Below are 115,794 nucleotides of genomic sequence, written 5' to 3' on the forward strand. Positions count from 1 at the left end.
ATTTTGGAAAGCGTGCATTTGATAGATTTGGCTTTAAATGCGAACTGAATTGAATTTCTCCCCCATCCATATCTGGCTGCTCTTTTACCAGACTTGCCTGCTCTTTCATTGCCTGGCAGCAAGGGATGGGCAGATCTGCCAATCTTGGTTTCTCTGTTTCTCATTTTTCCTGTCTTAAGTTCAGTTCTCCACATTTCCATATCAGTCTGTGATTTTTCTTAAAGCCCTCATGAACATTCAGCAGCATTTCTCCTATTATGCACATTTTTGCATGCAATTTTGCCCAATATACACATTTTTGCAAAGCAGTCTCCCCTAACATAAATGCATTTTATATGCTTGTTTCACGAATATATGCATTTTTAATGCATGCTTTATCCTAGTCTATGCATTTTTGTACACATTACGTCGCTGGAGAACTGCACCTCAAAATTCAGAGAAGTGCAAATTTGAAAAGATGGCTTTGTTTAGGTTTGCCTGTTGTTTCAGAACATGCAAATTAGGTAAATGCAAAGTGAATCAAATTTATCCCCCGTCCCTACTGGCAACATAAACCTATGTGTGTTTACTCAGAAGTTGTTCTCACTGTGCTTAAGGAGACTTACTCCCTAGTAGGTATGGTCTAGGGCTGCACCGGTTTTTAGGGCCAGGGGCACCAACCTTTTTTGGGCCCCTGGACACATCTGCAAACTGGAGAAACTATCACGGACACCACACACATTGCAACAAAGTGCACACACCACAACCTCTTTCTATGGGCTGCAATAAACTGCTTTCTTTGAGCAGAATTTCAGAAGCGGAAGAGGTCCCTGTGGCCCCAGGGAAAGTCTCTGTTGGGTGCATGTGTGCCCACAGGCACCACATGGCAACCCCTGTTTTAGAGCCTCCACCTGGAAACTTTGATTCAATCCGCTACACCTTTCACCCTACTTCACTGGCCAGTCATGTGATAAAAGCTGGTTATTGACCAGTGGAGAGGGAGCGACAGTTCAAGGATATCTTGAGGATATCACACTGCCCTAAATGGACCCTCAGTCCTCCCGGTCACCTTTTCCCTATTCACTTGGTGTCTTCCTCCAGGCCAAATGGATGCTGCTGTCCAGAGGTGGTGGTGCTCCTGGAACCATAGGTGCTCACTCAGAGGTGTTCAGGGATTGGCATTAGGCCCTCTGCAGGAGCATAGGCCTCAGCAGGTGTCCAAAGATGTTAACATCTAGTGCCAGCCCAGAGGAACTCCTGAGCTTAATGCTGGAGCACATAGCACAGCCAGGGTGGGGTACCTGTTTCACCGTGAGGGCTACATTCTTTTCTTGACAACCTTTGGGGAGGGTCACACGCCAGTGGTGGGTGGGGTCAGAGGCAAAAGTGGGTGGAGCAATGAATGTCAATTTGGCCTTAGTACTAGTGGTGTTTCCATGTCAGTGGGGCAGTAGAATCCGTGCCGGGTTTCAGCCCAAACTTTCAAGGAGCTGTCCAATGTGCTAAAACATATCCCCAAAATAGGCTCGGCACCTTGGACAGCTCTTTGAAAGTTCAGGCTAAAATCTGGAGCAGCTGCCACTGTCCCACTGACAAGGAGCCACCAGCCACCACCGCTTTGTACAGTCGGGTAGTTTCTGTGCACGCTCACACACACCCTCTTTATTCTCCAGACAAGCAAAAGTCATTCTCAAAGGACACATTCAAGTCAGGTAACTGCACTCAAGGAGGCTATGAAGTGAGAGGTGTGACTTGGGGAGAGAGGGTATGGCTGGGAAGGGGATGTGGCCTGGGAGAGTCTGAGGGGCCAGGTAGAGGGTCGTACTTGGGTCCCCCCTCCGTATTACAGTCATTGATGGAATGGCATCACAAAATGGCCCCTCTACAGTGTGTGGTCCACTCTCAGACCATAATGTGTACAAAAGTGCACCCAGGTATAGATATAGCATCAGAGACAGCACAAAACAGCCTGGATTGGAGAGCATAAGTGAATGAAAAGGCCTTATAACCTGGTGCTGAGAAGACCATAGAGAATCCATCGCCAACTCTCCTTGGTTGCTACCCATCTCATTTCACTTGCCAGGGACACCTGGAGCAGCACCTCTGAAGCAGACCTTAAGGTTCAGCCAGGCAATCTTCCAGATAGTGGAAGCTGATCCCTTAAGGCAAATGGAGTACTGCCCCACCAACCTCAGTCTGCCCTGCTGCCATCCCCCTTATTTAACAACCAGTCCAGGGAGTGGCACCCAAGAAGCCTACAGAGTGCAGACTACCAGAGATGATATTTGTAGAATGAAAGAAAGGGCATCCACAAATAGGAACGGGGGAGAAATTCTGTTCAGTGAAGACTTTCTGCTTCCTCCTCCTCTGTCCCACTGTTGTCTTTGGAGAACTCGTCAGGGAGGAGGATAGGGACTAGAACAGCCTTTCCCAACTAGTGGGCCACCAGGTGTTGTTGGACCACAACTCCCATCAGCCTCAGCCAGCATTGCCAATGGTCAGGAAAGATGGGGATTGTGGTCCAACAACATCTGGTGGCCCACTAGTTGTGAAAGGCTGGACTAGAATGAGTAGGCTCTAGCTGTCATTGGCTCTGGCTCCACCTACTGTTTGGGCTCCCTGCCCTTCCACCCCACCAGTCCCATTAGGCACCAGTCACCACTGCTCCCAGATAAGCTACTTTCATTCAATTAGGGCCCAAACAACCCTGCCTCGAATTGAGCTTGCACATGCAAAGAGAAAACTGAAGCAAAGAAGGGGCGGTGGAATTCAGTTGCTCTCTTGGGTCTCTCTCTTTCTGCCCTCCCTTTCAGCAGTTTTCTCTCATCCTGTCAGCCCCCCAACCGCCAGCATACGCACCAGGAGTTCAAACCTCCAGCCGGAAAAACAGAGTTGTCAGGCATTAGCTAGCAGCTCTGAACTCATCACGGGTGGGCGGTAAATAGATTTGATTAATATTTATCATTTGTGTGTTATAAATAAATGATGCCGGTAATGTGAAACACAGTTCACTCCCTTAAGCCTTGGCTTCTCAGAGTATGTTTTGAGGAATGGGGAAAGGCAGAGCATTTTATTTTTACCCTCTCATGCCTTGTTTGACCTCTAGTTTGTCAATTATACTGTGGGGTATTTTTCCCCCACCCTATCTGACCCCCTGCTCTCATGGAGATAATAGGCAACCATTTCAGTCCTCTGTTGACCCAGAACAAGAAACAAAAGCACTGGGATATAAAAGATTTCAGCAGTGTTCTAGTCCACACTTGCTTTCCCTGAAAGAAAGGAAAAAAGCATGCAGTAAAGTCCAGCCAAGAACATTCTGGGTTATATCAAAGGTTCCCTGCTTGCTAGTGCTCTTGCACTAGCGGACAGGTGAGTGCTAATGTTGTGCAACAGAGGGATCCAGTGCAACAGTTGCACTGGCAGAAACTCGTTGCACAACAGCTTGCGCCATCTGTCGCACTGCAAAGTTTCCAGAAACTTGCTTAGGCATGCTCTTGTGCAACAATGTTCCAGTAAGGCAAAACATGGGGCCAGCAGAACAGGTATGCCTTTAAGTTACTTTAATTTAGCGCTACATTGGACACACCCCTATGAGCTTTTGGGGCAAGCACAGGCACCCTAGAAGGCTACAGAATGCAGACTACCGGAGAAATTATTTGTAGAATGAACAGGCACCCACAAATAGGAATGGGGGAGAAATTCAGTTTAATTAAGACTTTAAAGTGAAACTATCTAATTGGCCCTTTTCAAAAACAATATGCCAACAGAAACACAATGCTCCTTTGAAATTCACATTTCTCTGAATGTTGTGATGCAGTTCTCCAACCAAATAATGTGCACGCAAATGTGTGTATTAGGGTACAGCATGCATAAAAACCTATGTATTTGTAGAGATAACATTTAAAATGCATTATACTAGGGGGACATTGCTTGCAAAATGTGTATAGCAAGCAAAATTGCATATAGAAATGTGTGTGATAGGAGAAATTTGCACTAAAATGCTCATGAGGCCTTTTTAAAAATAAAATTTACAAACGGATGCAGAAACGTCAAGAACAAAACTTAAGACTGAGAAACCAAAACTGACAGATTCGTCCATCCCAACTCACAAACACCCCTTTGCCACTTTGAAAGTCAGGTAAGCAAAACATTAATCTTGCATCCCACCCATAAGAATTTCACTGAAATTACACCTCCCATTTGGTAATTTTTAAATACAATTACTTTTCTCATTTATTGATGGAGAATTTTAAAAAAACTACAGGAGAAATGTTCAGCACATCACTACAAAAATCTAAGCCACATCTGCACCTTACATTTGAAGCACTTTCATACCACTTTAACAGTCATGGCTTCCCCCAAAGAATCCTGGGAACTGCAGTTTGTCAAGGGTTGAGAGTTTTGTTAGGAGACCCTGATTCCTCTCATTGAGCTGCTTAACCAAATTGTTTTAACAGTCAATCCCTCTTATCCAGGAACTCTGGGAATTGTAGCTCTGTGAGGGGAATCGGGGTCTCCTAACAACTCTCAGCACCCTTAACAAACTACAGTTCCCATAACTGAAGTATAATAATGCTTCAATTGTAAGGTGCACATGTGACCACAGTGTCTTGGGATAAGAAAGACTTTGCACTTTTGTTGAGCGGGGTGGGGAAAATGTTGGTATTTGGGGTCATAGTGAGACATAAGCTAAACTTTAAACAGTTGCTTGGTTCAGTTTCTGAATTTTCTCTATTGATTTGAAACCAGCAGCCAAATTGGTGTCTTTAGCTAGCTAAATTTGCTTATCTTTTCTTTGCTGAAGTGCATGAGAGCATAATATATTTGCCTTTCCCCACTGCTGCCCTCTTCATTTTATGAAGTCAAGATAATAGCATATTCCCACTGATTAAACTGACATGGATGTCAGGTATGAAAGAGCCGGTTCATCAGATAGCAGCTAGACAGGTGTTTCAAGGATTTCCTATATAAATAATTCAATAGAAGGATTACTATAAATCCATAATAAGAACATCGCTTGGTGAGCCGTAGTTATGGGGATGAGTGTGTGAAAGAAAGAAAGAAAGAAAGAAAGAAAGAAAGAAAGAAAGAAAGAAAGAAAGAAAGAAAGAAAGAAAGAAAGAAAGAAAGAAAGAAAGAAAGAAAGAAAGAAAGAAAGAAAGAAAGAAAGAAAGAACTCCTTTCCAAAGACATAACTTTGGTTTCCAGTGGTATTGAAAAGCAGCACACTAAGGACTGACCGCATGCATCTTTTTTACTCCATAAATGGCATGCCTCTTTTATATGCTCTCTGACACCATGGCTTAGGGTCAGCACTGTCTGCGCAATTACTTTTTCTCTCAGCCTAATCTACCTCACAGGGTTGTTGTGAGGACAAAATGAGAAGGGGCAAACCATTGCACCACCTTGCACTCCATAAAGGAAAGGTGGCACATAAAGATAGTAAAAAAAATTGGTGCAATACTTTCACCTGTACACGCTCTGCCTCTCTCTCCCCCTCCATGCACATGAACTAAGCCCATGCGCATGAACATTAAGGCTACACATTTGAACACACACTTACTTCATTTGAATTCAAGGGGATTTGCTTCTCTTACTTCCGAGGAGATGTGTAGCAGGGGTAGGGGACCTGATGCCCCCCAGGTGCTGCTGGAGTCCAACTCCCACCATCATCCCTGACTTCTGGCCATGCGGGCTGAAGCCAGTGGAGACTGGTGGCTCTGATGCCAGTGGGGTAGTGAATCCGCTCTGGCGTTTAGTCCAAACTTTCAAGGAGCTGCCCAAGGTTCTTAACAGGTCCTTGAAAATTCAGACTAAAACCCCGAGTGGATTCACTGCCCCACTGACTTCGGAGCCACCAGCCTCAACTAACTGGGGCTGATAGGAGTTGGAGTCCAACAGTACTTGGGGGCTCATGGGGTCCTCACCCTGCTGTATATCCCCTTCCCATAATAATACTTTGCTTTAATCCTGGTTGTATTCTGGTACACCATAAAAGGAGTTCGGGGGGGGAGAAAAGGAGGCAGGACTGGCAACTAGTAAATATTTTCCTTCCAACATAACTATTGCTGCAGATTGCCATATAAACCTCAGCATAATTTATTTTTATTTGACCCATGAAATGCTTTGGAGAATGCTTTCCTCATAAATGGCTCGTAAAGTCTGACAGGAACTAAGCCTCCCACGGCTTTTGTGACCAATATATAAACATGAAACCAAACCGCCTCCCACACTTTAATGTGCGCTTTATGAGAGGAGGAAATGTTTGCGCCTCTCTGCAAAAGGAAGACAGTCCCCGGATTGGTTGAACCTAGCCCTCTGTGAAATTTCCATATGTGTGTGTTTGTCTTGCTTTATGAGGCAAACTTTCTCCATAAAGTTCCGCTTTCATTACAAATCCCTTTCACGAATCCTGGCTGTGTCACCTACTAGGCACTTTCTTTACAATTCCATCATGCACAGAGCAGCAAAAAGGTTGTTTCACATCAAATGAAGCTGTTGCCTTGGAATCCATGAGCAGAGGTTGAGAACTTCACTTCCACCAGCCATAGCAGGCCTTCTTTTCATTTCCCTTCAGCCTATGCAACTTATTATTTATTTACAGCCTATGGAGGCTGGTGGCTCCATGTCAGTGGGGCAGTGGAATCCACTCTGGGTTTTAGTCCAAACATTAAAGGAGCTGTCCAAAGTACTTCAGTTACAGACCCAATGTCAGTGGCGATTCTGGCTGTCTTGCCCTTGATAAAGAGCAGTCTTTCTCCTGAAGCACTCTTCTCCTCATTATCAGATCCAGGACCACAGCTGGCGACGATGGCCAGGCCAGAAGGACAGGGCAGCTCCTGCCACACAGTTTTTCCCTCAGACAGCTGACTTGATGGCCATAATCAAGCAGCTACAGATTTTATTTTTTATTTTTTAGCTGTCCAAACTATACACATGAAGAACTTTGAATAAATCACTGGGCTTCAACCTGGCAAGGCATCCAGCAACCCAGGGTAACTGCACCCAGAAGAACAGTGCCTCCAAAAGTGCAAGAGTCCTTTTACATGTACAAGAATTAAGGGCCTCTGTACAAAGTAGAAGACCGTCTGCATTCTCACATGCAAATATACAAGCATTCAGGACTGCTCACCATCACACTAGCGTAGCGTTGGTAGCTGCAGGAGCTGTCAACAGCTGCCCCATGTGGTGAGCCACTGAACTGCATGTGACTGCTTCCCACAGCTCAACTCTGACACAAGTGCAGCACAGTATGGCCAGCGAGTCTCAAACAACAATGTAAGTCAGAGGACATGCTGAAGATTGGTGGTTCTGCTCTGCAGTGTTCCAAGCACAAAGGAGTCTTCGGACTTTAGTTCTAACAGTGCCTGGCGACCATTCTAAGGGCTTGGTCACCATGGGGAAATTACACCTCGATTACCAGGGAGGGAGATGCCACCAATCAATTTCAGCCTGAGCCAAAGCTCCAAAAGGGTTGTTTGCTTCATTCTGATCAGAAAAGGGTTGTATTCTAGGATAAGTTGTCTGAGAACTTCAGGGCCATCACTCCATGGGCCTTCAAGGGCTTAAGGGTCTCACGGCTGCAGGGATGTGCTTCAGATATTGCAACACAAATCGAGAAAGAAGAAGCCAATGTAGGCAGAGTTAGTGGCAAAAGTGGGTGGAGAAATGCGTGTAAGTTTGACCTTTGTCCAGTAGGCTAGTTTTGACATGCCCTCACCCACCTCTCTCTGCCCTCCATCCAGGCAAGCAAGAGGCATAAACAGAATGAAGGACATATTCCAGCCAGGCAAAAATATTTGGGATGCGAAGTAGGGCAGGTGAAGAGTGTTACTGAGGAGGGGAGGTGGCCTGGGGAGAGTCCTGATTGCCAGAAAAAGAGACCAGGAGAGCCACATTTGGCCCCCAGGCCTCAGGCTCCCCACCCCTGAAAAAAGCATGGACAAAGTGTGAGCATTGTCAGTGGGACAGTGGAATCCACTCCGGGTTTTAGTTCAGGTTTACTCTGGATTTTGATGGGGAATGCCTCTTGGTAGCAATGAATAGTGCTACTTTTCCTCAAATAACTATCATCATCATCATCATCATCATGCTAGCAGGAGTGCTGGTAGTTTTTACATTTTCCAATGTCATTGGTTTTAGACAATGTGAGAATATGAGAAAGGAGCCAATTCCTCCATCTGTCCTTTTAACAATTAATAACACTAATAAAAACCCAATAGAAAAATCCCATCTGAAATTGTTTTGCATTGCAGCGACATCTCTCCCTGCAATCCACCTGGAAAATATCCAAAGGATAGTTGACGGATATATTTTTAGCTTTCTTTTAATCTTTCTCAAGCGCAGTGGCAGATTGCAACCCATTTTGGTTGTCCCCCAACCTGGCTGCGAGTTACGCTACCAAGAAAAACATACATATATAAGTGGATGGTTTTGGATTGCTCAATACCCTGGGATGATACAGAGATGCTCTGAACAGCTAACCCAATTCCAGCTATAGGAAACGTTATCATGTGCATTTCATTCTGGGTGTCGCATGTAAGTTGGAGATAGATTTGTCACCGGGTAATACATTCAGAATTAACAATAAGTACTTGTCAAGTTTTGGCTGCAACCGTGAATGCAAAAAGCTTACAGCGAAATAAACTGTCAGATCAGAGTGTTTGTTAAAAAGGATTATACCTATTCAAAAAGGCGGAGCAGTGGCAAAGCTTTTAAGCTTCCTCCTTATACCTGAAAGATTTTAAAGGAAATCCAGACAAAGGCTGACACTGCAAAACTTTTCTCTTTAAGCCAACTGTTCCAACCTCGCTCATGGGATGAGTGAGTAACAGATCTGAGAAAGGCACAGCCCAGCCACTCAAACGCTCCAAGCTGAAAAACCTGTTTGTAATCACAGGTTAAGAGTTTTGGCATCCAGTCAAATCAACATAGACTAGGGATGGGGGGGATGTGATTCAGTTTGTATTGAAAGGCAAACCTACTTAATCTGCGCTTTCCAAAACAATACACAAACTGAACCATGCCCATCCTTTCAAATTCACACTTTTCTGAATTTTGCTAGGGAGTTCTGTCCAGCCAAGTAATCTCTACAAAAATGCACATGGGTAAACTGTGCATATAAATACATATTCACTAATAGGCAAAAAACCGTACGGTTTAAGAATGTACCTATAGCGAACAGATATTTCTATCCAACTTTAAAAAACAGGGAAATTGGGCAACTATAGTGAATGCACCAGGGGAGCAGGAGACCTGACCTCCTCTCTGAGACATTGTACTGCCCTACAAAGTTGTCAAAATGCAAACACAATTTGGGTTGGTCTTTCACAGACCAATCCACTTGCTGTGTAGCTTGGAAGAATTTGGTAACGTGCCTCTGAGCATATGGTGAGTGGTGACAATACCTGCCATCTGCAAAGATGGAGAATGACATTTTTGTATGTTTGTTAGTGTTGTTCTTACTTTGCTTCATTCCTATGTTACTATTTCTATAGAGAATCTAATATAGAAAATGTTATTTCTCACATTATTTATTCTAGAAACCTGTGTCAAACTTATTTTTATTAATTTCAAAGCCTTTTTATTGGTCAGTGTCATATGATGGTGAAGATAGCCTTTTGTATTTCAAATGGGAGGTTATGTTCTATTTCTATTTTGCGTGCATTAACAGTTGAATGAAGATCCTCTGTGGCGCAGAGTGGTAAGCGGCGGTAACGCAGCTGAAGCTCTGCTCACGGCCGGAGTTCAATTCCAATGAAAGGAGGAAGTCGAACCTTCAGTAAAAGGGGTTGAGGTCCACTCAGCCTTCCATCCATCCGTGGTCGGTAAAATGAGTACCCGGCATATGCTGGAGGGTAAAGAAAGGCTGGGGACGGAACTGGCAATCTCACCCCATATATATGGTCTGCCTAGTAAACGTCACAAGTCATCACCCTACGAGTTGGAAACGACTCGCACTACAAGAAGGAAGGAGAAGGGAGGGTGGGTTTGATCAGTTGCATACTTTTTGAGTTCAGTGGGATTTATTTCTGTGCAATCATGTTTGAAAATGGAAATGGACTGCCTTCAAATTGACCCCAGCTTATGGCGACCCTATGAATAGGGTTTAAGTGGTAAACAGTATTCAGAGGTGGTTTTTCCATTGCCTTCCTCTGAGGCTGAGAGGCAGTGACTGGCCCAAGGTCACCCAGTGAGCTCCATGGCTGTGTGGGGATTTGAACCCTGGTCTTCCAGGTCATAGTCCAACACTGACCTGGGGGAGGGGCAGGCAGGGTAGGAGGGGGAGCGGAGATTGGGTGGGTGCATGGGCACCGGGCAGAGGAAAAGCCCCTTTCCTTCCCAAAAGGAAAACATTGTGAACAGTATCATTGCTTTTCAGTATTTCCCCCCACCTTTTTAATCTACAACAGGCACATGTAGCCTCCCACCGAAATTTAAACCAAAGCTGTCCCTGGCCACATCCGCACCAGGCCTTTATTTCACTTTGGACAGACATAGCTTCTCTCAAAGAATCCTGGGAAGTGTAATTAGTGAAGGGTGCTGAGAGTTGCTAGGAGACGCCCTGTTCCCCTCACAGACCTTCAATCAGAGAGGCTGACTGTTAAACCACTCTGGCCACTGGAGCTCTGTCAGGAGAATAAGAGTCTTCTCTCAGCACCCTTCACAGACTACACTTTCCAGGATTCTTTGAGGTAAGCCATGACTGTCTAAAGTAAAATAAAGGTCAGGTGTGGGTGTGGTCCCCTGATTAGCCAAGACAAGCAGCTGGGCGTCTGGCTTTTAGAACACTGACAGTTGGTTCTTACTGAGTATACTGGATGCTATCATACAGTTCCAGCCAAAATTTCTTAAATTAATTAAAAATCAGCAAGGCATATTTTAAACTTTTAAGCTGCAGAAGATGAAAGTCAGCGTATGGGGCAACATCAGTAACAGGATTAGAGGTACTCTGTGAACATGGCTGATTTTTAATGAATTTCAACAGATTATGAGAACTCTGAGAGAAAAAAGTCCAAAAGGGGTCTGGGTTTTTCTCTCTTTCTCTTTATTTATTTATTTATTTATTTATTTTATTTTATTTATATACCGCCCTAAGCCAAAAAGGCTCTCTGGGCAGTGTACATAGAGGATAAACAAGAAAATATATGAATAGAACAAATATAAGAAAAGCAAAAAGCAAAACAAACAAAGAACAAAAACTGAACAACATCAGAATATACCAGTAATGAAATACTGTTTTAAAATACACTATAAAACAATTTTTTTAAAATAGAATATTTAAAAAATTTTAAAATGCCTGGGAGTATAAAAAGGTTTTCACCTGGCGCCAAAAAGATAGCAGCGTCAGCGCCAGGCGTACCTCATCGGGGAGACTATTCCACAATTCTTTAGACTTTCAACTCTCAATTCTTTCTGACTGTTTTATGTAGCGCCATGAAAATTGAGAGGGTTGTTAAGCAAGCGTTTCTGAATTCAGGACTATACGTTTCGTAAGCTTGTGTTTTGTAATGAGGTTATGGGAAGCATCAGAATGGCATGGGGGGTGTTTTCAATTTAACAGTGCGGAATGTGAAAACTCGCTGGCTATAGTATGCAGGCACTCTTTTGGCTGTATAATATTGCTGGAAATCATACAAAAATGCATTGTATGAGGCAAAATTGCTTTGCAAAAATGGGTATGTTGAGCAAAATTACATACAAAAATGTGCACATTAGGGGAAATTCACACACAAATGGTTATGAATTTTCATGAAGTCTTATTTTTTAAAATGGCACAAACTGATGTGGAGACACTAAATTGACAGATTCACCCATCCCTAACATAGACACTGGCAGAGCTACATATTCACAACCACATTGACAAGTGGTTAATTCGCTTGTTTTCTGAAACTCTCAAAGCCAAATATACAGTTCTCATTGAACAAACTCCTCATTTTTTTTTTAAAAAAAGGGTCAACATCGCTCCCAAGAAAAAATTATGCAAGCAAGCCAAAAGCATGCTTATATAAGTCTAAATGATTTCAACATGCATATCTTCGCCCTATTGAAATCAATAGAAGAATGGAAGGGAAATTTGGATAAGTTCAGATTTTAATATGAATCTACCTAATATGCAATTTCCTAAGAAATATGCAAATGGAAACCACTGTCCTTCAAAATTCGCACTTCTCTGGATTTCGTGATAAAGCCCTCCAACCAAATAGCATGTAAAAAAAATTGCATGTTAGGGGAAAGTATGTATGAAATGCATATATAAGAGAAAATAACATCAAAGCTTTATATAAAGGAAAATGGCTTGCAAAAATATGTATATCGGGCACAGTGACATACGAAGATGAGCATATTGGGAGAACCATGGTCTAAAATGCCGACAGTTTTTATGCAGCCTTTTTGAAATAAAATCACAACTAATGCAGAAATGCGGAGAACTGAACTTTAAGACTACAAAGTAAAATACAAAACTGAAACCAAAATTGAGAGATTTGTCCATTGCTAAATCGATGGAACTTAAACATTACAGTAAAACTTTGCATTCCTGTGTTAAGATAACCAGATAATTTAGAGACTCTTTTGAGTATCTTCCTTTAGGGGTATAATAAATCCATTACCGAACAAGTGGCAATATATCTGAAGGCTGCAATATCTCTTAGACCTGCTATGATTGTAAGCTCTTAACTCATCACCTTCATTCTTCTGAGGCTGTGATTTTGTCTTTTTCAAAGTTTGCACTTTCTTTAATGGCTGGTTGGCTGTAATCAATATTTGATTGATTGACTGAATGAATGTGTGTAATTGTTTCCAGATTGTGCACAGAATCCTTCTGCTGTTATCCTTAAGGATCTGTCTCTGGTGGGCAACCCTCCCAAGAGAAGTAGAGGGTAAGGAAATGAATCATTGTATTTGAAAAAGGAAATGAAAACCCAGCACCATCCTTGGTTTTCACAATGAGCCCATGTTACATCAACAATGGCAGAAGAACAAAGGGAGCCCTTTTCCCAGAGTTGCTGCTCCAATTAGAGATTTGAAAAAATGGAGATTGCAGCTCTTTATCTCACTCTTGCAACATAATCATTGTATTTTACATCTCATGGGGTGGGGAGAGGGGCCTGCCAAGGGCCATTATCTGGCTCTGGGTCCTACCTCTGAGGCAATAACATTGTTATTCATGTCAAGAGGGATGATCAAGGTCTTCCCGTTCTATCAGCAATTAGATGGGGAAGGAAAGCTGCAGCCCGGCTGCCTTTGGCAGGTGGCCAAGCCTTCTGTGAGAATTACCATCACAGTCGAAAGGGAGAAAGCAGCAAGGACGACTCACCGGGGGCTGGTGGGAGGAGAGACGGCATGAGCTTCACAGGTGCGCCCAAGGGGCTCTTGGCTTAGTTTTTTCTGAAGATCTTAAAGCAGGAGTGGGGAAACTTTTTCAGCCCAAGGGCTGCATTCCCTTCTGGGCAGCCCTTCGGAGGCCACATGCCAGTGGTGGGCAGAGCCAGAGACAAAAGTGGCCAGCGCAACCTTTGTACACCAGGCTAGTTCCCACACACACAGATAACTCTCTATCCTCCACCCAGATAAGCAAGAAGACTTATCAGTGTTCCAGGACACATTCCAGGCAGGCAAAAACACTCAAGGAGGGTACAAACCAAGGCCTATGACGGGTACAGCTTGGGGAGAGGGGATATGGCCTGGGGAGAGTCCCAAGCTGTGGTGGCTAATACCCACTGGGATTGGTGAGGCGGAAGGCAGAGAACCCAACAGTAGCTGGAGCCGGAACCAATGACAGTGGAGGCAGCTCATTCCACTTTTGTCCACAGTCTCCTCTCTGCTGACTTCTAAGGGATACACTGAGACTAAGAAGAAGGAAGAGGACAGGCAATGCCACCCCGGAATGGTTGTAAGTAAGGAGGTAGGCAAGTGGGGCCTGGCTCAGAGCAGACTAAGGTCGGTGGGGCAGCTGCCCCATTTGCCCTAGTGAACCAGCCTCCACTGGTCCCAAGGGCCAAATAAAGAGTCTGGGAGTGCTGCATTTGGTCCCCAGACCGGAAGTTCCCCCATCCCTCTACACAGCCACACTGAGGAGTGTGGCAGTGGGGGCTGGTGCCCATTGAGACTGGTGGGGTGGGAAGCAGACAGCCCAACTGTAGGTGGAGCCAGAGCCAATGACAGGTAGAGCAAACTAATGCTAGTTTGGCCCCGCTCCTCCTCCTCTCCGCTGAGCTCTACAAAGGCAGCACTGAGACTAAGGTGAGGAAGGTGACAGCCGGCGCCACCGGCTACACTGGTTGTAAGAATGAAGGCAAGCAGGTGGAGGCTGGTTGAAGGCAGACTGAAGTTGGTAGGACAATGCCCTACTTGACCTAATGAACACTGGGGTGTGACCTGTGGAAGGACGTGACATTGGGGAGAATCCTGAGCTGCATTTGGCCGCTGGGCCTGACGTTCCCCACCTAAGGCTTCTGCGTCACAGGCTGAATTTTTAATGTTCTTCCTCCAGCACACTATGTATATTTTTGTAAGGAACACAAGAGGAATGGTATTGTGATGGGCTGTCTAGTGGTCCCATGTCTTATTCAGAAATAAAGACAGCTGCACTCTTAAGTGACATGGGACTGCTGATTCCTGAGCATGTAGTGACTAATATACCTTAATTAATTGTGTACCATTTTAATACCAAAGTTGTTTTTGTAAACATTTATTGTCACATTTATAGGACTGCAGCGTTGTAACTGTATGCAGTTTTTTGTCCTTATCTGCATTAAGCTTTAGCTCTTTTTATATTCTAGTGCTTTAATATTGTAAATATTTAACACTGTAGATATTCAAGCCTATGTTTATAACATTAAAAAAATAAAGAATAATAATCTTTAAAAGTTGGCAAGCGAATGTACACCTATTGTAAAAAGCAACATTTAAAAAAAAAAAAAACTGGTGCAGTCTACCAAAAACAGACTGATTCATGAAATGCGTAGATTTTGTCTTGGCCTCTCCAGCTGATGCTGCTTCACTTGTATTGCAAGTCTCTGTTTGGCCCAAAATAGGTGAGATAGCACCACAGGGTCAGACTTGGGGATGAGGGGAAGACATTCAATTTAGTCTGAATTTAAAGACAAACATAATTGACAGTTTCTGAAACAAGATGTGAACCGAAACATAGCCATCCTTCAAAATTTGCACTTTTCTGAACTTTGCAATGCAGTTCTCCAGCCTAGTAATATACACAAAAATGCAAGGGTAAAATGTGCATTAAAATGCATTTAATAATGAAACTGCATGCATTACTGACAGTAATATACAACAATGCAATGTGGTGATGGTGGTGGTGATATTCTGCCCTTCCTCCCAGAAGGACCTAGGGTGGCAAACAAAAACACTAAAAGCTCTTTAAAGCTTCCTATAAACAAAAGAATTTCAAACATATTAACACAAAACATCTTGAAAATAATATTAAAACAACACATCTGAAAAGCATTATTAAAAAACTATTTTAAAATCATCTTAAAAAATAATGCCAGCACATAAGCAGACTGGGGTCAGGTCTCTACTTAAAAGGCTTGTTGAAAGAGGAAGGTCTTCATTAGGCACCAAAGATAACAGAGATGGTGCCTGTCTAACATTTAAGGGGAGGGAATTCCAAAGGGTCAGTGCCACAACACTAAAGGTCTGGTTCCTATGTTGTGTGGAACAGACCTCCTGATGAGATGGTACCTGCGGGAGACCCTCACCTGCAAAGTGCAGTGATCAACTGGGTATATAAGGGGTAAGATGATATTTCAGGTATCCTGGTCCCAAGCTGTATAGAGCTTTGTACACCAAAGCCAGAACCTTGAACTTGACTCGGTATATATTAAGCAAAATTGCATAGAAAAATGTGTGTATAAGGAAAAATTCGCACTAAAATCCTGATGCACTTTTTTTTTAAAAAAGCAAACTGATATGGAAATGTGAAAAACTGAAGACTGGAGAAACTGAATTTGCCCATCCCTAGTCAGGCTGCAAAAAAAAGTGTTTCCTGCCATGAGAAAAACTGTATTACATAACTCAGCGCATAGAGTCAGGGAATTAAACTCCAGCCACTCTACTAGTAATTGAAACTACAGTGGTGATCTGTGTGAAGGATCTGAAGTGCACAGCATCATTGCCATTTTGGAGCCAGGAGCTTGTGAATCATCTGAAGGCAGAGATGTGGGAGAAGGAAGCTGCAGGCAGATCATCATTGTCGTCTACCAAATATACTTCTTTCTTTTTTTCAAATGGCTCCTTCAGGAGAGAGGGTTGCTGTTCTAGATACTTCACCCAGAGCAACAATGACTCACCAAGTTATGAAAACAGCTTCATACAAGAGCTGAGCCAAATGATGACTTGTATCTATTTTTGGTGAACATCTAATAATTTCAATGGGGTAGATCAGAGTTTGCCAACCATTTGAACCCAGTGTTTACATATGAAATTTTGAGAAAGTGCCATGGGTTCCAGTCAAGAAGTGGAGATGCGGCAAGACACAAAATGGCTGCTGTGGGACTGAAGAGGAGATGTTGAGCCTTTACAAACAGGAACTGAGCAGGAAGAGCAAGCAGTTGTGAGTTTAGGGGGAACTGACCCAAAGAACTACCTGGAGCACTTGCCTCAAGAGTGCCTGTCACAAGCTATCTACTCAGGGAGGATAAGGCTATTAGCTATGATGTTCTACCTCCTCTATAGGAGGCCATATGCCTCTGAATGCCAGCTGCTGGAAATCGCAAGTGGGGAAAGTGATGTTGCACTCAGGTCCTGCTTGTGGGCATCTAATGGGCCACTGTGAGAACAAGATGTTGGACTAGATGGGCCTTTGGCTTGATTCAGCAGCGTTCTTCTTATGTTCTTACTCAATAGTCCACTCAACAGCGTACACACAAAAATTATACAAACACTTTGGCTTCACTTGAAAAGCTAGCAACAGCAATAGGCATCACCCAAGTTGCTTTAACATCCAATTTATTTATTTTTGTTCATGAAAATTTTTACATCAGAGCCCATTTAAAAAAATGGTGTGCATGTGAGAAATTGTGATCAGCTTCCAAGCATGCATGCATGCAACTCATATGAACAGGATAGACCATGCATGCAAACTGTGCATCAAAGTCATGAAGTGGGCTTTAAAGGCAATATTTGAAAATTGAACAAAGTTGGGGGGGGCACCAAAGCGGCTCATTCCCTGGGATACCATTTGGCCAAGGTTTGGCCTTGCCCTGGCCATTTCATCTCCTTCACTTTAACCCTTCAGCTGTCATCAACACCGTTGCCCCAGCTCTGCCAGATCAAAATATAAGTGTGGCCAAACTCTCCTTCAGCCTTTGGCAACACACAAGTCATTTCTGCAGAAAAAGGGAGCTGCCTCAGGAGAAACACTGTGAGGGGAGAGAGAGTCTGTTGCCATCAGGTGAGGCTGTTTCCACCTGCCTTGTCCCACCCTCCAGCCTTCAAACACAGCTTCTTTAGGAGGACTTTCTGATCTTTGGGTTGGGCTGTGTGGGTTGGGGGATAGCTTCTACTTTGTTGTTTAGTTTCATTGCTTGTTTTTTGATGTTTATATATTTTTATGTTTGATGTTTATATGCCTTTATTTTGTACGTCGCTCAGAGTGGCTGGGTTTCCAGCCAGATGGACGACTAATAAATCGAATAAAATAAATAAATAAATCTTAAAAAACCATTGGAAGCGTTTCTGGGGTTGACAAGGATGATGATGTGACTGAAACACAGTACATAAGTCATGGATTCCATCTGCAGAAAGGTTTCATCCAAAGGTTCTCTTCAGTATTAGCTTCTTGTTATGGAAACTGCATCACAACTTTCCACAGCTGCACATCTTTAATCACGCACCTGCTTCAGCTGACAAGCAGGAGGAACATGTGGATTTTCTCTCACCACACTTCCTTTAAGACTCCTAAAGTTAAGCAGTGTCTAGTCATGAGCAACTGTGTTGGCAGAGCCTCTCTCGGCCTGACTTAAGAGTGTATTTAGGCCACATTCAGATTGAGCCCTCATTAACTCATTTGTGGAAGGGCTTTTGAATTAGGCCATGTTGCCCCTGCCTTGCCTCTCCAGTACTAGCCCACATCATCAACCGCATCTTCCCAAACTTACCTTGCAAGATAGGACTCTAGCAAAGAAAGTGGGCAAACAGCAACCCTAAGTCCAAGGCAAAATTTTTCAGCCTGAGGGCCACATTCCCGTCTGTGCAACCTTCCAGTGGAGGGCGAGGCCAAAGGCCAAAGCGGATGGAGCAATGAATGTCAATTTTAGGCTAGTCTTTCCATATACATCACTCTCTGTTCTCCATCCAGACAAGCAAAGGGCATCATCGGAGCTCAAGGACATATTCCAGCCAGGCAAAAGCACGGAGGATGAAAAGTAGGGTCAGTGAAGGATGTGACTTGGGCAGGAGGTATGTGGTCTGTGGCAGTCAGCATAGCATTGGTCCATCTAATTCCATACTGTCTACACTGGCTGGCAGCAGCTCTTATGAGATTCAGACAGCTCTTATGAGATTTAGCCCTACCTGGAGATGCTGGGGATTGAACCTGAGACCTTCTGCATGCAAGGCAGATGCTCCGTCACTGAGCTACAACTCCTCCCTGCAGCAAGGCAACAGGACTCCATGCTGGCAGTTGATGCGGCACCAGCAAGCATAACACCCATGAGTCCAAAGATCAACCCCCAGGCAGCTATTATGTTACAATGACCCAGGTTTAATAACTCTATGGCCCTTTATTTAAAAAGCATACCTAGCTGCCTAGATTAATAAAGACATCCTCCCATCTCCTCAGTTAATATTATTGATCACATCTATGTAATGAGAACGGATAGGATTTCAATTTTGGCATGTTAACCTGATTGCTGGAATAATTCAATGCGGACAAGAAAACATCACCCAGAGTCAATTATGTTATGGCTTGTTAAGAAATGTTGACTTTGAAAATGCTTCAAGGGAATACAGAGCTTTGCATCAAGATGATTTCAAAGACATCTCTGCCTTGCCATCAAATGAGGGTTTTTGTGTTTCTTTGTGTGTCTGCTTTTTCTTTTTCTTTTTTAATTTAAGTTGGCTGGCTGACGCTGTGAAAATAAAATTAACCTCCAGCTTTGCTAATATAAAGACAAGCATTTTTCTCTTCTGCTCTGTGCTTAAAAAGGCTCTTGTGTATTCCAATCTGTGCTAGGGACATATCAGAATAATGATGAGATTCTTTCTTTTCAAAATATGGGGAATGTATATTGTTATTTCTTTGTTACAACAGCCTTCAGTATATCCCTAAACCATTATTTTTGCTTCTAGCAAAGAGTAATCCGTTTAAGGCTGGAGTTCTAAACTTACCTGGGTGTAGGGACAGGTGAGAAATTTGATTCAAGATGAATCTAAAAATGCACACGTTCCAAAGCAATATGAACACAGAAACACAGCTGTCCTTCAAAATTTGCACTTATTAAAATTTTGCGATGCAGTTCACCAATCAATGTTTCCAAAAATACATATATTAGGGGAAGATGTGCATTAAAACAAATATATGAGTGAAAATAACATACAAAAATGTGTTATATGATGAGAAATTGCTTGCCAAGATGTGCATATTTGTCAAAACTGTCTACAAAACTGTGTTTATTAGGAGAAGTTTGCACTTGAATGCTGGAGAATTTTCATGAGGATTTTTTTTTTAATTGCAGATTGCTGCAGAAATGTGGAGAACTGAATTTAAGATGAAAAATTGGGACACTGAGAGAACAGAAACAGACATATCATTCCATCCCTGCCGAGAAGTAAGCCTCACTGAAATTAATGGGACTTTCTTCTGTGTGGTGTAGTGGAGGCTGGGCCTGGCAACCAAGAGGACTTCTGTATCTTTAAAAGTTGAGCTTGTGTCAAGGGCTGACTTTCAATAGATCGCAGCTAGGGAGCTACTCGCTACGCACGAAACCCTGACCCAGAATCAGGTCGTCTACGAATGATTTAGCACTGGGTTCCCCACGAACATGCAGTGCGCTACGGGCGAGAGTCGACCCCCTTCTGGCCACACTCCATTCCCGAGACGGATGGCTCTCCACACCGGGCCGGATGGCCCAACTATCCAAGGCCAACCAAGGCTTCTCGGCAGTGCGGTATCATTACGTTTAGGGGGGATTCTGACTTAGAGGCGTTCAGTCATAATCCCGCAGATGGTAGCTTCGCCCCATTGGCTCCTCAGCCAAGCACATACACCAAATGTCTGAACCTGTGGCTCCTCTCGTACTGACCAGGATTACTATCACAACAACACATCATCGGTAGGGTAAAACTAACCTGTCTCACAACGGTCTAAACCCAGCTCACATTCCCTATTAGTGGGTAAACAATCCAACTCTTGGTGAATTCTGCTTCACAATGATAGGAAGAGCCGACATCGAAGGATCAAAAAGCGACATCGCTATGAACGCTTGGCCACCACAAGGCAGTTATCCTTGTGGTAACTTTTCTGACACCTCCTGCTTAAAACCCAAAAAGTCAGAAGGATCGTGAGGCCCCGCTTTCACGGTCTGTATTCATACTGAAAATCAAGATCAAGCGAGCTTTTGCCCTTCTGCTCCACAGGAGGTTTCTGTCCTCCCTGAGCTCGCCTTAGGATACCTGCGTTACAGTTTGACAGGTGTACTGCCCCAGTCATACTCCCCACCTGACGCTGTCCCCGGAGCGGGTCGCACCCAGCCTACACTGGACGCTTGGAGCCAGAAGGGAAAGCCACTTGGGGGGCACCCCCCTCTGCCTCATCGGGTAAGTGAGGTGCAATAATATTGAAGTTATAATCCATTACCTCTTGTTCTGTCCTTTGTATGTGGATCCCAGGGAAAAATTCCTGTCACATATTATTTGGATGTTTTCTGATTGCATGTCCCATGAATTGGTAGTGGAACTTTTAGCAGATAAATGTCTATTTATTGCATATTCAGTGGCCCAGTTCACATTGGCAGCTAAGAAGCTGAGGGCTTACCATATTAAGAATGTTGTGGTATTATGAATTCCCATTTTTAAGGACTGAGTGTTTAGCCTTAATGGATGTTTTATCTCAATGGGAGCTCTGAGTAGGAGGGGTTTTTTAATCAATACTTTGTACATATTGTTAAGGCCTTTGGCTATATACAATAAAGTTTTACTTACTTACTTACTATCTTTAAAAGTTGTGCAGGGGGAAGGGAGAATTTCACCTTGTGGTTTTTCCCATTACAGTGTTGCAAGAAAACCTGCACTTGGCCGAATTTTCTCTTCTCTTAAAGATACAGAATCATCCTCAGGCCCTGAGCCTGGCAACCCTATTATGCAGCCTAGTGTTATGCAGACTTGGCTGGAAAAATTAAGAGAAGTGCAAATTTCTCCAAGGATGGCTGTGTTTCAGTTAGCGGATTGTGTCAGAAGGTGCAAATTAGGTAGGCTCACCTTTAAATGTGAACTGAATCAAATTTCTCCCCCATCCTTAATGCTGCATAGCAGGGCTGGCTTACCACATTGTGATGACATTTTATCATCTCAAGAGCAGGGGTAGTCTGTAAGACCATAAAGTCCAGAGTTTTAACATTGCACCCTAACTGCACCGCTGGTTCTATTCAACATCTAGCCAAAAAAAAAAAAAAAGCAGCCACAGAAAATTCAGAAGATCGCTCACTGTTGTGTCACACTTTTCCTGGGGTGAAGGACTTCCAGGGACTACCCCATTGCCTCCCTAGGCTTCCCTCCCATGTGGATGCAGGATCGGGTCCCCAGTCAGCAGGGCTTGCTGGTGAAGAATGGCTGGGAGATCAGCCAGATAAGGAACAGCTGGGGAGAGACGCAGCTGTTGGCAGGGAGCTTTCAGAGTCCCATGTAACTGAGGAGGAAGGGAGGGCCTGACTGGGGCTCCAGCAGAGAGAAGGCGCTAGGAGGGAACTCAAAGGGCTAGCAGGCTAAAGGGAGAGGTGTAAGGCTTCAGCCTATGCCCAACCAGCTGAGGCTGGGCCATTAGGGCAAATGAGGCAGTGACCTACCAACTTCAGTCTGCCCTCGATCATCCCACTTCTAGCTGCCTTCCTACTTACAGCCAATCTGAGGAGGGGTCATAGCTGTCAGCTTCCTCCTCCTTAGTTTCAGTATTTCCCCGAGCTCAGCAGGGAGGAGGAGGAGGATGGGGAGAGAACTAGAATGAGCTGGCTCTGCCTGTCGTTAGCTTTGGCTCCACCTACTGTTGGCCTCCCTGGATTCCGCCCTACCAGTCCCAATGGGCGCTAGCCTCCATTGGCCCCGATAAGGACCTGCTGGAAGGTACTGATTGGGGGAGAAGTGTGATGTAACACTCTGTCCCTAATAAACAAGGATAGACGGAGCAGTCCTGTGGCTGTTTACTTGCAGGAAGAAAGAGACTGGGAACACGGACACTGAGCCTTTTGGTGTACCTCTCCCAATGGAAGCCCAACAGCTGGTCTTAATATGGAGAGGCCCCATGCACTGGGTGGGAGGCAAGGATCCCCCTCAAACATTCCAGTTCATTTCCATTTGCTGTTGGGAAATAAAGAGAGTCTCTCCTTTCCAAGAGAATTTGCCAAAAGATGGAGTTGTAATTTCTTTTTAATAACTGTAGCAAACTTTAGCCAAAAACAGAGGGGGGGAGATAGTGTGAATAGTCCTATTATGTCAGCAGTGAAGAATGAGTCCTCTTTCCAGCCTGTTATTAAATAATTATTGTAGCTGAATCTTTTTTCAAACGCCATAAAACCATTTATTCCGAGACCAAAATCGCTGTCCTATTGAGAGTAGGCAATGTAACCAATTCAATTATAAATCTCAATGAGGGAGTGAATAGACTTGCCTTTTGAAACTATGTAGATTAGGAAGTCTTTCATCCCAATCCATGGAAGAAGAATGTAAAGAGGCAAAAACTATATGGAGAGCCAATATTTGCTAGGCATCGCTATAGCCCTGAGAAATCAAATTAGCCATATTTAAAAATTATGAATTTCTCAATATAATTGTCATTGCTTTCCATTTCCCCCTTCTCTTTGTTCACTCTCCTTCTCATTTAATTGATTTATTACCTTTTTTTTAATCCTGACCCTTCTTCAGGAGTCCTCTGGAAAGTAGGACACATGGCTGCCCTCACCAATTCTTTTACATAAAGTTAAGCAAGTTTCCTGAAACAAAAGAGTGTTTTTGCCTGCCTGGAATGTGTCCTTGAAGCCTAGAGAGGAATGTTTCCTCTCTAGGACTACCACACTGAACTCTCTGCCAGGATTCATTGTCTTGCTTTTTGCTTGGCAGGATAGGGGATAGAGACGGGTGTTGAAGCTAGTTTACTGTATAAAGGTACAATTTGCATCTGTTGCTCTGCCTACTTTTGCCTCTGGCCCCACCCACCACTAGCAACTGGCCCCTGGAAGGTTTCCCAGAAGGAAATGTGGCCCTTGGGCTTAAAGAGGTCCCCATCCCTTTTTAAAACATACAAGTTGCTTACAACACTAGCCATGATGGCTATGCTCTGCCTCCATACCAGCTGGAAATCACTTGGGGAGAGTGCTCTTGCACTCGGGTCCTGCTTGTGGGCTTCCCATGGGTATCTGGTTGGTCACTGCGTGAATAGGATGCTGGGCTAGATGGGCCACTGTCCTGATCCAGCAGGCTCTTCTTATGTGCTTATTTTCTTATGACATGTTTGAAAATGCTGAAGAGGCAACATAGGGAAACTCAGCCTTAGACCAGTTGGAAAAGGGGACAAGAGGAATTGGTCCAGAAGAACCCCATAGCCTATTGCTGTGTAATAGCCAATAAAGGAAATAATAAATAGTAATCTCTAGGGATCACAACGGTGAGCTGTGTCCCCATTTATTAAGTTTATATCCGGACTTTACTCCAGGGAACTCAAGGTGCCATACGTGGCTCTCTTCCTCCCTATTTTGTCCTCACAACAAGCCTGTGAGGTAGGTTAGGCTGAGAGGCAGTGACTGGCCCTAAATTACCTAGTGAGCTTCATGGCTAAGTGTGGATTAGAACCCTAATCTTTCATGTCCTAGTCCAACACTCTAACAGCTTCACCTCGAGGGTCTTACCTGGACATGTCCAATCAGAGAGGAATGTTTACTCCTTAATCAGAGCAGAATGTTTCCTCTCTAGGACTACCACACTGATCTCTCTACCAGGATCAAGCTAGTGTTTAGGCTCCAACTTGGATGAGAAGGGCATCTTCCAATCTATTGGACCAGCAGCACCAGAGACAGAGGTAAAGGAAACCAATCACAGTCCAGCCTCTTCATTTGCCCTGAGCCAGAGTCTGAATACATTAGTTGGGGAAGGGCTGTAGCTAATTGGCAGAACATCTGCTTTGCATGCAGAAGTCTCAGGTTCAACCCCCTACATCTTCAGGTAGGGCTGAGAGACACTCCTGTCTGAAATCTTGGAGAGCAGCTGCCAGTCAGTGTAAAGAGTCTTGTGTTGGATGAACCAATGGTCTGAGTTGTCTGTATTCCTAGATTAGAGACTTTCAGGGACCCCTGAAGTGGGACTTCTGAAGTCCATGCACTCAGAATCAACCCTTTCAATGCCAGGAATCAGCACTGGCAATGATCCTAGAGGAAACCCACAGAGAAGAGAGATGCTGGGCTTCAGGCCAGAGGTCCGTCTGTTCAAGGTCTTCTACTTCTCAAGGAAAGGCCATAGGCTGAGAGGGGAAACTGGACTGTGAGGCATAAAAGCCTTCAGCCAAGTCTTAGTCCCACTTGGAGCTCTCCTTGGTGCTGAAACTCATGCCCTACCTAACCACTGTTTTGCTTCCCTAGGGCTCCATATCAAGACCAGGACAGGACACAGAGGCTAGGGAGCTATTGTTTATTCATCCACAGCTAGTATCAGATAGTCTCAATACTTGCAAAGTAAATAAGTACAGCAGGCAGCAGACAGAGTAGAGAGCAGACATGGTGTAGTGCTTACAGCACTGGGCTAGGAGAGTGACCTGTATTCAAAGCCCCACACAGCTATGAACCTCAGTGGGTAGCCTCAGGTCAAGCATTCTCTTTTATCTTAAACCAGAGGTGGGGAACATTTTTCAGTCTGAGGGCCGCATTCACTTCTGGACAACCGTCCAGGGGCCACATGCCTGTGGTGGGTGGGGCCAGAGGCAAAATTGAGCAGGGGAACAAATTGTACATTTTACCCTTGTACAGTAGGCTACTTTCTACACATGCTCACACATCCCTCTGTATCCTCCTCCTATACTAGCAAGAGGCATCATCGGAGTTCAAGGATACCTTCCAGCGATGCAAAAACACTCAAGGGGGATACAAACCAGGGCTGCTGAGAGGGCAGGCCTGGGGAGAGTTCTGAGAGTCAGCTAGAGAGACCTGGAGGACCGTGGCTCCCAGGCCTGAGGTTCCCTTCCCCTGTCCTAAGCTACCTCGCAGGGTTGTTGTGAGGATAAAATAGAGGAGGTAGAAAACCATGCATGCTGCTTATTGGAGGAAAGATGGGATGTAAATGTAATAAATAAATAAATAAAGTGTCATCGGGGGGACTCAGGGAGTGATCCTTGGCATGAGAACAGAGATGTTTCAAATGCATCTCTGTTTTCATCTGTGAAAGGATGGACGGCACGGAGGTGTTTCGAGGAATATGAACATGACTGAGTAGATGTGTCCCATCCCGTTTGCTAAACTCCCCGAGACAACACAAACTGGCTTGATGTGATTGAAGTGCCTTTTTAATATCCTCCCCACCCCAAACAAAAGGAAAAGATGTTCCTTCTGAGTGGTAAAATTCCTCCAAAAGTCATTGCTGTTGTTGCCGTTGCTTGAGATTTAAATATATGACCTGTAAGGAGAAGGAAATTTATTTGGGAAAACGTGTGACAGATCAGACAAGGTGTTTGTGATAGAGGGGACTATGATAAATGAGGTGCATTTTGCAGGATGAAAAATACCTTTAGCAATTTATTGTGAAAGTAGATCTTTAAAAGCCTACGTGGCTTAGAAACTTCACATTCTCATTATTCAAGAGTCCTTCAGTGCCGTGCACAGAGCTGGCTTAAGAAGGGTTGAGGTCTTAGGGCCCATAGGAATGAAGATGCCTGATGCCATCAGACCACTGGTCCTTCTAACTCAGTATGGTCCTACACCTCCTTAAGCTGCCCTGCTGCCCTCAGGTGGGGTGGTCGGTCGATTTCAGTTTCTCATTTTTCCAATCTTAAAATCCGCTCTCCACATTTTCACATCTGTTTGTGATTTATTGTTACATTCTCATGAAAATGCATCAATTTTTAGTGTGCATGTCCCCTAATACATACCTTTTTTGTATGCTATTTTGCCTAATATACATATTTTTGCAAGTAATTTCCCCACATAGAATGCAGTTTTTTATGTTATTTTTACTAATATATCTGCAATCGCACATTTTCCCTTATAAGCATATTCGCACAGATTATGTGTGTGATGGAGAAGGGTCACAGCTCAGTGGTAGGGCATCTGCTCTGCATGCAGAAGGTCCCTGGTTCACTCCCCGGCATCTCTGGACAGGGATAGGAGAGATCCCATCTGAAGAGCCACTGCCAGTCAGTGTAGGCAATGCTGAGCTAGATGGACCAATGGTCTGAACCAGTGTAAGGCATCGTCCTATGTCCCTATTATTTAGCTGGAGAACTTCACAGCAAAGTTTGGAGGCGTGTGAATTTTGTAGGAACGCTGTGGCTTGCTTCACACAGGGTTTTGGGAAGTGTGAACTATATAGAATTTCTTCCCCATCCTTATTGCCAGTGTGGAAATAAGATTCAACTGTCAGTATGATAAGCTTCTGTACATGAAGGGAGCTTAGCTTGCCTCAGGCAGAAAATGTCCTGAGTTCAACCTGCAGCATCACCACTTTAAAAGATCAACTGATGGGAAAAGCCTCTTTCTGCCTGAAACTCTGGAGAGTTGCTGCCAATCAAAGTAGACTATACTGGGCTAGATGGGCAAATCTAAGTAGCAGCTTCCTATATCCCTTACGACTCAAATTGAAAGGCTGCCGTTGTTTTTAAAAATATGTTTAAGTGGGTGCAAATCATTGGTCCAGACAGGGCCCTGCACTGGCTGTTCCCCACTCCGGCATTGCTGTGTCCATTCTTTCACTCTAGACATGATATAAGTGCAATATAAATCATTCCCTCTATTTCTTGTGTTCAAGTTCTGCATATTGATGCTAATGTAGCCAAAATGGCAGCACCTGTGCACAAGAGTGAGGTATCAACAGATTTTTTTGGGGGGTGTCATTATTTATTATTATTTATTTAAAGCATTTATATACCGCTTTTCAGGAGGACCTCAGGAAGCTGTTTACATGTATTTATTTATAAAAATATTTATATACCACTATTCTTTTCTTTTAAATCAAAATGGTTTACAACATATACAAACATAGAACAAAAGCAAATAAAAAATTAAACTGATTAAAATTAAACTCAAATCAACTAACTACTGCAGTGAGATAAGAAGGAGATTAAGAGAGAGAGAGAAACCAAGCATGCTCAGTGGCTACAGAATACTGGGTATTGCAGGGTGGGGTAGAAAACCAGGATGATGGGATGGAATGGAAGCACTCCACACTGCAACATTTTGATGCAGATCCCACTTATAAATAGCAATTCTGTTTCTCCCTAGTTTGCCTTTGTTCTGCTGGAAACAGAAGTCTGTCCCTCACACGGTAACATCCAAGAGAAGAGGGGCAGAACAACATTTGTACTTCTAAGTGAAGGTACCCAGCAACAGCAGCACCGTCAGATCATAAGTGTTTTAGATTTGTCACGCTTTCCTAAATGCCAGAGCTCATCTGATTCGTTCCCGTTATCCTGCAGCGACACGCAACCAAAAATCAGTGTAATCTCCAACACAGCATGTTGTCTCCTAAATACCCTTCCTTTGCCATGCAAAAGGATTGCAGTGAAGGGGATGTTTAAGCTGTAGAAGTACCAAAATGAAGAGGCTGAATGAGCACCTATAGCTCTTTGCGCACTGAATACAAAGTTGAGCTCATGCGTACAGCTGTCTGCAAGAGATGTTGGGGCAAATGTTGCCAGATGTCGTTCTTCACAATATAGGAAACGGACCTTTAGTGTGGCAGCACCTACCCTGTGGAATTCCCTCCCCTTGAATATTAGGCAGGCGCCATCTCTGCTATCTTTTCGGGGCCTTTTGAAGACTTTCCTCTTTCAACAGGCCTTTTAAATTGAGACCTGTCGCGGTCTGCGTCTGTGTTAGAATTGCTTTTAATATGTTTTCTTTAATAATATGTTTTTAACCCTTCTTTTTTTTAAAAAAAAAAGATGTTTTTAAAGCTTTTTTAAAAAGTGTTTTTAGCGTTGTTTTGTTTTAAAGTGTTTTTAGCGTTTCTGTTTGCCGCCCTGGGCTCCTGCTGGGAGGAAGGGCGGGATATAAATCAGATAATAAATAAATAAATAAATAAAGATTCTTAAGAATGGTTTAAATGCATCCCACAGAAGCCTAGAATTTACGGCTTAAGGCTGCATACCGGCGGGGGAGGGGAGTGGTGCTGGAGCTACAACAGCAGAGATCGAGTTTGTAACAGAAGAGTTAGTTCTGTTGAAGTCTAGCCAAGAGGGAAGATGGGTGGAGATGTGGCTTAGCAACCTGGCAGAGTGGCATGATCTTCACTGAGGTAGCACGTGCTCTGATTGGCTGTGTAGATCTGAGGGTGTCATGAGCCCCACGGGAAGGGCGTGGGGTGGCAGCAATGAGGAGTAATGGGAAGAAGACACCAGTGATGTGTCTTCAGGCATGTCGGAGTCTGCGAGCTCCCACGCTGTGGACAGTGACAATTCTGCCCCCGCAGATCCAGTTACCAGCAAGGAAGCCCATCCCTGCCAAGAGGACTCTCTGCACATCTCTCACCCCTACCTCTGCCCACTCCACCATCACCATCAGGTAGCCCTCCCCCTCCTGTGGAGGAGGACTCTTCTGAGTCAGCCCGGCCACCCTCACCGCAGACCTGTATGCACTTGTGCCAGCAATCTCAGCGAGCTCTCACTATCCCTCTGAGGAGTAGAACCCATTTGCACATGCACTGTCTGTAGTGACTCGCAGGCCACGCAAGCAGAGTGCCGACCCATCCTTACTTATGGTCAGTGAGGGGGCATGTCTAGTTGCTGTGGCAACATTTTAGTGCAGTATAGTCATGCCTTGCATCTTCTCGTTATGAAACTGAAGCCTATGTAATCTTTAAGCTGATTCATGAAGCTCTCCAAACTTACTTTATCCATTAAAGCTACAAAAGAAAACTCACCTCCGCGTCCAAATCTATCTTCATTTGTTTCAGGCAGAACAGAGGGATATTTTCCTCTATATGTTTGGTTGTATGTCTCCCTGCTATATACAAGGCCTGAGTGGAAAGACAAAACCTCTCTGTTCCTATCTCTTCGAATTACACACTGTTTTTGTTCAGTTTGCTCAGCAAAATGTTTTCAGGACTTTTATCTGTAGACTCCATCTGTGTTATTTAAGTGGCTTTGCTAACAGAAGGGGAATCCATGGCTGAATCTGGCATCTCAACATTAGGAGTACTAGAGGAGAGGAAGTGGAGGGAGGCTCCCACCACAAGACAAATAATTCACATGACCCCCATTGGTGGACTCCTGTGGTTACTTGAAGGAAAGACACTTTTCATCCTCAAGTTAGAACTAAATCATAAACTGGAAGTTAAAATAAGGAGAGTATTCCGGGGGCCATAGGATAGATCTGACATTTATCTCCAAATTTGCAGACAGAGGTCTCTTCCAGGCAACCGGTTTATCAAGCATTCATCCTGATTTGTTTGTACGAAGTTTGCAGGGAAGTTAGACCGCATCCACTGTTTATTAGAGAACCAGTGTGGTGTTGTGGTTAAGCTATTGGACTATGATCTGGGAGACCAGGGTTAGAATCCCCACTCTGCCATGAGGCTCACTGGGTGACCTTGGGCCAGACACTGCCTCTTAGCCTAACCTACCTCACAGGGTTGTTATGAGGATAAAAGGAGGAGGGGAATACCATGTATGTCACCTTGAGCTCCTTGGAGGAAAGGTGGGATATACGTGTAACAAATATAATAATATATTAAGCAGTCATTCTGATTTGTTTGTGGGAAGGTTATAAGACATATCAAGCAATTGTTAGCCTATAATTTCCAGTGCATTTTCCCCATTTTCCTTACTGCAAAAAGACTGATTTTTTTAATTTATTTATTTATATCCTACCCTTTCTCCCAGTAAGAGCACAGGGCACGAAACAAAAGCACTAAAAACACTTTACAACATCATAAAAACAGACTTCAAAATATATTATATTTGGGGGGGGGGAGCTGGTTTATTGCCCAAGAGTACTGAATCAATTTTAATTGTGCAACCTGAATTAGCCAGTGTGTGATTGAATCCCCCCTGAAAATAATGACAGTCTGAAAGCGCCCAGACATCTAACAGCGGAGAGGGAGAGCCAGCATCAGAGCCAACCCTTCCTGCCACCAAAGCCTCTGATCCCTGAATATCAGAGCTCCAACATCAGTAGGGCCCAAAGGGGGCATGAAGCAGGTTGGATCCAAAGGATCCTAAAGCCATCCAGGTCTCTCCCCAAAATGAAGGAGAAATACAGACAACATCAGGAGGCCTGCTCTACGGTTTCCTACTTGAAAGTGTTCTCCTTTTCAGTAGCCTTCAACTTTTCCAAACCCAGAACCCACCTTTAACCCAAATACTCATTTGGATACCGTTTTTCCCATATATTTCTATGATTGGTAATGCTGCTGTTGTGACCGCCTTAAATCAGGCCACAACCCACCATAACAGCATAAGAAGAGCCCTGCTGGATCAGGCCAGTGGCCCATCTAGTCCTGCATCCTGTTCCCATAGTGGCCAACCAGGTGCTTCTGTGGGACGCCTGCAAACAGGACCTGAGTGCAAGAGCACTCTTCCTTCTGTGGTTTCCAGCGACTGGTATTCAGAAGCACGCTGCCTCTGGCTATAGTGGCAGAGCACAGCCATCATGGCTAGTAGCCGCTGATAGCCTTTTCTTCCGTGAAGTTGTCTAATCTTCCTTTAAAGCCATCCAAGTTGGTGGCCATCACTACCTCTTGTGGGAGCGAATTCCACAGTTTGACTATGTGTTGTGTGAAGAAGTCTTTTATTTTGTCTGTCCTGAATCTTCCAGCATTCAGCTTTATTGAATGGCCACAAGCACTTGCCTCAAAAACGTTTCTCTATCCCCTTTCTCCATGCCATGCATAATTTTATACGCTTCTATCATGTCACCTCTTACTTGCCTTTTCCCTAAACGAAAAAGCCCCAAATGTCTCAACCTTTCCTCACTTGATCATTCTGGTTGCCCCTTTTCTGAACCACCAGTTGAAGACCAATGCCCAGTTTGAAGGGCTGTTCAGTACAAGTCTGATTTGAAGATAAAGAACCCTAAGACGGAAGAGCCCATAACCTGCACTCCAGACTGAACAGGCAGACAGGTCACCTCATCACCATCTTCCGTACTATGGTGAGATGTCTTCTGATTTAGATTATAGTAATTATTTCTAAATTTGCATCTGTACGTCAAAATTAGCAGGTGCCAGTTATTATGTAAATCTGTGCCCAGGAAAGAAGTAGACAAGGCACAGTTGAAGTGGGTAGAACAGGACGGGCCACTTTTACTGAATTGTTTCACAAAGATCTTCAGGGTGACGCTGCGTGGGAAGCTAAATCTAATACTATGATTGCAGGTGAGCCTGTCCCAGCCCCAGAAGAGGGGTAAACTTTGTTCTATAAGTCTCATCCTGTAACGCTGGTAGGGAGGCCTTCCTGATTCACTCAGTGGTGGCTGGTGCCCACTGGGACTGGTGGGGCGGACAACCAGGAGAACAACTGTAGATAAAGGCAGAGCCAATTACTTCTAGTTTTGTTCCCATCTTCCTCCCTGGTGAGTTCTGCAAAGGGCAACACTGAGGCTAAGGAGAAAGAGGGGTCTGACAGGCAGTGCCACCCCCTGGACTGTTTGCAAATAAGAAGGTAGGCAGGTGGGGCTAGCGGAGGTTGATGGGGCAGCAGCCCATTTGCCCTAATGGACCAGCCTCCACTGGTGAGATGGAGAGAGGCCATTTTGCCCAAACCTGGAACCACCAGCACTGCCTAGCACAATTGAAACCCTGGCCTGGTTACAATACTGTGCTTTTTGTTGACTTGAAAAGATCGTGGAAAGAAAAAAAGTAATAAACTTAAAGGCGCTGAGCCTCCCTGCTGGCCCTCCAGAATGAAATGCAGATTTGCAAAAAAGCAAGATAGACAAATTCTCTCCAGCAGAATATGGAAGTGACAGGCTCTGTGTAACACACAGACACACATAAACGCTCATCTCCTGCAGAGGACTGCCAGCCACTCCCGCTGGTGAGCTCCAAGATCATTTTTGGCATTGTTCAGCGCATCGGCTGTCACAACAAATTTTTCACAGTGATTTCGCTCTTTGGGCAGTCCATTACTTTTCTCTCTCTCTCTCTAACTCAGACAAACACGACAACCCATCATTTCCCCAAACGCCCGAGCACACATTTCTCTGTCCCCGTCTGAAATGTATCTCACATGTGCCTCCCTCAAGGGCCAGCCTATCGAACGGCTAAATCTTGTAGAACAGCTTCTTCTCTTTCCCTCTCTCTCTCTCTCTCTCTTCCCCCCTCCCCCCTTCCCACCTCTCTCTCCTTGCTGCAATATTGTTATTGCAGATCTATGCTCTGAGAGCTGCCACCGCACCCTCCCTAGTGGGCAGCAATGAATAATGTATTCATTACTATTCAATACAAACTCAAAGCAACAGAGGAAGTAAGAGGGAGACCCCCATGGGTCACGAAGAAATCATTTGCTTCAGTGCCGCGAACCCTCTGGCCTTTTATTACATTTGCAGGCACAGTATTTTCCCCTTCTGAGCGTTAATTCCCTTTGCTCCAGCACAGCTTGGTTGGTTGGCTTGTGGGTTATTTTTTTCTAACATTAAGATTGCCTAGGCAATAGGCTGGGGAACCAGTGTGAACGGAACAACTCTCGTAATAGTAAATAGGGGGCTTGTGACTGGCAGAGGGTGAATGGCAGAGGGTGAATGGGCACTGCTAAAATGTCTTTCATTCCAGCTGAGGCTGCTCCACTGCAGCAAATGGGGCACTGCCCCACCAGCCTCAGTCTTGATTCCTCCAGTCCACCCACCTGCCTTCTGACTTACATCCAGTCCAGGACTGCCAATTTCCTCCTCCTCCTCTGACTCAGTTTTGCCCTTGTAGAACTCTGCAGGGAGGAGGACGGGGACGAAACTAGAATTACTCGGCTCTGCCTGTCATTGGCTCTGGTTTCACCTACTGTTGGGCTCCCTGCCTTCTGCCCTACCAAACTCAATGGGCACCAGCCAGCACTGAGCGGAGGATTCCAAGAAGGAAGGCAGCTACATATTCGAATTAGGGTTCCCACTTACGCATCGCCAAAAGAAGATGACGACACAGGTCTGCATAACATTTGCATGTGCTCATTTGTGTGTATAGTATAGCAATATATTATTTATTTTAAAATTTTATATACGATTTTATATATGATTGTAAAAACCAAACAAACCTCTAAGAGGTTTACAATGCAAAACCTCTGGTTGGTGAGCCAAAGGTGGCCCACAAAGCCTCTCCATCCATCCCCTAGGCCTCTGCCCGGGTCCTTTCCCTATGCTTTTGCCTGGCTGGAACGTGTCCTTGAACTGTGACAATGCCTCTTGCTTGCATGGGAACATGGGGAGCTACCTTATACTGGAGCCAGACCTTTGATCCATTTAGAGCAGGGCTTCTTAACCTGTGGTCCATGGACCCCTGGGGCTTCAAGGGGTCCATGAATGAGGTCCAAAAAAATCATTTTCCAATGCAATAAAATAATGTGTATGCAAGCATGTGTGTGTATGTGGCTATGCACGTGTTTCTCTGAGGAAGGGATCCATAGCTTTCATCAGATTCTCAAAGAGGCCCATGAGCCAAAACTCTACACTGACTGGCAGCAGCTGTCCAGGATTTCAGACATGGGTCTCTGCCATCTCTACCTGGAGATGCCAGGAATTGAACCTGGGGCCTTCTGCGTGCCAAGAAGACTGAGCTATGGCCCTTTCCATAGCTCCTGGATATTTCTCCTAATATAATGCATGTTTATTTTATTTTCACTGATATAGTCATATTTATGCACACTTTCCCCTAATATATGCATCTTTTTAAACATTGCTTCGTCAGATAACTGCATCACAAAATTCAGATAAGTGCAAATTTCAAAGGATGCCTGTATTTTGATTCTCCTGTTGTTTCAGAAAGTGCAGATTTGATCAATTTGGCTTTAAATATGAACTGACTGAATTTCTCCCCCCCAACCCTATTTCCAAGTAATGCTGGGAAAGACCCTAAAGAGTCACTGACTCAATATAAGCCTGCTTCCTATCTTCCTATATAAATTCATCAGATGATCCTAGTTCTGGTATTATGAGAGAGGGGGGAGCAATTTCCCTATCCTCTTTCTCCACACCAGTTCAAGAGAAGAGACCACTGTTTGTGGTAGCTCTGATGCAAGCAAATGTCTGCAGTTTACAATGGTAGGTGTGGAACTTGCACTCACCCAAGATTGCCATGTGAACATCAATATTGCTTAGTCAGAACTAGAGTGCCAAATGTCACACAACAAGGAAGTCAGAAATCAACGGTAAGCAGGGAGCAGAAGGGAAAATAATAATTATTATTTTTAAATCCTGGAATGGTTGCAGCCAAGTAACTCTTCCTGTAGATTTAAATCGCCCCAGCAGGGACCGCTTATGCTTTCTCCTTAATGAAATAGCTGCCATCTATTATGCCAAGGAGGAAATTTGTCAATGCAACTTACCAAATTACAACCCTATAATTCTAGAAACATTAAGCACCTAACAGGAGATGCAATAATTTAGCAGGGAAACTCTGGCTCCTAAGAAGTCAATCGGAGCTTTGCCAGGAATTTCAATGGAGCGGTTTCTCTCTCTCTAACTGTCTTGATTGCTGAAGCTGCCATTGCCAACGGCAGACGTGCCAACTCTTTAAATTTAGCACAATTCTCATCTTTGTCAAAGCTTTTCTTAAAGCCCCAGTCTGAAAGTTCCTCTCGCTTAAAACTCTCTATCCTATTCATGGCTGAATATACTCAGCGTTGGCTTGTGTTGTCTTAAAAAAATAATTTTAGAGATAGCAAGTGGAAACTGCAGCAAAATGTTGCACTGTGAAGGGCTCCTGTTCAGGAAATTCCATTCCACCACCACCCCAGTATTACACATACACACACACACACAAAATAACCCTCAGCCAACATTCCATGAACACTAAGCATGCTCAGTCCTCATCAGTGGATCCGTAGCCAATGGCAGCTGTCAGAAGGGAGAGAGACCAACCGTAGGTGCAACCAGAGCCATTGACAGGCAGATCCAGAGCCAATGACAGACAGAGCCAACCAATCCTAGTTTTGTCCCCATCCTGCTGAGTTTTACAAGGGCAACACAGATTAAAGAGCAGGGAGCAGACAGCCAGGGCCACTCCCTAGATGGCTGTAAATAAGAAAGTAGGCAAGTGAGGGCTGGCTGAGGACAGACTGAGGTTGGTGTGGCAGCACACCATTTGCCCTAATGGATCAGCCTCCACTGCTACATTTGAACAAATCAGCCATTACTCAGATGGAGGAGGTGAATCTTGGGGGAAAAGCCATGTGCCTAATTCCTTCATGTCAAGCACAGTGTTAAAGGCACAAGAGCAGAGCCGGGGTGGGAGACAGGCAACCTTATTTTTTTATGGTTAAAATGCTTGATTGTGTAACTCAGTGGGTACAATCCAATTATATGAGACAGACAGAGGAAGAGAGAGAGAAAGATGGAAATGCCAAGAAGGCACCGCCTTATTATATAAATCTCCTTGTCCCTAAATCAGAGTGCAAACTACAGTCCTTCCAACAAACACATCACCACTTTCAAAGATAGCAGGAAGCTATTAAAGTTTAAAATGCAATCAAGTGCACAATAAAGAGGTCATTTTCCCCCTCCCCAAGTCGGTGGAGCCCACAAAGAAAAACTGTTCCAGATATTAGGGTAAAATAAGAAGGGGAGAAAATATCCAGTTAACCAAAGGAAAGGCAAACCAGCAAGAGGCAGTTGAGTTCAGTGGTTAGAGGTGGATTCATTCCAAATGCCCCCATTTACCTCGGACAGTTCCTTTTTCCAGGTCTGTCTCCCAGCTAGGGATAGGCGAACATGTCAAATCCTGGTTTCTCTCATTTTTTCAATCTTAAATTCAGTACTTCACATCACTTTGCAATTAAAAATGAAGTCCTCATGAAAATTCATCAGCATCTTAGTGTGAATTTCCCCTAATGCACACATTTTTCTAGGCAATTGTGCCTAGTATACATATTTTTGAACACCAGTTTCCCCTGATATAATGCATTTTCATCTGTTGTTTTCACAAATACATGCATTTTATGCACACTTTCTCCTTGTATATGCATTTTTGTACACATTCCTTGATGGGAAGTGCATTGCAAAATTCAAAGAAGTGCAAATTTCAAAAGGTGGCTGTGTTTTGATTTGCATGTTGCTTCAGAAAGTGTATATTAGGTAAGTTTGCCTTTATCTTACCTAACTTGCCTAATGCAAACTGAATTAAAATTCTCTCCCATCCCTGGACCCAGTTAAATGACTTATTAAATCCCTATTTTTGCCTTGTTAAAATGTTGTGAATATGAGTTGGTAGCACTCTCATTCTTCAGGATTTGTTGGGGCTGAGGTAGTTCAACAACATCTGATACAGAGCTTGGAAAAGTTACTGTTTTAAACTATGACTCCCATCAGCCCCAGCCAGCATGACCACATTGGGCTGATGGGACTTGTAGTTCAAAAAAGTAACTTTTCCAAACTCTGATCTGATATAAATGAATGAACATGAACACACTATGGCCCTATGGAAGGCACACTGCCTGCCATTTCACACAACACAGCTGCCAAGGTATGATTTCAGCTGAACATCAGGAAAAACATCCTCACTGTTAAAGGTTAAAGCAGTACAACAATGGAACCAATGACCTTGGGCGCTCCAACACTGGAGGCATTCAAGAGGCAGCTGGACAGCCACCTCTCGGGTCTGCTTTTAACTTGGATACCTGCATCAAGCAGGGGGTTGGACTCAATGGCCTTATAGGCCCCGTCCAACTCTATGATTCTATAATTTTGAATTGTCGGCAACTTCGTCAAGCAATGGCGTTTATTTATTCCAAATTTACCACTATGCAAAAGAATCAGCACACCTCTTATTTTATGTATTTATTTAGAGAATTTCTTAATCGCTTTATACTCAAAGAATCTCAAAGCGATATACAAAAAAAATCGAGTTCAATAAAACACAATTTCAAAACACTGGACAAAGTCAAGGTTCAGTACTATACAAAAGAATAACGAAACCATAATCAAGCCTACAGATCAAAACCAAAAAAGAAAATCAATATACTATATAACGTTTAAAAATCAGATACAACACAAAAGAGTCTCAAGAGCAGTATGCAAACTGGGGATCATATACAGTACAAAGATATCAAAAACAATATACCAATACATCAAACAGAATTCAAAAAGAAAACAATAAGTAAAACTCAAAACAGTATGCAAATAATATTACACTATCAGACCATACACGTTCAAAATCCCAACTAATCACTTGGTACAACACAAACAGCTAAGCAGATAACAACTCATAACAGCCTTGGAACTGAAATAAAGATAACTCAGTGGTTTATTCACTCCCTCTCACTTCACATCCCGGGGGGGGGGCAGCTCTGTGCCTCTGAGCACTAGAAATGAGTGAGAAATTTGATTCAGTTCACATGTGAAGCTGAATCTATCAAATTCACACTTTCTGGAACAATATGAGAACTGAAACACAGCCATCCTTCAAAATTTGCACTTATCCGAATTTGGCAGCGAGGTTCGCCAACCACCCAAGATTTACAAAAATGCACTTGATAGGGGAAAGTGTGCATAACAATGAATATATGAGTGAAACTAACATGCAAAACTGCATTATTTGACAAGAAATTGCTTGCACTAATGTGTGCATTAGTCAAAACTGCCTACAAAAAATGTATTTATGAGGAGAAATTCGCACTGACATGCTGAAGAATGTCCATGAGTGTCTTTAAAACAAACAAACTCAAATTGCTGCAGGAATGTGGAAAACTGAATTTAAGATTGGAAAAATGAGAAATTGAGAGGACTGAAATTGGCAGAACTTTCCATCCCTGCCCTGAACGGCAGTGAGCAACTTTATCTCGTCATCATTCCAACTGCTCAGGGGCTCACCTGGAGCTATAAACACCACTGTCCAGCCCGCAAGCAAACCAACCAATTTAACACCCATACCCTTCAAAACAAACAGAGCATGGACATTGGGGGGGGGAGAAACGGAGAGGGGATGGGGATGGGGAAAGCAAAGCAAGCTAAAGACAGAAGCCAAGCAACCCAGCATAGAGAACGGAGAGAGGGGGTGAGAACCCTCATGAATTAAAATACTACTGAGAGAGTGGGTGAAAATAAGTCTATTGGCCAGGTGTTGCAGTTTGGCCATAGCTGGTTACAATTCTCTCGCTCTGAGATCAGTCAGGACAAGGAAAACACCCAGGTCAGCAGGGTTACCAAGGGATGGGTGGACAGATTTATTTATTTATTTTAAAATATTTCTATCCCGCCCTTTGTCCTGACCAGAGCGAGACTCACGAGACGGAGACGAGGATGAAATCAATTCCTGTTTTATTAAAGTAACATCAAAGGCAATACGTTTCATAGGCACACTATGCGAGCTCACTGCAATCCCTATCTAGGCTACCTAAGTAAACTCTGCAGCGTGTGAAGGAAGTTGAGTCAGCACCCCGGTCAGGGGGGAGCAGGCTTAAGTAGGAAAGGTCTTCGCCAGTAATCTCTGACTCCTTCGAAGAACCTCCCTCTGACCAAAACGCTTCTCCTGGCGTCTAGCACGGGGCAAAAGGGGGTGTGCCTCCGCTGGCTCATCTGGCAATACAGCCTTGATAGGTGCCGCCTCAGCTTCAGGAGGTAGGGAAGCGCTTGACGTGCCAAGGGGGGAGCTCGAGGGGGGTGGAGTTGGCGCGCGTGCCAAGACATCCCCCAACAGCTCTATGGGGGCATCTGGAAGCTGAGCGCGGTCTTCTTCGGTGGGAGAACTGTCCATGGGAACTCGCACAGTGTCAAACACATCCCCTCCCACCTCATCCTCGAAAGTCTCAATAGTCTCAACACCATCTGATCCTTCCCCTTGCTCTGGCAGCCGGCACTGATGCTCATCCAGCCCCCCTCCTTGATCCTCCTGAGACAGCTGGGGCTCGACACCTTTCTACCCTATAATAGGGCACTCAGGGCAGCTTACAAAAACCTCTTCCTTGTTCCCAAACTCCTCACTGCTGGGCAGCAAACAGGTCAGTGCCTCTCGTCTTGGATTTTAAATCAACAGAGAGGCTACTGCAGTCTAAATCATACACAACACAGCAGGACAAGTTAAAGCATTCAGCCAGTGGAGGCTCCATTGTCAATGGGGCAGTGAATCCACTCTGGGTTTTAGTCTGAACTTTCAAGGAGCTGTCCGAGGTGCTGAGCACTTTGGACAACTCCTTGAAAGTTCGGACAAAAACCCAGAGCAGATTCACTGCCCTGCTGACATCAGAACCACCAGCCGCCACCGCATTTAGCAAAGTGTCATAATAGGTGGGGAGCAGAGGAGTGTTTGACCAGTGATTCTTGATATGAAAACTGAGATATGAAGGCTAGACCCAGGGAGATCCACGTTCAAATCTCCACGCACCCATGGAGCTGGGCGACCCTAGGGAGCAGCTGTCTCTCAGTTTAGCCTACCTCATAGTGGTGTTAGGATGATAAAATGGATGGGGGAAGGAACATTTGTGCTTCCTTGAGCTCTCCAGGCTGAAGGAAGATCAAGACATAAATGTAGTAAACAGTGGCTTTTGAGATTTCATAAGCCTCACATGCTCTCAGGCATATTTTCCCCACCATGAGGGCAGGAAACTTTTGTGGTGCAATGATTACAACAGTGGACTAGAACACAGGATACCAGGATTTAAATCCCCACTCAGCCATGAAGCTCACTGGGTGCCTGTGGGTCAGTTACTCTCTCTCAGCCTAACCTACCTGCCAGGGTTGTTGCAAGGCTAACATGAATAGCCAGGAATAACCAAGTACACTCCCCTGAGCTCCTTGGCGGCGAGGCTGGACACTTTTTTTTAACTTAGTAAAGTTGGAGAATGAATGAACAAAGCGGGGAACACGGAAAGAAAAAAAATGCTGCTCAAACCATATGAGTTATGACATTCTTTCAGACACTGATTGAATCAGTGTGAATTTGGACACAGCTCTTGTTTTTCCTGAACTCCAGCCTGTCGGCTCAGAAGTTAGGTAGACGCAGGATATTGTCAGATGTCAGACTGTTTGCAAAATGTGTCTTGGAGACTTTGAGCCATCCTAGATCAAGCTCATTGGGCTGCAAGAGGCCTTGATGCAAGAGAAGGAGAAAGAAAGAGCACTAATTGAAATATCAATTTCAGTATCTTTACTGGAACTGTTCTGCATTTTTCCTGTCCAAAAACTCTAATTGAATTTGGGAAGCCGCTCGCTCAAACAGGGATGGGGAAACCTGGGGCCCTCTGGATGTTGTTAGAATGTAGGCCCCATCAGTTCCAGCCAGCATGGTCAATGGGCAGCGATGAGGGGAACTTTAGTCCAACAACATGGGCCACAGGTTCACTCCCCATCCATCGCACTCAAATAAATGTATCTACATTTGGCACTGCATTGCTCCAAATATCGCCAAACACAGTAATGGCAAGTATTGCCAAACATAGTAACGGTGTTAATGTTTACACCAAGGCTTCCGAAACTTCTGATGACCAAGACACATCCCTCCCCCAAATTTAAAACTGCAGATGCTTTTAAACTCCTTACTAGGGGTGAATGAATCTGTCAGTTTTGCTTTCTCTCATTTTCCTGTTTTTCCAGTCTTAAATTGAGTTCTGCACATTTCCAGGTGCGTTTTTTTTAAAAAAAAAACTCATGAAAATTAAGCAGCAATTGGTGCAAATGTCTCCTAATCTACACACATTTGTATGCAATTTTGCCTAATATACACATTTTGCACTGCATTTTTGCATGTTATGTTCATGAGGATATACAATTTTTTGCACACTTTACCCCAGTGTATGCATATATGAACATGTTACTTGGCTGGGGAACCGCACTGCAAAATGTAAAGTTCGGATTTTGAAAGATGCCTGTGTTTTGCCTCTCATATTGTTTTGAGGAGTACGAATTAGGCAGGTCCACCTTTCAACGCAAACTGAATCAAATTTCTCTCTCGTTGCTACTCATTACATAGAAGGTTGAGCTTTTGAGTGGGTAGAAGAAGTAAGATTTAAGTATGTGCAGGGGAATATCTTCTATTACAGTGGTTCCCCAACTTTTTTCTCCCACCACAGACCCCATGAAAATTTCTGAGGATCTTGGCAGACCACTGAATGATTTTTATGCCTGTTGCAGCAATTGCAGGGTGCTGTGCTACATGCTGTATCATTTTAATGGCTTTTTAATTGCTTCCTTTTATTTCTTATCTTGTATTTTATTGTATGACCATTTGAATTCTATGGAATTTAAACTGTAATGCAATAAAATGCAAGATCAGAAATGAAAGGAGCAATATAACGCATGTTGCCACCATTAAAAGCAAATATATTATCAAGATTGAACGTCTTAATTTTTGTCTCCCTTTAACTCATGGACCACCTGAATTAAGGTTGCAGGCCACTGGTGGTCCATGGACCACAGTTTGGGAACCCCTGGTCTAAGACATTTCCTGACTGGAGGCAGGGAAACCCAGAGGAGGCACTACAGGGCATCTCAAAGGGGTGGAATATTTGGGAGTGACTGAGTGATCCCATCACATCCAATGTAGAGAGACGTCATTCCTAACAGAGGAATAATTGGGAGTAAATAAATCATGAATGATGAGGAATTGCTCCTCCTGCACAGATTCCCCTTCCCTGCCCCACAGGAGACTTTAATTGATGCATTTCTCACACCACATTAAAAACATAAGAAGAGCCTGCTGGATTAGGCCAACAGCCCATCTAGTCCAGCATCCTGATCTCACAGCAGCCAACAAGATGTCCCAATGGGAAGCCTGCAAAGCAGGAAATGAGTATAAGAGCACTCTTCCCTCCTGCAGTTTCCAGCAACTGGTATTTAGAAGCAGGCTGCCTCCAGCTGCGGAAACAGAGCATAGCCACCATGGTTAGAAACCACTGATAGCCTTATCCTCCATGAAGTTGTCTAATTTTTTTCAAGCCATCCAAGTTGGAGGTCATCACTGCCTCCGGTGGAAGCGAATTCCATAGTTTAACCAGAGCTTGGAAAAGTTACTTTTTTGAACTCCCATCAGCCCCAGCCAGCATGACCACTGGATTGGGCTGATGGTAGTTCAAAAAAGTAACTTTTCCAAGCTCTGAGTTTAACTATGTGCTAAATGGAAGTTAGTTGCAGTGGCAGTAAACCATAATACCTGTGACTCCTGCAAGACCTGCTCCCTGGTTTGCTGGCCTATTCCCACCTGGCCTGGGAGCATGATTTCAGCTGGAAAAGCTGCTGCTGTTGCTGCCATAGCCCACCTTGCTGCTAACCCAGAATTGCTAATCCTGCTGCTGGGGATGTCGAAAGCAGAGGTTCCAATTCCCCCCCCCCATGGACCACTTGAAAATTGTTGTGTGTCTTGGTGGCAATTGTAATCCACTGTGCTAGATGCTGTATGATTTGTAACTGTATTCATTCAGACCAGAGCTTGGAAAAGTTACTTTTTTGAACTACAATTCCCATCAGCCCAATCCAGTGGCCATGCTGGCTGGGGCTGATGGGAGTTGTAGTTCAAAAAAGTAACTTTTCCAAGCTCTGATTCAGACCACCTGAATGAAGCTTGTGGACCACCAGTGGTCCATGGACCACAGTTTGAGAACCCCTGGTCTAGAAACTATTGGGTTGGGGTGTTCGTTTAGTGGTTCTTGTTGGGGGTCAAGCTTTAATTTTAGAGAAGCAATACCTCTGCTATTATTAGGTTTCTGGATTTTTTGTATTTTTATTGTTAGACTTTATGAATTACGCGGGGATATTTGGATTTTATTGTATAGTTAGTGAGATGTTTTTATTAGTTTGCTTTTTTTATTATTTAAGTTACATTTTTGCAACTGTTAAATTACGAAAATGTTTTGATGTTGTAAGCCACCTTGAGGATGGTTTAACTCTTGAAAGGCAGCATACAAATAAACGGTGGTGGTGGTGATGGTATGCTTTGTGTGAAAAAGGTCCCAGGTTCAATTCCTAGCATCTCCAGGTAGGGCTCGGAAGGACTCCTGCTTGAAACCCTGGACAGCTGCCAGTCAGTGTCAGTGTACTGAGCTAGATGGACCAATGGTCTGCCTCAGAGTAGGAAGCTGCCAGTTAGTGTAGTCAGTATTGGACCATGGTTTGACCCAGACTGGAAAGCAACCAGTCAGTGTGGACATTCCTGAGCTCGATGGACCAATGTTTGTGTTATGTCCTAACACACTTTTTAGACATTTCTGGTTTACACGGTCACGTGTCCCAAGATGAAACGGAAGTTGAGTCAAGAGCCCCACGTTCACTGGGGGCTCTTTGCTTGTCTTTTCACCTCTGTAGAAATCTAAAAAGTGCTGTAGACTTTCAGAGATGCATTCCCATGAATGAGTGAACACACACTGACTGGCACCGGCTCTCCATGATTTTCCCAGCCCTGCTTGGGATTGAACCGGTGACCTTCTGCATGTAAGCCAGATGCTCAACTGTTACCCCGGGCAAGTTCTGGCAAACACCTGAAGAGGACCTTCCCTTCCACAGTGAGGGCAAACCTTTTGAGGCAGAAAGCCACGGAAGCAAGCTTCATCAGCGGCCATGCTGGGGACCAGTTCAACCCCTCCTTACTCAATATTGCATGGATTTGTCTTTTTAAGGAGCTTTCCGCTTCCTTGCACAAAGCCAGAAGGGAGGCAAAATGAATCACAGCTGTGAGAGCGTCAGCGTTCCACGCGTCGAAGTGGGTCAGAGCAAGTGGCATCTCGCCTTTGAGGAGTATTAAGCCAATAAATTTCTGTACGCAAAGAGCACTTGTAGATAAAATGCTCACCCACCTTGCCTCTCTTGTGCAACAGAAAGCTTATTAGAACTGGGTCACCTTCCAAGTGTAGAAGGGAGCAGATTGCAAATTGGCAGGTTGTTGAATTCTTTCTAAAGGGCAGCTTCTGAGACCAGGAACTTTCTTGGAGAGAAATCCATTCTCTTGCAGCCTTTCATATATACACTCCTGCTGCTCCTCCAGCTTGGAAACTTTTTCAGCCTAAGGGCCACATTCTGTTCTGAGCAACTTCCCAAGGGCCAGCTGCCAGTGGTAGGCAAGGACAGAGGCAAAAGTGGGTACATTTTACCTTGCTGTGGTAGGCTAGTTCCTACACACTCTCACAGACCCTTCTCTATCCTCCATGCAGGCAAGCCAGGGGCATGATGAGAGTTCAAGGGCACATTCCAGCCTGGGGAAAAGACTCCAGGAGGGTGCAAAGCAGGCCAGTGAGGGGTGTTGCCTGTGGAAAGGGGGGCTGGAGAGAGTTTCCAGGACCAGACAGAGAGGCCTGGAGGGCTGCATTTGGCCCTGCAGGGCTGAGGTTCCCCACCCCTGACCTAAGTTGTACAATTCCCTCCCCAGAGAGCTTTCACGACATGCTGAAGATGCACCACTTTACCCCCTGGCATACAACTCCTGAGATATATGTTTTTAAGATGCAACCTTTTCTTTTCTTTGCAAATTGTTTTAACAATTGGTGCAGTGGTTAAAGTGCCGGACTAGGACCTGGGAGACCAGGGTTCAAATCCCCACTCAGCCATGAAGCTCACTGGGCAACCTCAGGCCAGTCTCTCAGCCTAACCTACCTCACTGGGTTGTTGTGAGGATAAAATTGGGAGGGGGAGAACCTTGTTTGCATGCCACCTGGAGCTCCTTGGAAGAAAGGTGAAATATAAATGTATTAAATAAATACTAATAAATATTGCATTTTGACATTGGTGTAACCTGGACTGGGCCCTTGTGGTGAAGGGCAAGTAAACAATCAAATAAATTGTTGCTGTTGTTGTTATCATCTGTCCACTCCCACAAATGCACCTTCCCCAGAAAATGCATACCCTCTCCAATTATAAATCTGTGTTCTTCAGGAACAGCCCAGAAACTTTGTGCCCTTCAGATTCTGTTGGACTCCATCAATCCCAACCAGCATGGCCAATAGCCAGGAATTATGAGATTTATAATCCAACAATATTTGAAAGACACCTGTGCCTATGCCCTAATAGCAAACTCATTGAGTGTGGATCCTTTTGAAACCAAGTCTGCTGCTCCTGTATGCAAGAGGAAGGTATCCAAAGGCTTGGGAACAGCTTTGCAGAAGTACAACAGAAACTATAGGAAAGAAATCCAATGGTGTGGAAGAACCTGAAAAAGGCCGTAAAAGACTGAGTCAGGCTCAGGATGGGGGGGGTAAAACTCGGGGGGGGAGAGAAGAAATGGAATGCAGTATCTTGGAAAAGGGCATGGTTGCCTGTTGGAAACTTGAAACAGGAGCACTCTGCGTGGCAACATTTTGTTGCGTTCCCATGTGCTCTTTCACATTAATTGATGACCTTCCAGTGGCCCCAGTGCATTGTGTAGCTTTTTGCATTGTGGAGGAGATCTCTGACTTTTTTTTTTTTTAAAAGCCTGAAATACATTCTGTCTCCCTTCCTCACACACACACTTCCTTGAATGGGAGGAGGAAAAATTGTAAAAGAAGAATGTGTGCAGGGTGGGTGAAAGCTTGCTCCAAAAACTGCTAACAGACTGGAACTGGCAGCTGGCAATGAGACCCAGCAGGGAGCCCCACGGTCTAACGACATCAGAGAAAGGGTTGCAAAAGGATGGAGGCAGACGGAAGCCAGATTAGCTATGCAGCCCGGACAGCTATTTCTCATTGTCTATGCAAGGGAGGCACAGGGCAATGGCAGTTCAGAGGTGAAAGGCCCAGTGGCCCAGCCTAGTGAGTGGCGAGCTCAGAACGGCAACATAGCAGGGGAGAGGAAGAGGGGGTGTGGCAAGCCTCGATAATAAAAACACAGGGGGGGGTTCAGCTGGTTGTGACACTTTTAGCGCTGCTGTAATCTTGGTGATGGGGCAAGCAGGGCCAGTTTAGCTGCTTTTCTCTGTGTGTGTTGTCACGAGGGATTGGGGGGGGAGACATTTGATTCAGTTCATGTTTCAAGGCAAACCAGTAGCAGCAAATTCAGAAGTGCAGAGTCCCTTCATGTTAGTCACAGCCATGCCCCCCCCTTTTTTTTTTGCTGTGGAGTTGGGAATGAGATCCTTGTTAGTGCCTTCTTCCAGAACAACAGACATGCTTAGAAGTCAATCACCATGAAAGGGGAGGCTGGGTGTTAGCTACTGAAAAGAGTCTTCTCAGTGGCTGACTCACCTCCTTTCATTCTAATTGGCTCCAATCAGCAGGAGATGACAAAGACTCTTCTCAGAGACTAATACACACCCCTTGCATGCTGATTGGCTCTCATAGGATGCTGGAGACATAGGGACCCTGCTGGGACCCTGCTCTCAAGAAAGTAAGGGATCTAAGACCCCAAGACCCTAGATGACTACACCCCTTAGGCAAGCCTACCCATATGCTGAAGACATACCTCTTTATATTAGCCTTTGCCACCTGAGATATCTATTTTCAGGACCCAGCCTGTTTCAGTGACTGTAATTTGTTTTAAGTGTTTTTAATCCTAAATTTTAAATTGTTGTAACCCACCCTGAGACCTGCTAAATGTAGTAATAATAAAAATAAGAATACCTAATTCACACCTTACGAAATGCAGCCATCCTTCAAAATTCACACTGCTCCGAATTTTGCATCTCAGTTCCCCAGCTAAGTAATGTGTGCAAAAATTCATCTGCTAGAGTAAAGTGCCTAAAAATGCTCATATTCATGAAAAATAACATACAAAAATGCATTATATTAGGGAAATTGCTTTGCTATCTTTATTAGGGGAAACTTCAGACAAAAAGGAGTATTTCATGAGAAATTTGCACTGAAATGTTGAATTGTCATGAGGGTGTTATACAAGGTTGTGTCAAGCAAGTGTTAAGCCACTCGATCCAATGCATTTCCCCATTACTTTCCTTATCACAGACAGTCCAGTGGGGAGGGGGGGCACAGGTTTGCTGTGCAAGAGTACCAGATTCACTTTCATTGTTGAATTTGCCGTTATGTGATTTAATCTGACCAAAAGATAGCATAGGAACATAGGGAGCTGCCTTGTACTGAGTCCAGTAGTCCATCTAGCTCAGTATTGTCTACACTGACTGGCAGTGGCTCCCTCCAGGATTTCAGGTAGGATTTTCTCCCAGCCTGATCTGCTGGCGATTGAACCTGGGTATTTCCGCATGCAAAGCAGATGCTGTACCACTGAGCTACCCCAGTCTGGGAGCACCCAACATATCTTATACACACATAGGCTGCATTCAAACCCTCAGATGAATACGTGATGATCAAGAAAGAAAAACACAATCAGACAGGAACTAGTAAAGGCTTATCATTGCCTAAGCAAAGCGTCGAAATCCCTTCCTGTATAGATGGGCTGATGGACAGGATGGGTGGGCGGAGAGGCTCCAGGACCCAGCAGTTCTTTACCGCCTAGGAGAAATGATCCGTTCAGGCGTACTGGTGACTGACTACTTGGGACACACAGAATGGGGACCTGATTCTAGCACCAGTGGAGGCTGATCCATCACAGTGAATGGGGAACTGCCCTAGCAAGCTCAGTCTGCCCTCAGCCAGCCCCCAACTGCCCATCTTCTTACTTGTATCCAATCCAGGGGGTGACAATGGCCATCAGCTTCCTCCTTTGTTAGCCTCAGGATTGTCATTTTAGAACTCGGCAGGGGGGAGGATACAGACAAAACTAGAATTGGCTCCACCTGTCATTGGCTCTGGCTTCACCCAAGGATGGGATCCCTGCCTTCCGCCCTACCACAGCAACCACTCCCAGCAGATCCCAGCTGTTGTGTGCTAGCATGCATCCTGCGGGGGACAGGAGGCAGCATGAGAGAGAGAGAACTCAGAAAGCCTCTGGCCTATTTTTTTTTCCCCTCTGACTTTGGAAGCCTGCAAGGAAGTTCTCCACTTAGCATGGCCATGGCCACATGTCGTATTTTACTAAGGGCAGCTATCTCTTTGACAAACGGTCTGAGGCAGTCACCATAAGAATATCAGATGTGCCCTGCTGGATCAGGCCAAACTCCCATCTAGACCAGAGTCCTGTTCTCACAGTGAACAACCAGATGCCTCTGGGAAGCCTGCAAGCAGTCCTCTGTTTATAAGGGACCTCTGCAATAGAGGTATAAGAGACCTCTAGTTGAAGAAATGCCTGGTCCAAGTCTGGTTTAAAGATAAAGAACTATAAAAAGGGAGAATAGCAGGTGTCATGACCCCTGAATCTCCCAATGATCCGGACACAGTCAGAGGCTGCAGGAACACCAGATGGGGGAGCCGTGTCAGGTTCAGGACTCAGAAATGACTGCAGAAGACAGGGAGACCGTTATGCCTGAGGTTGTTAGACAGGAGCCCCCAGAGGAACCTCTCAGACCACCAGGGCCTGTCAGTTAGACCCTGGATATTCACGGGCACCTTCCCCTGTCTGAAGAGCCAGATGCCTCCCACCAAACATCACCGGTCTGGTGGCGCAGGAAGCACACTAGAAGGAAAACTATAGAACAGAGAAGAAGTCTGGAGACCATCTTCCAACCAGGGGCTTTGTCCTTTCAGATTCTGAAGTTCTATACAAGTGGGTAGGGCCTAGAGAAGATAGTGTGGAGACACAGGCTTAAAAGGGCGGAGTCTGCTTCCAACCTTTATTGGAGCAAATTGCTCATTTGAAGCTATCTGTGGCTCAGCAGTCTTTGGCCTGCCCTGCCTCCAGCCTTGTGCCTTTCTCCACACAGAGGAGGGCCAGGATCTCTTCTCGATCATCCCAGAGTGCAAAACACAGGATAATGGTCTCAAGATTTGAGCTGAACTTCAGGAAAAAAACTTCCTAACTGTTAGAGCAGTACAACAATGGAAGCAATGAGTTAGGGAGGTGGTGGGCTCTCCAAACATTGAGACATTCAAGAGGCAGCTGGGCAGCCATCCTGTGAAGGATGCTTTAATTTGGATTCCTGCATTGAGCTGGGGGTTGGGCTCAATGGCCTTGTAAGCCCCTTCCAACTCTACAATTCTATGATTCTATTCTTTATTCTTTAAAGAATGAGGAGCAAGTGTTGTATACTGGTTAGAGTGCTGAATTACAACTTGGGTGACCTTGGGCAAGTCACCTAACTCACAGTGTTATTGTGAGGATAAAATGATGAGGGGGAACCGTGTTCACCACCTTGAGCTCTAATAATAATGGAGTATACATCTAGTACTGAGCTAGTGTGGCGTAGTGGTTAAGGTGCTGGACTATGACCTGGGAGACCAGGGTTGGAATCCCCACACAGCCATGAAGCTCCCTGGGTGACCTTGGGCCAGTCACTGCCTCTCAGCCTCAGAGGGAGGCAATGGTAAACCCCCTCTGAATGCCTCTTACCATGAAAACCCTATTCACAGGGTCGCCATAAGTCAGAATCGACTTGAAGGCAGTACATCCATCCATCATATACATCTGGTAACAATAATAAATGGACTATACATATAACAATAACAATAGCAATTATATGTTATAACAATAACAATAGCAATTACAGTAACTTTTTAAAAAATGAGGGTGTGATTGTTTTAAAAAGTTTTCAATATGTGTTTTCACTTTATTGTTAATTCTGTTGTTTTGTTTTAACATTTTGGTTTTTGCTGCTCTAGGCTCCTTTGAGAGGAAGGGAGGGATCTAAATTAAATTAAATAGATAATGTTGCATCTATCTATATAAATTAGTAGATGAAAAATTTATGCAAACATATGGCCACTTCATCCTTTTGTAATGCATAAGTGACCACCCACTCTATTGACACACACACACAAACACACAAATCCAGGAAGATTTGTCAGTGAGAAGATATCAAGAGTCTAGCAAGGCCTGGTGTCTATCAGGAAAATGCATTATTTGCTTGTTTGTTTGTTTGTTTGTTGATTATATTTTTATCCCACCTTTCCCCCAAGGAGTGCAAGGTGGCATACCAACATGGCTCTCCCCCTCCTGGTTTTATCCTCACAACAACCCTGTGAGGTAGGTTAGTGCTAAGAGAACGTGACTGGCCAAAGGTTCATGGCTGAGCAGGGATTTCAACCCTGGTCTCCCAGGTCCCGATCTGACACTCTAACCGCTACACTATCCTGGCTGTCTAGATCTCTCTAGATGTGCATCTAATGCTCTTAAGGTGGGTGGCAGAGGGAAGCTATTAAAGAAAATATTGCGGCTATTACTATTATTACCGGGAAGTAAATGGGTGTTGAGATGCTGGGATTGGCAGGCGGGTGCAAGGGATTATGAAATAGTAGCCCTTAAAAATACATATATAGAACTGTTGCTACAGCCTGCCTCTCAAAACAAGCCAGATGCAGACAGGACAAATGAGCAATCATAACGTTTTCCTTTGGAAATGAAGCCATGCTAGCCAAAACATGCCCCTTCCATCCCATACTCATGACTAGTTAAATTAACAACAGTCCCTGTCAATGACTACTAGTTATGACAGATATATACTACTAGAACAAAAGTCATTGACCAATTCAGTGCCACCAGAAATATATTTTCTCCCAATCTAGTATAATAACTCTTTAAAACAAAGTCTAAGAGCCAGAGCCAGCAACTGGCATCCTCGGGCAGCTGAACGGGTCCCTGTGCATTCATAGAATCATAGAATAGTAGAGTTGGAAGGGTTCCCAGAGTGGTTTACCAATCAATCCCTCTTCTCCCAGGGAACTCTGGGAATTGTAGCTCTGTGAGGGGAATAGGGGGTCTCCTAACAACTCTCTGTATCCTAAATAAACAACAGTTCCCAGGCTTCTGTGGGGAATACTTTTAAAGCATTCTTGTAGCACTTTAAAATGTAAGGTGCAAATATGGCCCTGGCTACACAGGACCTCCAAAGCAATCCTACTTTGTGTCAGAGTGAGCTGTGGCATGAGATGATGGCCTCCCTGCAACCAAACTTGGAAACAGCTGACCTGCAAATGGCCCAGAGTAAAATAAAGAGTGTCTTCTCTTCCTTGCGAAATAAGGAAAATGAGCTGCTCTAACAGCCATAAAGCTGCCATAAAGCGTCCTCGCAAGAGTCAGAGGCCTCATCCAATTCCCACTGACAGCCACAGAAAGATTTCCACCAACTTAAATGGACACTGGACAAAGCCCAAATTACACATCATTGCCTTCCTCTGCCATCAACACACACAGAGTCAGGAAGACTCTCACCTCACCTCAAAAACAATATTCTAGAGTTGGAAAAGTTTCAAAAAAGGGCAACCAAGATGATCAAGGGGATGGAGCGACTCCCCTGTGAGGAAAGGTTGCAGCGCTTGAGGTTTTTTAGGTTAGAGAAAAGGTTACATGATAGAAGTGTATAAAATTACACATGGCATGGAGAAAGTGGACAAAGAGTTTTTCTCCCTCTCTCATAATACTAGAAGTCGTGGACATCCAACGAAGCTGAATGCTGGAAGATTCAGGACAGACAAAGGGGAGGACTTTTTCACACAGCACATAGTTAAGCTATAGAATTTGCTCCCAGAGGAGGAAGTGATGGCCATCAACTTGGCCAGCTTTAAAAGAGGATTGGAAAAATTCATGGAGAGTAAGGGTCTCAAAGATTTATCGATCTTATACGATGGCTATGCTCTGCCTCCACAATTGGAGGGAGCATGCTTCTGAACACCAGTTGCAAGAAACCACAGGAGGGGAGAGTGCTCTTATGCTCAGGTCCTCCTTGTGGGCTTCCCATGGGCATCTGGTTGGCCACTGTAAGAACAGGAAGCTCGACTAAATGGACCATTAGCCTGATGCAGCAGGCTCTTCTTATGTTCTTATAAGACAGAGAATTTCATTCTAACCTGCAGTGGCAGTAACCACATTTTTTAAAAAAAATCAAAAACATTTTAGATTCTGAACGTCATTCATACACTTCTTAACTACATCATCATCATTATTTTAGAAATCTTACACACACACCCCATCGTGAGGTCCCAGGGTAGATTAAAACAATTTTAAAATGCAGTAAAAGCCACTGTGGCATAGTGGTTAAAGTGTTGGACTACGACCTGGGCGACCAGGGTTCGAATCCCCACATAGCCATGATGCTCACTGGGTGACCTTGGGCCAGTCACTGACTCTCAGCCTCATGAAAACCCTATTCAGAGGGTCGCCATAAGTCGGAATCGACTTGAAGGCAGTACATTGCAAGCCGGTAAATTGGGATCGGTTTCGGCTTCTCCCTTCTGAGGAAGTGGACAAGGTGCTTTCATCTGTGAAGCCAACCACTTGTCTTACTGATCCTTGCCCTTCGTGGCTCCTTGTGAGCTGCAGAGAGAAATTGGGCGAGGGGATCAAAGCGGTGGTAAACGCATCCGTGAAAGAGGGTGTGATGCCATCAGCCTTCAAGGAGGCAATTGTAAAGCCCATCTTAAAGAAGCCCTCCTTGGATCCCCAAGTGTTAGATAACTTCCGCCCAATTTCGAATCTACCATTTCTGGGCAAGGTCATTGAGCGAGTGGTGGCCAACCAGTTGTCAGCACACTTGGATGAAACGGATTATTTGGATCCATACCAATCGGGTTTCAGGACTGGTCACGGAACTGAAACAGCCTTGGTCACTCTGGTTGATGATTTGAGGAGGGCATTAGATAGGGGAGAATCCACCTTTCTTGTCCTCCTCGATCTCTCAGCGGCTTTTGATACTGTCGACCACAGTATCCTTCTGCTTCGCTTGGAGGGATTGGGAATTGGAGGCACTGTATTTTATTAATTGTATTTTAATAATTTTGTAAGTCGCCTAGAGTGGCCATTGGCCAGATAGGCGATGAAGAAATTAAATTATTATTATTATTATTATTATTATTATTTACATTTTTATTAAAATCAGTTAAAGCAATTTACAGTAAAAAGAACAGGGTGGGTCCTATATATATATATATATATATATATATATATATATCTTGAGTATCAAAGGCCAGGGAAAAGAGGTGTGTGTTCAGCATATGTCAAAATCTGTACAATCATGGTTCCAGATGCACCTCTGTAGGGAGAGAATTCCACAGCCTAGGGGATGCCACAGAGAATATCCACTCACAGACCACCACCTAGAACCTGAGGGAGATGTAACTGCCAAGAAGACCTGCCAATCTTAATACTGTTATGGATTTGGGGTGGAGATAGATGATTTCTCTGAGTCCCCTTCCAGCCTCTGATTTGGAACCCTCTGCTTGGGGGTGAGAAACCCGCTCCACTGGTCAGGTGAGTCCCCTTTTGTTAGTCTAATAGAGCCACCAGGTGAGTTAATGGGCCTATCAAGTGTCCATTAACTGGCCCAGAGCGATTCTATTGTTATTGAAACTCTTCAGGAGAGCCCCCCCTTCCTGGGGCCAAAAGAGAGGCTTGTGTTTTTAGTTTAGTCTGGAAAAAAGGCTGGGAACTGGGGAGACACGCAGAGAGGCCTGCTGCCTGCACAATGGCTTCAGGATGCCTCCTATAAGCCTGATGGAGAAGCAAGATTTATTGGACTGCTGATGCTTTGAACCCCTCCATCTTAAGCTCAGGTTGGAATGTGTGTATATAAAAACCATATTTCCTAAAAGATACCACAGTCTCCACTGACCTTCTTTCCAAGGAAACCAAACCCTGGGTAAACGCAGGAGACCTCTCACCGCTCAGAGATTGGGATGGCGCGCAACAATACTTTAATGTGTCTGTAGGGAAGGAGGCAGTCATTCAGAGACATCTTGGGTCCCAAGTTGCTTACACACACACAGGGACACTAGTTGTTGAGTAACAATCATCTGGAAACATTCCATTTCTTTTTTTTCAAAGTACATTTGTTGCAACTAAGGCTACGTACACACACCATTCTGTTCTAGAATACATGAAGACTGAGTACTTTTTTTTATGTAGAGTCCCCACACAGTCTAAATCTAGAGCATATTTTTTGCCCCTGAAAAGCACTTCTTGAGAAACTATTTTATTCCTAAAATAAAAGCTCAAATTGATTCTGCATTGTCCTGCAGTGTGTCCATTTGAAAACAGATGTACATGGTCCCGGCAATGGGGCACTGCATGCACACCTGCCCCATGAAGTTGTAGGTGGGCGTATACAGAGATAACAATCACCACATCCTTCTTCATTCACCTGGGGCAGGTGCAGGGAGGAAATGATGTGGAAAACCTAATCAAGGGGAGGGTTTTCAAACGCCAATCAGGTAACCACATCTACCCTTGTGCACAGCAGGATCTAGAATCAAGGCAGATTGAAAGCGGCATGTTGAAGACAAACATGAATAATTCTGGATTGTGAAAAATTACATTTTTATGCTACAAACAAGTTAGTGTGTACGCAGCCAGAATGCTTTGATCCACTTTAATGATGCAAACCTACGTGCTTGAATCCCTCCCGCAAAATAGTGATACTTCGGAGTTTGGTAAAAATTGCAGTGGAGTACAGAAATGAGTAGTCTGGTCACACTAGCTAAAAGAAGGAAGAAGCTCTAAGTTTATTACTACAGAGAAATAAAGTCTTTCTGAGTGCAGGGATATCATATGGCCATTACAGAGTCATCAGGCTAGCACTAACACGTGCTATTTATCGAACAAACAAGGTGAAGGAGGAAGGAAGTAAAGCCTGAGGAAAGTAATCTACGTATGAACACGGGGGGTTGCTAAAGAAGGAACCAGCGAGGGAAGAATAGGTTGCCTTTCCGTCTATTGCTCCCCAGCGGTTCAGGTTACCAGCTTTGGTGCTTGACTCTCAACAGTTCCAAGTTAACTTCTACTGATGGAAGGCTAGCAACAGGTCTTCTTTTTCTTAGCGTAAAAAGCAAGTGTGTTCAACTGTTGCTAATGTTGGAGGGTATGACATGTATTTTCTTAGAAGTGGCTTGTTAAGAAACAGTGGGAGGAGGAAAGGCTGTTCTATTGCTGACATCCAAAGAAGCATAACGGAGCCCTTAATGAAATCATGCTGGAGGTGGAAAGGGAAGGGTAAATCCCTGTGCTTTTCAGCCCGGCACGCTACCATTTGTCTGTCTAAACACTCTGTTAAAACTAAGTAGACATCTTATGAAAACAGCTGTCATCTGCGTTATGTGTAAGGAAACTGCAATAAAGACAAGATTAGAGAGAGAAAATACATCCCCAAAAAACAAAGAGGGGGAGAGGAAAGAGTGCCCTCTTCTTCTTTCTGTCAATCATCTCTTCCGGAATTGCATATGCAACACAATCCATTCATCAAACTGGACTGTGCAAGTGAATGTGCAACGTGGCTTCAAAATGGCTTTGGATGGCTTCAAAAGAGAGTTAGGCAAATGCATGGAGGCTAAGGCTACCGATGGCTGCTAGCTACGATGGCTATGTTTGACTTCCCTAATGGTGTGCCTCTGAATGCCGGTTGCTGGGGATCACTTGGGTCCTGCTTTCAGGCTTCCTATTGGAGCATCTACAGGATGCTTGACTAGACGTGCCCTTGGCCTGACCCGGCAAGGCTCTTCTTGCGTTCTTATGGTTCAAGCGTGCTGTGTTTTCTGTGCTAAGTGGGAGAGGTAGATTTTCAGAGGAGGGATCACTTTTATGCACTTAAGAGCATCCTGAGAACACAGGTATATGCATAGTAATGGGGCCACTGCTCTTGTGTCTCAACAAATATGTTCCCTTGAATCCCTTCTCCCTGCCTTCCTTTATTACTCCCTCTAGTTCCAGTGTTCAGGCTGTGAGTGCCATTGCTTATTTAACCAAAATGGCACCAAGCACACACAGAACAGGGAGGTATCAAGTGGCCCAAAGGTTTGCAAAGTACGGGGGGGGAACCCTCTAAGGAAGGGATTATCCCAAACAGCCCAATGAGGACTAAGCATGTTCAGTGGCCACAGCATATGGACTGACTGTTCTGGGGGGGGTGGCAAACAAGGTGGGAGGGGGAATGGAATGGACTGTCTGGAACACCTGCATTGCAACATTTTGTTACAGCTCCCTCTCATTCCTTTTTTCAATGTGATCCCCCCCTCCGTACCTTATGCACAGATCTCTACGATTGCAAAGAAGGGTGCTGGATATTGGCCAGTGTGGGGTCTTGTGTAGGAGGGGGAGCAGCATGAAGAAGCCGTCTTTTCAAATGTACGAAGCATTTCAGCAACACTTAACAACATGAGGACGGTGACAGGAGAAAAGCCGATTGTATGAATTGGCAGGCAACTCAGAGGATTTGTGTCTGAAGAAAGATCTAACCATGGGGAGATTAATAATCCTGCCTGGATTGTCATCATCATTATGGGGGGGGGAGCTAATGCTATTCCACTTGTTCCCTCTCTCCCACCCCACTTTTCGTCTTTTAATTTCCAGCCCAGTAAATACATCTGCTAGACTGAATGTAGCCAAAGGAATGGATTCTTTGTCTAACACTAGCCTGGAAGCCTATTAATGGCTTTGCCTTGTCTACGGCACAGAAGCCCATTGGCTCCTCCGTGGCCCGTTCTCCTTGTGGGAAACCACACAAGTGTGGGCAAGCTCCGCCACTCTTTGCCATGCAAATGTTGATGCTAATTGCACCAAAATGAGAAGCATATTACTTAAATCAGGGCACTCTTCAGACGGGTATCAGTGCATGCGTGTGTGCGATATTTTGCCAGATGTTCCTTTATGGCTGCCGTTTAATACCTAGCCGTCTGCTTCCTTCCTTATCCCGTCACAGTTTTTGTATTTTCACTGTGATGTTTTTTCCTCTTCTTTTTTTAAAAAAAGAAAAATAATGCATGGCCTTTTATCTCTTATAGGCCTTAACAACACAGAAAAGCAAGAATAGGAAAATAAAACATCCAGAACACAGAAAGTACAATATTTGCCTGGGAGACTAGAACAGAAACCCCACTCCTAAAAGAAAAAAGAGAGCCATAAATTCATTCTCTTCCCACGTCCATACTCCATATCCTTAATTGATGTTTGTGACAGTTATAACTCAGGGGTGCCAATCAAAGCTTCAGATCGAGCTGGCCTGGACCACACAGCTCACATCATCCTTATTATTTATTATTATTTATTTATTACATTTATACCCAGCCTTTCTTTTTTCATGAAACCCAAGGCGGCTTACATATGGTTCGCAGGCGGTCTCCCACCCAGGCACTGACCAGACCTGACCCTGCTTAGCTTCAGGAGGGAGCTGGCCTTATGTGCCTTCAGACCATAGCCTGGGACTTCTTCCTAGCACGTATGACTTCTTCCTAGCACAGTGCCTCAACTCCAGTACATGTTCCTCAAGCCAGGCCCCGGAGCCAAATGCAGCCCTCCAGACCTCTCAGTGTGGCCCTTGGAACTCTCCCCAAACTAACCCCCTTCTCCCCAGGCCACATCCCTCCCTGGCTCCACTTCACATCCCAAATGTTTTTGCTTGGCTGAAGTGTCTCCGAGAACTCAGATTATGCCTCTTGCTTGCCTGGATGAAGGATCAGAGGGCTGTGTGAGTGTGTATAGAAACTAGCCTACAATACAAAGGTAAAATTTACATTTGTTGCTTCACTCACTTCTGCTTCTGGACCCACCCACTACCAGCATGTAGCTCTCAGAAGGTTGGTCCAAAGGGAATGCGATCCTTAGGTTGAAAAAGGTTTCCCCAACCTCGGCATAGCCTCACTTGGAGTCTTGTTTCCTTGGTCACACTAACCTGTGACCAAATGTTGGGGTAGCGGGGCAGAATATTTATGAACTGGAATGTGGCGCTGGATTCATCAATGACACATTACTGAAAACCAATTGGCAATCTTTATTTGATTCGGCTTAGGAATTCCTAGATTGCAGGATGTGGCAGTGAGGGCCCAGGGCCCTTGAACTTCAGACTGGATTTGAAGCAGGCCGCCTGGTCCCAGCACCCCGTAGTTCCACCTATCAATCCCCCTTGGTATCCTGGCCAATATTAGAGCAGTTGAAACAGAGCACCTGCTTCAGCTTAGTGTTAATTCGCTTAGTTTGCTTGTTTAACTAAGTTGAACTGTTCCTTTGATTAGTTCAATTTTAAGCAAAGTTTAATCAAACATCTGAAAGTAAACAAAATCAAATTGAACTAATTGAAGTAAATGGAATCAAATTATGGCCTTGTTAAGCAAGTTAAAGCAAAGGCCTGCAATGCTGGGTTTTCTGTGAATGTCAAGCTATAGTGCAGATTTAAAAGCTGAGAATTAAAGAAATCAGAGCAAAAAGCCACTGCTCCAAATGGGGATGGTCACATTCATTCTGAGCTTGGACTGGTGCCTAGCAGATACTTGGAAATCCCAGCCAAGCTGAGTATGGAAGCTTTGAAAGAGAATGGGTTGTCTCTAACTAAGTTTTACTCTGAGTAGACCCATTGACATTAATGGACCTAAGTTTGGGCTCTGCACTATACAAAGTGGTATCATTAAGCAATCATGGCTCCTCTCAAAGAATCATGGGAAATGTAGTTTGTAAAAGGTGTGGAGAGTTGGTAGGAGACCCCACTTCTCCTCCCAGAGGTACTTCCCAGAGTTTCCTTGGAAAAGGGATTGATGGTTAAACAACTCTGGGAATTGTAGCTCTGTGAGGGGAATAGGGGTCTCATAAGAACTCAGCACCCTTAACAAACTACAGCTCCCAGGATTCTTTGGAGCAAGCCATGACTGTTCAAAGTTTTATGAGACAACTTTAAATATATAGTGCAAATGGGGCCTAAGTCACGTCCACTATTTCAGTGGGTGTACTTTGAGTACAATTATCACTGGAAAGAACCCATTGCATGTAGAATAGGGATGGAAAGATCTGCCACTTTTGATTCTCTCCATTTTTCATTTTCCCAATCTTAAATTCAGTTCTCTACATTTCTGTGGCAATTTGCATTTTTTTTAAAAAAAAATCCTCATGAAAATTCTCCAGCATGTTAGTGTGAAGTTCTCCTAATAAATGCATTTTTGTAGGGAGTTTTGACTAAGGTTTCGGATATTGTTTCGGAAAGTGCACATTTGATAGTTTTGGCTTGAAATGCAAACTGAATAGAAATTCTCCCCTATTTGCACTGCTTTGCAGTGGACAGTCCTCTGTCTGAAGGGCTTTCAGAAAACTTCCATTTATTTGAAAGCATCTTATATTTACAGGGTTGTCTGGTGCAAATCCAATGTAAAGATTTAGGGGGGGGGGAACTGAGAAAGGAAGGCTTGAAGTTAAGACCAGAGCATTAAACAGAGTGGGCACACAGGTCTCATGGTCACAATATTCACTGCCACAGGGAGATGTGTGGTATTTCTTCTAAAATTACAGTCACTATTTTTAAACCTACCTCTTGGTACCAGGGGTGGGGAGCCTGTGGCTCTCTTGGTGTTGTTGGATTACACCTCGCATCAGCCCCAGCCAGCATCATCAAGGATCCTGGGAGCTGTACTCCACCAACATCTGGAGGACCACAGGTTCCCCTTCCTTGATCTATTGTGGGCCCAAACCCATGGGACTCCCTCCCAGCTCAGATTAGACAGGCATTCTCCTAGCTGAACAAAGACTTTCTTGCCCCAGCAGGCATATTCAGGTAGTGTCCAGTTTTGTGATGCATTTCTATTGTTTTATTTTCTGTATGGTTTCTTTTTCTGTATTATTTATTTATTTATTACATTTATATCCTGCACAGTCCTCCAAAGAAGTCCAGGGCAGCAAGCATATAAATACTAAAACAATACAATGAAAACTTCTAAAAACAATTATGAACAATCTTCTAAAAGCAGTTTAAAACTTAGAAATGCTAATGATTAAGGGATATATAGATGTCTTAAATAAATAAATAAATAAGTGAGAGAGAGAGAGAGAGAGTATATATGTGTATGTACACACACACACAAATGTTTTATGTGAATCCTATTTGGTCCTCCTTTTTGGCAATGCATGTAACAACCTCTGTAACTTTGCCCTTGGCCAGGGTAGAAGAGGGTATTTTGGGGGAGATGGAGTGATGTGTTAAAATGTTTTTGGCACAAGTTGCAAGGTATGTTCATGCCTCTAGTGCACATGCATCTAAACCCATGCAGTATGTATGTACTGCCTTCAAGTCGATTCCGACCTATGGCGACCCTACGAATAGGGTTTTCATGAGGCTGAGAGGCAGTGACTGGCCCAAGGTCACCCAGTGAGCTTCATAGCTATGTGGGGATTCAAACCCTGGTCTCCCAGGTCGTAGTCCAACACCTTAACCGCTACACCACACTGGCTCTCATGCAGATGAACATTAAGAAAAGGGTGTGGAACTTGTGGCCCTCCAGATGATGTTGGGACTCCAACTCCCATCAACTGTAGGCCATGTCGGCTGGGGCTGATGAGAGTTGGAGTCCAACAACATCTGGAGGTTCCCTGTCCCGGCAATGGGACAACATGTCACATGCAGTCTCCTGTGCTGCACACTTCCAGCTGCTGAGGGATGCGTTGAACTACTGACAGCCTTTCGTAGAGTGATTATTATGTAGACATTAATAAAACACTTTAACCAGAAGACCCACCACCCTCTTGGCTTTTTAAATAACTGAACGATAAGGCTTTTGTGGAGTAGTTGAATACAGCAGACAGCAGGCTGTAAGGAGCCTACGACAATAGCCCTATTCAGTTATCCAGTATCCGTGAATACTGAAAGCACATAGATCGGAGATTGCAACCAGTCTGCACACATTCAGACACCTCAGTGGAGGCCCCATCCCTATAGCAGTACTCACACTGGGTTCTCTCTCCATGTAATCAGGATTGCTTCCTTTTCAGGGTTCACATCAATGGAGGCAGGGCTGGTCTGCCAACCTCAGTCTGCTCTCAGCTAGCATCTGCATGCCTTCTTACTTATATCCACTCCAAGGGATGGCACTGGTTGTCAGCTTTCTCCTCCTTAGTCTTAGTGTTACCCTTGGAGAATTCCAGCAGGAAGGAAGATGGAGAAAAAACTAGAATTGGCTCTGGCTCCACCTACTGTTGGCCTCCTGCGTTACACCCTACCAGTTCCAACAGACACTAACCACCACTGGTTCTCACTTGCATGTAGAGCAGAAATGGGTTGAGCTAAGCATTCTCATGTGAGTAGGTTTTGCTTTAAAAATCACCAACATCTGGAGGGCCACAGGTTCCCCATCCCTGATATATATATTCGGTGTTGTGAGCCACGGAACTCCCTCCCATCTGAGATGAGATGGGCACTCTCCGTGCTTAACTAAGACTTTCTTGCCCCAGCAGGCATTTTAAGGTAGTGTTCAGTTTTGTGATGCATTTCTATTATTTTATTTTATGTATGGTTTATTTTTATGTAAACCACTTAGAAATGCTAAAGATTAAGTGATATATAAATGTCCTAAATATCTAAATAAATAAAGTATGTGTGTGTATGTGTACATAAATCTATGCAAATCCTATTTTGTCCTCTTTTTTTGGCAATGCATAGGCCACTAAAACTTTCCCTTCACCTCCTTGTTATTAATTTTATTATTTATTTTCTTACACTGATATCCCACTTTTCTTCCATCATGCAGCTTACATGTGGCTCCTAGGTAGCCACCCATCCAGGCACCGATCAGACCTGCATCTGCTTAGCTTCAGCAAGGTGGGGAGCCTCATATGCCACCAGACCATACCATTCTCTGGCCTGAGTGCATTCCATACCATTCTCTGGCCTGATCTAGAGCAGGGGTAGGGAATTTTTTTTTTCAATCCAAAGGCCACATTTCCTCCTGGGCAACCTTCCAGGGGCCATATGCCAGTGGTGGGTGGATCCAAAGGCAAAAGTGGGAGGAGAAATGAATGCCAATTTTATCTCTCTACAGCAGCCTAGTTTCTACACACACGCCTCTCTATCCTCCATCCAAGCAAGCGAGAAGCATCACTGGAGTTTGACTCATTTCAGACAGGCAAAAACTCTCCAGGAGGGTGCAAAGCAGGGCCAGTGAGGGGTTTAGCTTGGAGAGAGTCTTGACAGCTAGAGAGAGGGGCCTGGAGGGCTGTATTTGATCCCCTCAGCCAGAAGTTCTCCATTCCCGCTATAGGGCATTATTTAGAGCAACCACTTGCACCTTGCCAAGAAAGTGGAACTGCATCATCACAAAGAGCGTGAAAGAGGGTGCATATCTGCATAAAATTTGCCTATGTAAATTTATGTTTATAGATGCCAATTTAGCAATGACTATGCTTTAAACAGAAATGCAATGCATCTCACCATAAGGAGGGCAAGGCTGTGGCCAAGTGGCCTGTGTGCCTGCCTGTTCTGCTGTCCAGGTGCTCACTGTTGATGGGCAACTTCAAGGCCCCTTTTCCTTTCCTACACTTTTTTATCTGTATCTGGACGCCTCTTCAGATACAAGATTTCTCTCTGCGAAGTAGGACACGTGGACACTCTTTACGCTTTCCTTGGTGTGATGTATCTTTTGCTGGATACAAGCAGAGGTTGGGTGGCCATCCATCAGGGATGCTGCAGAAGATGCACCTCTTTGCTCTGTCCTTTGACACTGGAGGTGTATATTTTTTGAGACTCACCCTATTCTTTTGATTGTAAGATGTTATAAACTGTTTTTTAATGTATTTTAAATGGTTGTGACCCACCCTGGGACCTTGGGGTGAAGGTCGGGTAGATGATAGTAATAGCAGTAGTAGCAATAATAACAATAATAGTGATGTCTTCCTCTGTACATCCTGTTCTAAGCAGAGATTGCACTAGGTGATCTGCAAGCTCCCTTTCAACTCTAAGATTCTGGTCTAGTGTTCTGTTTCCAGTAGTATCTGACCAGATCCCCCTGGGAAGCTCTTAGGCAGACTGAGAGAGCCATCCTCTGTTGCTCGCCTCCAGCATTTGGTGATCGGAGGTCTATTGCCTCTGAAAATCTGCAGTGCCAGGGCTAATAGCCACTGATAGAGATTTCTTTGAAAGCCTTCTAAACTAGAAGCCGCCATCATCTCTTATGGTACCAACTTCCCTTTGTTTTCTGCTGTGTGCCTTTCAGCAAGTGTGGATGCAATTAATTAATTGATTTCTCTCCCCTCCCCACAGTTTAATTAACACACTGAATAAATAGGTGGGCTGGGGTTAAAAGCTATTGTCAGCATTTAAAGGTTGCAGAGAGCTGCTGCTATTGAATTTGAGTGTCCATTCCATGGGGCAGCTGGGCTAGGTTCCTTGACAGGCCTTTCATTCCTAATCAATTCAAAGTTAATTTATCTCCTTTAACTAGAAATTAATTAAGAATCCTACGTGCTTCACTATCTGGGACCTGCCATCTGTTGCCTGTGCAGCAGGGTTTGCTTGAGGCCGGCCTACCCATCAGGCAGAGCTAAGGCAGCTGCATCAAGAGATGGCAGGAAGGGCCACAGCTCAGTGGCAGAGCAGCTGCCTTGCCTGCCCAAGGTCCCAGGTTCAATCCCTGTGCTCTTTAGCTAGGGCTGGGAAAGTTTCCTGCCTGAAATCCTGGTGTGCTGCTGCCAGTCAGTGTAGACAATACTGAGCTAGATGGACCAGTGGTTTGACTCAGTGTAAGGCAGCTTTTTGGTTCTTAAAAGTGGATGGTCCCTGTCCTCCATGTCTCTCTGTTGCGGGAAGGGCCATGGCTCAGTTAAAGAGTGTGTCCCTTGTATGCAGAACGGCCCAGATTCAATCCCAGGCCTCTCTGAATAGCGCTGGGAGAGACCCATGTCTGAAACCTTGGAGAGCCACTGCCAGTCAGTGTTGACAATACTGAGCTAGATGGACCAAGGGCAGCTTCCTATCTTCCTCACGGCAGAGCAACCTACCATTCAGTACATTGAGCCAAAAGTACCGCAACCTTTGTACGTAGTCGAGGAGAGGGACCCATAGTCTCTTCGAGCACTGCAGACGATGGAGGAATCCTTTCACTTTTCTGTTATCCTTTTGTTTTTGCCCCCCTTTTTCTGTGCTTTCATTTGATTTTTCTCTGGGAAGCTTAAGTAACCTGCTGAAGTGCATTAAAACTCTCTTGCCTAACCTCCATTTATTGTAAATATAACAGCAAATCCATTGTAAACAGCAGCAAGAGGCTTGTGGGAACCCATTCATCAAAATAAACGGCTCTGGGGGAGAAAAATCAAAAAATCCTCCACTTGTTTAACTAGCATTGCAGCACCATGTAGCCGATTTCCAAATATACAATTTATTGCCGTGCCCGGATTTGCTACGGGCTGGAACGACATTCCACGGGGGCTGCTTTGAACATCCAGTTAATCAAAGCACAAAGCTACCCCGATCATATTTACAATCTGGCAGGTAATTAGTCAATAATAAATAAATAAGGGGAGGGGGGGAAGAAGATAAATGACACTGTTGTATCTGTATCAATGGGCTTATAGATTCCAAAAAGATGTATCAGTAACCACTGCAGAGAAGAAATACATATAAATGGGAAGTGTCATTCATAATACAATGTGTCTTCAGTCATGACATAAAGAAAACTTAGGGGGGGGGGAAGCAGCATCCTGGATTAACTACCTAATTATTTTTCCCCTCCTAAGAGGCAGGCGGAGTTTGGAGGGGCAATTTTTTTAACCCTACCAAACCACTACAGGAATTTAAGGTGAGCTAGATCTCTGCGTTACTACAGGAAATCAATAAAAAAATGTTACAACAGCCCAAAATAATGGGCATGGGGTGTAGTCTGGATCCATTAAAAATCCAGAGGAATTTTTGTCATCAGCGTCAGTATTCAGTCAATTCACACCCTAGAGTCTCCAAGGACCACGGGTGCTGAATAATGATCACAGATTCATATAAAGTGCTCCAGTTCTGATTAGGTTGATATAACACGTTTAGCAGAGCTTTACAGTGTCCAAAGCACTTTGTGTGCATTAAGTTCAGAAATCCTGGCGACGGCCTTGGAAAGTAGGTCAGTCTAGCTGTCCCCATTTTGCAGAAGTGAGCGTTATCTGCTTTGCATGCAGAAAGTCCCAGCTTCAATCCCTGACCTCTGCAAGTAGGACCGGGAGAGAATCCTGCCTGAAATCCTGGAGAGAGCTGCTGCCAGTCAGTGTACACAATGCAAAGCTTAATGGACCAATGGTCTGACAGGAAACCATGGTGGTGAGGTTTGCCCATTACAACTGAACACATGCCGGGGAGCCACAACAGGGAAATACATTTTGGACAAGAATTAGAAGCATGTAGGGATAGGCAGGAAATTATATTCAGTTCACTTGTCAAACCAAATCTGTCAAATTCACACCTTCCGAAACATTAGGAGAGCCAAAACACAGCCATCTGAAATCTGAAATTAACAGATTTTTCCATCCCTAGGAGCATGGGGAGAAGAAATCTTCCTCTGGCCCATCCAAAGCAGCTTGGGGATACCACAGCCATCTAGGAATAGGGCAGTGTCGGAAGGTGCCTTATAGTGGATCAGACACTTGGTCCAACTGGCTCAGTATTGTCTACAGTCATTGTAGTTGTCGTTGTCATTTCTATATGTTTAGCTATAAGCCATAACAAACGTAAAAGAGTGGAGACAAAAATGTGGCTCTTAATTTCCTGGCTGGCAGTGCAAATAAGGAAACATGCGTTGACTATACATTGCACACTGACTGGCAGCAGCTCTCTGGGGTTTCAGGCAGAGAGTCCTTCCCAGCCCTACCTGGAAATGCCGGGGATTGGACCTGCGACCTCCTGCCTGCCAAGCAGTGACTCTGTCTCTGAGCTGCAGCCCTTCCCCTAATTAGAAGCTGCCTTATGCTGTATCAGACCATTAATCCATCTTGCTCAGTGCTGACTACTGGGGACAGCAGGGTCCTGATGCTGGTCACTACAGCATCTTTTCTTTCCTATTTTTAAAAGCATGTTATAGTCAGGGCAGTAATGTAGTGGTAACTTCAGAAATGCAGGGTCCCTGTAGTGGTAACTTCAGAAGTGCACAGCCATACTCCCTTCCCCCTTTTTTCTTTTGCTTTGAGAATGAGATCCTTGTTAATGCCTTCCCCCACAACAACAGATGTCTGTCAGAGCCAACAAGCAGGAAAGGGGAGAGTGTTAGCTACTGAAAAGAGTCTTCTCGGTGGCTGACTCACTTCCTTTCACTTTGATTGGCTCCAATTAGCAGGAAAGGACAAGGAAGCATGTTAGAAGACTCTTCCCAGTGACTAGTATATTCCCCTTTCATGCTGCTTGCCTCACAGGACACTGGAGACATTGGGACCCTGCAGGGATCCTGCTCACAAAAAAGTAAAGGGTCTAAGGTCTCCCGAGACCCTGGACAGCTACACCCCTGGTCAGGGGGCAGCTGGCCAGCCACATATAGATGCTCATCTTATTGTGATTATTATGAACTGGCAGCAGCTCTCCGGGTTTTCAGGCAAAAGTCTCTCCCACCCTATCTGGAGATGCTGGGGATTGAATCTGGCACCTTCTGCATGCAAAGCACATGCTCAACAACTGAGCTATTGCCCTGCCCCTAATAAAATGCTGACTTCTACTGGACCAGATCGCTCTGCCATTGAGCTACAGCTCATCTTATAACGGCACCAAAGCCACATTGTTGTTGTTATGTGCCTCCAAGTCGACTGCGACTTATGGCGACCCTATGAATCAGTGACCTCCAAGAGCATCTGTCATGAACCACCCTGTTCAGATCTTGTAAGTTCATGTCTGTGGCTTCCTTGATGGAATCAATCCATCTCTTGTTTGGCCTTCCTCTTTTTCTACTCCCTGCTGTTTTTCCCAGCATTATGGTCTTTTCTAGTGAATCATGTCTTCTCATAATGTGCCCAAAGAATGATAACCTCAGTTTCATCATTTTAGCTTCTAGTGACAGTTCTGGTTTAATTTGTTCTAACACCCCATTGTTTGTCTTTTTCACTGTCCATGGTATGTGCAAAGCTCTCCTCCAACACCACATTTCGAATGAGTTGATTTTTCTTTTATCCGCTTTTTTCACTGTCCAACTTTCACATCCATCCATAGAGATCGGGAATACCGTGGTCTGAATGATCCTGACTTTGGTGTTCAGTGATACATCTTTGCATTTTAAGACCTTTTCTAGTTCGCTCATAGCTTCCCCCCCCCCCATTCCTAGCCTTCTTCTGTTTCTTGACTATCAGCGAAGCCACAGGATAAAGCAAAGGAGGGAGAGGGAAACACCCTGGAGCTAGTTGAAGGAAGCAGGCAGAGTACAACGGGCAGGACAGATGTTCCGATGTTTACAGCGGCAGCCAGACACAGCTCCTTGGGGAGGCAGGGGGATTTCCTTCCCTCAGGGGGGCCTGAGCCGTATTTGAACTGCACATGAGAAGAAGAAATGGGATCTTTCCTCCACTGGCAGATTGCTAACCTGCCAGTGAGTCTTGATGAAAATTTAAATGCTCCCTTGAAAGAAGTTTCTGTAAAATCTACCATTGTCCTCCCACTTGTCCGACATGGGCGTTTGGCATCATCTGATGCTTCCTGTGAACTGTCAGCATCAGCAGAAGCCTGGCAGTGTCCTTATAAATGTATCAAAAGTATCCGTGAGCAGGCACTCCCGGCTGCATTTCAAATTAAACCTCAGCAGGAAAGGCTGTGCCAAGTCTTGGCATTGGCTGCGCAGCCAAGACAATGCATTTGTCAGAGAGAGAGAGAGAATGTTTGAGCAGTCCTCCTATTTAATTTCCAGCGTTTATTCTCACTTGTAGTGCTATCATCAGGACAGGACTTTTGGGGCAAAGTGGCCCCACTCAGCACAGAGGGCAGCAGGGGTCCTGTTATCCTGTTTTAGACACTTTTGTAAGGAGTTTTGTTTTAGGGCGTTATCATAGAAGATATTGGCTATATATTGGATATTGCAATGGATTATGTGATGGAAGGGCTATAGCTCATTGGCAGAGCATTTGCTTTGCGTGCAGATGGTCCCCCTGGGATCTTCAGACAGGGCTGGGAGACACGTCTGAAATCCTGGAGAGCCACTGCCAATCAGTGTAGACACTGATGACCTAGATGGAGCAATGGTCTGACTCAGTATAAGACAGCTCCCCATGTTCCTATGCTATCTTTTGGTCGGAGTCAATCACATATTAGCAAATCCAGGTTGCACAGTGAAAGTGGTTTTGGTGTTCTTATGCAAAACATCCACCACCACCCCAAAAAAAACCCCAAATCTGGCTTTCCTTGATAAAGAAAGCAATGGGAGAATGCACTGAATAATGTGAGATAACACGTGCTTGACACAACATTGTATAACATCCTCATGAAATACACATATATACACATTTTTGCATGCAATTTCCCCTGCTATACACATTTTTTTGCAAAGTGCTTTTCCCTGATAATAATGCATTTTTAGACAGTACTGAGCTAGACAGACCAATGGTCTGACTCAGTATACGGCAGCTTCCTATGTTACTTGTTTTAATTTTATTTTGAGTGATGCCCCACTTTTCATCATACTACTCTATGGCTGATGATGACCTTTGGCTGAACAATGGATGTTTAGATTGTGAAGTAAATGAAATAATACACATTGCCATCTTAAAAAAAATCCCTTCCCCAAAAGACCATTCAATCCAAAGCCTAAGTTGCCTAACCATACCACACCCACTTCTATATTAGTGTTGCAAACTATAGCTTCTTTGGTTTGCTGTGATCATTTGCACTTGTCATCTGAAGCATCTGTGCTTTCTCAGTTGTCTCCCACCCAGGTACCTGCCAAGCCGGACCTTGCTTAACTTTCCAGATAATGGAATGCACAGCCAGTTATCAAGCTGCAGCCCCAGGTTTACCTGAGCCTAGGGACAGAGGAAAAATTCAATTCAATTCACATTTAAATGCAAACCTGCCAAATTCGCGCTTTCTGAAACACAGCCATCCTTCAAAATTCTCGCTGCTTTGAATTTTGCAATGCAGTTCTCCTGCCAAGCAATGTGAGCAAAGGTGCATATACTATGGTAAAGTGTGCATTAAAATGTATATATCAGTGAACACAAAAATGCATTGTGATGCTTGTTATTTTAAGTTGTTTGAAATTAAGAATGTATGTTAAACTGTTCTAACCCGCACTGGGACCTCACAGTGAAGGATGGGTAATATATTAAATTATAATTATTATTGAAAATTGCTTTGCAGAAATGTGTGTACTTGACAAAATTGCACCCAAAATGTGCATATTAAGACAAATTAGCACTAAAATGCTGATCAACTCTCTTTTTTAAAAAAAACACTGATGTGAAATTTAGAGAACTGAATTTAAGATTGGAAAAATGAGGAGCCAAATGAGCAGATTTGCTCATCCCTACCTGGGACTTGTCCTTATAACAAATCAGGGTCAGACCGTGCCATCAGTACAACATTGATTGCAACATTATTTATTTTATTTATTATTTATTTTATTATTTGATTTATATCCTGCCCTTCCTCCCAGCAGGAGCCCAGGGCGGCATTATAATACTGTGTAAACTCCTTAGAGGTTTTTTGTTCTAGTAAGTGGTAGATAAATTTAGATAAATCAATAAACAAAACAACTCTGAAATAATAAGGCAGTTCAGACCTGATGGGACAACTAGCTTAGATAGGGAGGGAATTTAAAGAGGGAATAAACACATTCCTGCAGATAAAAATCTATATAAAACAGCACACAGGAACCTGGCTTCGTCAGTGAGAGTTTATTTTTGTGCCATCTTTCATCCAAAAAGGCCCTCGAAGTAGCTCACATAGGTTAACACAAATACAACATTCAAACAACAAGGTGCAACTTACAAACATTTAGGACAACAAAATCCTGTCTTAAAAAAACAAAATTCCAAATACACACATCCTCCTGCCTAAAAACAAAGGCCAGTCTCTCCCTTCCTGCAAAGAAAAAATAAGGTCAAGGAGAGGAGTAAACCCTCAGAGAGCAGTGCCCCCTAACAAGGGTCCCAGGCAGGAGGGTGTGGCAGGACAGACCTTGCCACTGGATGGTCCCACAGAGTCTTCCCCCTGCAGCAGGAGAGTCAGACCAGTACAAAGCCAGGCCAGTGGCCCATCTAGGCCAATATTGACCCCACTAACTAGCAGCAGCTCTCGAGGGCTTCAGAAAGGGGTCTTTCCCAGCAGCACCTGGAGATGCAGAGAATTGAACCTGGGACCTTTTGCATGCAGGGTATGCGCTCTACCACTGAGGTACAACCCCTCCATAAATGGCTGCTAGACATGAAGGCTGCATGCAGGCTCAAAGTTACCAAAGGAATGTGCCTCTGTGCCAGTGCCAAATAAGGGGAGCAGCAATGGGAGAGAGCTTGGCTTCATCGCCTACCTGTGGGCTTTCCAGAGGCACCTGACTGGCCACTCTGGGAAGCAGAATGCTGAACGGCATTGTAGTTCAGCAACATCTGAGGTCCCCCACACGTGCTTCCCCACACACAAAGGTTCCCCACAACTCATTAATCAACCCACGCCAACCCTGGCATTCACATTCTCTTACATTCTAGTCTGTCTGACAGTCAGCATTTTATTAGCTTAATAATCCAATTCATTCTAACTAAATGAGGTATTTTGTTTTAAGTACCCAAATAATTTTTTCTAAAGTTGTTCCTTCTTTCTTCCTCGTGCCTGGTCCAATAAGGCAATTTAATACATTTAATAGAAGGCCACCATCATCATCACCTTGTTTATTTGTTCATTGCTTTTTGTAAAGCAAAATGTCTCAGAATGATTGACAAAATATTTAAAAATACAAAACGTATCAACCATTTGCAATCCAAAATGCCATAGAATAAAGGGGGGGAACATAATGCAAAAAGTATCCATCCAGTCATCAAAAAGAATAAAAAAGATTAATCCTACCCCATCCCACTGAAAGATGAGCATGAAAACAAGACATAAATCATAGCACATTATGATCTACACACTCTACCTTTAAAGCACATTTCCTGGGAACTGTAGCTTGTTAAGCATGCTCGGAACTGTTGCTCTGTGATGAGTAAATTACAGTTCCCAGGATTCTTTTTGGGAGGAGTGCTTTGAATGTGCTTTAAGTGTATAGTGTGTATGCAGACTAAATCAAAATCCAAAATCCTGGACAAACAGGAATGCCCTATTCTCTCTATTATCCCATGGGTTCACACAACAGTAACACAAGTCACCCAACTCACAGCAATACAGCTGAATCAGAACAAGAAGTGGATTGTTGTGAACATGCTCTTCAAAGTACATAAGGAGATTTTTTTTAAAAAAAGGAGTAGAAACAACCTCCACTCAGGGTGGGAGACAGGAGATACATCAAACAACTCTTGAGAACTCTGAAGCAGCCAGCCAGACATCTGCCTATCTAGTGTAAATATCCGTGGCAACTTCTGAAGAGGAAATGTTACATGACCTTGCTGTAAAAAGTCCCAGGTGGTCTGGAAAATACTAACAGGATGCAGATAAATTCTCTTTTTATGTGGTGGATTTTTTTTAATGGACTGCACCAAGTATTCTCCAGAGTTAAACACTGGGAATCTGGGCAGAAAAGAGGTCTCCACACCACCACCACCCAAAGTAAGATTTTGCTTATATTCACTATTTTTAAAACCCCACTCAGCACCATTTTTACTCTGATCGCTGCAGCTTCACACACACTCATACCTGCCTGCTGCTGCTTCCTTCTTGGATTAGTGATGCCAACCAATCAGGGATCACACCATGATTGGGGTAGCCTCACAAACCCATAGTAGGGATGGAGGAGAAATTTGGTTCAGTTTACCCTTCTATTTGAATCTACCTAATTCACACTTCTTGAAACAGTACACAAGAGAAATGCAGTTATCCTTTACTTCTCCAGATTTTGTGATGCAGTTCCCCAACTAAAAACATTTATTTATTTTATTTTACTTATAATTTTACATATCGTTTGAATGAAAAGATCTGTTGTTTACAAAAGAAACCATTAAAATTATCAATAAAAGAGTTAAAAACAAGTAGTTAAAATATGTGTAGAACAATTAAAACGGCTCCTAACTAAAAAATTAAATTAAATTAAAACAGATTAACATCTATGTGTCTGGATAGGCTTGCCTAAACAAAAAAGTTTTAAGCAGGTGCCAAAAAGAATACAGAGAAGGCGCTAGCCTGATGTCAATAGGCAGGGAGTTCCAAAGAGTATGTGTTGCCACACTATAAGAACTAAAAGAATATGTGTACAAAAATATATATATTAGGGACAAGTGTGCATGGTTATATATATATACACACACACACTAACATACACAAGTGTGTTATATTGGGGGATGTTTCCAAAATGTATTTATTGGACAGAATTCCATAGAAAAATGTGCATATTAGGAGAAATGAGAATTAAAATGCTTTTGGGGTGTTTTTTGGTGAAGACTTTTTTTAAAAAAAACTGCAATCTGAGGCAGAAATGCGGGAAAGTGAACTGAAGTCTGGGAAAATGAGAAACTGAGGCAAAATGAAATTGACTGATTCCTCCGTCCTTACTGCAGAGCCAGTGAGGTTTGGTTGCATGAAGGTGAAGGCAACCGAGAACCAGGGCAACATGAATGACTATGCAAATGAATCCCGGAGGGGAAATCAACAAAAGGGGGAGCCATTGTCCGACACTATTGAATTTTTTTGTGGAAGGCCAGGAGCAGCTTCCACTCTACTCTAGTGTTTATACAGTCTTAATTAGTGATTGCAGTCAGGTGCAGGCACTCCATAAACACTGCCACTTTTTCCAGCAATTTGGCCGATCCAGCTTGTATGAAGGCAGGATCTGAATAGTTATGTAGGCCCTGCTGCCTCATGGATCTGAGCGGCCAAAGGCAAATAGAATTGGAAAATGAGAGCTGCTTCTCTCTTTTTGTTTTTCCCTGTAGGCTGCTCAGAGGTAATCCCTTGTATAACACTGACTCTTAGCTGGTTTAACTTCCATCCTAACCCAACTATACTGCGCAGCTCTCAATCAATACCACCAGGGATGGCACAAGACATTTTGCTCCCTGAGGTGAAGGACAAGATGGAACCCTCTCCTGTTCCATGAACAGAAACTGACCAGCCTTGCAGCTGAATCTTATTTCCAGCAATGGGGACAGGAGAGCATTCTCCACCAAATTGAAGGGCAGCAGGCTAGTTTAGAGGAGAGGGACACAGCAGACAGGCTGCATGGTGCACACGGTTCTGGTTACCAGCACCTTGCTGCTGCGACCCCCTGCCCTACTGTGCCTAGTGGTTGGGCTGGCCCAGAGCAGGACTGTGAAAATAGAACGAAGCTGAAACTGAGAGAATTCTAAGTAGCCAAGATCAAGTCTGAGTGCAACCAGACAGAAACACACAGAGAATCATATACAGTTGAAAAGCAAATACTCTTATTGGGAAAGATTATTAGGGGGTTCGGGAAACAGCTGCAGGCCCAGATGTGGAAATGATTGCTCAGTTAAAGATTTCTCAGCAGAAGATGGCTGTTGAATAAACCAGTGCCGAGATTGAGAAGGGCATTTGAAGGAGCTGAATTCCTTAAGGCGGTACACTGAACAACCAACGTTTTATTTCTAGTAGCGGAACAAAATTGCAAACAGCTGGTGGAAGATTTTTAAACATTTCTTTCAGATGGAATGATATTGCTTTCATTTTTTTAAAAAAAAATAACAGGCAGTCATACAAAAGGCATTCTTTTCTTCTCCCCGAGCACCCTATAAATAGCTACCACCAATAGTCTCATATCCATTATGTGAAAACAACAGTGATCCTGGCGCAGTAATTCTTATTCTTTTCTTAAAACTCCATCATATGCTGTGAAACAGGGACTGGGGAACCTGTGGTCCACCAGATGTTATCGGACTCCAACTCCCATCAGCCCCAGTCAGCATGGCCAATGGTCAAGGGTTTATTTATTTATTTATTGCATTTGTATACTGCCCCATAGCCAAAGCTCTCTCAAGAGTTGATGGGAGTTGTAGTCCAACAGCATACAAAGGGCCACCAGTTCCCCGCCCCGATCTAAATCCATGCATGTGAACGATAAGGGGCTACATAGCACACAGCCTACTGTTTTGAACATTGCAGATGCTGTAGTGATTCCTCATGGCTCAGCCCCAATCCAAATTCTCTTAGACTTCAAAATGCTGTTTTGCAGCTATCAGCTAACACAGCTACCCCTCTGGACATTGTCCTCAAAATAAAACTCTGAGCTCTGGCAAAGGGCCGTGGTTCAGGGGCAGAGCATCTGCTTTTGCATGCAGCAGGTCCCTGGTTCAGTCCCTGGTGTCTCTGGGTAGGGCTGGAAGAGAACCCTGCCTGAAATCCTGACTGCCAGTCAGTGTTGACAATACTGAGCGAGATGGATCAGTGGTCTGACTTGGTATAAGGCGCCCTCCCTTGTTCCTCTGGCAAACAGCCAAAAGAGCCTTACAGTCAAGGGATGGGGTCGATGTCAGCTTCAGGCTTTGGAGGATCCATAGGCAAAACATGCTCCACGCCCCCCCTCCCCTCATTGCAACAGGTCCAGAAGACTCTTGTCAGTGGGTGGGGTTGTAGGTCCTCAGCAGATGCCCAACCGTGTCAACCCTGGACACCAGCCAGCCCTAGATGGGGTAGTCTTAAGGGTTTGCGTGCAAATAAATGCTTTCTAGATTGGGAAAGAATATATATAGAAAAATATCTTCCTAGACATTTTTAGATATTCTTTAAAAAACAAACACACAGCTAGGTTCTCCATTCGTGGCTATTCCCTTCCATGGAAAGCAAGCTTCATTGTCTGATTAATTATTCATTGCAAATTATGGACTCATCTGTCGCAATTTTTAATAATTTGCAACAGACAGTTGTTTTACAGACTCGTAGCCTGGATGCAAAACAGTTCTTCACAGTGGTTGTTTTTTGGATGCATAAATGCTCAGTAGTGATAAGCTAAAGCAGAACTTTGCAGGCATCTGGCAGCCCAGCCAAATAAATAAATAAACCAGTGAAGTTGGATTTTAAAGGCAAATCCTTTCCAATTATAACAGATTTTCCGTTCCACAGAAAACCTGCATTCTTCATGCCACAAACCAACAAAGACCAACCAAGTGTTTATACTATTATTACATTTCCTTCTATAACAACTTTAGATGGGCACAAGTGCTTTGAAATCCTCATCTCATCTATTCCCTGCATCAATCCTGCAAAATGTCTATTATTTTACAGATGAAGGCAAGAAAGACTCCCAACAAATCTACAAATGGCGTTCCCGCCTTGCGCAGGGGCGTGTTTGCCACCACCCCATTGCTGAGAAGACTCAGGAAGGTTCCCGAATGTTTTGAATTGGTCAGGTGGGGCATTTTGACCAATTAGGTGAGGGATTGAGCAGCTATAAATAGTCTGCTCCTCCCTAAAAAACGCGCCTTTTTGCCTTGCGGCACCCACCCACCCCTCCCTTGTCAGTATGGGCTTTGCTAGTCGCCAAATGGGGCTGAGTAGGAATTTTTTTTTGGAGATCCTGATTTCAGAATCTCTTTGGTTTTGCCTGCTCCCTACTGCTTGGTTTGTTTCAATTGGCTTGCCTGGGGGTGGTTGTGGTGATTCCGGTTTGGCTGGCATCGAATTTGGGCAGGTGAGGTAATTGGGGTAAAAATTGAGGCGGCTGAGGCATTTTGGTAAAGGGCACTCCCTAGCGAAACATCAGGGCGTAATGTCTGGTGTGGATCTGGGAAGTGTCCACGTGGGACCGGCTTGCGCATCAGGGTGAATGCCTGTACGGCAGGGCCAGGATGCGGAGGTTGGAACCACATACCTGACTCCAATAGCAAGGAGGGATAAGTTTTCCCACATCCTTGACTGGGGAGTTACAGTCCAATGTGACTGACCTGCCTCCTGGATTGGAGGGTCTAGACCCTCCCAGATAGGTTGAGCCTCAGCTGCCCGAAGTATTTGACATGTAATTAATTGGCTGATTTGACTTTGATTATGTGTTATATTTTAATAAATATAACATTACTCCATATATGTGTCACAAGTCTTCTTTGGTGTGGTGGTAATGAAGCAGGATTCACCCCAAAAGCATTTATGCATAGCTCTAGGGATCAATATTATTATTATCATTATCATCATCATCATCATCATCATTGCCTTCCACTCACGTCTCAAGGTGATACACAAATTACAACAAAAACAGCTCACATAAACAGCACAGAAAATAACAGCAAATGAATTTTTAAAAGCAGAAACCTGTTCATCCAGCTGGGAAAGCTTGTCAGAACAAAACTATCTGCAATTGTTTCCAGAAAGTGCAGACAGTGGGTGCCTGTAGTATCTCAACAATAATGCTGTTCCACAGATCTGGGGCAACTACACTAAAAGCCCCACTCTGAGTTACTGTGGAGTGGGCTTCTGATATCTTTTCTACCCTTTCGGTCCATAGCTTGAGTGGTAGAGCATCTACTTTGCACAAAAGGTCCCAAGTTCAGTCCTTGGAATCTCCAGGTAAGGTTGGGAAGAATCTATACCTGAGACCCGGGACAGCCACTGCAGATATTATGCTAGATGCACCAACAGTCTGACTCCATTATCAATGTGTTTCCTATGTACCTATTTTACAGATAGCATCAATAATTCTTCTGTGAGTTGAAATCCGTTTGTTATTTATTGAAACTAGCATTTTCAACAGAACATTCCTTAGAATTACTATAATGAGAACTCCATCAAGATTTTGAGTCAAAGGTGCTATGCCTCACTGATTTTATAAGTTACGGTTATAATAACTTTAAGGGGAAAAAAGAAATCTCCTCTAGTACCATTAGAATATTTAAAATTACAAGATATTAGTCATATTTGGGCATTCAGGTTCCTCATGCTGGCAAGCCCTACTCTCTTGGGCACATCATGTTTCATGTGTAGAACATAAGGATATAAGAAGAGCCCTGCTGGATCAGGCCAGTAGCCCATCTAGTCCAGCACCCTGTTTTCACAGTGACCAACCAGGTGCCCATAGGAAGCCCACAAGCAGGACATGAGTGCAACAGCACTCTCCCCACTTATGATTTCCAGCAACTGATATTCAGAAGTTAGTAGCCACTGACAACCTTATCCACTGTGATATCCTCTTTATCCTTCATGAGTTGAAAGGCAAGCTGATTGTGTACGGTCCCGCATGGGGAGGTTCCAGAAGTATAGGAGGCTGGTGTTTGCCCTTCAACTTCTAGAAAACTGTAAAGATGGGGACATTGATGCACCACAGGGGGTAGAGCTTGGCAGTATATTCCTCCTCTTCTTCATGCCGTCATCATTGTGCAAGATAACTGAATGCAAGAACGGAGGTATTGTTTAAGAATGATACATCACAGGCTTTATCTGCTTTATGTCATGACCTCAGAGTCCAGCAGTAACCAGGACAATGGAGGCTGGTGTATTAGGGCGAATGTGCCGCTGTCCCACCAACCTCATTCTGGCCTCAGTCAGCCCCCTTCTCTTTGTCTTCTTCCTCACAACCAGTCAGGGTGTGGCTCTGCCCATCATTAACCTTGGCTCCCCCTACTGCTGGTCTCCTTCCCTTCTGCCCCACCAGTCCCAATGAGCACTGCCCACCACTGAACCAGGACAGCAAGTTAGAGGCTATTGGCTAAGGAGCTAGACCTGACTCTTAGCCTGATGCTGGTGACCAGGGGGCCACTAAACCTGAGGCTGGTGGTGGACAGAAGTCCCCTGAACCAGGGCCCACAACACCACAGCTGGGACCCTCATGGGCACCTTCCCCTAGGCCCAAGTGCCTCCCAAACTACCTTGCCAGTCCAACAGTGCAGGGAGTGCACCAGACAGGAGGCCCCATCATCATGGCAGAGCATTGCCCTTCTAAGGGCTGTAGTTCTTTAAAAGAGGGTGGAGCCTAGGAGAGGTGGACTGAAAGCAGAAGCTCAAAAGGCCACTTCCAACCCTTATAGAAGCAAGTTGCTCACTTGGAGCTCTCCATGGTGCTGCAACATCTGACCTGCCTTGCCTTGTGAGGTCCCCCATGAAGCCACAAGAGGGCACTTAATTGAATTCTTAGATTTTTTAAGTTAAAAATCATTAGTAAATCATCATCATCATCTAGTGCCCAATGAATTGGGGCACCTTTTAAATCTATCAAATGATGGTTTAATTGATAAATTGCTGGAATCTAACTCCCACCAGCCCCAGTCAACATGGCTAATGGGCAGGGATGATGGGAGCGGTAGTCCAATGACATCTGCAAGGTATCTCATCTCAACCCTTCTAATTTTTGCTGTACTGCATTATTATTATTATTATTATTATTATTATTATTATTTTCAAGGGATTTCATTCTCTGTTTTCATATGAAACATTAGAGGGGAAAATACTTTTGGTCAGTTTCTCAGACACTTATTATTGTTGTTGTTGTTATATCCAGAAAAGAGAATTAACCAAGGTGGCAGCTTTCATATATGCCTTTAATATTTGTAAACAAAGGTTTCTAAAGGACCATGCTATCAATTGTCAAGGCAATAATTAATAACCATCATTTATTGTTTACAAACAATTAAATTTAGTAATTATTATGTCTCTTTGTATGAATGTCATGGATGAGCTAAAATTGTTCAATGAATTTTTGACACTGTTCATTTGAAACATGTTTTAACCAGCAGTCTCACTCATTTGTTTTACAATGCTTTTATTCCATTTAATATTATGAACTTTTTTCATGCAGTAGATGTGCAGATGATTCTATCACTGTTGTAAGATGCAAATAAGTATCTCCTGTTATCACTGGCACAAATAGAAAACTTGGGTGTTGAGTGCCAAGAGAAATGCCAACAAAATGAGGCCACTAAGAAACAATTGGAAAGTGTTGGCATGCTCAGGGGAAACTTGAAGTTTGCAGAAACACACACACAAAATCTTTACATCATCATCATCATCATTTACACATTAATTGCTGGTTGCCCAAAAGGTCTCCAAGTGACTTGCAGTTAAAATTTATACCATTACATTTTCACATAAAATGTTAATATTCTCAAAGAAACACCTACAATCCATATACACATACAGACATACAAACCCCCATAACAGCCTCAAGAAGCTTTGCCAATACACTATCAGCAGAACAAAATCAGCTCAGTCAATCAAAAGCCTGGGAAAAAAGATATATCTTTATCTGGTGCCAAAAAGATCTCAGCAAAGGCACCAGGTGGATCTGGGGAGAGCATTCCACAGATGGGGAGCCACAACGGGAAAGGCCCTAAAGAAACCACAGTGAGCAAAACATTTTTTAAAAATCCCAGTGAGGACTAAGTATGCTCAGAAGCTGCAGAATGTCTAGTGTCTGTTCAAAAAGGAAACGGGCAGGTAGTAAAATGGAGTATTCTGGAAAGGGGCATGGCTAGCACCAAGAACAGAAGAACTCCTGTAAGAAAGGTGAGGATTCACTGCACTGCAACATATTGTTGTAGTCCTCACTTGTATTTTCTTGATGCTTGAAAGGAAGGGAGCCTTTGCCAGTGGCAATTGCATGCCGGAAGCCAAGAGAGACCGCCTTTTTAGAGAGACACTTCAGGCAGAAATGGAAACATATCATATGCTCTGATTGGACATGGTTTGCAGCAATAATGCAAAAAGAAGAAGCGGCAAATATACCATTTCCTATTTCTTTTGCCACTCGCTCCCTCCGCCAGCCCCCACCCTGAGCCAGCATGCAAGGTTTTCTTGATCTTATCTTCACCTCTCACAAAGTCTTTAGAACCCATCTGCAGGGATTCAGAAAGGCTGTTTTTTGTTTCAAGTAAACTGCAAAAGCGATCTGTATGGAACAGATGGAAACAAATCAAAAAGCTTATTAGGATGCCGGAGCGGGGAGGCAGGGAGGCTGGAGGTAACAATTGCTGCATTTGAAAAATACCAGATATGAGCTAGCAGGCAAGTTGCCGATCATACTTTCCAAGATCCAGTGTGGCAAAGTGGTTAGAGTGTTGGACTATGACCTGGGAGAGCAGGATTCAAATCCCCACTTGGCCGTAAAGTTCACTGGGTGACCTTGGGCCAGTTACTGCCTCTCAGCCTAACCCACCTCTCAGGGTTGTTGTGAGGATAAAATGGAGAGGAAGGGATACATGTATGCCACCTTGAGCTCCTTGGAGGATAGGCAGGATGTAAATGCAATAATAATTTTAAAAAATAGGCAAGCCTGAGCTTGGCCAGCAATTTCCCACTTGGAATGGACAAATCTGCCAATTTCAGTTTCTCTCCCTTACTCATTTTTCCAGTCTTAAATTCAGTCCTCCACATTTTTACATCAGTTTGCAACTATTTTTTAGTCCTCGTGAAAATTTGTCAGCATTTTAGTGCAAATTTCCCCTATTATACACATTTTTGTCTCACAGTTATGCCTGATAGGCACATTTTTTGCAAGCGGTTTCCCCTAATATAGTGGATTTTGTATGTTATTCTATATGCACACTTTCCCCCTTGTGTTTTTGTACACATTATGTGGTGCTTCGTAATGCTAGGAGAAGTGAGAATTTCAAAGGACAGCTGTGTTTCAGTTTGTATATCATTTCAGAAAGTGCAAATCAGGCAACCGTAACAATTCAAACAGAACAGAACCATCCTGAATTACCAATACCACATTCTCCTGGTATCATAAGCCATAGGCTGGCCAGGAAATCACATTTAAGAGGGACGGTATTTTGAAATGAGCAAGGGCTGAAGGGCCAATGTTATGGAGTATTAGTAGAGCTAACTTGTTCCATATCATCCTGCCATCCTAAACAAGCCAATCACAAACCTCCCTTGAGAACATGACATCATTCAGGATGATATAGGAAGCTGCCTTATACAGAGTCAAGCCACTGGTCCATCTAGCTCAGTATTGTCTACACTCACTTGCAGTGGCTCTCCGGGGTTTTAGATATGAGCTTCTCCCACCCCAACCTGGAGATGACAGAGATTGAACCTGGGACCTTCTATATGCAAAGCGGATGCTCTACCACTGAGCTACGGCCCTTCCCGTCAAGCAGAGGTGGTGATCCACTAGCACTCGGCACAAGTTTACTCCTTAAAAATGAAACTGAACCATATAGCAGCTAACCTCCAGTTTCCTTCTAGAAGCTATCAGGAAGCTAATTAAAACACAGAGATGATGTTGGTATTCAGATCTCATCGTGCATTAATTCAGTAGCACACAAGGCAGAGGGGAAGACAAAGGCTAGAGAAAAGGCCAAGGGTGACACAACAGTGTTCTTCTGGGGGGGGGAGTGTCGCCCCCTCCTTGTTACGCAGAGGACAAGACTGACTCTCATCATACCTAAATACATTGGCAAAGACTAAAACGGATTGCTTTTTTAACTTGCCCTAAAGGTACTGTATGTTGTGAGCTCAGGACAGAAGTGAAGGTGAGACAGAGAGGGTGGGAGGCGCCTTGGGAAATGCAAAGATGCACCATGAGATCAAGCAAAGTCTCCGCACAAAACAGTGGATCCCTTAGGATTTGCAGAGCACAGGACAAAAGGAAAAGCATACTTCCAGCAGAGATTTAGGAGCTACCTGTAGCATGGCCAGCTAGCCAGAATTCTGGGAGTCTGACTAGTATAAAACTGGGGCCCGCATTATTCAAGTCTGACAGTGTGGGAAGGGGGGACCTCCACCTTCTCCACTAATTTGTTCATTGTTTATTCATTACAAGTAGGGTCTGCAACTAAATGTTGCAGCATGGAGAGCCCTGTCCATTGTTTCAGCCAACCATGCCTTCTTTCAGCATACTCCAACCCATTCCCTCTTCCCCAAGTTTTCCATTCCACCCCACCCACCCCTTCACCCCAAAGATATTCAGCATTCTGTGTGGCCCAAATTTATTCGCAGCTTATTATGTCCCCCCCCCCAGCACTCAGACCAGAGCACCTAGCATGCCCCCTTCCGATTTATCTCCTAGCAGGTTAGGCCAAGACAAAGTGACTGGCCCAAAAGGTCACACAGTGAGCTTCAGAAATGTATGGGAATTCAACCCCAACACTCCAGCCACGGCACCACTCTAAACTATTCCATCAATGGCCTACCCAACTCTGTCCTAGCTCCTTCTCTGCACTGCCATGTTGTTATTCCAGAATCTCCTCTAGTCTTCCTCCAGGAGCCATCCCTCAACTTACTGCAGGAGTGGGGAACCTCAGGCCCAGGGGTCAAATGCGGCCTTCCCAGGCTGCCTGTCTGCCCAGGCCACACCTCCTCTCCAGCTAGACCTTCTTTTCCCCAGGCTGCACCTCCACCCTGGCCCTGCTTTGCACCCTCCCAGAGAGGGGTGTGTGAGTGTGTACAGAACCTAGCCTATAGTACAAAGGTAGCATTTACATGTGTTGCTCCACACTCGTTTGCCTCTGGCTCCACCCACCACTGGCATGTGGCCCCCAGAAGGTTGCCCAGAAGGGAATGTGGCCCCCAGGTTGAAAAAGGTCCCCTGCCCCTGTCCTGTAGACTGAGACTCTTAGAGGTCCACATCCCTGGGTTAGAGATGAGCATCCCCATGCACTGTGGGCAGGTGTGATAACATGGAGAGCATGCTCAGAGGATGGTGTATGTGAGTGTCCCAGCACAGGCTCTGCAAGCTCTGGACCACCACCCTCAGATGCCATGGGCTTGGAATTACCAGCCTTGATCCCTATTGACTCTGAAACACCGTCAGCAGTAGTCTGATCTAATTCCCAGATCAGTTTAGGACCCAGGATCCTCCTCTAGGCCTAGAGTTTGATGATGTCTAGAACCTAGACCACATCTTGGTGAACAGAAGCATACAAGTGTGCCACTGTGGTTAGTCTAGGACAGCCTTTCCCAACTAGTGGGCCACCAGATATTGTTGGACCACAACTCCCATCAGCCTCAGCCAGCATTGCCAACGGTCAGGAAAGATGGGAATTGTGTTCCAACAGCAACTGGTGGCCCACTAGTTGGGAAAGGCTGGTCTAGGACCTGGGAGACCAGAGAGACCAGAGTTCAAATCCTCATTCCCCCATGACGTTTGCAGGGTGGCCTTGGGCTAATTACTGTCTCTCAGTCTAACCTACCTCACAGGGTTATTGTGGGGATAAAATGGATTGGGGGGAAAGTGAGGTGTTAGTGTTAGTATTAGTGTTATGCCATCTCTCTCCTAACTTATTCAACAGTATGCAAGACTCCCTCATTCTTTTCACCTCACTTTCTCTCCCCCCACCACCAAAAAAATAAACATCCAGCTGGCCAAACAAATTTGGCCCAGTATTGCATCAGCCATAAAAGACCATGAAAAATGGGGTTATAGAAATGCTGATCCTTGTATGTAAGTTGTTCAACCGTACGCTGCTCCAATACATCACAAAATTAAGAGGGCTCCAATTTAGCGACACGCTGCAGAAAAATAATAAATAAAAACTTTTTTAAAAAAACATCCATCAGGCTAAATTGAGCCTTGTATAATGTGCTCCTGCGATAACAGAGATTAATTTTGCTAATCCATCACAGGCTGCCTGCATGTCCTCAGACAATGCATGGTAAATTGGCAAACACTTAAACATTGGCGAGGGGGAGCTCCTCTGAAAGAACTGCCCAGTTTAGGCACCAAATGCAGGTTGATTACCCAAGCATTGCAACATACATAAAAGAAATTGGACAGGAAATCGCCAATTAGCTGCTGATACAGTGACCATTAAACTAGGCTGGCTTTACACATAGAAGCACCTAGATGGCGGTCAGAATCTGACTGAGGGCTGCCCTGATCATGAGGCAGGTTGAAGGTCCAACCTTGAAGAGGGAAACAATCTTGGACAAATTTTGTACAAGATGGCACTTCCCAGAAACAGAGATGGGCAGAAGGTTATCACAGGGGAGCCATGCAAACCTTGGACCTTTTCATGGAGGATAAGGCTATTAATTGCTACTAGCCGCAATGGCTATGTTCTACCACCACTGTCAGAGGCAGTACGCCTTTGAATGTCAGTTGCCAGAAATCACAAGTTAGGACAGCGCTATTGTGCTCAGGTCCTGCTTGCAGGCTTCCCATGGGCATCTGGTTGGCCGCTATGGGAAGAGAATCCTGGACTACGTGGGCCTTTGGCCTGATCCAGCAGGGTTCTTCTTATGTTTTTATGTTCTTATGGGCTAATTTTGTTGCACTGTGTGTCATTTGTGTGCTTAATTTCGTTTAAAGCAACACCACAGCAGCAGAGTAACAGTAGACGTTGAAATGCGAGTGTCCCGGCGTGTGCGTGCATTTGCCTAAGAAAGCAGGCTTTTACCCTGCATCAGCATCACTGAGATTGGAGACTTAGTAAAATAAGAAAAGCTACTTTATTTATAGAAATACATAGTAGATAGAAAAGCAAACCTAGTTCTAACTAATTAGCTAAGTTGGAGGCGTAACGCCCAGGTGTAGGGGTTAGCCTCATGGCTTGGAGAGAGCAGAGAGAAAGGGATGTCTCCTCTCTCCTGGACAGATGGAGGACAAAGGAGGGGAAAGGGTGGAAGGAGGAGGGGCAGGTAAGCTTCCCTAAAGGTGTCACAGTCTAGCGAGAGAAGGAAGTCAGTCAGAGCATCACAGGTAAAGGTAAACAAGCCTATCCATCTGGAGGACCCTAGCTCTATCTCCCTTCTGGAGCATAAGCAAAAGAACAAAACAGGAGTTGCTCTTCCAAAAAATTTGAGGTAAGAAGCTGCACCTCAAGGGTAGAACATTTTGCATGCAGAAGGCCCCACAGTCAATCCCCCCTAGCATTTCCAGGTAGGGCTGGCACAGTCCCTTGTCTGAAGCCCCAGAGAGCCACTGCCAGTTAGTGTTGGCAATGCTGAGTTGGATGGGCCAATGGATAAAGGCAGCTTCCTTTATCCCTATGTTTTATGCAGCCCTTAGTGCTCCCCCTGGTGTCCCTGTACTTTCCTGTATCTTTATTCTGGGTAGGATAGAAACGTAACAAATGAAGATGTCAAAGCGGAGACATCTTTTAAGTCCCTGGCCCATTGCATCAAAATTCCTCGTCATCCTCTCCCCAAAGGTGTTCCAGCTGCCTCTCTGCAGCAGACTGTCCTCTTGCAATCTGCCAAGGTCATCCGAGTTTGTCCAAGAAAGGCTCCTGCGTTGTCGGGTGGCATTTTAAGTACAAGCACCGCCTCCTGCAATCTCACCACCAGCACCCAAGGTCATCTCACACGAAGCCTATCAAGGGGTGAAGAGGGCAAAGCGCCTGATGCCTCTCTGAAATTGAAAACGCTGCCCTTGCCGTTCGCCCCTTGAGCAACCGTCGCAAGCCATGCAATTCAGCTTTTAGCTGGGGAGAGGAGGGGAAGAGGAGAAAAGTGTGCAGCTTGCATATGCAACTGAGTGTGGGTGGAGGGAACGAGGATGTTTAAATAGCTGTGAAAAGCGTGGTGTGTGTGTTTTACCCAGAGATATATTACACTTGATTAGGCGATGCGCTGGAGCGCAAATGGTACAACGGGAGACAGACGTGCTTAACTAGCAGTTCCAGCCGGCTCTCCCATATCAGGAGGTCAAGGAAAAGATTAACTGTATCTGACTGCCATGTCAAAACACTCAACTGGAGCATTTATTTTTTTTAAAAGCCAACAAAGTAGTTGCCACAGACATGAACAATAGATTTATATCCCGCGATGCAGCTCCCTACCACCATCACTGCCAAAAAAATGAAAAAAATGGCAGTTAGCAAGGCCTTGCTGGCTTGATGCCACGTCCAAATGGGCAGAGGAACCCACCTTCCAATCAGGAATCTGCTGTAAATTGTAGATGGAGGGGGAAAAGAGGTCTCCCTCGGTCGCCTCTGCTTTAGTCAGCAAACCTGGGCACAGTAGGAAATGGGCAGAGGAACTTGTCCCCAGCTGTCCCCAGACAACAGTGTCCTGGTTCCCACCCCAAACATGATAGCAGAGGCTCTTACTCGGAAATGAGGAAGACATCTTTACATGGACCCCAGAACAGGGGGGCAGGGGAGGGCTCAAGCCCCCCAAGACTAAGCTTGGGTGGACTGACACACACACCCCTGAAATGACCAGGCAAAATTGATAGTGGTACAGCAGCATTCTTAGGTTCTTGCAAAAAATGAATGGTTTCCCGCACTGCCACTACAAAGGTCTCCAGAGCATGAGAATCCCTTCTGTAATCTATGGAGACCGCACCAGGAATGCTAACAGATTATTGTGTTTATTTTGTTCTGTTTTCATCAAGGCCTTCGCTGGGCAGCCATCTTAGGAACAGTTCCAGCCATCAAACTGGAGCATGCTCAGTCGTCTCCCTTGGCTATAGCGATACATCTGCCCTTTGGCCACTAGGTGGCAACACACTTAAACTACTCAGAATACTACACCTTCCCTCAGTTACCTTGAGATCTGTGCTGGGATATTTGTACTTCTCCCCCCGATTTCTGTCCCATTATTTTGGGTGTATTTTGTTCATAAAAGGGGCTCACATGCCTTAGAAAGGAACACTTTCTCTTTAAAAGTACTTTAATTGAGCTAACAGAGGTCCTGCTTCTTGGAGCTGGGAAAACTCAGGGAGGAGAGCTTTGCAGCAGCCATTTTTTATCCATATATTGGAGCCCTTACTGAAGATTAAGAACAAAGGCCTGCAACACTCAGAATCGTTCTTGAGTGAGCATAATGTTTTATAAATATCAGTTTGAACTAAATGCTGCTCGTATACTAGAATTGAAATTGTAATAAAGAATCAAATATACAGGGTTCTCACATTTTCAAACAGTTTAACATAGATTCACTAATTTAATGCAATTGGTTTCATAAGTAGAGATTGTAGCTTATACTACAGTTACATTGACAAGGGTAGAGACATGTCATTGTTAATTTTCAATGTTCTCAACTCAGACATTGTGTGAACCCCTAAATAGTTAAGCTGACCTGCATAGAAAACAAATCCTGTTTAGCATCAAAATAGAGTTTAGGTTATAGTTGTGGCATGAATAAATAAGGGATGCAAAAATAAGCTAAGCAGCCCAATTTGTATATATTTACACAGAAGTCCATCAAGTTTTACTCCAAGGTAAATGTACATAGGAAGCAGCTGTTTAAGCCACAATTCCCAACACAGAGTTCCTGTTGGGGAGAAATTTCTCCAGTATGTTCAGGAATTCTGTAAAAGAATTAAAAATTCATTTTTTGTTGTAGAGCCACAGTGACAGGATGGCTTCTTTGCAGCATGCACTGGTTTTTCAATACACACACAAACAGAAAGAAAAAAATATTGGTTTTTCTGATTACTTGCAGAGCAATGTCCAAAAAAAGGCCATTGCTTGATGCCTGGCTGTTGCCATCAAAGAAAACAGCTTCTGCCTCAGAAGAATTACCCAAAGGCACATATCAATTCATCAAGCTGAATGAAGACGATCAACACCTTGACGTTGATCCTCAAGAAAGAGATGGGCCGCCATATTTGTCCACCAGATTTGTGCCAACAAAATCCTATAAATTTCCAAAAAGTAAGGACAATAGGTCTTTGCAGCTGAAATGGTTTGAGAAGTTCACCTGGCTTCATTATGATGTGGATTGTGATATGGTTCTTTGCCATGACTGCAGCAGAGCATTTATATAGAGAAGGATTCTTCAAATGTAGAAGTGAGTTTTATTCTAAAAGGTTTCTCAAATTGGAAATATGCTGTTGAAAAATTCCAGTCTCATGAAAAGAGCATTTACCTCATGGATTCTGTGAGATACCATCTAACAAAAGGGAAAGGTATGAATACAGTAATACCTTGCATTAACGTACTCAATGAGACCAGAGTGAGTACGTAAACCGAAAATGTCCTTAAAGCGAAGCACTACCTTTTAAAACTTTTTTTACCTCTCCTTCATGCGGAGCCTCAAAGCCCCGTGCTAAAGCCTCTGCTGCTGCGCTGCCGTGCCTCCCAGCTGATCGCGATTGCGCCTCCCAGCTGATTTGCGGTGGCGCGATTGCGTTTATATCAACCCCCACCCGCTAAAGCCTCTGCTGCTGCGCTGCGTTTCTGGAGAAATACAGGCATGTGGAGCATGTACCTTATAGCGAGGCGACGTTAAGTGAAGCGACGTTAAGCGGGGTATGCCTGTATTGTTATGCTCCTTACAAAGCATTCAAGTAAGAAGCAGAGGCTCGAGAAGCACTACATGCCATCATTAGTTCTGTGTGCTACCTCTGACTAGGTCAAGCATTCTGGGGTGCACCAGAGAAGATGGTAACTTGACTGACCCTTTGGAGGAACGCTCAGAAGATGCACCTCCCCATAAAAGATGGCTGAAACGAAGAGACAAATGGCTGAGTGGTGATATCCAAAATGAGCTACTTGAAATTATGGCTCAAAGGCTGCAACGTGACATCATTAAAGAGGTGAAATCAAGCCATTATTTTTTAATAATTGCTGATGGGACAACAGATGTGACTGGAGACAAGCAGTTTACAATCTGTCTCCATTGGGTAGAGAGTGAATCATTGAACATATGAGAAAAATACCTTGGTGTTTATATCCCTCCTGACTCTACAGCTTGTATTCTCTTCACTGCTGTGAAAGACATGATCATTCAACTGGGGCTTGATTACTCCTCCCAACAGCCATTCCAACTGCTGAAGTAAAGACTACTGAAGACATCTCACAATCACTGAGACGACAGCCTCAGACAGTCCAAAATCTCTTAGACCAAGTCACCATGCTGGTACAGCTCTTACACACCATACCTGCATCAGCAGCATCAGGAGAACATTCTTTCAGTGCTCTGAGGAGGGTAAAGATGTACCTGCATAATCTCAGAAGCACCCTACACATCTGCTCCTTCTTCATGTGCACAAGCAAAAAACTGGTCAAATTCCTTTGGAAAACATTATGAATGAATTCATCACCAGAACTACTGAATGCCAAGCCACCTTTGGCTTAAGTGTGCCACAGTAATATTTATTATTTATTAATACACAAACAAGGTTTCTATGGCATCTTAAAGACTCACAAATTTATTTACACAGACTAACCCCTTCTGAACTTATCTGTAAGGTTTGTTGTTATTAAGTATAATACATGCCTGTTATGATATCCGTGTAATAGAATACAAAAAATGACTGTACTATTTATTTTAACATCTTTATCTTATTTATTTATTTATTACATATTTTAAGATCTTTTTATTTATTTTATTGTTCTTTAATATAAAATCTATTCTAAGATCTTTGTATTTATTTTAATTTATTGTACTTTTAATTTATTTATTTTAAGATCTTTATATATCTTTATTTTAAAGATGCTGCGTGAAGTTCCAGTAATAAATGGAAAGCTCCTAACGTTCTACAAAAGACCTTGCTTTCTTCTTTTCCTTCTCTGAAGCACAAACAGGTTAGTTGGAACTTACAAATGGTATTCCATTATTTATAAGCATTCTGTCATTTTTACTTTGAGCAATTACTAATGTTTTTCTCTTTTTTATTCAAGTGTATTTATGATTGTGACAGTGCTAGAATATGACAGACCTATTGTTTACTTAACCCATTAAATAAGCAAATGTAAAAATGCACCTGCAAGTAGGTCTTTATGACATGACCTGCCTGCCAGTCTTGAGCCCCCCCCCACCTTGAAAACAGTTCTGGGGTGCCTGCATCTTTTTTGAAGCAAATGAACGGCATAGACTCAGCAGCAGGCACAGAGTTGTAGGAGCCCCCAAAGCTCTGACTAGGAGACGGGCTGGTGGTACCAGCCAGGCTGGAAGCAAGAGCCAAAATTCAAGAGCCCAAGATCCGAACAAGAAGTTCAAAACCACACAGGAGCTAAAGGGTTGTCCCAATAAATTGTCACGCCCACCTGCCAAGCTTTTCAAGTTGAGGCATGGTGTGCTTATTCACCAGATTGCCGTGCCTTGGAAGAATGTCAAGCTTGCAGGTGCACACCAGGTCCAGGTGGGCAGGCCTGTTCCCTTATTCGGAGGCGCTACTTAGTCCTGGGTGTCCCATCCAGAGCCGAAAGAATGAGGCTGGAGTGTGTGTGCAAGTAAATCTCGTTTTATTAGAGTAATGAATACATCAAAGGCATTGCGCTTCATAGGAAACCTTATGCTAACTCACTAAAACCCCTGACTATACTCTAGACATGCTCTGCAGCGTGCGAAGGAAGTTGACTCAACGACCCCCCACTGGGAGCAGCAGGCTTATATAGGAAATGTTTTTGAATGTAATCTCTGGCTGCTTCGTAACTCCTGTCTTTGCCCTGTCCGTTTCTCGCGCCAGCGGGAACAAGGAGACAGGGGGCGCGCATCCAACTGCTCATCAGAAGACACCTGCTCGCGAGCAACAGGCTCGAGGTCAGAGGGCGCTGCCGCACTGGAATCCTCCTGGGAACTGCTTGGAAAAGGAGGAGCTGGCACTGACTCTGAAACTTCCCCCCACCCGTTCTCTGCATCAACTGGGGGCGGTGCGCTCGGCTCCTTGGGAAGGGCGTTACTCGTGGGAACTGGCTGGAGAGCAGGCTGCCCTCCTCCCGTTCGCTCCTGCTCAGACACAACAATCCCCAACTCTGCTTCTTCTGGCTGCGGAGGTGCCTGAAACTCATGCCTCCCCCCTTCCTGTCCCTTCTGAGTTGGCTGCAGTGTAACACTGGGTGACAAGGCTGAGCCCACCTGCCCTTCCGACTGCTGTTCATCCATCCCAAGCGGAAGATCAGCAAACACACACTGACCCCAATGACACTCTCCTCTCCACGAGAGGGAAGGGAAGAGCCATCACTCCTGACTCTCCATCCAGAGCTGCCAGATTCAGGGAAAAGGGAGGCCCTCCCTCGGCCAGCCTGTGTTCCAGTGTCTCAGCCTTCCCCATCCAATCCTCCTCTTCTTCCTCGTCCTCCTACACAGTTTGCCAGCCCAAGCCTGATCCTGATGTAAGGATGGGGGGGGACTCAATTCCATTTGCATTTAAAGCCAAATTTATCAAATTTGCATTTTCCAAAACATGTGAACCGAAACACAGCCATCCTTCGAAATGTGCAGTTATCTGAATTTTGTGATGCAGTTCACCAACTAAGCAATGTTTGCAAAAATGCATATATTACAGGAAAGTGTGCATCAAAACTGAATATATTAGTGAAAATAACATACAAAAATGCACTGTATTAAGAGAAACTGCTTGCAAAAAAATGTGTACAATAGCCAAAACTGCATACAAAAATGTGGTTAATAAGAGAAATTCTCAGCAAAATGCTGGAGAATTTTCACGAGGATTTAATCTCAAAATTGCGCAGAAATGTGAGAACTGAATTCAAGACTGGACAAATGAGAAACTAAGAAAAGCAAAATGTACAGATCCTTCCGTCCTTACCCCGATGGTATCTTGTCGCTCATGACATACAGCTCCCATCATCCCTATCATATAAACGTTTGGTATAAACGCTGTGTGTAGTAATGCTAACATTATTGATGTTTTGCTGAATGCCTATCCTAATATACCCAATCAAGCAGCGAACTTCAGATGTTGCTGGACTCCAGCTCCCATCAGCCCCAGCAGGCATGGCTGAGAGTCAAGGGATGATGGGAGTTGTAGTACAACAAGATCTGGAGGTTCTCCATCCCTGTGGTGCAATATCACAGAGAGATTCCTGGATCCCACTGCCAGAGTCCTGGGGCTGAAATATTCAGCAGCTGAGAAAATCAGCTTTAGATAAACCATACCCCTTAGCTAATATTAGGGAGTTTTACCCAATACACAATGCATAAACATTGTTCCAATCACATAAAAATTGGCAGATTTCACTCCCCCCCCCCAAAAAAAGTAAAGAATATACATGGAGAGACAGGCTATGGTTATTCTGCAAGTGACAAGGCCTAGCTCACCATCATTAGCAAGCCTATATAATTATGTCATGAGAGTGCTTCAGGGAATAGACGGTCTTAACACAGGAACCAGATCCTTTGAGCAGAACAATAAAACAAAACCTTGAGGGAGGTGACTTTCATTTTCTTTTCTTTTTTTAAAGACAGAAAAGAAAAGAAAACGCGTTTAGTAACATTCTAACTTGCAGACTTCCCTTTCAAAAAGGTAATTGCGATGCATTAGGGTGCCAGAGAATGTTCCAAAGCATTTCGGTGAATTCTCCTTTGCTTTCACGTCCTCGGGACGCAGATGCCAAAACAACAAACAGCTGAAATCCAATTACAGTGGAATATTCTGAAGCCCATTTCCATCTGTAATTTGTTAGTCTGTTTAAACATGCAAAGTGATTTTGCTCTCATGCGTGGGGCACTCAAGTTTGTGCATGCCGGAGCTCACACGGAGGAAGACTTTCAAATTAAAATTGTGGAACCGGCTACAGATCAGAATGAACCTCTGTGGTTCCTTTAATTAATTGGAAACTGGTTACTCCAGTTCCAAGCATAACAACACGAGAAGAGTCCTGCTGGATCAGGCCAAAGGCTTATCGGGTCCGACATCCTGTTATCACAGCGGCCGACCGCGCGCCTATGGGGGAAGCAGGACCTGAACAGTGGTGCCTGGTGCCCATTGGGACTGGTAGGGCAGAAGGCATGGAGCCCAATGGTAGATACAGGCAGAGCCACCCCCGATTGGTCGCAAGCAAGAACGTAGGCAGGTAGGAGCTGGCTGAGGTCAAGCTGAGGTTAGTAGCTTGGCAGACAGAAACAAAATTCAAAGGGATCTTGATAGGCTGGAGCATTGGACTGAGAATAACAGAATGAAATCTTACAGGGACAAGTGCAAAGTATGACACCTAGGAAAAAGGTGTATAAATGCACACTTATAAGATGGGGGATACTTGGCTCAGCAATACCACATGTGAGAAGGATCTTGGGATTGTTGTTGATCACAAACTGAATATGAGCCAACAGTGTGAAGGCAAATGCTCTTTTTGGCTGCATTAACAGAAGTATAGTTTCCAAATCACGTGAAGTATTAGTTCCCCCCCTGTTCAGCACTGGTTAGGCCCCATCTTGAGTACTCTGTCCAGTTCTAGACAACACACTTTAAGAAGGATGCAAAGTGGTTCAGAGGAGGGCAACAAGGATGATCAGGGGACTTGAAACAAAGTCCTCTGAGGAGAGACTGAAAGAACTGATCATGTTTAGCTTTGTGAAGAGAACTAGGGTTGCCAGGCTCAGGGTCTAAGACTGTTCCTGTATCTTTAGGAGAAAAGAAAGTCAGCCAAGTACAGGTTTTCTTGCAACACTGTAATGGGAAAAACCACACGGTGAAATTCTCCCTTCCCCCTGCAAAACTTTTAAAGATACAGAAGACCTCTTGCAGGCCGGGCCAGGCAACAGTGGAGGGAGAATCTAGCCATCATAGCTAATATCCATTGATAGCCTTATCCTTCAAGAATGTGCCTAGTCGTCTTTTAAAGCCATCCAAGGTGATGCCCATCACTACATCAGAGTGTAAACCAGGAGGCAGAACAAGCCAAAGGTCAGGACCAAAAAGCAGGCCAGAAACACACTAGAGCTCAGGTAGATCAAAGTGGGAGCAGAAGCCAGGCCAGGAAGAACTGGAGCTGTTCTGTAAGAACCCAAGAAGAGCCCTGCTGGATCAGATCAAAGGCCCATCTAGATCAAAGGTCAATCCCACCAATCAGATGCCTGTGGGAATCCCACAAGCAAGACCTGAGTTCAACAGCCCTCGCCTCACTTGTGTTTCCTAACAGCTGGTGTTCCCAAGCATACTGCCTCCGACAGTGAAAGTAGAACATGCCACTGGGTGCCATTCCATCCCTTCTGTCCTGTTGTAGTTAGTGGAGACTGGTAGCTCTGAGGTCAGTGAGGCGGTGAATCCATTCCAGGTCTTAGTCCAAACTTTCAGAACAGATTCACTGCCCTGCTGACACCAGAGCTACCAGTTTCCACTGGTTGTAGTAGCCACTGATAGCCTTATCCTCCATGAATTTATCTAATCCCCTTAAGAACATCAGAAGGCCCCTGCTGGATCAGGCCAAAGGCCCATCATAGTCTAGAGCAGCCTTTCCCAACCGGTGTGCCTCCAGATGTTGTTGGACCACAACTCCTATCAGCCTCAGCCATTGGCAATGCTGGCTGAGGCTGATGGGAGTTGTGGTCCAACAACATCTGGAGGCACACCGGTTGGGAAAGGCTGCTCTAGAGGCCTGTTCTCACAATGACCAACCATATGCTGATAGGAAGCCTGCAAGCAGGACCTGAGTGCAAAAGCACCCTCCCCCACCTGCAATTCCCAGCAATGGGTACTCAGAGGCATACTTGCATCTAACAGTGGAAGGAAAACGTAGCCTTTATGGCTAGTAGCCACTGATAGCCTTACCCTCCATGAGTTTGTCTAATCCCCTTAAGAACATCAGAAGACCCCTGTTGGATCAGACCAGAGGTCCATCATGGTCCAGCGCCCAACTGTATGCTGATAGGAAGCCCATAAGCAGGACCTGAGGGCAACAGCTCTCTCCCCACTGATGATTCCCAGCAGAGCAAAGGCCAAACAAACCCCCCAAACCTAAAAGGCTTTTTTCTGTCTCCTACTATACCTCCAGTTCCACCTAACGATAAGCAATCGATCAGAGATTCCTTTTACCACTCAGTTTTCATTATGGCCCTAGCTGCCACCTGACATCAGCCGCAAAGAGATCAGAAGCCTAAAATTGTTCTTTCTCTCGCCTGTCTCTCTTTCAAAATCCTAGTTTATTGATTGAACAAAAACATAACAGAGATGCATGCTGCTCCTGGAGACAGGCAGCAGTGTAATTCCTTCAGTTCCCCATCATTCGGGATTGGTGGACTGAAGCAGCTCACAACAGTGAGAGAGGAGCAAATCCTGTTCTCAGTGCGTGCTTTGCTGAAGACAAAGAGAGCTGATATAGCATAGTGGCAAAGAGGCTGAGCTGTAAACAGGGAAGTCCCCAATTCAGATCTTACCTGTGTTATGAACTTGATAAGTGTCCTTAGAAAAGCAATTCTCTCTTGGCCTCAGACCCACATCTGCAATATGGGTTGGGGGGAAGTAATTATACTGGCTTACCTTATAGAGCTCCTGTAAGGATTACCGCAAGGCAAGGCAAAGTGCATTAAACCTCTGAAAACACCTATACATACATTGTGCTTTTATGTATTGTGCGTGGATTAAACAGGGCCGTAGAACATGCGGCCCTCGGCCTAATTTCATGGGGAGGGAGGGGGAAATGAGGGAAAGCCAAAAAGATGGAGCTACAAGAGAGGAAAGTGCTCTGCAAGTGATCAGTTCGGACCTCTGGCAAGAACGTTCAGCACCATGAACGTTGGCCTTAGGAGGACTCAGGTTCACACAATGCATTGGTCACCCTGCTCTAGGTAAAGCCCTGAGCCAGTGGTGGCTGGTGCCCATTGGGATTGGTGGGGCAGAAAGCATGGAGCCCAAGAGTGAGTAGAACACGCAGAGCCAGCTAGTTCTTATTTTGTCCCCATCTTCCTCCTTGTTGAGTTCTATAAGGACAACACTGAGCCTACCACCACCACCCTCATTGTCATCATCATTAAGGATTTTCTTATGGCAGCCATTAGGAAGACAGGAATCTGCCGTTTGCTGCATCAGACCATTGGTCCACGTAGCTCAGGGTTTTTTTACACCAGATGCTATTGGACTCCAACTACCCAGCAGCCCCAGCCAGTGTTCAGGAATGATGAGAGTTGCCGCCCGCGAACATAGGAAGCTGCTCGATACAGAGTCAGGCCATTGGTCCATCTAGTTCCATATTGCCCACACTGACTGGCAGCAGGTCTCCAGGAATTTCAGGCAGGAGTGTTTCCCAGCCCCACCTGGAGATGCGGGTGGCTGGACCAAGGACCATCTGCATGCAAGGCAGATGTTCTGCCATTAAGCTACAGTCCTTCTGTAGATAATTCTGTAGACTGTAGATAATTCAGGCTCATCTAGAAAAGAGGGAATAGATCTGGGCAGCAGGCAAGTTAATGGGGACAGCAAAGTGAGGCAACTTCATCTGTCACTTATGGGCCTACCACCGGAGTGACTAGCCCAGTATTGTCTAGAATCAAATGCCATGTGTTTGCAGCCTCACTGTCCCAATTCGGTTCCATTTCTGCTTGCACTCACCACCTGTTTGCTATTAGAGGGTCTCCATCCCATGTTGAAGCCAAATGGAGGAGATTTTGGGATTATTGTGTGACCATCCACCCTTTGCTAAGAGTTCCAGCAATGTAGCTTTCATTCCCTTCCTTCCAAGGCTGCCGATGCCAGGTGAAGAACTTCTGGGATTAAGTGAGAAGGAAGCCACCAAAAGAAATTTGGAGGGGGGGGATATTTGGGATCACAAATCAGTTTTGATCAACAGTCTGCAAAGTGCCCTAATTTAAAGCAAGTTTGAAGCCGCTGAGAATGGAGGGCTGCAGAGTTGTAAAAACCACACATTGAACATCAAGGCAAGCATTCTCCACTTATAAGAGTGGCTGTCTCCAAGAGGGGGGGATAGAAAGCTGGGATTTTATGGCTTTACTGCATTCTGCATCCAAAAACGAGTGAAGCACGATTAATGGTTGCTGTCCATGATGGCTATGCGTGCCTCCCCTGTCGGAGGCAGGATGCCTCTGAGTGCCAGTTGCTGGGAACCGCCGGTGGGGAGAGAAAGCTGTTGCACTCATGTCCTGCTTGCCGGCTTCCCGGAGGCATCTGACTGGCCACTGAGAGAAGAAGGTGCTGGAGTCGATGGGCCACTGGCCTGACCCAGCAGGGCTCTTCTTCCATTTTTATGCCTCTGAAATGGTATGATGGTGATGATTTTCTGAGAATGTGCACCTCCTCCTCCCCATCTGTGAACAGGTAAACATTATCCATTTTACGGCGAGGCAATGGGGTGCTGCAAGGGAAAAGAGAGACCCCCAGCCTAGGCTGCTCGCCAGTAAAACCAAGAGAGAAAGGGAGGGAGGGAAATGGCCATGGTTCACTTCCCAATGTAATCACTCAGGTTCGAACACACAGCTGTGATGAATGGCAAGCATCCAAGCCTTCATGCAGCAGAGTGTGGGACCAGTGCTTGAAGACGCTGTCCCCCAGAGGAAGAGGGTAACAGAGCACGCAAAGGAGTGTAAACCGTGAAGTCAGCAGTCCAAAGGCCTGGATTGGGGTGGCTGCTGACTGGCGAGAAAGAGGGAGAGAGTCTGGCCAAGGAAGTCACATAACAGTGGTCTCTATGTCTCCGTAGGGGAAATTCCCCCACAGGCCTGTATTGAAAGGGAGAAGATCTATGGCATATGGCAAATATTTCACAAAGAAAAATCGGGACGCTCTTTCAACAGGGAAAGAGCATCTTCGGTGCCCCTCTTCCATGTGTTCAACTCTGTAGAATATCTTCATTTTGTTTTCTTGCATCTGTTGCCCATGGCAGGGTTTTGATCCATTATTTTCTGCTTCTACGCTTTATTCCTGGCACATAAGACGATACGTCAGCATGCACCGATCTGATCATAATCATCCATATGCTCACTTTTTTTCACTGATGTTGTAAATTTTCTTGCAATTTTTTTAACAACAAACAAACATTAATACAAGAGTGACTGGGCCAGGCCGGGCACCACTGCCGGCTTTACTAGTGAAGATGAACCGTTTGTGCTAGTTGAGTGGATGGTTGAGTAAATAATACATGACAAATGCACCCTGAGCTTAGTCCACACCCTGGCAGTTGCTTAGATCACCCGCCTCTAATTCCAGCATTGCTTGTAACCTGCCCTCTCCATCCACAATCCCAACAAAAATTCCTCCCTACCTGCAGCAGTTACACTTCAGGCAGCAGACTCCCATTAGCACTGGGGGGGGGGGTTTAACTGAAAAGAGAAGGGTTAAACTTTCCTGTCCCCGTGTGCTGCTGTCCCAGTGAACACTGGAGGGCTCTGCTCCAAGTATCACATTTTTAAATCTTCTGACTTAGCTCCTAACCACACAATCAAAGTCTAATTTGACCCACAGCCCACCACATTTTAGGTTGCTGTCATCAGACTAAAGGCTGCTGTTCTATTGGACTTTGGCGCACCCCCTGTATCCCTGTATCTGAGGTCACACTTTCTTGACCCACAGTGGAGGCTGGTCCATTAGGACAAGTGGGGCTCACTGTCTTCCCTTAGCCAGCCCCCCCTACCTGCCTGCCTTCTTACAACCAGTCTAGAGGATGGCACTGCCTTATAGCTTTCTTCTCAATGTTGCCCTTGTAGAACGCTGCAGGGAAGAGGATGAGGACAAAAATGGGACCTCTCATTGGCTCTGCTCCACCTGCTGTTGGGCTCCTTGCCTTCCACCCTCCCAATCTCAGTGGGCATCAGCCACCACGGTTGCCCCCAGAACCCACATTTATATACCATCAGAAATGTAACCTCTAAATCGGTGGTTCCCAAACGTTTTTCCCCACAGACCACTTGAAAATTGCAGAGGGTCTTGGCAGACCACTTAACGGTTTCTCTGCCTGTTGCAGCCATTGGAATTCACAGCTCTGTGTTCGATGGTGTGTGGTTTTTAATTGTATTTTGATTGCTTCTTTTGCTTCTTATACGTTATTTTTTTTATTGCAATTGCAATTTGAATGCCATAGAAATCAAATTGTAAGTGGACTCCACAAATGTGCCTTGGACCCACCTGAATGAAGCTCGCGATCCAGTGGCGGTCCACGGACCACAGTTTGGGAACCCCTGTCCTAGAGATTCAGAGGAGACAACTAAAACAACTTGCAGTGCTCTAACATAGATGTCCGTGCACTCTTAAAGAATTTTCAGAGGGCTACCCCACCAACTCCCCCAGAAGGCAAAATAGACTCAGTATAATTTACTAGGGGCAGATTCTTGGAAATGGGAACTGTTCCCAGTAAAGATGGACAACTGGAGCTGCGTGTTTGCTCCAGTTCCCCAAGAGCACAGAATGGGGCACTGGGTGCAGCATTCAGCCTCCTGAGTGTATCTTAGCTTCTCCTTTTTTAAGAGAGAGAGAGAGAGGTTTCTAGTCCATAAGATATGCTTGGAAGTGTGTATGCAATGCCCTGTGAAGAACACTGGGAGGAGGGCTAAATAAGATTTCCTGTGGTTGGCATCAGGCTGTCAGCATCACGAAGCCCTCTGCTTCTCTTAAGGTTCCTCCATGTGACCGGTTTATTGAGCATTCATCCTGGTTTGCTTATGTAGAGGTTAGACAATGTCCAGTGTCCACTGAGCATTCATTCTGATTTATTTGCAGGTAGGTTATATGACAGTGAGCATTCACCCAGACTTTGCTTGTGCAGTGGTTATATGTCTTCCCATCAACCATTTATGCCACACTTTGGAATGCATTTCCCTATCAGTTTCCTAACTGCAAAACGTTTGGGGGTTTTTACGTGGTTTTTTTTGTAACAGAGCACTTTGATCCACTTTAATTGTGCCAAATCACTCCTGCAAAATAATGATAACTTGGAGGTGACCTTACACAGCTAACAGACTGAGCCCAAATACAACACAGCCCTTATATGCTTACATGTTCATAGGGCCATGTTCACACCTTTCCACTGAAGGTGCAGAGGTTGAGTTAGGATCAGAAGGCACAATTCCACTCCGCCCGCCCCCCATGGGGCCACTCCATACATACAACATTGACCATGGAGCATGGAGACAGTGAGATTAAACAGCATAATACCAGCTAAACATAACTGGCTGTGCAATCCTAGGCATGTTTACTCAGAAGTCAGTCTCCCTGAGTCCATTGGTTTACTCCCAAATATGTGTGTCTGGGATCACAGCCTGAGGTGCTAGTTGTCCACAGAAAGGATTGGGAGCCTACCATTTTTGATGTCTATAAAAGCCTCCACATGTATAAAATGTTTAGCGACTTAAACATGTAGCTGCCACTCTCTGATAACTTTGTAAAAATTGACTCCCTCCAGGCAAATCCTAGTTTTCACAGACAAGTAAAATTCTCTTCTGTACAGGTTGTGTTACAGCAATATGTTGCTGTTTTGGCTTTTTAATTTTTTTAACTAGAGTTATCAGCTGGAGACAAGCCCCTTTTGTGTTGAACACGCAGCACACGTCAGCCCCAAAGACACAGACATAAAAGACACGGGCTTCACACAAACAAAGACACTTCAACAAAATTTGGCAGGCTCTTCTTCAAATATCTTGCCAAGAACCCTAGAAAGTCAGTCATGAACCACGGACAGCCAGGCCCGGATTAACCTTGACGCTAAATATTCTGCAGAGCAGGATCCTGACCAGATCAGTTCCCCATCTGTGACAGAATTGCTGCCCTGGGCTCCTTCTGTGAGGAAGGGTGGGAGATACATTTAATAATAAATAAATAAATAAATAATTTTAGGCGGTTTTGCACAGTGCAAAAAATTAACGATGGTAGAGAAGCAGGTGCAGCAGGGTACTTAGCAAGCTGCCATTTCTGCCTCCCCCATGTGAGGATAATAATACCAGCTTCCTTTATAGGTGGGAGTCCCCAACATGGCACCTGTGGGCACATATGTGCCCACCAAGGATGTTCCTGGCACCCAAGAGAAAACCTGAATGCTTTCAAACAAAACCTGGACCTCTGGGGGATTTTTTTCCTGCTCTTCCTGTTCTGAGCAGCTCCTCCTTGCTCTTTGGCCATAGCTCAGTGGTGGAGCATCTGCTTTGCATATGGAAGATCCCTGGGTCAATCTCCAATGTTTCCAGGCAGGGCTGGAAGAGACCCTTATCTGAAATCCTGGAGAGCCACTGACAATACTGAGCTAGATGGACCAATGGTCTGACTCAGTATAAGGCAGCTTTATCACTGCCTACCCCTTCCCGTATTTTGCAATTCATGTATTTCGGTATGCATCATTTCTCCAGTTTTCTGCTTGTTAGCACTGGTGTTTTTGTTGTACTCCACCGATTGGACATCCTCCATTCCCTTCTCAATTCTAGCCAAAGGAGACAGAGAACTGTGATGGATCTATTTGTGAGGAACAGAACGTGAGATGGTATATGAAAGGAAAGAGGCAATGCAGGTGGAGGGTGGCCCTTCTTAGAGTGCCATAGAGGCCAGCACCACCATGGCACAAGAACATGGATCCAGGGCACCAATCCTGATAATTGTTATGGGGTAGGCCACCAAATCACAATCAAAGTCGACGGGGCCCCAAAGAGCAACTCCAAGCTCCGAGAGGTCGCGGGGCGAGGAAAGGCAGCTGCCACAGGGGGGAGGATTCCTAAGCCTCTTCAGTCCTGACCCTCCTTCGCACCTCAGTCTAGCGCTGCCCTGGGGAACCCCTCCTCCTCTTGGGGGCTTGGTGCCCCGCCCCCGGGCTTTCCTTGCCTCCCATGGTGCGGCAGTCCTCACTAGCCTCCCTTCCTCTGTCCCTCCCTGCAGAAGCGGGCCTCAGAGCCCAGTGGCTAGCTCGCAGCAGCATCTCGCTGGTGGTCCTGGGCCATGTGACCTTGGTGCTGGGGGCCATTGTCCACGGCTCCCTCCTACGCCACGTGGCCCGGCCTGAGCACACCATCACCTCAGAGTACACCGTGGCTAATGTTGTTGCGGTGCTTCTGGGCTCTTGAGCATTGCTGCCAGCATCCTGGCGATCCTGGTGTCCCAGAGCTTCTCCCACCATTACCTGGACACAGCACTGGTCCTCTGGCTTCCTTCCTTGTAGATGGCAGCAGTGGAAGTCGGTTTGTCTGCCTGCTGTTGCACAGCCTCCCTCTCTCTCTGTGGAAATGGCCCCTCTTCAGCCTCCTACAAAGTGGCCCTGCTTCAGGCAGCTGCCCCACAGAGTCATAATGGCATGCAAACATGGATTGAAGGCACAGGTCCTCGTGACTTTATAAGGAATCCCTGGAAACCACAATCAAGTCACAGATGTGTTTTGTGGTGTGGGCGGAGGAAGAATCCCACGTAAAAACCATGAAGATCCACAAGGATCAGTGCCTCATTACCATGGATTTTGTGCCGTGGTGGTTCTGGTATGCTCCAGATTGGTGATGTTTATGATGCACCTGATAGACATCAGTGCCAGCTTTAATTTGTTGGTGGCTTGGGGAAGCACCTTGTAAAAACCATGAGCATTTGTTCTGAGGATACATGTGCTGTGCCGTAGTGGATCTGTGAATTTTACATGTCAGTCCATGGAGACAGATGTGACCTATGGTTTGATGGCAGCATGGGAGAAATCCCATGTTTAAAAAAAATCATGCCACTGTGGCCCTCCAGAAGTTGGACTCCAACTCCCATCAGCCCCAGCCAGTAAAATCAACAGTCAGGAATGGTGGGAGTTGGGAGTCCAGCAACATCTGGAGGTATGAATACCTCCTGTACTTAATTGTTATGAGAACTTCTGAGCATATGCTTAGAAGGTGTTTTGACTTGGATGATCATAAGCAAGTTCTCCTACTATTTAACTGAGATGCTCCGTATTTCCTGGTCCACTGTCACTGATGCAGAGCTGGCATCAGCACCCAGCATCCTGCCCATACAAACAGACCCGGCTATAAAAGCTGCCTGTCATTTCAAATTCCCTAGCATCCCTTGGCACTAGAACAGCCTTTCCCAACCAGTGTGCCTCCAGATGTTGTTGGACTACAACTCCCATCAGCCTCAGCCAGCATTGCCAATGGTCAGGAAAGATGGGAGTTGTGGTCCAACAACATCTGGAGGCACACTGGTTGGGAAAGGCTGCACTAGAAGCTAAAATGATGAAACTGAGGTTACCATACTTTGGACACATAATGAGAAGACATGATTCACTAGAAAAGACAATAATGGTGGGGAAAACAGAATGGAGTAGAAAAAGAGGAAGGCCAAACAAGAGATGGATTGATTCCATAAAGGAAGCTACAGACCTGAGCTTACAAGATCTGAACAGGGTGGTTCATGACAGATGCTCTTGGAGGTCACTGATTCATAGGGTCGCCATAAGTCGTAATCAGCTTGAAGACACATAACAACCACAAAGCATACCTTGGAGCAGGGGTTCCCAAACTAGGTTCAACAGACCACCAGTGGTCTGTGAGCTTCATTCAGGTGGTCTGTGGCAGGTCTGTGAAGAATACTTACAATCTGAATTCTATGGGATTCAAACTGTAATACAGTAAAATACAATATCAGAAATAAAAGAAGCAATAAAAAAATAAAATTATACAGCATCTAGCACAGGGCCTTGCAATTCCTACAACAGGCAGAAAAACCATTAAGTGGTCCACCAAGACCCTCAACAATTTTCAAGAAGTCTGTGGGAGGGAAAATGTTTGGGAACCACTGCCTTGGAGCATCTGACATAATGTTTCTCATAGTGCTCAGGGCACATAAGAACATAAGAAAAAGCTCTAGCAGAGCTGGCTAAATGCCCATGTAGTCCAATATCATTTTCTCCCAGTAGCCAACTTGATGCCTGGAGGAAGATGCCTCGAGGAAGCTGGCCAGCTGGTCCTGAGTGCAACAGCGCTCTCACTATTTGCCAGTCCCAGCAACTGGTTAAAGAAGGAAGAGGCATTGTAAGAGTTCAAGAACACATGCCAGCCAGGCAAATCAGGGCCAGTGAAGAGTGTGCGGCCTGCAGAGAGCTCTGAGGGCCAGACAGAGAGAGCTGGATGTCATGTTCAGCCCTTGGGCCTGACATTCCCCACCCCTGTGTTAGCTGAACATTTAAAAATGCATGAGTGAATGTGACAAATGGGTTATGTAAGTGATACATCATTCAGGTAAGATCCTGAGGACTGGCCAACAGCTCCTTATGGAGCATGTACCACATAGCAACCCTGGATTTGGTGCCATGCAATGTGCAAATTCGCCCTCAGGGCTCTAAGTATGAGTTTAGGAGTGAACACTATTTATGTGTAAGGGCAAAGGAAACCAGATTGCCCTGCAAAAAGTTCACCTGTTGGCATAGCTTACACTTGATATCCTTAGGGTAGGTTACAGAGGAAATGTGCTTGAGTTTCCCTTGCTCTACTCGGGGATGCTGGGTGGTGGTCGTTTTTTAAGCCACCCAGGAAGCAGTATTAAATGACATCTAGCCCAGCCTTGTTGTAAAAGCCCATTAAGAACAATTGATCAGCTGCTCTGAGCAACAAGCCCTGTGACAATAGAGAAACAGGGCTGCATTGTTTGGCTAATGGAATAAATAGGCTGGCACTTCTCCCCTGCTCAGAGAGAGAGGCCAGGCCTGCACAGGGGAATAGATATAAAACTCTGAGTAGCAGAAATCCATAATTGATGTTCGCTGCCATAATAAATACAATTTAATGGCTCAGCTTCAGATGGTTTTGGAATAACAGCAGGCTAAGCTAAATCCCGTTGAGAGGGCAACGAGGAAGCACTTGATCTCAGTACTGTAGGAGAGAAAGGAAATGCATTCTCTTGTCGTTAAGGGCTGGAAATATCTGATTAAAAAGGTTAGAGGGAAAACTCCCACTGGCTCTGCTATTCCCAAAATGGTGCACTTAAGTTACCTAGCTGTTTACCAAAAGGGATTTCATCAGTGGAGTGGACCCTTTCATCAACCACACAATTATTAGTGTGCTGTGATGTGTTGCAGGGTACCCTCTTGTCCCCAACGCTGTTTAGCATCTATATGAAGCTGTTGGGAATGATCATCAGGAGATATGGGGTAAAGTGTCAGCGGTGCTCTGATGATACCCAGGTCTATTTCTCTATAACATCTGAATCAATCAATCAGTACATTTATTGCTTAGTCCAAAGACCATTGCAGAACAGAACTAAATACAAAACGTTAAGATAATATAATTTATTTATTAGATTTATATCCCGCCCTTTCTCCCAGTAGGAGCCCAGGATGGCAAGGATATGAATGAAGAGCTGATTGTATCGTGCAGAATTACATCATAGCCTTATAGATGGTTCTCTGAGACAGGCTATAAATCCAATCACAAAAGTGGGTGGACAGAGGAAGAGAAAAAGCATCTTCCACAAATGAAATAAAGGCTTTTGTGTTAATAGAAGTATGTTAATAGAAGTATGGTCTGAAGGAACATAAGGCCAGCTAAGCAGGGTCAGGTCTGGTCAGTGCATGGATGGGAGACTGCCTGGGAACCATATGTAAGCCGCCTTGGGTTTCTATAATGAAAAGAAAGGTGGGGTATAAATGTAATAAATAAATAAATAATAAGCCTTACAGGTTTTATCCAACTGCACGGCATCAACTGCATTCAGCAGGTGGAATACCACTGAGGGTACAGAGGGACCAGTGACTGGATCAGATTCTCAGTCAACAAGAGGATATTGTTGGCCTTAAATTGTATAAATGTCTCTTGATTAGAGATGTGAAGGCCCGGGGGGAATGGAACATTTGAGGGAGAATGGGAAGTAGGTTATTTATTTATTTATTTATTTCAGGGGGGGGGGCATCCAAATGTTTCTGCATTTTTCCCGGGCCTTCACATTTCTACCCTTGATTGCTTGGATGTGGGGAAGGGAAGTAGAAACCTTTGTCTTTTGCAAAGGAATAGAGGATAAATTTGTTTCTCAATTCTCATTTAAAGGTGAACTTACTTCATTTGCACTTTCCAAAACAATTTGTTGTCGTTGCTGTGTGCCTTCAAGTCGATTTCAACTTATGGCGACCCTGCGTATCAGTGACCTCCAATAGCATCTGTCATGAACCACCCTGTTCATATGAAAACAGAGCAGTTCTCCAAACCTTGCCATGCAGTCCTCCAGCCAAGTAATGTGCACAAAAATGCATATATTAGGATAAAATGGGCATATAAATGCATACAGTAGGGCCCCACTTTACAGCGTTCCACTGATGCGGCAGCTTTCAATCAGGGGAAATTCCCCATTTTAAACCGATTTTGCTGTTTTGTGACGCTTTTGCGTCATTTTCATGCGACGCTGCCCATTATAGTCTATGGGGTTCCGCTTTACAGCGAGTTCCGCTTTACGGCGGGGGCCTGGTCCCTAACCCGCCGTATTAGCGGGGCCCTACTGTATGTGAAATAACATTCAAAAATGCATTATAGTACGGGAACATTGCTTCAAAAAAATGTGTATACTAGGCAAAATTGCACATAAAAATGTGTATATTAGGAGAAATTCACACTGAAATGTTGGTGAATTTTCACCAGGAGGTTATTAAATAATAATAATAATAATAATCGCAAACTGGTGTGGAAATATAGAGAACAGAATTTAAGATTGGAAAAGATTCTCCCGTCCCTACTTTTGCATAGATCTAAGAGTCACATGCATGGCTCCTCCTACTTTTTGCCTTTGGCCCCGCGCACCACACAGATCCTTCCCCTGGAAGATTGCCCACAAGGGAATGAAGCCCTCGGGCTGAAAAAGGTTCCCCAATTGTGTTTTATATATATAGGATTTGAGTAAATGGTTGCCAAGAAAGAAGTGGGGGGTGGGAACTATTTCAATGGTCTTTCCATACGTTAGAAAGTGTTTTATTAGCAGACGAAAATGGACGCATTCCCAACAAAAGACTTTCTGTGAAACTTGGAGCTGGAATACCCTGAAAATTCTGGCTCTGGTGCCTTGTCATCAGCTCTAATGAGCTAGCCGAGAGGCAATATTTTCCTGAACTGAGATGGACTATGACAAATTCTGGATCAAGGACATGGGACCATGTGACAGCGATTACCATCCGCCTGCAGAGTTGATTAGGCATGAAAGCCGGCATGCTCTGCGCATGGAAACATCAGACGACATCTATACCAGAGGAAAAGAAGGGGAGGGAGACCCTTAGCTGGACTGATTTCCGTATGGTGGGGTGGAGAGTTTTTCCTGCACTACACCATGAATGGGCCAGAGGGAGGAGGGAGGGATTCTGGATGACCCAGCAATTACAAAGTAGAGTATCAGAGCTATTCAGTGAAAAAGACTGAAGAGTCATTCACAAGATCATAGCCTTTTCCGTTGAGATTAATCCATCTGCTTTTTCAGTTTGCTAACACAGAAGAGGTTCATGCTGCTCCAACTGTTAAAGGGGCATTCTCAAGATCACTTACAAAAGGCTGAATGTCTATAGCCACAGAAGAGTACAGCTACACGTACGGATGGGGCAGAAACTTGATTCCATTCACATTTAAAGACAAACTTGCCAACTTCACACTCTCAGCAACAATATGCAAACCAAAACACAGTCACCCTTTGGAATTCACTCTTCTCCAAATTCTGCAAGGCAGTTCTACGGCTAAGTAATGTTTACAAAAATGCATACAACAGAGGAAACCGTGGATATCAATATTTGTGAAAAGGACACACAGAAATGCATTGCATTAGGGGAAACTGCTTTGCAAAAAGGTGTATATTAGGCAAAAAGGTGCATAATAGGAGGATTTTGCTGGTGGATTTTCATGAGGACTTTTTTTAAAAAAAAATGATGTGGAAAAGAGGAGAACCAAACTTAAGTTCGGAAAAATGAGAAACTGGGAGTCACCAAAATTGACAAGTTTATCCATCCCTAGCTACAAGAAAAGGCCATCGCTCTAGAAGGTCCCAGGTTACGAATACAACAGCATCAGAAGAGCCTGCTGGATCAGGCCAAAAGCCCATCTTGTCCTGCATCCTGTTCTCACAGTGGCCACCCACATGCCTATAGGAAATCTAAATGTGGTGTAGTGGTTAGACTAGTGTCGACTAGGACCTGGGAGACCAGGGTTCAAATCCCCACTCAGTCATTAAGCTCACTGAGTGACCAAGTCACCATCTCTCAGCCTAACCTACAAGGGTATCATTGTCCAGGGTCTCAGGAGGTTCTTAGAACCATTACTTTTTTGGGAGCAGAGTCCCAGCAGGGTCTCTATGTCTCCAGCATCCTACAAGCCAATCAGCATGAAAGGTGAGTGTGTTGGGCACTGAGAAGAGTCTTCTAACATGCTTCTTTGCCCTTTCCTGCTGATTGGAGTGAAATAAAGTGAGTCATCCACTGAGAAGGCTCCTCTCAGAAGCTAACACTATCCCCTTTTGTGCTGATTGGCTCCTAGGGATGTGTGCATAAACAAGGATCTCATTCTCAACCCAGCAGCAAAAAAAGGGAGGCAGGGCGTGGCTGTGATTATCGTGAAGGGCCCCTGTACTTCTGAATTTGCCATTACACTACTGTTAACCTATCTCACAGGGTTGTTGTGAGGATAAAACCAGGAGAGGTTTGTACACCATCTTGAACTCCTTGGAAGAAAGGTGGGATATAAATGTAATAAAATAAATAAATAAATTGGGAACCTGAGCTCAGTAGCACTCTCCCCATTTGTGATTCCCAGCAACTAGCATTCAGAGGCAAGCTGTTTCCGACAGTGAAGGTTCAATCCCTGGGACCTCTCATTTAAAAAGGAGAGTCTTTCCCCCTCCCCCCAAAAAAAATCCTTGGCAACATTGAAGAGGGTTGTGGGGGTGCAGACTCAGCGCAAAAGAAACAGTGCTGTCTCCAGGTCCTCCACCTGCCTAGAGTAGCCAAACACCTTTCAGCCAGCCCTGCCTGGCCTGGCGTGGAATGCATCGCTCACCAGGAAGTCTCGAGATGGTCAATTATCGAAGCCACACCTTGTGCCATCACCTGACAGACATTCATTCATCCTTTTTTCAGCACCTCATTTAATTCAGTCAAGGTGAATCTTGCTTTCCTGCTGAACACTCTTCTGGGCTAATCTATTAACAACGTGTTACAGGCTGTGCAAATCTGTCTTGCAAGTCTGTCAGCACACTTTGTTTCCTCCTTTTTGTCCCTTCCTTTCCGTTGCCTCCTAATCACCCCTTGAAGGCCACCCAGCTCTCCAACTATCTCCGGAATAAACACCTATGAGAAGGATGTCACAATCCCAGCTTCAAGCCACATACTCACCACCAGCCTGCTGGGAGTTCCTTTGCCTTTTAACGTGGCAGAAATGTAGCATGTGCACTTTACCACAGAGGTTGCAAGTGTGGTGCCCGCCAACATGTTCTGGACTTCAGCTCCCAGCATCCCTGATCCTTGGCCATGCTGACTGGGGCTGATAGGAGTTGCAGTCCAGCAACATCTGGAGGGCCACAGGTTCCCCATCCCACATCTGCTTCAATTTGCATCAGTCTTTCCCATTATCTGCTACTTGATGCTTTTTAAATGGGAGCTGGCAGGGATCGAAACTGGGACCTTGTGCATGCAAAGCTCTTAACCCTAGGCTATGGTTTTCCCCCCACATCCATATTAGCAAGTCACATGGTAGTTCAGCCATCCATTTTTTGTCTAAGAGGAATAAGGATCACAAATTCACAAGTATGGAGGTTGGGAAGTGTATGCCTAAGATCAGCCTTCTCCAACGTGACGCCCTCCAGATATTGTTGGACTACAACTTTCATCACCCCCAGCCAGTCAGGGAAGATGGTAGTTGTAGTCTAACACAGGGATTCCCAGGCTGTGGTCTATTGGCCACCAGTGATCCATGAGCTTCATTCAGGTGGTCCGTAGCATGTGCGCATTAAATATTCCTATTAGTTTTTCTTTTATTTGCTTCTATTGTACATTCTATGGAATGCAAATTGTAATAAAATAAAATACAATATTAAGAAATAAAAGATGCAATAAAAGCAACTAAAAATCACACAGTATCTGGCAAAGTGCACTACAATGGCTACAATGGGCAGAAAAATAATTAGGTGATCTGCCAAGACCATTTGTAATTTTCAAGTGGCCCATGGGGAAGAACCACTGGTCTAACAACATCAGGAGGACCACAGTTTCCCCATTCCTGACCTAAAGAGTAATAAAGGAAGAGCCAAGTGGATTTCATTTGGGATGAAATTTCTCAGAATCCAAGCACAGAGAAATCCCTTTCTCCGGTAGCTGCCCATCTAACTCAGCAGGCAAGGGAGTCCAGGCAAGCGCTTCCAATGAAGACTTCACCTGCTGGCTGGGTTCCTATGAGAGCAGGCACATACAGCAATTAAAAGTGGCTTACAATAAAATACATCAGAATAAAAATAAAACAAAGTCAACAAATCGACAGCGAAAAAACAACAACTAAATCATGAATAGACAGCGGTACAAAAGCTGAAGAGTACAGAAGATAGCATAAAAGTGTAAAAACAGTAGACCACACATTAAAAGCTGGTTTGAATATTTTTTTTAAGTCTTTATTGGCTGTCTGAAGGCAGATAAAGAGGGAACTTGTCAGATCTTATCTGGACAATGCTGTAAGGAGTTACATAGCCTCAGCACCACCACTGAGAAGGCCCTGTCTCTCATACCTGCCTGACTGATCTCACGATTGGACAGGACAGTCATAAGTAGGAATAAGGAAGAAATTTAATTCAGTTTGCATTTTAAGGTGAATCTACCTAATCTGTACTTTCCAGAACAATATGTGGACTGAAACGCAGTCATCCTTCAAAATTTGTTTGAATTTTGCAATGCAGTTCTCCAGCCAAGTAATGTGCAGAAAAAACGCATATATTAGGGTAAAGTGTGCATATAAATGCATATATTAGTGAAAAGAACATACAAAAATGCATTCTAATAGGGGAAATTGCTTGCAAAAATATGTATATTTGTCAAACCTACGTACAAAAATGGGTTTCTTAGCAGAATTTTGTTTTAAAATACTGATGAATATTCATGAGGGGTTTTTTTTAAATACAAATTGCTGCAGAAATGTGGTGAACTGAATTTAAGGCTAGAAAAAGGAGAAACGGAGAGATTCAACCCTGACAGATTTGCCCATCCCTAGTTGCAGGCAACGTCAACATGACCAAGACCACTACGTGCATGAGACTCGCTACGCACAAAACTAGCTGCAGCTCCTAAGAAATGATGTAGCCCAAGCATGCAGGAGAACAGCAGTCATAAACAACCCACTTACTTTTGCTACATTTATAGCTGACCTTTCCTCCACGGATCTCAAGGTGGTATACATAGTAGGTCAGACTGAGATGGTATGACTGGCCCAAAGCACGCTATTTCCCTCCAAGCAACTTGGGAACGGTGTTTTTTCTGGGAATTGTAGCTTTGTGAGGGGAAAATTCCTTGAATTTTTGGGGAGGAGCCATGTGCTTTAAATATATACTGAATGTGCTTTAAATGAATGGTGTAGATCTGCCCCAGTCCAAGACTCCAACCACTGCACCACAATATCCTTGCCTCACTCTCAAAAAAACAGCCGTTCCCTTGCACTAGAAAGACAGCTGAATTAGGATTGTCAACATTTATACCAGCCCTTGCTCTTATGTCTGCCCAGCAGCTTGATCAGCAGACAACTAGAATTATCCCCATACCATGAAACTCTTCACCTCAGATTTCTGCAGATCACGCTGTCCATTAAAAGCAGAGATGCAAAAAAGGCAAGTGGGAACATCGTAGAGGTATATAATGCATGGTGTAAAGAAGGTGACGAGGGAGAAGTTTCTCTCCCTTTCTCATAATACCAGAATTTGCGGCCATCTGGTGAAGTTGAACTTTGGAAAATTCAGGACAGACAAAAGAACCTTCACATAGCACATAGTTAAACTATGGAATTCTCTATGGTGGCCACCAGTTTGGATGGCTTTGCAAGAGGATTAGACAAATCCATAGAAGATAAGGCTACTAGGCATTATGGCCATGCTCTGCCTCCACAGTTGGAGGCAGGATGCCTCTGAATACCAGTTCCTGGAAAACTGCAGGAGGGGGAAGTGCTGTTGCGCTCAGGTCCTGCTTGCAGGTTTCCGATGGGCAACTGGCGGGCCACTGTGAGCACAGGATGCTGGCCTAGATGGGCTTTTAGCCAGATCCAGCAGGGCTCTTCTTAGGTTCTTATAGAGCCAGGTGGTGTTTTTGTTATGTCTCCACCCCCACTTACATCAGTTGGCCACAAATACGGCTTCAGCATTACCAAAAGAATTCCACTGAGCTCTGGAGCTAGTCTCCTGAACTAGACGTTGACATCCATCTTTAAGGCTTCTGGGACGCACACTGCCAGATCTTAATTCTATGGGATCTGCACCAAAGTGCCACAAGCTAAGTTTTCCTTGGAAAGCAAAAAGAAATAAGGGGACGAGAGACAACGACGACTCCGGCTTGCAGGTTCAAAAGGCGGGAGTTGAAAACGCGCGCTGTCCTCTCAGTCCTACCTTTTATCCTCGCTTGATACAAGTTAAACATCCTTAAGCCGTCTCCACTTTCCTGACGTCAGCCTTCCAGCCCAAAGTTCAGTGACTCGAGCAGCACAGGCCAGCCTGCAGCTAGAAGGACAGCGGGACAGAAAAGGAAAGAGAGCCCTAAAGCCAGTTGCTCTAGTCTCAACTCAGCCATTTCCCCTTCTTCAGCATCCTGTTTCTCTACAGTGATGAATTAAAATGAATTGCAAATGGAATTCACCCTTGGCAGAGATGTGGGTTTCCATTCACTGATCTGAGCTATCTTTCTTCAGGAAAAAACTTTTATTGGATATTTTTCATATAAAATAAGGTGAACACTCTTGCCAACAGGCCAACAGGGCTAAACCCAGTCCTGACAAAACCTTGGCACAAGTTTATTTATTCATTTATTTACAAAAATATTTGCATACCTCAATTTCATAAAAAAAAGATCAAAGTGGTTTACAAGTATTATAATACAATAAACACACACACATATTAAAAGAGATCACCAGGTCATTATCACATCTTGGCTGGCATAATCAATTAAGCCTTAGTTCAGGCCCAGCCAGTGTTTCTCACAGTTGTATTAAGGTGCCTCCAGACAGTCTTCTGTCTTGTCAAATAGATTCAAGTGTATACTAGGAACTTTATGGTTCTACAATCAAGGTGGATTAAAGCAGTCTGTCATCTTACTTTAAAAAAAAAAAAACACGCCAGACTTCTTGTGGTTAGGAAAGTGTCAGGGGGGTGCATTGAAACGTGTGGAATTAATAATTGATTAATGGGAAGATGTGTAAACACTCTGCAAGGAAATCAGGATGAATGCTCATTGTTGTATAACCTCCCCACATACAAATTAGAACGAATGCTCAGTAAAGACCAGATATAGTCCAACCTCTGCCCAGAGAAACTTTGTGCAAGCAAATCAGAATGAATGCTCAATAAACAGATCGTCCGGAGAAGACCATTGGAAAGGTTCTGCTAATCAAAATAGACGACACGGGATTAGTTAGATCAATACTCTTTTTTATCATTTATTTATTATTTGATTTATATCCCACCCTTCCTCCCAGCAGGAGCCTTGGGAGGCACACAAAACCACTAAAAACACGTTAAAACATCATAAAAACAGACTTTAAAATACATTAAAACAAAACATCTTTAGAAACACTTTTTAAAAAAAGCTTTGAAGACATCTTTTTTTAAAAGGTTAAAAACATATTGGTTTTTTTTAAAAAATATATATATTAAATTCCAACACAGACGCAGACTGGGATAGGTCACAACTTAAAATGCTTGTTAAGGTTAAGGTTAAGGTGTTGGACTACGACCTGGGAGACCAGGGTTCGAATCCCCATATAGCCATGAAGCTCACTGGGTAACCTTGGGCCAGTCACTGCCTCTCAGCCTCAGAGGAAGGCAATGGTAAACCACCTCTGAATACCGCTTACCGTGAAAACCCTATTCATAGGGTCGCCATAAGTTGGAATCAACTTGAAGGCAGTACATTTACATTTTTTGAAAGAGGAAGGTCTTCAGTGGGTGCCAAAAAGATAACAGAGATGGCACCTGTCTAATATTTAAGGGGAGGGAATTCCACAGGGTAGGTGCCACTACACTAAAGGTCTGCTTCCTATGTTGTGCAGAATGGACCTCCTGATAAGATGGTATCTGCAGGAGGCCGTCACCTACAGAGCACAGTGATCAACTGAGTATATAAGGGGTAAGATGGTCTTTCAGGTATCCTGATCCCAAGCTGTATAGGGGTTTGTACACCAAAACCAGAACCTTGAACTTAGCCCAGTAGCTAATAGGCAGCCAGTGCAGTTCTTTCAGTAGCGGAGTGACATGTTGGCAATACCCTGCTCCAGTGAGCAGTTTCACCGCCACATTTTGCACCAGCTGCAGCTTCCAGACCAACCTCAAGGGCAGTCCCACATAGAGATTTTTTTTAAAAAAATTAATATTCCAGGTTACCTGAGCATCAAGGGGAGATACATAGTGGCTGTGGACATGTTTACCATCTTGGCTTCCAACACGGGGCTGTTCTCATCATCAGAAATCATCAGTAATAGAGTGTAGAGCAGGCCATGTGGCTCTGTCCTCCATCACTCTTGCGGCTGCTTCCCACGCCCCCAGCATCTGATGCCTGAGGCTGGCCCTACTTAATGAGAGAGCCAGTGAACAGGAGAGGATGTCTACCTTTTCTCCCCTATAAGCGCATGCCCCCCCCCATCAGTTTGAAACCCAAATTCCACTTCCAAAACATTTCCTATGCTTACTGTGTTCCTTCTACCAGGTCAGACCTTTAGGGTCAGTATTGCCTATGCTGGCTAGCAAAACTCTCCAGGGTTTCACACAGGGGCATTACCTGGAGATGCCAGGGATGGAACCTGGACCGACGACATGCAAAGAAGATGCTCTACCACCAAGCCGGAGGAAGTAACCCCCTACTTAGGGATGAAAATCTTCTTGGAGATGGCATTTGGAGGAGAATGCTGATGGGCGCAGGAAAGGTTCAGTGTCCCACATGCCAAACTTTCCCTGCCCCACATATCCCCACCATCTCAGCATATACAGGATAGGGACCATGAATTTCCTGATGACAAGGTCTAAATCATATCTTCAAGCCTGTATTCTTTGGGGGGGGATAAAGAAATAAACCACCACCTTTCAGGGAACAGAGGAAAGAGATAGGATTTATTACTTTTTAACAAGTGCCGTAGAAAATCCATTTCATGAATTTATAAGGGAGGTGGAGAAGAGGAGGAGGGGGGAGTTGTCAGCTCAATAAATTCTCCTTTGAAGTGAATGGATTTGGGCCTCTGGATGTCATCACATGGACTTCAGTCCAAACGAGCTATGTGTTTTCAATGGAATGACTTTAAAAACACCTCAAGCAAAAAGAAGGTGTGTGACGGGGACGGGAGAGATGGAGAGGAGAAGCGACTGCTGACAAAAAGACAAGCAATCGTGCCAACACAGTGTTTGAACTCCCCAGTGAAAGGTATTTTTGAAAAATAAAAAAGATGACATCCCTCAGAAGCAGGGCCATATTACGCTGCAGCTTTGCTGTTTATGTCAGTGCTGATGACTAGTGGGGGAAAAACATTGGCTAATGTGTCACTTCATCTTGGTCGCTCCTAGGGATGGATGGCGCTCCATATGATCATGGACCTGTGATGGTGGTGGCATATTGTTGTTGTTGTTGTTGTTGTTGTTTGACTTAGGGTGCAATCCAACTGCTATTTACGCTGGGCTGACAGGAGTTGGGTATGGCAGATCTCCGGCTGAGCCGCATGGGTCCCGGCTCAGCCAAGCTACTCCGGTGTAAATCCCTCATCCTGGCTCAGCTGGAGATACTCCAGAGAAGCCCAGCCTGGCATAAGGGGAGCCAGCACAAGCTGGCAGAAAGCCAAAAAAGTGGGCATCCCAGGGGTGTGTCAAGGAGGGGCCGAGGAGGGGATTTACACTAAATCCTGGCCCTGTTTGGCTCCCTCCCGCAGCCCTCCGCCCCAGCAGCCAATACGCCAGGATAAGGGGTGTGCAAGGAAACGTGTGTTGTTTCCTTCTGCTGTGCCCTGCCAGCACAGCCAGCTTCCCCC

The 115,794-nt window shown here is 44.6% G+C and overlaps 1 long non-coding RNA gene across 2 annotated transcripts; it reads left to right on the top strand.

Moving 5' to 3' along the window:
* The first annotated feature begins 33,372 nt into the window (after window positions 1–33,372).
* On the top strand, window positions 33,373–91,811 carry LOC133373342 (uncharacterized). 2 transcript variants are annotated; one of them, XR_009759661.1, is made up of 3 exons: window positions 33,373–33,480; window positions 89,458–89,549; window positions 90,434–91,811. It is a non-coding gene; the product is annotated as an uncharacterized LOC133373342 (long non-coding RNA). The 2 variants fall into 2 exon arrangements; XR_009759660.1 differs by having other exon boundaries at window positions 90,295–90,437.
* Window positions 91,812–115,794: the final 23,983 nt, after the last annotated feature.

Source organism: Rhineura floridana, chromosome 19 (assembly GCF_030035675.1).
Source record: "Rhineura floridana isolate rRhiFlo1 chromosome 19, rRhiFlo1.hap2, whole genome shotgun sequence".
NCBI classification, from domain to species: domain Eukaryota; kingdom Metazoa; phylum Chordata; class Lepidosauria; order Squamata; family Rhineuridae; genus Rhineura; species Rhineura floridana.